Source organism: Chenopodium album, chromosome 5 (assembly GCF_948465745.1).
Source record: "Chenopodium album chromosome 5, dcCheAlbu1.1, whole genome shotgun sequence".
In the NCBI taxonomy this organism is placed as follows: Eukaryota; Viridiplantae; Streptophyta; class Magnoliopsida; order Caryophyllales; family Amaranthaceae; genus Chenopodium; species Chenopodium album.
The window spans coordinates 74,487,826-74,596,499 of NC_137838.1; the positions used below are offsets into that span (position 1 = coordinate 74,487,826).

At 34.1% G+C, this 108,674-nt stretch overlaps 7 protein-coding genes, 1 long non-coding RNA gene, 2 other non-coding genes and 2 pseudogenes across 11 annotated transcripts; 6 read left to right on the plus strand and 6 right to left on the minus strand.

The window, feature by feature from the left end:
* The first annotated feature begins 16,366 nt into the window (after nucleotides 1-16,366).
* On the plus strand, nucleotides 16,367-16,882 carry LOC145633156 (uncharacterized). Its single transcript, XM_081685436.1, has one exon. It carries the CDS (start codon nucleotides 16,367-16,369, stop codon nucleotides 16,880-16,882), a length of 516 nt encoding a protein of 171 aa, XP_081541562.1.
* Nucleotides 16,883-22,849: 5,967 nt separating this feature from the next.
* Nucleotides 22,850-22,992, plus strand: LOC145634094 (U4 spliceosomal RNA; annotated as a pseudogene).
* A 585-nt stretch (nucleotides 22,993-23,577) lies between these two features.
* On the plus strand, nucleotides 23,578-23,695 carry LOC145633267 (U5 spliceosomal RNA). The gene has a single exon (XR_014112603.1). It is a non-coding gene; the product is annotated as a U5 spliceosomal RNA (small nuclear RNA).
* A 619-nt stretch (nucleotides 23,696-24,314) lies between these two features.
* Nucleotides 24,315-24,475, minus strand: LOC145634075 (U1 spliceosomal RNA). Its single transcript, XR_014113360.1, has one exon. It is a non-coding gene; the product is annotated as a U1 spliceosomal RNA (small nuclear RNA).
* A 3,123-nt stretch (nucleotides 24,476-27,598) lies between these two features.
* LOC145634088 (U2 spliceosomal RNA) lies at nucleotides 27,599-27,785 on the minus strand (annotated as a pseudogene).
* Nucleotides 27,786-38,037: 10,252 nt separating this feature from the next.
* On the plus strand, nucleotides 38,038-42,403 carry LOC145631051 (uncharacterized). The gene is made up of 4 exons (XR_014112329.1): nucleotides 38,038-38,301; nucleotides 39,160-39,474; nucleotides 39,599-39,888; nucleotides 42,088-42,403. It is a non-coding gene; the product is annotated as an uncharacterized LOC145631051 (long non-coding RNA).
* Nucleotides 42,404-44,924: 2,521 nt separating this feature from the next.
* On the minus strand, nucleotides 44,925-56,815 carry LOC145633157 (uncharacterized). Its single transcript, XM_081685437.1, has 5 exons — nucleotides 55,425-56,815; nucleotides 55,202-55,352; nucleotides 53,342-54,601; nucleotides 52,703-53,245; nucleotides 44,925-45,134 (listed from the first exon to the last, which is right to left on the minus strand). The coding sequence occupies exons 1-5, from the start codon at nucleotides 56,813-56,815 to the stop codon at nucleotides 44,925-44,927; spliced, it is 3,555 nt and encodes a 1,184-aa protein (XP_081541563.1).
* A 1,873-nt stretch (nucleotides 56,816-58,688) lies between these two features.
* LOC145632291 (peptide chain release factor PrfB3, chloroplastic-like) lies at nucleotides 58,689-63,383 on the minus strand. Its single transcript, XM_081684624.1, has 6 exons — nucleotides 63,079-63,383; nucleotides 61,936-62,153; nucleotides 61,093-61,293; nucleotides 60,104-60,313; nucleotides 59,333-59,507; nucleotides 58,689-59,082 (listed from the first exon to the last, which is right to left on the minus strand). The coding sequence occupies exons 1-6, from the start codon at nucleotides 63,239-63,241 to the stop codon at nucleotides 58,793-58,795; spliced, it is 1,257 nt and encodes a 418-aa protein (XP_081540750.1). The 5' UTR covers nucleotides 63,242-63,383; the 3' UTR covers nucleotides 58,689-58,792.
* A 1,121-nt stretch (nucleotides 63,384-64,504) lies between these two features.
* Nucleotides 64,505-72,603, minus strand: LOC145631052 (uncharacterized). Its single transcript, XM_081683157.1, has 14 exons — nucleotides 72,530-72,603; nucleotides 72,311-72,418; nucleotides 72,169-72,210; nucleotides 71,948-72,039; nucleotides 71,079-71,176; nucleotides 70,789-70,840; nucleotides 70,392-70,484; nucleotides 69,873-69,983; nucleotides 69,225-69,516; nucleotides 68,332-68,750; nucleotides 67,925-68,034; nucleotides 67,510-67,568; nucleotides 67,206-67,393; nucleotides 64,505-66,256 (listed from the first exon to the last, which is right to left on the minus strand). The coding sequence occupies exons 1-14, from the start codon at nucleotides 72,585-72,587 to the stop codon at nucleotides 66,068-66,070; spliced, it is 1,911 nt and encodes a 636-aa protein (XP_081539283.1). The 5' UTR covers nucleotides 72,588-72,603; the 3' UTR covers nucleotides 64,505-66,067.
* Nucleotides 72,604-74,264: 1,661 nt separating this feature from the next.
* Nucleotides 74,265-75,471, plus strand: LOC145631053 (putative F-box protein At5g04010). Its single transcript, XM_081683158.1, has one exon. It carries the CDS (start codon nucleotides 74,294-74,296, stop codon nucleotides 75,098-75,100), a length of 807 nt encoding a protein of 268 aa, XP_081539284.1. The 5' UTR covers nucleotides 74,265-74,293; the 3' UTR covers nucleotides 75,101-75,471.
* A 2,029-nt stretch (nucleotides 75,472-77,500) lies between these two features.
* Nucleotides 77,501-82,578, plus strand: LOC145631054 (GTP-binding protein BRASSINAZOLE INSENSITIVE PALE GREEN 2, chloroplastic-like). The gene is made up of 4 exons (XM_081683159.1): nucleotides 77,501-77,641; nucleotides 77,743-79,092; nucleotides 79,788-79,951; nucleotides 81,886-82,578. The coding sequence occupies exons 1-4, from the start codon at nucleotides 77,533-77,535 to the stop codon at nucleotides 82,225-82,227; spliced, it is 1,965 nt and encodes a 654-aa protein (XP_081539285.1). The 5' UTR covers nucleotides 77,501-77,532; the 3' UTR covers nucleotides 82,228-82,578.
* Nucleotides 82,579-84,465: 1,887 nt separating this feature from the next.
* On the minus strand, nucleotides 84,466-88,030 carry LOC145632292 (protein EARLY RESPONSIVE TO DEHYDRATION 15-like). 2 transcript variants are annotated; one of them, XM_081684625.1, is made up of 3 exons: nucleotides 87,878-88,030; nucleotides 85,125-85,491; nucleotides 84,466-84,749 (listed from the first exon to the last, which is right to left on the minus strand). In XM_081684625.1, exons 2-3 carry the CDS (start codon nucleotides 85,456-85,458, stop codon nucleotides 84,694-84,696), a joined length of 390 nt encoding a protein of 129 aa, XP_081540751.1. In that variant the 5' UTR covers nucleotides 85,459-85,491; nucleotides 87,878-88,030; the 3' UTR covers nucleotides 84,466-84,693. The 2 variants fall into 2 exon arrangements, with proteins under 2 accessions (XP_081540751.1, XP_081540752.1); XM_081684626.1 differs by having other exon boundaries at nucleotides 85,125-85,494; nucleotides 87,878-87,982.
* Nucleotides 88,031-108,674: the final 20,644 nt, after the last annotated feature.

Sequence of the window (108,674 nt, forward strand, 5' to 3'; positions counted from 1 at the left end):
TTTTATATTTTGTGCAAGATTCCTTGAGAAACAGAAAAAATGAGTTGAGGAGGAGGAAGATAGATCGATGTGAGAAGGGAGAAGAGAGAGAAACAAAAACTGAAAATGAAGAGCGGCGGAGAGGTAGGACAAAAGAAAATGAAAAGGTTTAGGGTTTGGGACTTAATGGGCTTATGGCTGCCAAAATATATGGGAGAATCAATTCGAGAGACCTGTTATTTAGAATAACGGGTCTCTCTAATTTCTCACAATTAAAAAAAAAATAACATTCAAGAGACCGGTTATTATAATTGATCGGTTTCTTGGATATTACGTGAGACCTGTTATCTAAAATGACGGGTCTCTCTATTTTTCTCAATTTTTTTAAAAAATTCCAAGAGACCTGTTTTCTTAAATGACGGGTCTCTTTGATATTTCGAGAGACCTGTCATTCAAGATAATCGGTCTCTCCTCTATAAGAGACCTGTTATGCACTTAACCGGTCTCTTAACTTGGGTCTCTTTGGCCAATTTTGTAGTAGTGTAAGTAACATGCCAAGGAAAACATGAAGCAAAATCATTAAGTAAACCACAAGTCCACAACCACTCCATCGTAACTTAACTGATACAAAAAAACCAAAAGTTATATCACAAATGAAAAAGCTTTACAACTCCAAAGCACAAGAAATGGAGAGTACGAAAGGAAAACTTTTGGTTTTCTTAATAATGACCCACACAATTTAGTGAGGGAGAGGAGGGATGGATGAGAATTAAAGATGATAGATGTCGGCTACTAGGCATTGCAAAATAAAATCAGTAACCCTAAAAAATTTTAGGATCTTTTATTTTTATATTTATTTATAAAATATATATTATGACATTGATTTTACGGTTTGCGGTGTGGTTTGGTTTGAAAAGTTTTTGAAACTGCACCACACCGCAAAACCACTGTTTGGTCAAATTTGAAAACCGCACCGCAATTTCCAAATCGTAAACCGCACCAAACTGCCAAATTGCAATTCGGTTTGCGGTTTGATGCGGTCTAGACCGCACTCTGTACAACCCTAATTATAATAATAAGGGCATTTTGTGAAAACTGCCTTATAAAGCACTTTTTTTGTAAGAAACTACATAATAAAAAAAATATTGTAAAAAACTATCTTATAAAAGGATAAATGTTGTAAGAGACTACCATTTGTCAGAAAGTCACCACATGGCTTTTAATTCACCCTTTCCCTCCTTTTTTCTTAATTGGCACGTAAAATGGTCAACACCGAAAAATAAAAGTCAACGACGACTTTTCGACCCAGAGTAGTATCTTACAACATCTACCTTTTTAAAAAGTAGTTTCTTACCACACTTTTTTTATTAGATAGTTTCTCACAAAAAAAAGTGCTTAGGTAGTTTTTCACAAAATGCCCTAATGATAATTAAAAAAAAGTTCTCCACAAAACCTGCAACCTCTAATTCTACAACTAAGAGTCTTACCACCAGCTACGTGATTTTTTTTATGCAATCTTTTGAATACAAAATATTAAAATCTAGCAAATAACAATATAAATAACAAATTTAATTCACGAAAATTGAATCATACATTACAATTTATATTAATGATGAATTCCATGTAATAACCCTAGTTATAAATTAATTATCGCAAGAGTCATAAAAAACGTAAAAATGTGACAATAAATTTGAAACACACACAAGAAGACCTACCAAAGATTTCTACAGTCCTCAATTATTGTTATGTCAAACACACACACCATCACTTCTATATAAAGGCAGTAAGTTTGGCAATCTTGGTCGTAGCCATTTTGGTGGTTGCGACAGAAGCCACCGCTGATGAACCCCTATTGGGTGTCCGCAATGGACAACTCTCAGATCCCGTCCTCTTGGCCATCATACGCCGAGAGGTCGAGAAAAAATATAATAACAACGGCCTTACTTGCCACTCACGCATTGGGGAGGTTTGCAAACCATATATTGATGGGTGTTGCGAACCCTATCACTGTGTTGGTGTTTGCATCCCATTACCCCTATTCTATTAACTATGTACTCTCTAAGAAAGAGTCTCTACTCTCTAGTAGCAATTAAATAAAGGAAGGTACAATATAATGTATGTTATCTTCCCAAATATGGTGTGTATGTATGTATGTATTTGCATGGCGAGGGAATGCTGCATCTATCTATAAGGTGCTAGCAAACTCTACCTAAGCTAAGTTTTACTGTGCTTACTTTCAAATTAGTTTAAACCTATTTAAGTTGTCGTTCATTTATTATATCATTATCTCAACTTATCAAACTCTAGCTCAAAATGACCTTCAAAATGTTAATTGAGTAATTTTTTCTGTTTGAAAATAGCAGAATGCAAAACGAGATTTTTTTGGCAGGTAAAACGAGGGATTTCGATAATTATTTGTTAGCCATATATAAGTCGGACTCTTAAAGATCAAACTGACACCAAAACACCTTAACAGAGCAAATTTTTCATATTATAATTGAGGAATTTTTTTTTAAGCCTATAATTTGGCACTTAATGTTTTCCTTACAAAATATGTAAGAGGTGGTGAAATCAATTTTTAGTTTGTTGTATATAGATAGATTTTTATAATTTAAATTTAAAAGGCTGATTAAATAAAAAAAATGAAAAAAAAAATAACCTTGACTTCTTAGGGTGGTAATTTTTTTCTATTAAATAAATGGATAAATATCGGTCATTTAGACGTCGAGAATCATACAAAATTCTTAAATGAACCTGGTTCACACAAATTTATTGTGGACCACTATTAGAGAAACTATGATTGTTTTATTAATTAAAAAAAAAATCACTATAATAAAAATTAGGTCATTATGTTAAAATAAAAGTTATTTTGGTAATATATAGGCTATAAGAGGTTAAATTTTTTAATGAAATATTTTATATACTGGTCAATATGAAAAATAAAGGTCAATATGTTAAAATTAGGGTTATAACGTTGTATTCAAGTTCACAATAATATTAAATGTTGTACAAGTTTTAATAAAGGTTACTACCTTAAAAATATGGTTACTATGTTAAAAATAAGGGTATAACATCAGTTGCGTATGTATAAATATCGGGTCCACAGATCCACGCAAGTCTTTTTGCGATAATCATTTACCGACTGTTTATCATGGCTTTTTGCCGACCAATTTTGTTGGTCTATAAAAAGACTAATTCTAGTTGTGAGCGTATTTAACTATTTACCATTTAGTGTTGCTAACATTAGAATGTTTTTGTTTTTTAAAAAAACAAAAAACACATTAAAAATGTTGTAATTAGGCTATTAATTTAATGTGTGTCCTAACTCCTAAACGATGCCCAATGCTAGTATTACTTTAAACATTTAGACCATCTCCAATGGTGAGACTCAAATTTGAGTATTGAAATACAAAATGAGTTGTTTTTTATCTTCAATGGTGATACCATTTTCACTTCTCAATTTAGCAACTCATGTGAAGCCTAATTTCCTAATGATGAGACTCTCTAAAATATACAAATGTCACTTTCAATTATGGCTCACCAAATTCATTTATTTTTTAATATCAAATATTGTAAGATTAAAATAAAAAGGTAAAACTTAAATAAATACAAATTATATTAGAATATTGACAAGGGGCTCACACTTTTTGTCAAATAAGACTCAAAGTTGAGTATTTAAACTTAACAACTTTCTTTTGGAGTTGCTAACTTTAGATACCAACTTATTGGTATACATTGCAAAAAATACCCTTTCTCTCTTAAAAATACTCACTTGAGTATCTCCATTGGAGAGGGTCTTATAAAATCATAACTAGTTTTTGGCCCGAACGATGCCCTGGATCATTGTTTGTATATAAAAAATTATAACAAAATGAAGTGGTGGCTTTATAAAAATAATATCATTTGTTAAATATTTAAAATATAATTGAACATCAAAATTCATTATTTAATATGCCGCAGCAACCTAAATGTTATATTGTATTATATCAGGGATTCTTTTTCTTTTTTATTGTTCAGCTATCATACTAAATTTTCTGCCAAAATAATAATAATAATAATAATAAAAACGCTATCATAATAAATTCCTTCGAGTAAACATATTTTGTGGTTAAAAACCAAAAACTTTTAAAATTGCTTTGCATTTTTGGGTTATATATTTTAATTAACTAGCTATAACCTACTACGTATATGAATTATGGGGTTGAATTGAGTAACTAAAAGAAATGGAATTGATTTTGCAATCATATTGTGGTTAAAATATACACATATATAAGTTTAGAATTAAAATTTTAGAAATAATGAACATGAATAACTCTTCTTAATACAATTTAATCATCATAAGATGTCATTGGAGCGGTGGTTACTTAAAGTTTAATTTTAATGACGACTATGAGGTTATGGGTTCAAATATTAATGCTAATATATATATATATATATATATATATATATATATATATATATATATATACCGGGATCCGGTGAGAACCACCCTTTATGTGAGAACCCACACCTTATGTGAGAACAAATCTCAGCCGCTAGATTAGATGAAATCCAACCGCTGAGATTATAAGCCTGCCTAACAAACTAACTTTCAGCATCTAATTTATCTTTCTCCTCTATTCTGTCTGCAAATCAAAGCTCATCAATGGCGATTTACTTATCAATGGCGATTCACTGAGTATGCTCTTCTTTTGGCAAATTTCAACGGTTTCTTTCTGCAATTTTCAACGGTTTCTTTTTGCAAATTTCAACGGTCGCAATTTCATCCATCATTGAGGTTTGTTCGTAATTTTAATTTTGAATTGCATGTTAATCTGAATTTTCAAAATATTTTGATTTTACATCTCTGAAAAATTTGGAATTGCATGTTAATTTTCGAATTGAATTACATGTTAATTTTCGAATTACATTAATCGAATTGAATGTTTAATTGCATCAATTATTTGATTGAATTGAATCAATTATTTAGGTTTGATTAATTTGATAGAGATTTTAATAATATCAGATTAAACTTGATAGTGATTGAATCAATTATTTATGTTGTTAGTAGGTATTTATTTTCAATTGAATGATGTTATTATGTTCTTATTTTCAATCAAATTCAAAACGAGCAAATAAATTAAAATGAGCAAACCTAAATATGTATAATAGAATATTTAAAATGAGGTAACTACAATTAAAATGAGCAAATATCAATGCATTCATAAGTAATTCAAGGATCTATATACAGAATTCTGTGTGTGTGTGTGTGTGTGTGTGTGTGTGTGTGTGTGTGTGTGTGTGTGTGAGTGTAACAGTGTGTGTGTGTGTGTGAGTGAGTGTAACAGTGTGTCTGTGTGTGAGTGTGAGTGTGAGTGTGATTGAGTGTAAGAGTTTATATATGTGGGCATTGAATTGCATGTTCATTTGACAAATGAGCAAACCTATCCCCCCTGCCCCCTCCTCTTTCTGCTTGCAATTCTGATTTCAGAAACTGATTTCAGTTCTAATTATAGATTATGAAATTATTGTGTGTGTGTGTGTGTGTGTGTGTGTGTGTGTGTGTAAGTGTAAGTGTGTGTGTGTGTGTGTAAGTGTGTATCTATGTCTGTGTGTGTGTAAATTTGTTTAAGAATCTGATTTCAGTTCTAATTATTGAGAGTGTATGTATGTGTGTGTGTGTTTAAGTGTGTTTAAAAAGGTGCATATTCACAAATGATGAGCAACAACGAACAAGTTGAGAGTCAATCAAGTACCATCACAAATGTGCCAACTACTCCTACAATAGTAGTTTCTCCTAAAGTAGCACCTTTGATCACTCCTGGAGGAACAAAAGAATGGCATCCAATATGCCCCAATGAGTTGAAACCAGCTATAGGGATGAAGTTTAATAATCTTGAAGAGGGCCTTGAATTTTATAAAGGCTATGCATTTGCTTCTGGTTTCAATACAAGGAAGTCTACAACTAAAAGACAAAGAAGAAGCAAAGAATTGAAATATCAGTATATCTTGTGCAATAAGGAAGGATACAAAGAGAAAAGAAAGACTATTGTAGAAAAAGATTTAAATAACAAGGAAGGGGAAAACAATGAAGAAAAAGCTTCAATCAAAAGGAAGAGACTCGTTACTCGTGTTGGGTGCAAGGCACATATTGTCCTAAAGCATTGTGATGATAACACATTCATAGTGAAAAAATTTCATGAGGGACATACTCATGCACTTTATACACCTAGCTGCTATCTATTCCAAAAAGAAGGAAGGAAAATGAACATTTTACACAAAAAAATAATTGTGAATAATTCTAAGGTAACACTTTCAAATTCTCTTATGTTTCATGAATTCTATGTATGTTCTAATAAAAGTTGTTTGCTCATTTGACAAATGAGCAAATAATTTTTTGCTCATTTGCCAAATGAGCATTGAATTGTTTCATGAATTCTCTTATGTTTCAAATTCTCTTATGTTTCATGAATTCTCTGTATGTTCTAATAAAAGCTGTTTTCTCATTTGACAAATGGGCAAATAATTTTTTTCTCATTTGACAAATGAGCATTGAATTGTTTGCTCATTTTAAAAATGAGCATTGAATTATTTGCTTATGTGACAAACTGTTTTGTTCTTTAAATAGGTGAATATTGGTCCCGTTACAACTTTTCGAATGATGAAGGAAATTGTTGGAGGATATGAAAACATTGGTGCATCTAAGGAAGATTTCAAAAATTTTCATAGAGATTTAAAAGCATACATTCAAGGAAGCGATGCTCAAATGTTCGTGGATAACTTTACCAACAAAAAACTAATGTGGAGCGCTTTTTTCTTTGATTTTGAGATGGATGAAGATTATTTCCTTTGTAGAGCATTGTGGGCAGACCCCCTTTGTAAAAAGAGTTATGCTCTATTTGGTGATATGGTATCCTTTGATACCACATACCAAACCAATAGGTAATTCATTTATGTGTTATTACTAGCTATGGCTAAAATTAATGACTTTGTTTTAAATAAAATTAGTTTAATTGCTCATTACTTCTATGTGAAAATTGAATATCCCCATAAGTCTAATATTCTTTGATAAGATTATGTATATGGGCATTGAATTGCACGTTCATTTGACAAATGATCATTGAATTATTTGCTCATTTGACAAATGAGCATTGAATTGTTTGCTCATTTCACAAATGAACATTGAGTTATTTGCTCATATGACAAATGAGCATTCAATTATTTGCACATTTGACAAAAGAGCAAAGAATTGTTTGCTTATTTCACAAATAAGCATTGTCGGCCATGTAGGCTCTTCAATACTTGGCACGTGGCAGTCTTATCATTGACACTTGGCGAGAAAAGCCTTGCATGTCTTATAGCCACTTGACACGAAATTTATTATAAATAGTAGATTAAGCTTCACTAAATGGTAAGCATTTATTACTCTATCTCTCTCTACTTTCTCTCTCTTACTTACCTTCTCTTAAACACATTCTAACTTTATCATCGGAGTGGTTATCCCCGGATCACCCCGGGGTTAGCTAACTTCTGCTCATTGTGTAGGTTCTCAGCTTGCTGATAGGAGTATCAGGATCTCGGGTTCGGGTTCTCGGGCTATCGGATCCAGACAGAAACAAGTACACACCTTAAAACTAAATACATCGTAAATTTGATTAACAATTGCCTTTATAAAAACTTCATCTGAAGCAATACAATATGTGAGTCCGTACTGATGATTCTGCTTGAAATCCACTACTGCGTAGTCGTTTGAGTGAAAATACTCATATTGTCCCTTGGATTCTTGTAGAGATTATGAAACCCTAAATCTTCGACTCTTGCCATAGAAACATAAAAAGAAAATATTCTCAAGAGAAAAATCATCATCTCAAGGATAAGACTATTTATTGAAAGCAATTTAAAGGTTTTTGGGGCTTACCACTGATAAGAACACCAGTGGAGGCCCCTACAAAGATTCACAACCGAGACCAATTAGAAAATAGATGGTAGAGGTGGAGAGAATAGGGAGAGGAGAGCAGAATTACCTTCAAAAAAATTGAAAAAACCTAGCAATGAAAGCTGGGAAAAACCCTCCAAGGGAGAAACCCTAGAGGGAACAAAAAAAATAAAAACCGGGCCTCCCAAGGATGATAAAGATTGAGAACTGTGTAAATAGTGTAAATTTTTGAATGGTAAGGGTAATTAAATAATAGTGGAAGTAGTAGAAATTTCATGCATAACTAAAAAAGCAACAATGGTATCAAAAATAATTTGTGAATCAAAATCTAATAGGGCTTACTTTGAATGGAGCTCTTATTCTATAAGTGATATTGAGGTTATTTAAGTTGGAGGTGGCAGCTCGTTTCAAAAGTTTTCTAACGACAAGGCATATGCCCAATTTTGATTAGGCATTTAACCAAAAAGTAATCCATGGCCTATTTACGAAGTATTGATGAAGCTAAAACGTTATTATTACCGACGTCCGTGCCTGGTCAGACTTTCTAAATTTTAAGCTTTCGCATTGGCTTTTTGGATGGGGCACGGACGTGCTTAGAATGGCATCTTAGTGCCCGGTCGAGTGAGACATTTTTGTTCCAGTTTGAAGCATAGCGTATTTTATGGAATGTTTCCTAAAACTATATTATATTTCTTCTATGGAAGCTATTTAATTTATACTTGGGGAATAATTTAGGGTACGGTTTTATTAATGTTTTCTTATGTTATAAAAAGACCTTTTATGTAATTAATTAGATCACAACTAAGAGGACTGTTAAAATAAGTAAGACCCCTACCCCTTGTATTGTTCTCTCATTCTTTCTCCATTATTGCGAAGAACCTTTTACAAGTTATTATATTACAATTTTTACAGTTTAGAAACTCAATTATTAATAGGAAATGTTTATACTCAATAAGCAACCAATAATTGACAATAAATTTTATTTATAATTTTGTAGATAGACAAGTTATAAATTTTTGAAGTTTTCACTGATGAGAAATATATATGTGAATTCAAGTAGTATCTTAAATCAAAATGTATGGTCATATATGAATGAAAATCGTGTGTATATATTGTATACTAGTAATAATGGAAGTCAATTAAAGTGAATTTAGTATAAATGAAGCAACAAAAAAAAATATATATAAAATAAAATGTATGGTCATATATATATATATATTGAAATTTGAATTCATTTAATGTCTACCTTATAAGACTCTTGGTAGATATTAATTTAAAATATTTTTATAAATTATTGTAAGCTTGTATTTAATAACTTTTTTTTTCATGTTAATTTTTAAGGGAGAAAAATAAAATAAAATAAAAATTTGGCGGGGAATTTTTTTGTTTTGCATGTGACTGTGTATTTTAGGGTCGAGATAACTGCAGTGACTACTTTAGGAGTTAAGGTAACAATTAGCGATTAAACTTTATTTTTTACTTTTCACCTTTGAACTTTTTTCTTTCATTGTTTGGGACCTATGGTTAATTCTCAAGCAATTTAACCCAACTAAAAAACTTACTAACCAACCTTAGCATGATTTGGAGTTGAAAAAAAAGTTCAGTTATTCGATCCAAAGCAAAATAAAAACATGAACATCAACTTTAAAGCTCTAAAAAAGAAAACAAAGATAGTCAACCTCAATAAATAGCCTTCTGTATTCCAATTCTGTTTCTAAAACTAAAATAGCAAACTACAATACAAAAATCTAAAACAAAAAACAACATCTAACATCCAAATGCTATAGTATCCAACATCCAAAAATAGCAGCAAGCCTTCTTCATATCATCTCCAATTTACTTAAAGTTTTTTTCTTACTCTCCAAGAATCAAGTTTTTCAGCCTACAGTCATGCACGCAATCATGATGAGTATGAATTGGTGAACCCAAAGATGTATATATGTAGTTAAAGAATTTCAAAATGCTATTTTTTTTTCAAATATTTATTCTTACTTTGCATTTTAATGAAATTATAACAATAATCTTAGCTTGTCAGTCAACTACTCAACTATATACAATGAACCCTTTTTTTTTTTTTTTTTTTTTTTTTTTTTTTGACGAGCACTATACAATGAACTTTGATGTGTCAAATGATTTGTGTTTGATACATGACTTGACTGACTTGACAGATATGCATGACTTGATTGAGGTGTAATATTACTATGAAAAAAGAAAATTTGCAATTTAATTAATTACTTTTACAGGAACAAAATAAAAGATCATTGAGGAGAGATCCCTTACCACTAAGGAGTGTTTGGTTCACAAACTGGTATAGGGTTGGAATCAAGAATAATGAAACCATAGTGATATGGGTTTGGAACTTGATTCTTAATACCATATGTTTGGTATGATTATGGAATACAATTGTTTTCTTTAATATGATACCTATAAGTATGAGAATGAGTCAAACCCACCTCCCCCCTAGGTTTCTAAACCCCATAACTTGGGAGTTTGAGGTATAATGGGTTTGATGAAACTCTTAAAATCATTAAACAAACATAACCTATGGGTTTAAATCATTCTAAATTCATACCTTATATCTAAATTATGCGAACCAAACACCGTCTTTGATAAATTAGAACCTAAAATAATTAGTGGGCCCCAATTCTTAACCAAGTTAATCTTTTCCCAAAAGGTGAAAATTAAAAAAGTTTAGTCCCTAATTATTAGCTTAACTCATTACTAAATAGTATAGTCGTATAGATAGATAAGATAGATCCAGGCCATTGTAAATTTTTTTTACATATTTTTAAACTAACGAAATATATATTAAACATATTTATCCTTTTTTGATTAAAAATTTTTATAACAACATACAACAACGCTCTAGTCCCAAATGATTTGGTAAAGTTATATTTTTTAAATGCGTACAAAAATCAATATTACTAGTGAGTGAAATTAAATGTATTACTCTTTATCTTTCTACAATACTAAAATCCGGTCAAATTGCGACCGTTTTTCTACGACCAGCAGTCAAACGGTCGCAAAACTAAAAATCTGCGACCGTTTATTTTGCAGTCGCAATTTTACGATTGTTTTTGAGGTGGTCGCAAATTATTGCGACTATTTTTTTACCATTTACATCGTCGCAAGCATATTTGAATAATTCTTTTTTAAAAAAAATACATGTGAAAAATAATTTAAAATAAAAATAAATTAGTTGCAACCGCCTAAAACATCGCAGATTACGACCGTTTTACAAACAGTCGCTAGTTGCGACTGTTTTTAGCAATCGTAATTAGGTTTTTTTTTAAATATGTGGTATAAAAGGGTTCCCACTCACCATAACCCTAATAATTTTTCAACTCATCAGCAACTCCATCTTTATCTTCTCTTTCTTTTTCCTTTTCTCTCTTTTCTCACATCCCTCGCTCCATCATTCCTTCTCTTTTCCATTTTCCCTCCTCTCCTTCCTTTATTCTCTGACTTTTATCGCCGGAAGTCGGACAAAATTCAAAGAACTTGGTTGGAAATCGCACAAAGAAGCTTCGGGAATTCAGTCACCAACACCAACCTTCAACCGTCACCTCCATGACCTCCATCTATCGTCACAAGCATGAGCCCATCACCGCCACCATCACAAGCTCATGGTTAAACAAATTAATGGTTTTAAGGTTAAATTCGACCATGAAAAGGCTAGATTTAGACTTTTCATGGACAAATTTGGCCTTATAAACCAAGTTCGAGGTGAAATTCAAAGTCCATTCAAGGTTCGAGGTATGTTATCGTGTTTATATTTTCTTTTGTTTGATTTTTTCAAATTTGGTTTGATTTTTGATCGAATTTTCATGTTCGAATGTTGATTTTTTTTGTTTGTTTGATTTATGTTCATTTTGAGTTTGATTTTTTGTTTTGATTTTTTTTTTAATTTTTGGGTTTTATTTTTGTTAAATTTAGGTTTTATTTTCGTTTTGAATTTGGGTTTGACTTTTGTTAATTTTGATTTTGGGTTTGATTTTGTGTTTTTTTTTTGGGGTAGTTTTGTGGTTTTTTTTTTTTTTTTTGTTAATTTTGATTTTAAGTTTTGAATTTTGGTTTTATTTGTGTGTTTAATTTTTGGTTTTTTGGGTTAAGATTGGCGGCGGTGGTAACCGGTGGGTAGAGGTGATTGGGGGAGGTTAATTGGCAGTGGTGGTGGGTAGAAGTGGTTTAGGATAGGTGGTTGTGGTGGGTACTGGATACAGGTGGTTTACAATGTGAATGCAGGCTGGGTTTTGGTGGTTTAGGGGATTGCGTCGTTTGTTTCTGTTTTTTTTTTAAATAACATTTTAGCAACTGCCTATATCCGTCGCAAAATGCAAGTTTTGCGACCGCTACTCTACCAGTCGCAATTATTTATAATTGCGACCGTCGTCTTAGTACCGGTCGTTGAAAATAAACAAAACGATGAAATTTTTTCCGTGGAGACGGATGCACCATGCTTGGTGCATCCGGTTTTCTCTAAAAAAAAAAAAGGCGGAATGAACATTTAGTTGTTCAGTAAAGAACATATAGTTGTTTTATAAAGAACATATAGCTATTTTATAAAGAACATCTAGATTTATATGTTTTTTTTGTAAATCTAAAGAACATTTGTAATATTAGTAAAGAACATGATAATATTAGAGAACATTATTCATATAGTAAATGTACATTTGGTATAAATGACCATGTATGCATATAAAAAAGTACATTTTATTGTATTATAATGTTCATTGTATTATATTCTAATGAACATATATGTTATAATGTTAGTTACATGTTTAATGTACATTGTATTATTTGCATCATGTAAGTATATGAAAAAAGAACATTTTACTGTATTTTAATGTACATGTATTATTTGAATCTACAACTTTTTCTAAAATTGCCTATATACTTGCTTTATTCTTCAAAAATGGATTAATCGAACGATCTTCTTCAAGAACTTCATTTTATTTCTCATTCCAACAACAAAATAACATCAAAATCGCAATTAATTCCCAATAAAAATCAAATATTACAATTTTCAATCAAATTTATAAAAAACAAACATTCAAACTCAAAATAAACAAGTATGATTGTCAAATAAACAAGTATGAATGTCGAATTTGGTCTTACCTTTCGTTTTTATTTGTCATCTTAAACAATTTTGGACTCAAAATTTCGAATTTCTTGAAATTTTGCTTGAGTTTTGAGGAGAGAGAAAGTGAACTTTTGGTAAAAAAAATATTGAAATGATTGTAATTAATGTATGGTAAAAAAAATAATTATAGTAGTATTTATCTATTTCATTATACAAAAATAATATACAAAATTGTTGAACAAAAATCTGATGTAGATCATAACTGAACACTATGTTATTTTATGTATATGTCCATGTACATTATAAATAAACACTATGTTCTTTTATATGCCCATGTACATTAGTATATACCTGCATGTTCATTCCGCCTTTTTGTACTTTGGAGCGGATGCACCATGCGGATCGTGCATCCGCCTCCACGAACCAAGCTTTAATAAAACGATCGCAATTTTTTTTGCGACCATCAACCAATCGTAATATTGTTTTTTTTGCGATCATGGAAATAGCGACCACCACTTTACGATCGTTTGTTGATGGTCGCAATTATTTTCAGCGGCCGTTTGTGGCGGTCGCAAAAAAATTAATTTTTAGTAGTGTTATTTACATTAAATCATATTAAGTTTTTTGGAAGAAAAAAAAATTCATTTTAGGTTTAAAGTAACTCAAGGCTAAAAGTTTATCCAAATTGGCTAAAAGTTATTGAGTGTCCTATAATAGTTTTGTAAACCAATAGTTTGAGGTGTTAATTTCAAGTAGAGCTGTCAATTTCTAATCAGAACCATTAAACCTAATCCGAAAGGAATCGAATAGTTAAAAACCCACTTTTTGAAAAATGAAAACCGACCTAACCCAACTTTTTCCAACCCAAAATTGAACTGAGTTGAATTTGTGCAAACTGTTAATGACCCAACCCGTTATCAAGTCGAACCATTACAACCTGAAAACGAAAACACACTGAACCGATTACGTCTGAACCTGATAGTAACCCGACCTATTTTAAACCAAAACTGTTTAAACCTAGCATAAATTGGGATTAAGGTAAGTATTCAAGGCTAAAAGTTTATCCAAATTGGCTAAAAGTTACTGAGTATCTTATAAATAGTTTGTTTATACTCCCTCCATTTTTTTAAATGCATCACTTTGATTTTTCCACTATTAACATACCATGGTTGACTTAATTTTTTCATATCTATGAAATAAATAAATGTTACGGAGTATTATATAATATATCATTAGATTAGTCATAATGTCTAGTTTCATAATATAAATTTGGTATAATAATTTTTACTAATAGACAATTAAAGATATTAATGATCAACCTTACGTCTCGATAAAAGTGCCGGTCAAACTGATGCAAATAATAAAACACGAGGGAGTACCAAGTTCTAGGTGTTAATTTCAAATTTTCGAGTATTATACTGTAGTATGCGTTATGAGCCTATTAACTAAAGGGTTATGATTATTCAAACAATAAATAAAACAAAAATTAAAGGGTTTACTTGCCGATGAATAGCCAGAAATGACTAATGAGATTATTTAGTAGTTGAATTGTATGTATGTATTATTATAAATTAAATATCGCAAGAGTTTTTTTTAAAAAAAAAAAAAAACGTGAGAGTAATTTTGAAACACACACAAGAAGTCCTACCAAAGATTTCTTTTATCCCCTTCAATTATTGTCATGTCAAATATGCACACCATCACTTCTATATAAAGGATCCTCCTAATCTTCTGGTTTTATAATCAAATCAATTAAAACACACAAATTTAAACACCACACATAATTAAAAAAAAAACTAAAAGTAGTGAAAAATATAATGGAGATGAAGAAGGCAGTGAGTTTGGTAATTCTGGTGGTTGCCACAGAAGCCGCCGCCTCTGATGAACCCCTCATCTTGGGTGTCCGCAATGACCAGCTCCCGGATTCCGTCCTCTCGGCTATCATAAGCCGAGAGGTCGAGAATATGTTGACCTCGATTAGTTTTGGTGATGACAAACAAACTCGATATGATAAAAGTATATTAAGTGTGCAGGTTATTTAGGCAGGTTCTTATTAAGAACAAAGTTCCGGGGTTGGAACTAAGAGAAGTCCTTAATCTACATGTGGCATACACAACAATTTGAAGTGAATAAGGCAAAGAAGGTTTTATGCTTGGATGTTCTATTTGGCAAGATAGAGTTATCAAAGGTCCAATTGGAATATCATAAAAGCAACGAGTATTACATGAAGACTAAAAAGTATGAGTTATTATATTTAGGCTTTATGTAAGTGTTTGATATTTTATGATTGGTTGGAACACAAGGAATACGAGAGTTAATTGGAATTAAAAGTGAAACGATCGATCAGTTTTATAAAATTGGTTTTTATCTTATTTTTGGTTTTTGTTAAAATTATAAAAAGATATTTCTTTGATATTTTTAACAAAATAAATATCTTCTGTACAAAGATTTTAACTGATTCCTTAAATTACTCTCCAAGGAAAAGATTTATTCAAACCTCATCCCACGTTCTATATTGAACGACTTTCCTGACTTCTCTACATTGCTTGAGTTAGTTCCTAAAGTTTAGGAACACCACCTCAAGTAGTGGAGAATGTGGGGAAGGTGGTTGGGTTGATGAAACAGTATAAAAAAGGAGTTGAGTTTCAGTTTTAAGGCAATCCTGACAATCGTACAACATTTGAGTAAAATATATTTGTCAGTGAGAGTATTCCTATGTTCCAACTATTGTAAGATATCTAAACACGTAGAGTTCAAATTACTGAGTTGTAATTTGGGAAAGGGTTGAGTGATCCTTATAAAGACTTAGAGTTAAGTCTTGAGTGTAGGCTTCAGAGTAGAAGCTAGAGTGAGCATTTGGGGTTGGCTTAGGTTCTAATTGGAACTTAAGTTTTGTCGAGTTCCTTATAGGTTGTAACGGAGTAGTTGCCCTATTAAGTGAAGTCGTGTTCGAAAATCCCAAGTGGTCGTGGTTTTCTCCTTATTGGGCACAAGGAGTTTCCATGTAAAAATCTCTTTGCATCTCTTTATTTCGTTCTACGTCTTTAATTTCCGCAAAATTTGGGAACACTAGTTCCTACACAATTCACCCCCCCTCTTGTGTGTTCCATCTAAGTTAACAAGTGGTATCAGAGTGGGTTACTCAAAGAAATCAGGCAACCCTGTTGAGTTGTGTGATCCAAACAAAATGAACACACACGAGATACTTGAGGAAGGTTACTCTACTCAGAGACCTCCAATGTTCAACGGCAAATTCTTTTCCTATTGGAAGAACCGCATGGAAATCTTCATCTATCAAAGCATAAAACTATCAAGTGTGGCGAGTTATTGAAGTGGGCGACTTTGAGGTAACAACTACCAATGACAAAAACGAGGTAATCCCTAAACCAATGTCCGAGTATGATAAAGATGATTTTGATAAAATGGAGGTTAATGCTAGAGCTGTAAAATTGCTCCATTGTGGTCTTGGACCTCATGAACATAATAGAGTCATGAGGTGCAAAAACGCAAAGCAAATTTTGGATTTGTTACAAGTCACACACGAAGGAACAAACGAAGTTAAGCGTTCTAAAATAGATCTTTTGATGTCTAAATATGAACGATTTGAAATGAATCCAAAAGAATCTATTCAAGAAATGTTTACTCGTTTTACTAACATAACTAATGAGTTAGTCTCTCTTGGAAGAACTATACCAATTGATGAACAGGTACGAAAGATATTAAGGAGCCTTCCACAAGATGAGAGATGGAGAGCCAAGGTTAATGCGTTACAAGAAACAAAGGATTTCAAGAAATTCAATATTGAGCAACTGGCCGGATCTCTCATTACTCATGAGCTGCACCTTGGAGCAAGTAACACAGAGAGTTCCAAAAACCGTGGACTTGTGCTTAGGGTTGAGGAATAAGAAGATTCAAAACCTGATGAAGAAGAAGTTGCCATGATGGTTAGAAAGTTTAGGAGATTCTGTAAAAATCTTAAAACTGGAAACCAAAAGGGTAAAAATCCAAGCAAGAGAATATCCAATTCTAAACCTGATTCCGGATGCTTCAAGTGTGGAAGTTCGGAACACCTCATTTGTGAGTGTCCTCTCTGGGAAACTGATCAAGGAAAAGCCAAAGGAAAGGATCAGACAAAAGAAAAATACAAACCAACCTTTGGAAAACCTGACTATCGCAAGGCAATGATTGCAGCTTGGGGTAGTGACTCAGAATCAGAAGATGATGAGGAGCCACAAAATGAAGAGATGGCCAATCTGTGTCTAATGGCCAAAATCAAAGAAAAGAAAGATGTTCCATCAAAAGAGGTATGTTCCAAAACCCTTCGTGTTTTATCTAAGGAAAAATTAATTGAATTGTTGTTAGAAACATTGGATGATTTTAAAAAGCTTAGCATAGTAAAGGAACAAAGTGATAAATCTCTCAAAATTAGTAAAGACCACATCACCTATCTAAACAGTACAATAGATCAGACGTTCAAAGTAGGTTCTTTGATCTTTTGGATCAGAACACTGTGCTAAAAGAGTCTTTTGAACGTACTAAGCATGAGAATATTACTCTTAAGGTAGAACTTGCTCAATATAAATTGTTTAATGTTAGTCTAGATTCTGCTAGTTCTATTGAGACACATATGCGTATTTTCAATGTTGATTTTGAGAAACTGAATAATGATCTTGTTACCGTTAAGGAACAAAAGGAAAAACTTGAAAAGGAACTTGCTTTAGCTAATGCTAGCAAGAAGGAAGTTCCTAAGATTACTCCTAAATATATCCTTGATGCCCAATTTCGAAAAAAAGAAGGATTAGGTTTTTCTAAGCAGAGCCCTAAGAAGAATAAATATGTAGATTTACCTAGTAACAAGCTCTGCTCCTTTTGTGGTAATACAGGACATTTGAAAGAATCTTGTTCCAAAAAGAATAAGAAAATACTCAAAAATGAAAAAACTGTTAAATTGATGTGGGTTAAGAAAACTAGTAGTGATGAAAAGGAACTTGAGGAAACCCGAGTTCCTGAAACTAACAATTAGTTTTCTTACAGGTCGCAGTGAGGGGGAACAACACTTGGTACCTCGACAGTGGGTGTTCCAAACACATGACAGGAGACAAATCTAAATTTCTCTCACTGGAGACCTATAATGGAGGAACGGTGACTTTTGGAGACAACAAAAAAGGCGAGATAATCGCAATTGGAAAAGTAGGAAAGTCAAGTTCCCATGCAATTGACAATGTATTTTTAGTCGAGGGCCTCAAGCACAACTTATTAAGCATCTCACAATTTTGTGATAAAGGCAACTCTGTAAGTTTCACTTCTAACTCCTGTAGAATTTTTAACAATGACAGTGAGGAGGTTATCTTGGAAGGAAATCGTAAAGGGAACACATACATTGTGGATCTCAACACAGTTCCTAGGAACAACCTAACTTGTCTCAGTGTCATTGAAGATGACTCACTTTTATGGCATAGACGCCTTGGACATGCTAGTATTCCTCTCATGGACAAGCTTAGGACACAAGATCGAGCTTGTTGCGGGGCTTCCCTCAATAAAGTTTCTAAGCGGAAAAGTTTGCAATGCATGTGTGAGAGGGAAACAAGTAAGATCCTCATTTAAAAGTAAGAAAATGGTAAGTTCCACTAAACCTTTGGAACTCATTCACATGGACTTATGTGGTCCAATGAGGGTATAGAGTAGAAGTGATAAAAGATATGTTCTAGTAATAGTTGATGACTTTTCTCGTTTTACATGGGTAATATTTCTTTCTAGCAAAGATGAGACTTTGATGAATTTACTGCTTTTGCTAAAAGAATTCAAAAGACAAGTGGTTATCAACTAATAAGTATGCGTTCTGACCATGGCACTGAGTTTGAAAACACAAGATTTGATGAGTTTTGCAGGGAACACAGAATGGATCATAATTTCTCAGCTCCAAGAACTCCACAGCAAAATGGAGTCGTAGAACGAAAGGAAAAATAGATCCTTTGAAATTATGGCTAGAACCATGCTTATCGCTAGCAATCTTCCTAGGAACTTTTGGGCCGAGGCAGTAAATACTGCATGTTATATCATCAATAGAGTCATGATCCGACCAATAACTAACAGGACACCCTATGAGTTATTCAAGGGTAGAAAACCAAATATATCTAATTTCAGATCTTTTGGTTGCAAGTGTTTCGTGCACAACAATGGTAAGAGAAACATAGGGAAATTCGATGAAAGGAGTAATGAAGCTGTATTCCTTGGCTATGCAAGGAATAGCAAAGCTTACAGAGTCTATAATAAAAGGACAATATGTGTTGAGGAGTCTGTACATATTATTTTTTATGAAACTGACTATTTATCTAGTGTACAGGAGCATGAGCTTGAACAGGAACAAGGAGACTTTGAAATTGGTTTGATCCGTTCCACTGACTAGGATGAAGAAGAAGTCCCTTTACTAATAAAGCAGCAGGTCAAAATTGTAGCAGAACCGCAACATGAGCTAGAAAAAACACTTGTTCCAGAAGACAATGGAACACATGATGAAGATTTGGAACAGGTTGTGGATGAAGTAGCAACAGAAGCTGCAGAAACAAATGTTGAAGGATCCAATCGAGTAACTTTGCAAAATTTCCAACCTAAACCTTGGAAACACCAAAGATCACATCCAATTGATAAAATCATAAGTGACCTTGGCAAAGGAACCCAAACAAGATCCCAACTCCGAAATTTTTGTGCCTTTTATGCCTACTTATCTACTATAGAACCAAAAAATCATACTGAAGCCTTAGGTGATGCAAATTGGATCAACGCCATGCAAGAAGAGCTAAATGAATTTGAAAGGAACAAGGTATGGCACCTTGAGCCTAAACCGAAGAACCATAAGGTTATTGGACTAAAATGGGTATTTCAAAACAAATTAGATGAGCATGGAAACATTACAAGAAATAAGGCTCGATTGGTTGTCAAAGGCTACAACCAACAAGAAGGTATTGATTTTGAGGAGACTTTTGCTCCCGTTGCTAGATTAGAAGCTATTCGAATTTTAATTGCTTTTGCTGCTTTCATGGGTTTTAAATTATATCAAATGGACGTTAAATGTGATTTTTTAAATGACTATCTTCAAGAAAAAGTTTATGTGGAACAACCCCCGGGTTTTGAAAATCCAAACTTTCCTAATCATGTCTTTAAGCTTGACAAAGCTCTATACGGGCTAAAGCAAGCACCTAGGGCATGGTACGAAAGACTTTCAAAGTTTCTTTTACAAAATGATTTTAAAAGAGGAATTGTTGATAAAACTTTATTTTTGAAATCAAAAGGAACTCATCTTTTAGTTGTACAAATTTATGTAGATGACATTATATTTGGTGCAACTAACCAGTCTTTGTGTAAACATTTTGCTGAGCTAATGAGTGGTGAATTTGAAATGAGTATGATGGGGGAACTAAATTTTTTCCTCGGACTACAAATCAAGCAAACTGATAGAGGAATAATGATTCACCAACAAAAGTACATCAAGGAGTTATTAAAGAAGTATGAGCTCAACAATTCAAAGATAAATCACACTCCAATGGGAACGACTACACGTCTAGATGAAGATCCCAAAGGAAAAAGTGTAAATCAAACCAAGTACCGTGGGATGATTAGCTCATTATTATATCTAATGGCAAGTAGACCAGATATTTCTTTTAGTGTGAGTCTATGTGCTAGGTTCCAATCAAATCCCAAAGAATCTCATATGACTGCTGTAAAAAGGATTCTGAGGTACCTAAATGGAACAGACGATCTATGTCTATTCTATCCTAAGAGTGATACGTTCAACTTAAGAGGATATGCAGATGCAGACTATGCTGGAGACTTGGTAAACCGCAAGAGTACATCAGGTATGGTTCAATTTCTTGGTCCATGTTTGGTTTCTTGGGGTTTCAAGAAATAAAATATTGTTGCTTTATCCACTACAGAAGCAGAATATGTAGCTGCGGCCTCTTGCTGCTCCCAAATACTTTGGATAAAACAACAGTTAAGAGATTTTGGTATTATCCTATAATGTGTTCCTATTTATTGTGACAATACTAGTGTCATTTGCATCTCTAAAGATCCGGTACATCATTCTAGAGTAAAGCATATTCAATTCGTCATCACTTTTTAAAGGACACCGTTGAAAAAGGTTTAATTAAATTAGATTTCTGCCCAACTGATAATCAAATTGCAGATATTTTGACTAAACCTTTAAGCAGGGAGAAGCATGAAAAGATGAGATTGGAACTTGGTATGATAAAAATTCACTGAATTGCTATTAAGATGAGATTGGAACTTGGTATGATAAAAATTCACTAATCGAGAATGTGGGGAAGGTGGTTGGGTTGATGATGAAACAGTATAAAAAAGGAGTCGAGTTTCACTTTTAAGGCAATCCTGACAATCGTACAACATTTGAGTAAAATATATTTGTCAGTGAGAGTATTCCTATGTTCCAACTATTGTAAGATATCTAAACACGTAGAGTTCAAATTACTGAGTTGTAATTTGGGAAAGGGTTGAGTGATCCTTGTAAAGACTTAGAGTTAAGTCTTGAGTGTAGGCTTCAGAGTAGAAGCTAGAGTGAGCATTTGGGGTTCGCTTAGGTTCTAATTGGAACTTAAGTTTTGTCGAGTTCCTTATAGGTTGTAACGGAGTAGTTTCCCTATTTAGTGAAGTCGTGTTCGAAAATCCCAAGTGGTCGTGGTTTTCTCCTTGTTGGGCACAAGGAGTTTCCACGTAAAAATCTCTTTGCATCTCTTTATTTCGTTCTACGTTTTTAATTTCCGCAAAATTTGGGAACACTAGTTCCTACACAATTCACCCCCCCTTTGTGTTCCATCTAAATTAACAGAATAAATATAATAACAATGATAATGGTCTTACTTGCCACACAGTTGGGGAATTTTGCACACCATATGTTGATGGGTGTTGCTCTGGATATAACTGTGCTGGTTTTATTTGCATATAGAGTCTCTTTAGATAGAGTCTCTAGCAATTAAATAAAGGAAGGTACAATACATATGTCATCTTCCCCATGCACAGTGCTGGTTTTATTGTTCGTTGTTGTTGCCTTCATTATTCGGTGTATGTATGTTGTTGTTTATAATTATATTATCACAGTACTTCTTATTATCAAATGTTGGATCAGATTTATTTCCAGTATTGCATGCATGCCATCACTGTCTTCAAACCGTGAATATTGCGCGTTTTGAATATGCGCGTTTACTAATACGGAGTACAATACTTTGACCATGGATATAGTTAGTTTCACATTAGCTTAAAATATATATCATATGAAGATAAAAGTGATCGAGTTGTTGTGAACTATTGTACGTGACGTTTTGATTGTTGATTTAAAGAAAATTACTTTACTAATCACGTGAAAAGTGTAAGATGGATTGGATTATTGACATACATAGGTTAGGATAGATTGGGATATTAGCCGTGTGCTATTTCTTAAGGCCGTGTTTAATGGATGTGTTTAGATATTAATACTACTTGAGCCTTATTTGGGAGAATGGGAGGAATGGTGAAAAATGTTCCCTTCCTTAAATTGCCTTTAGTGAGGAGTTTTCCTTTCAACTAGACCAAACTTAGCTTGGTATCTATAAATAGAATAGTTGGTTGTTTTTTAACTTTGATTCACAACACTACAAACTCTCAATCTTCAAAATTTGTACACTTTTTTATATATATATATATATATATATATATATATATATATATATATATATATATAAATAATTAAGTACTTATACTATTTGTACAGTGTTGGTACTAAATACTAATGAGGTTCTTATTCTTGTCCCATATCATATAGCTTAAGACATAAACAACCAATGACACTAGTATATAAGAGAAAACTCTGAAATATAATACTCATCTTTGCGCTTGGGGCAATGACGCAGCTAGTGAGGTAATAACCGAGGCGCGTCAATTGCTGGTTGAAAACTATTTCCAAACCCCCTCTTCGGCCTCGGCTTTGACCGTGGTCGTTGAGAATTTCTGGAAGGGCACCCTTTCCTAGGGAAACGCCCTACAATTCATAGTAACAAATATTTTTGGAGAATAGTTATAGAAGTTAATCCAGCCGTTAACGATTTTAATCTATATATAAGTTTCAATGAATTTTCCAACGTGTTTAGATTGTTTATGATGGTCATTGTAACGAGAACTATGTGAATATAGATGAATTTTTGAATTTCGTACTTCACATTTGTCTACTGCTTATTATAGAGAAAAGATTTGGATCAATTAGGATTCAAACTATTACAGTAGATCGACAATTTTCGATAATTGACTGAAAAGCAATAGCGTAAGTTTGCTATTTAGGTAGTCAAATGTGTGTCCCTCTCCTATGAGGTCTGTTATGGTTGTTGATTAAGAGCTGAAAAACTACTACTGTACTACTCTACTAGTACCAAATAAATTAATAAATAAATAGAAAAAAAAAATGATTAAAATAAAACTAAGCAGATTCCTCAAGGAAAAAAAAAAAAAAACAAACAAACAAACAAACTAAGCAGATTAGTCCCACATGGACTAGATTGATGATTGAAGCTACAAAACTGGTATAAATCAGTTTGCCTCATGTATGTATTCTTCACGCAGCTACGCAGTGAGCACAAAGCGAACTATTCTTTTGCCTTTTACTAAAAAATACCGTGTGCTCGCTGCATTTAGTGGCATACGTTTATTTTTGGAGGGAGTTCATCTATAGAGCGGCAACAATGTAATCTCTGAACGAAATTCATGTGTTAATTTCCTCGTGCCTCAAGTGAATTGATGATCGCTATATTTGTCCTTGGTTGTGATTTAGATAATTTTGGTCCATTTAAATCTGGTATGACTCGTGTAAATGCTGAATTAGGTATCTGATCAAATCCTACGGTTCACATTAAAGTTTTTATAAAATACTTCCTTTGTGTCTCTAAGAGTTTCTTATTTTACTTTTTTTTTATGTTATAGTTGCAATTCTAACTTGAACAACTTGGGGTGGGGGAATATAAGTAAATACTTCATCCGTTTTTGACGCATTTAATTTAGGCACACATATTAAGAAGAGGAGAGAGAATGATAAAACAAGTGGGGTATACTAAAAAAACAAGGTATAAAACTTACTCAAAAAGAAAACGTATCAACTAAAAATAAACTTTCTAAAAATAAATGTGTACTATAAATAAACTTTCTAAAAAGGAATACGTGTCAACTAAAAAAACGAAGGTAAGTAGTAAATTACTCACATTTGTAAGCTATTAGAAGATTGATACATATTTGACTTCTAAATAATTTTTATTTTTGTTCGACAATAAGAAAAACTAGCTTCAATTTTAAAAATAGAAATAGATGGAGGCCGCGCGAAAGCAGGCCTCCACTGTCACAAATTATGACGCAGACTCTCCCACTTGGGGAGATCTTAAGCTGATGCGCTTCCGAAGTGCAATGGAAGCCATCACCCTAGGCCATGAGCCTTCATGATCGCTCATTGACCACGTCCAGGTAAGTAAGTTTAACAACGTCTTTCAATTCCTTCTTATACTGGATTCTTCTCATTACTTTTGTACCTTCTCAACAGTGGCGATTCCAGTATGGGTTCAGTGGGTTCAGCTGAACCCATACTGGACTTCTAAAAATTCTACAAAGTCTCGAAACTAAAAAAATATAATACCAATTAATGTGCTAATATTACTGATAATGGTTGTGTTGGATCAGTGGTCGAAGACACGCGTGAAAGCCTTGCTCCTTACACAGTTGACGCAAGATCAAACCTTTTTCCTTTCCTTTAATTTTTTTATATTAATTTTTTTATAAAATATCTTGTTGCATTTGCTACCTGGCTGATGAGTTGGCCAATAAACAAAATTCATTTCAAGGGAATTGAGTTTACTTGTCATTTATTATTATTACTATTATTTATTACCTTGTAAATTGTAATTTCGCTATATAACTCCATATAAATATTTTAGCGAGTCTTATTCACTTGTTTACTAAGTCATTTATGATTCATTGGATTATATATAATATTAATTTTTTTATAAAATATCTTGTTGCATTTGCTACCTGGCTGATGAGTTGGCCAATAAACAAAATTCATTTCAAGGGAATTGAGTTTACTTGTCATTTATTATTATTACTATTATTTATTACCTTGTAAATTGTAATTTCGCTATATAACTCCATATAAATATTTTAGCGAGTCTTATTCACTTGTTTACTAAGTCATTTATGATTCATTGGATTATATATAATATTAATTTTTTTATAAAATATCTTGTTGCATTTGCTACCTGGCTGATGAGTTGGCCAATAAACAAAATTCATTTCAAGGGAATTGAGTTTACTTGTCATTTATTATTATTACTATTATTTATTACCTTGTAAATTGTAATTTCGCTATATAACTCCATATAAATATTTTAGCGAGTCTTATTCACTTGTTTACTAAGTCATTTATGATTCATTGGATTATATATAATATTAGTTGCAAATTTGCATGAATGACAAGTTGTTGCCCCGAATTATGGTTGTAACTTGTAATTGGTCACTAATTGTTTTGTTCTTTTTTATTTGACCTGCTTCATTTTTGTCAATGTATAAATCTAATATAATCTTTAGTATATTTAATTTAATTCGAAGTAAGTAAAAATTAAAACTAATAGATATTGTGATAAGACTTGTTAAGACGAGGTTTTCAAAAAAAAAAAAAAAAAAAAAAAAAAAAAGACTTATTGAGACGATTTAAACAAAAACCTACGTGACTATGCTTTAACTTACGTATAAATCACAAAAGGTGATCAAAGGTAAATGTGATTAGAGAAAAAGTAAAATTATGTGAAATAAGAAACAACGAAGGAAGTACATTATTATTTTACGCTCGAAAACTCCGAACCCATAACAAAGAATTCCTGGAATCCCCACTGCTTCTCAATGTGGGATGAATAATGAAATTCTTTCTACATTAATATACATATACTACGTATCAAAGTAATGATTCAATTCGTTCTTTACGATCATATCATAAGTGTACGAGGCCATGGGTGGATCTACGGGGGGTTCATTGAACCCCCAGATTTTTTGATCATATCAAATTTTTGTGAAGTAAATAACCAAATATGTAAGTGTGATACATTGGTAAGGGAGTGACTAATAGAGTAGTGAGATCTCCTCTTAGATCATGGATTCGAGACTAGCCACCTTTTTTTTTTTTTTTTTCTTCTTCCGTTGTTCTTCTTGATTTTGTCCATATATAGTTGGGTCAATAATTTTAGGAGTAGTATGTTGGTCATTTTGTTAAGTTAGAGAGTCAAATAAATTTAGAAGTTAATGAGTTTATTTAGTGGGTTTATCATGGCATTATACTTTCAGTTTTTTAACTTATTATTTGTTGTTTGTTAGCCTATATATATGGCTCTTGTATTTGGTGAATTAAGCAAGAAGAAATATTATTGAGTTTCTTATTTAACTTGCTTCATACTTATCTACAATTATTATTGTTTTTATCCTTTAGTACGTATTAGTTTCAACAGTCCTCTTATTCCTCTACTCTTAATTCTTAAATCCTTATTTGTTTGTAAATTAGTGATAATTAGATTAATTACTGATTTGTTTAATTAGTTTTGATATATTGTTGAATATTTGAATTGTTGACGTATAAATTGAATTTAGAAACTTAGAATTTAAAATTTTTACTTGGTCTTTTAATTGATAATTAGAAAAATTTTACATTGTCAAATTTGTGTTTATTGGGGATTTGGGATTTTTGTTTTTCGTGTAACATTGATTTTTTCGTGTAACATAGAATTATAGATTTATCATTAATAGAAGTAGTAATGTATTAGCACGCTTTCAAAGTATAAAACTCGAAGAATGCTTTTGTAGGGTTTTTTTTTATAATTTTTTTTTATTTTGTAACTGCTTTAATCCATCCATTTGTAATAAAAAATTTAAACTTATATATTGAATATTTAATTAATATATGAGTATTGTTTGTTTTTTAAGATTCCAAACCCACAGTTCGGAATTCCTGGATACGCCACTGTACGAGGCAACGATGACGTATCAAGAAAAAGATTTACCCATTTAAGCTTATAGCAAAGATTCTTTTGTAAAGGTTGATCCAGACATACAAGGTTCAAAGTGATCACCAAATTTTTATCAATTGTCGAACCAGTTCAAAAAGTTTTTTTAAAAAACTGCCTTCCCCCCCCCCCCCCCCCAATTCTGCATAGGAGTATGTTTATAGGACTAATTCACAACAATTGCTTTATTTTAGACGCTTTATCAAATAGAATGATGGTAGACTATATTAAGAGTGAATATGATGCTAGACTATATGATAAGAGTGAATATGATGATAAACTATATGATATTATGTACATGATATCTACAAATGTGAAAACCGCAAATCTCATTTATGAAGGTCATTCATGAAACACACTAATTTATGAACTCAGCTAGCTTGATTGAGAAAAAAAAAATGTTGTTCATAAACAACTTAGTCCCACCAAACAGGAAAAATTTAAAGATATTAAGAACTTCAAAGTCTTCAATCATATTCAGTTATTCACTATAACTACATGTTATCACTTTTTGTAACAGACTAAATCAAGAAGCAATTTGGTTTCAATTTGGTGGGGTGTGCCAGGCCTTTGCTATAGTGCAACGCAAAGGCGACGCTTAAGGATTGCTATCGTGATGGATCCTCCCCCTTAAAAAATAAATTTAATATCATTGTGAGTCATTGACTCACGTATCAGATATTAAACTGATAAGAACAGATACTACACTTGATCTTAGCCAAAAGGCCGAGAAAGGTATGCTTTGATCAATTGCTCAACCCTAGTTTTATAGTCTCACTTAAGTGACATCTCCTTCCTTTCTTATTGCTGGTCAATGTGGGAGAAATGCTTTGTACATATTAGTATTTCATGTGTAATTGAGAATTTAGTGATTTTAAGGGATAATGGTCTATATTTTACGAGATTGTTATATATCCTCTACCCCAACGCTTAAATTATCAATTGGGGGTTACAAACACAGGGGAGTTTTTGCCCAATTAAACCAATACGAAGTACGAGTATTATATTATAGGGATAAGTAACAATGATGATTATAATTTACAATGCTTATATATACTACCCCTGTTATAAATTATTCGCAATGATTTGACATAAAGTATAAGTAGAAAATGTCTAATCGTTACAAATAACCTAAAATGAAGATAGTAATTGAAATTTGCTTTGTTAACCTCACGTTCAAACCTGTCACATCTATTAAATCAAGCTAGCTTGAGACAAAGCCATTGATAGCTCTCAATAATTATTGTGGTGAGCCAAAATTAACGTAGTTCAATAAATAGTAGTATTAGTTTGATCCACAAAAAGAATTATGTAAAAAATATTCAAGACATTGTGTACACATAATCCACATATAATTGACGGTCTCATATGAATCCATTGATAGCGAGCTCTCACCAAACAATCATTTTCACTTGTGAAATAATGCATATAGGTCATGTCAGATTTTTTTTTTTACTCCACACAAAGTAAGCGACTAAGGATGATAAAGATTGACTGAGAAGTGTGTACATGAAGTAAAATTTTGAATGGTAGGTGTAATTAAACTAAGTAGTATAAATTGCATACATAACTAATAAAGCAACAATGATAAGATAACGTAGCAAAATTATATGTAGTATGTTAATTTGTGACTCAGAAATCTAATAGGGTTGACTTTAAATGCATATATCTCTCAATCTATTAGTGATCTTAAGGTGATTCAAGTTAGAGGTGATAGGTTGTTTCAAGAGTTTCTCGACTAGTCATATGCCCAATTTCGATAAGAAACGGGCAATTTATGGCCATTTTACGAAGTATTGACACATTGAAGTTGCGCTGGAACTTTGTAGAAGAAGTTGGCACGTCCATGCCTGCTCTGACTTTCCAAATTTTGAGCTTCCGCCTTGTCCTTTTGGAAGGAGCAAGGTCGCGCGGACGTGCTTGTTGAGGTGATTTTGGTCCGGTTTGAAGAATAGCATATTTTATGATTTGTTTTCTAGCTAAAACCATATTTCTTCAATGAATGAAGGCTATTAGAGTTATACTTAGGAACAATTTAGGGTTGTTCAGAGTGAGGTCTAAATCGCAATATTGCGGATTTGTGTGATTTACGATTTGAAAATTGCAGTGCAATTTGAAAACATGACCAAATCGCAGTTTAGATACGACTTCCATTTTTTTCTTTTTTTTTTTTTACCAAACCGCACTAAAGGGTCAAAATCGTCAAATTACCGTGCAGTGGTTTGGTCATGTTTTCAAATTGTACTGCATTTTTCAAACCGTCAAACCGCAAACTATTTTGAAATCTAGATACATAAATGTTGGTATTTTTTTTTTATTTTTTTTGACAAGTAAGATAAATATCACCGCATTACTAAATAGGTGAAGAGTACGTACCGTTAAATTTGCATTGTACATATGTTTTTTTATGAGACAAAAAAATAATATGTTTATGGTAAATCAAACATTATACTATTATGTGATATAGCACCAATAAGACAAATTAAACAATATTCTAATGATACTACCTACAAGTAAATACATATAGGAGAGTAAGAGATAGTTCAAGTGGTTAAACCATTTCTCTCAATTCCATGTGATTATAAGATCGATTCTCATCACTCGTCCTTATAGCTCTCTAAAAAAAGGGTAATTGCAACTGTAATCCTAAAAATGCATTCACAGATATTACATTACCATTATATCCTCCTTTCTGTTTTGGAAACACATAGGGCCTATGCTCTAGTTATTACTCGATGAATTTGATCATGTGTAGTATGCTATTTCTGTCAACGGTTAATGTGGACAGTACAACTCCATATTATCTAGCAGAGACAAATTTGTCCAATGAAGTTGCCATCATATACATGGGAATTGTTACGACTTACGAAGGACATATACAGTGATTTATTTTGACATCTATGGGCTGTAATATTAATGCATGTTTGGTACAATTTGGAAATGGAATCAATTAAGTTTTAATTATTACTAATTTAAACTAGTTTAAGAGTAAAGCCCTGTTCTCTTCACCTTAAAAAAATAATATTAAGTAAAATAATTTCAGTTCAGTAAAAATAAGTTCAGTTTAGTAAAATTAATTTCAGTTCAATAAAAATAAGTTCAGTTCAGTAAAATTCAGTTTTCTTAAAGAAGAATTATAATAGAAAATCAGTAAAAAAATAATTTTAGTTCAGTAAAAATAATTTAAGTTTAGTAAAAATAATTTCAATTCAGTAAAAATAAGTTCAGTTCAGTAAAAATAATTTCAGTTCATCAAAATTAAGGTGAATCAAACAGGGCCTGTCAGTAAGTTCAAAATTATTCATATTGGTGATTTAATTATAATTTATTATCTAACATAGAGAACAAATTGGTTACCACATACTTTCAACACATAATTCTTAATAAAGCAATATATATATATATATATATATATAATATTTTACATTTCATAAAGTATGTACTTTATTGAGCCAGCCTAAAAATTCTTAGATAGGGTTGAGGGAGTAATTACTAACCCATTATGTTAATAATGTTTTTCAATTTAGAAATTTTGGTCATTTAGCAAAATCTCTAAATTTATGAAAATCTTACATGAACTCTCTATTCTGAAATAAATAAACCTATTAAATTAATTTTTGGACATAAATCTCTACTAATCTATCTATCTATACTTTAAAATCTATCTATTAAAATTTTAGAAGGTGTTGTTAAGAACGTCCACGTGTCACGTTAACTCTCCTCACTACGCCACATCATCCACTCAATTATTCATTACGCCACTGGCTGTCTGGCTCTCTTTCCATTTGTTTTTAATTGCATGTCATGCATGCACTCATAATAATAATAATAATAATAATAATAATAATAATAATAATAATAATAATAATAATAATAATAATAATAATCACTAGGGTAGGCTTTGCTATTGCTAGAGGAGTGGGGGCCCAGATTGTATCTCGTCTTCCCACTAATTTATTGTATGTTGTATGACTTTTGTTTTTGAGATATAATAATAATAATAATAATAATAATAATAATAATAATAATAATAATAATAATAATAATAATAATAATAATAATAATAATAATAATGGGGCTCGCAATGCAGCTCATATATTCACTAGGGTAGGCTGAGAGTAACGGATAGCTTAAGTGGTTAGAGCTTCCCTCCCGATTTCAGGAGATCCTAGGATCGATTCTCATCCACGCCCTTATTATGGCTCTTTAAACACCAAAAAAAAAAATCACTAGGGTAGGCTTTGCTATAGCTAGAGGAGTGCAGGCCCAGATTGTATCTCGGCTTCCCACTAATTTATTGTATGTTGTATGACTTTTGTTTTTGAGATTTAATAATAATAATAATAATAATAATAATAATAATAATAATAATAATAATAATAATAAAGTTTCTCCACATGCAAAATTTAAATCTGCAACCTCTAAGGGCCTGTTCACATTTACTAAAGTTCAGTTCGGTTCAGCTCCAATCAATTCAGTTCAGTTCAATTCAGCTCCTAATTTGTAATTTCCCTCTCTCATAAAATATTCACTTCAGCTCAATTTAGTTCAGTTTCAATCATTTCAGTTCAGTTCAGGTCGGTTCAGTTCAGCTCCAATCAGTTCAGCTCAGTAAATGTGAACAGGTCCTAAGTCTGGAACTTAGTGTCTTACCACCAAGCTATGCGATTTTTTTTATGCAATCTTTTAAATACAAAATATTAAAATCTAGCAAATGACAATATGAATAACAAATTTAATTCACGAAAATTGAATCATACATTACAATGTATATTAATGTTCAATTCCATATAATAATCCGAAGCACCGTCTAGGCCCAAAAACTAGTTATAAATTAATTATCGCAAGAGTTATAAAAAACGTAAAAACGTGACAATAAATTTGAAACACACACAAGAAGACCTACCAAAGATTTCTACAATCCTCCTCAATTATTGTTATGTCAAAGACACACACCATCACTTCTATATAAAGGATCCTCTTAATCCTCTGGTTTTATCATCAAATCAATTTAAACACACAAATTAAAACACCACACATAATACAAAAAGTAGTGAAAAAAATATAATGGAGATGAAGAAGGCAGTAAGTTTGGCAATCTTGGTCGTAGCCATTTTGGTGGTTGCGACAGAAGCCACCGCTGATGAACCCCTATTGGGTGTCCGCAATGGACCACTCTCAGATCCCGTCCTCTTGGCCATCATACGCCGAGAGGTCGAGAAAAAATCTAATAATAACGGCCTTACTTGCCACTCACGCATTGGGGAGGTTTGCATACCATATGTTGATGGGTGTTGCGAACCCTATCACTGTGTTGGTGTTTGCCTCCCATTATCCCTATTCTATTAACTATGTACTCTCTAAGAAAGAGTCTACTCTCTAGTAGCAATTAAATAAAGGAAGGTACAATATAATGTATGTTATCTTCCCAAATATGGTGTGTATGTATGTATGTATTTGCATGGCGAGGGAATGCTGCATCTATCTATAAGGTGCTAGCAAACTCTACCTAAGCTAAGTTGTACTGTGCTTACTTTCAAATTAGTTTAAACCTATTTAAGTTGTCGTTCATTTATTATATCATTATCTCAACTTATCAAACTCTAGCATTTGTAATGTGTGTCCTGACACTTCGGACTCCTGAACGATAATCCGGCGTAAGGTAGTAAATTACAACATTTTTCAAAAGTTAGGTAGTCAATTACAACATTTTTTTAAATAGATAGTTTTTCGCAAATTCTGAACTATAATAAATAGTTTTTCACAAAATTTCCTTTTTAATAATAGTAGATTAGTACAGAGTATAAATCCCCTTGCATTGTGGTATCAAGTACATAATTACAGTTCTCGTAAAAAAAAGGTATATAATTAGAGTTGGGCCCTATTCTTTTGAGCTTTTGGGCACAATAGAGCAGATTTCATTAAAACAGAGCAAAACATATTTCAACATAGTAGAGCAGGGCAGAGCAGATTGGAGCTGAACTGAACCAGAGACTGAAATTTATGAAATTTTATTTTATAATATATTTTAAATGAAAGCTGAATAGTTTATAATGGAGAAGAAGGAGTGGAAATTGAATTTAATTGTAGAAGATATTAAGTTGGGGGAGAGTGTAGGGATGTCAATGGGGCAGGGTGGGTCGGATATTGGCCTTCCAATCCCCATCCCCTCCTAATATTTTCATACTCATCCCCATCCCCATCCCCGCGGCGGGTCCAATATTCATCCCCATCCCCGCTCCGACGGGTACAACTCTAAAACCATCCCCGCCCCACCCCCCACTTGGATATTCATCCCCACCAAAGACCCACCTAATTCCCACCCAAGACCCACTTAATCTCCGTCTCTCAAATACACAATCCTACATTATTAATACGGATTATAATAATAATAAAAACATTCTTAAAATTACACACCTTTTTATTTATAATATAAGTATAGTACAAAGTATTATAATTAATATTTTATTTCACGTAATTATTTTATAAAATAGTATAGAAGTATATAATTTTGCTTTTAAAGATATACAGATGTGGGTATGAGGTGGGGATGGGGCGGGTACGAAGTGGGGCGGGTGGGGCGGGGCGGGGATGGGGCGGGTACAACTTAAAATCCACCCCCGCCCCATCACCCATGGCGGGTATGGTTTTTGTCCCCATCCCCGCCCCACCACCCGCCAAACCAAGACCCATTCCCGCCCCATTGGGGCGGGTCTCCCATTTGACCTGCCCCACTGACATCCCTAGGAGAGTGAATCAAATAACATTCATACATGTATTGAATAAAAGCTACGAGTAGTGTGGTTTTTTTTTTTTTAATATGAGAAAAGGGATTAATTAATGAAAATGCGAGGTGACATGTGACATTGGTGGAAAATAATAAAATAAATTTTATATGTGACATGATGGGGAAGATGGTTTGTATTTTAAATACTCCCTCTGTTTTTTTTTTTAATGCATCACTTTCCTTTTAAGGGGTGTTTTTTTTAATGCATCATTTCCTTATTTGGTAAATTTATATTATATTTTAGAATTTTTTGACTTTTGCTACCTGTGAAACAGGTGTATTTCATTTTTGCTACGTGGGAAAAGTTTTATTTTATTTTACTACCTATCAAATTTTTTTTTTTAAATTTCGCTACCAGTTAACGGAATCCGTTAGAGTTCCGTTAAGTTTTTTTTTGGGAAATTCTCTTTGGTAACACTATACTTTTTAATTTTCTCAGTGGTAAATTGTGAAAAATCTTATTATCAATGATAAACTTACATTTTTTTATATTAAGCTAACTATAACATTAATGACAAATTTAAGTTAAATAATTAACTATAGTTAGAATTTTTTTATTTTTCTTAAAATTTAAATAATTTTAAAATTAATATTTTACAATTAGATTATTTAATAAATAATTAAAAAAAAAAACCCACCCCTCCCCTAGCACGATCATCCCTCACTGCCAACACCCACCAACCGTCACTACAAAAATAAAAGCTTTTTAGCAACTAAGTTTGGCAACAGATTTTAAAATGTTGCAAAATAGCAACGAATCTAAATTTTTTCATTGCCTAATTAAAAGCGACATTTTATGCTTTAGCTTTTAATAAACAATGGCTACATATTTTTGATTTGTTGCTTTTTAAAACAAATTGTCTTACTAGTTGTTACTAGACGGCATCATATTTTTCTCTTGTTGCCAAATAGTAACAAACTATGACAACAAATATTTTATTTGTATTGATTTAGAAACAAACAAATACAATGAATTTTTGAATTGTTTCCATTAGAAACAAGTCTTCTAAATTATTGTTGCTAATTGATAACGCATTATTTTGTTTGTTGCCATTGGAAACGAGTTGTGTTACATATTGTTGTTAATTTATACGTAAGCCACTTTTTGCTATAATGTATAAAATTATTTGTTGCTAAAATGACATCAAATAGAGACGGATTTCAATTTCGTCTCTAATTTAGAGACGGATTTTTGATTTTGTCCCTAATTTGGAGACAAAATTTTCAATTTAGTCTCTAATATTTTGTTCACTTATTATAAATTATATGCATAGAAGTAAACAAATAGTACTTGGTATAGTTGTTAAGAGATTCACCATCTGACTTTGAGGTCGCAAGTTTCACTCCTACCAAATGCGATTCATAAGACTGGGGATTCAAAGAGCCTTATATGCAAAGTCGAGCCGAGTTGACCTAACCTAAGTGAGATTTCAGATTGGTAAAGGCCGAGATCGGGTTGAACCGAATTGCTAATAGGGATTGGGTTTTTGTCTTGTAGTGTTGATAGCAACCAATATTAATGATTTGTAGCTATTTTTATGAACCAACTTTAATAATTTGTTGCTATTTTTAGGAACCAACATTAATAATTTGTTGCTATTTTAGGAACTAACATTAATAATTTGTTGCTAATTTTAGCAACAACCAATGGTAATCTGTTGCCAAAGTTGGCAACGAATGCACCAAAAACAGCAACAATCATGGAAACTATATTTAAATTGATGTAATATTGCAACAAAATTGCTTTGCAACTGGTTTCCAAAATCTCATGGCAACAAGCCTTTTAGCAACAACAAATTTTTGTTTCCAACCCGTTGCTAAATAGAGTTGGCAACGGATTTTTGGTGAATAGCAACAAATTTTAGTTGATGCTATATTGATTTTTTTTTGTAGTGCGTCAGAGCCGTCAGCCGCCCCATCAGAAGTTCAGAACTGCCTTCCGCCCCACCAGAACCGCCTTCCGCCCCACCAGAACCACCAGCTGTCCCCACCAACAACCAAAATCCACCTCACCCTAACCCGCATCCACCATTAATTAGCCCCCATCCAGAAGCGCTCCCTTCCTCTCCTGCCCATCGTCGACCCCTCTCCACCCTTCCCCTCCTGCCCATCGCCGACCATTCTCCAGTTCTCCACCCTTCCCCTTCCCCTAAATCGGAGAAAGCGTCAACCAACACCACCATTAAAAAACTCAAATTCAATCCAATTCAATTTAATTCATTTCAATTCCCTCTGAAATCAAATCAAATACCCAAAAATCTCTTTCAATTCTCTCTCCTCCAATTCGAATTGTAGAAGAATGCAGTAAAAATGGGGTTGCCAATACACCCAGTTGCAGGAGGAGCAGAATCAATGGATACTTAAAGCTCTAAAGCAACTTTAATGCGGGAATCACTTCAAAAGAGCCAAACATTCACTTATAATATTGTTTCAGTTTTGGGTTCTTTCGATTATCGTCTTTCCGCCCTCAAAACCGCCATGCGTCCTACCAGGTTCATCTTTTTTTCTATGAACTTTGAATTTTGTGAAAGGGGTTTTGATTTCTTAGTTCGATCTTTTAATTTCCAATTGGCGACCTCGAATTTCTGTAAAAATGGTGGACGAATGGTGAGTAGTCGCCGGTGAAGGTCAAGCTAGGGTCGACCGGAAGGGGTGGTCAAAGAGCTGGCAGAGAAGGGTAGGCAGACGCCGGCTGTGAAGGGAGGGGGAGCGGCCAGCGGGTGGCTGGGCTGGTGGGGGAGGAGTGGTTATTATTTTTTATAAAAAAAATATTTAATTATTATAAAACTAACCATAGTAAGTTATTTTAATTAAAAAATCTGTTCTCTTTGGTAGCCAAAACTTCAAATTTACCAAAGATAATAACTTTTTTCCCAATTTACCATTGAGAAAAATAAAAAATTGAGTGTTACCAAAGAGAATTTCCCCTTTTTTTTAATAATAATAAATTTAAAATTAAAAAATTATTTTTTTTAAAAAACCAAACCACCCCCCTCCCCTCTGCCGGCGGCCGCCGCCTAAACCCCCTCCCCTCTGTCGGCGCCCTCAAACGCAGCCTATCCATTGCCTCTTTTTCCCCTCGTTCTTGCTGCCCCGACCCCAACCACCACAGATTGCGGCTTCTACGGGAAAATGGACTTCTATTTCGCCGGAAAACAAGGGTGCGGCTTCGTCGGCGAAGGTAACGGTCTCGGGGCTAGTGATTATCTCCAATTTTGGGTCGATTTTGGGGGAAATCGATTTTTGGGTCAATTTTGGGGGCAATCGATTTTTGGGTCGATTTTAGTGTTACGATGGCGATGGTGGGGTAAGGGAGGGGGCTGCGATGGCGATGGTGGGGGAAGGGAAGGGGCTGCGATGGTGGGGGAAAGGAGGGGGCTGCGATCACTACAAGAAAAAGTCAATTTAGCGACTAATATTTGCAACTACTCTTATATTCAGTTGCAAAAAATATTTTTGCGACTGAAAAAGACGGGTAGTTGCAATTTTTGCGACTGATTTTGCAGTAGTTGCTATGCGGTCGCTAATTTGTGACTGATATTTGCAACTACCATAATATTCGGTCACAAAAAATATTTTTGCGACTGAAAAAGACCGGTAGTCGCATATATTGCGACTAATTTTGAAGCAGATGCTAAGTAGTTGCTAATTTGCGACTGATATTTGCGACCACCTTAATAACCAGTCACAAAAATGAGACTGAACTATTCTGTCAGAAATCTTGTTACCAGTTTGATATTCATCCTTTTCAAAAATTAGTTGTTATTTGAGCTTTTTCTACATTCCATTTAGCATTGATGATAAACGCTTGTAGCCTTGTAAGGCAAAGGTAAATCGATTATTTACTACTTGAATATTGTACATGAGTATCTGTTATTATCAATAAACATAGGTAATAAAATGTTGATAATAAGAAGGCAAAAGCTAACAAAAATCCCGGGAGCGTTGGATTAGCTAGCTAAAAGTAGAAAGATTAACTTAAAATGAACATTAATAACACCGATCAACCCGCGATTTTGTCATGCAATCCCAAGTTAATACCACTTGTCCACTTTAAGTAATATTTTAAATGCTTATCCAATGCTCATGGAGCGTTCGTTAGCAAGATCCTAATAAAAAGAAGTGAAGAACCTATACATGAGATGTCTTAAACTAATACGAAGTATATGATTAAATTTGACCAAATAAGCTAACCCCTTAAGCAATTTTTAGTGGGTGCTAACTTACTATTAGTGAATGACAGGATAATACAGCTTATTAGCGCACCTCATCAACGCTTCTTCATTTTTCAGGCACCGAGTTCTTGAGTCTAACCCTAGAGTCACTGCTCACAACTGAAAAAACCCCCAATTCTCTATCTTCCTCTCTCATCTATTCACTTTCTCCATCAATCTGCCTCTGCAACCGTCACCATCGCTCATATCGCCGGATTCCTTGTACACCGACGTCGGCACAAATTCCTCTATATGTAAGTTCGTTTATTTATTTATGTTCATCTATTCCAATTCTAATCTCTAGTGTGTTTTTTTCTATTTTTTTATATTGAGATCAATTTGTTGATTAAATTTTTCCATTTATTGAATTGCTTTGGAGTTTCAATGTCAAAACTTGCGTTTTTAATTAATCGTATATATCTACATGGTTTTGCATGATTTTTGTTATATATCTTGTTGGGTTTGATAATTAATAGGAATTTTACTGAAATTCAATTGAAGTGATGGAAGATTGAAATTATTAGTGAAATTTTGGGGCTTTTTGCGTATTTGTAATTACCATTCCATTATTAGTGTTGCTGAAAAATGTATATTTATAATTACCATTTCATTATTACCATTCGCATGTTCCTCATAAACAACTAAAGGAAGATGTAATTTGCATTATACTTGGGCTGGGAAACAACGAAGATGTAATTTGTAAAAACTATTTTATGCTCTTTGGTTCTTTATTATGGTGTTATCACCTCCAAATGAGTATAGCTTCATAATTCTAGTTTATCATTGAAGTGGACAAGTGGTGCCATATTTTCAGTTTTGATAATTTCATCTTAATTTGTTTAGCTGACACTTTTTACATTTACGCACCATTTCTAATTTGGATTATATACTTGGTTATAAAAAAAATTCTTTCTTTAGGATTCAATTACACTCTTTATATTCGTACACTACTTGCCAAATCTTTGATCCCTGGTTAAGCTTGATGCCATTTACTTTCCCAATTCTTTCATTTACAAAGAATAAAAGTATGCAATGAAATAAGTTTATTAAATAAATCCAGTTATAATAAAAATTGTTGATTCCCTTGTTTTTTTTTTTTTGGGTTCTTGTAGTGTCCTTCCAGCAAAATGATGTTGATTGTGGATAAGATGTGATGCAATTCAGGAAAAAAAATCAATTCACATAAGCCCCTTAAACTTCTTGAACTTGTAACTTTGTAAGTCTTCACTCTCTAGGTTTATGTGATTATTTGTTTCAACTTCTTGGATTAGGTGAAGTTATGGGTTTGCGCGGGTGATGGTGCGTGTTGGCAGGCGGTGGTGCATGTGGGTATTGGCAGCAGCGCCAGTTTGGTGGTGAACAGACTATTGTAAGTGAATTGGACTCCTAGTGATAGTGAATGTGAAGAATTAGACTGGGAAGAAGAGGTTAGTTTTGAACATAAGATGCTTTTTCCATCAGAAAATTATTTACTCGTATGTTTTATTGTTGTTCCTTTGCTATTTTGCCACTTTTTTTTGGATTTAATCTTTATAATTCTTTTGGCTACAGCATATTAGGTGACATCCAATGACACTGGTGTTTGTATTCAAACACGGCTACAACCATTGTGCGATCAAATTAAACACTCTTTGTATTTATTATTTTAACTCTATGATTTTCATTTCCATATTTTTTTTGTCTTTATATTAATATTATGAGGCTGATCTACTGAAAAATGGAATCTAACATAGGGAACGAGAGTTTGAAGGAATGAGGAATCAAATTGAGGAATACACATCATAGAGGCAGAGGAGCATAACCTTGCAATTAGGGAATAAGAAGCAAATGCCACCTTGAAGGTATGAATTCTTAGATATAATTTGAAATAGTTGCTTGATATTGGTGATAGGAAGTCTTTATGGTATTCCCCTGTAGTTGTGGGATTTAAATGTTGAAGTCTTATTCGTATTTCATTAGAACATCAGTTGGATGAGGATTTTTCGGTTTGTTTGACTTATTCGATGTCTTCTGTTGCTTTATCCAGGCTGCTTTTTTCCTACTAGTGGTAATACTAATAGTTCATGTGTTAGAAATTATTTTAACATATGATGATAGTGTTGAATATATTACAGTGGTTTTTGAGTGAGTTTCCTAGGAAGCTAAGGTTAGTTGATTGTTGTTTGTAGGACTCATCTAGAGTGTGATTTTTGTGACCGACTAATCATGTAATGTGTGGAGATAACCTAAAAGATGGTGATTTTTCCTACTAGTTAAAATTTGAGACATTTTCTTGTATTCATTTCTCTTAAACTAGGGAAGCTATATGTTTGAATACTAGCTTTGAGTCTCTAATTCTCTATGGAAAGCATGGCCTGGTTGAGTCTTTAATTCTCTGTGAAAAGCATTTCATATTAGAGTAGAGTTCAATTTCCTATGTCCTGAGACAATTAGATCACTGACCATTTACAAGTGCATCCATTAACTGTCATTTTTTTTTTCTAAACTTTAAGCCAAAACCTATAATGAAACCCACCTGTGCTCGATTGATGCACCTCATTTGATCTGTTGTTAGTCTGTTGTTATGTTAATCTCTTGGTTGTATAATCTGTATGTTAATATTTTATGTTTTTCTAGCAAGTTTTATCTGGATGACAGAATCCTATCACCGGAATCAGATTTTCAACCATGAGTAATCAAATATTCTGGATGCAACAGAGGCACTCTTTAGTGTCAAATTCTATGTCAATCTTGTTGAAAATTTGTTCATTTTTTTTGACACTTATCTTTACACCTGTTTCGGATGAGTTAAGTTTAACCTTGTTTGTTCAAAGCTATTCTTGTGGTGTGGTGCTTTTTAGAGCTAAATCAAAGTTATTTTTGTGATTTTTTGAATGCTTGATATAGTTGTAGCCCCTGTAGGCTTGTGTTTTGTTTTCTTAGATTATATATATATATATATATATATATATATATATATATATATATATATATATGTCTCTGAACTATATTTGTGCAATCTGGTTGTATCTGCTGGTATAGACATCATTTACCTGTTCATGTAATGAACTAGACTATTACTCACCAGAAAATAAGACAACACGCAGTGAAGATGCAAACTTTAAAGAAATAAGAAACTGAGGAAAAGGAATGGGTTTCATTCTAGCAAAAACGACTATTACAAGGGTGACTTTTAAGTCACAAATCTCATGGGTTACTGAATTACACAAGAAATTCACTACTAATCCCATTGCTCCTCCTTCCCTTTTTATATGTACAATGTTGACAAATGATCCCAACTACTCCCATGTCAGCAGCGTTTTTGGATTAAAATTTTGGAATAAATCAGGTGTTTGGCATTATGCTCTGTTATTATACATTACTTATAGGGTCTATGAATTATCCTTTATTTTGTAATGAACTGCTACTACTTTCACTCGATTTCTCACAACTTAAGCAAGAGAAAAATAAATCAGAAAGAACAGTAAAGAAAATGAGGGAAGTTGGGCTGCTTTTTGTAAAATAAATCAGCTAGAACATTAAAAAATACAGTTAGTTAATTACCACATAATACCTAACAAAGCCTATCCCTCCTCCTTTTTATATGTCCCCTTTTTTTATTTTTGTTTTTTTGTAGTGCTAACAACTTATTCAGATATGAGAGCACTCATTCTGTTGATGTGGGCAATAATGAAATTGAAAAGATGGGTGAAAAGACTCATCAAGTCATGGTATGAGTATACTTATATATTTTGCTAAGATTACAAAAAATATATATATATGGTAGTTAATGTTTTTAGATTATTTATTTGTTTGTGTGATTGAGTTGGAGGATGAGGGCATTAATCAAATGATTAACGTGGTATGGCATAATGTGAATTGAAACAGGTTTTGAAGCGATACCCTATTGGAGGGAATTGTTTGATTTACAAAGGAGAATATGCCAAAAAAATTCTAATATTTGTTTACAATAATTATTTTATTATAAGTGTTGTTATTTGTTTTAGTCTTTTAAGTTTTAACAATTCAGACCATAATTACTAATACATATCTTAATGCAGGGACAATATATGGATAAACTTGAGGAATATAAAAAGGAGTTGAGATAAACCCCGACAAAGTCTACTTGAAGGTTGTAGGTGGGCAAAAGAATAGAAAATTTTATGGTTTAGAGAGTGCTTCACAAATTTACTACAAGAACGATCCTACTTCTCACCTTACTGCATAATGTATATCATCATTAGTTCTTATTTGTCATGTTAGAGTTGATTTTTGAAACAATTAGTGTTATGGTTACTAATATTGTTTTTTAATATATTGATACAAAATTGATGATGATATTTTGGATATTTGAATAAAATTAACATTTTGGTTATTTGAATATATGTGTAGCTACTTTTTTTTTAATTGAAATTTGGCCGTCACTAAATTAAGGTCTCCAAATATTAATAGTCAGTCGCAAAAATTTAGCGACGGTAGATTTCTTATGGAGACTAATTGGTATGTTGCAATAACTAGACTCAGTAGTCGCTAGTTTGTTGCAAAAAACTAGTTTTGGTAGTCACAAAAATTAGTCGCTAATTCGTCCCGAAACAATTTAGTCTCTGTAGTCGCAAAAGTTTGGCCTCTAGTTGCAAATCCATCGCAAAGAAATTAGTCTCTGTAGTCGCAAAAGTTGTCTCTTAGTCGCAAAATTTGGTCTTGTAGTTGCTAATCCGTCGCAAAAAGAATTTTAAAACATTAGTTTCCGTAGTTGCTAATCCGTCGCTAATATTTTACGACGGACAATAATTTAGTTGCTAAAATTTAAGAGTTAGTCACTAAATGACAGTTGCAAAGTCGTTGCAAATCCGTTGCAAAATTTGTGACTATTCAAAAATTAGTCGCAAAAATGGATTTGCGACGAGGTCTTTGCCAACTAACCAAAGTAGTTGCTAATCTGTCGCAAATCCATTTTTGCGACGGATTTGCGACGGATTTGCGACTACTTTATCCGTCGCTAATACCCCTTTTTCTTGTAGTGGATGGTGGGGGGAGGGAGGGGGCTGCGGTGGTGGGGGAAAGGAGGGGGGTTGGGTTTGCCGGCGCCGTCCACCGTTAGGGGGGAGGGGGCTAACGGGAGGGATGGACTTGGTGGCTGGTTTTTTAAATTTTTTATTTTTTTTTTAATTTTGGTGGCTGACGGGGAGCCATTTAGGGTGGCCGGCTAAGGAGGTAGTGGTGGTCGGAAGGTGGTAATGAGGGTGGCTGAATCTCACTAACGGAATTATTAACTGAAAACGTTAACTGGTAGCAAAAGTTAAAAAAAAGGGCATATGTTAGGTAGTAAAATAAAATAAAGGTTTTCATAGGTAGCAAAAATGAAACTGATGTGTTTGATAGGTAGCAAAGGTCAAAATTTCCTATATTTTATTATTTCTCTCTCTTACTTTAAACCCCACTTAAGTTATTTTATTATTTCTGTCTCTTTCATGGTCCCCACTTATATAATAAAAATATTTACTCTCATCACATTCTTTCTCTTTCATGATCCCCCATCTAACTTATACTATAATAAACTAGTCTTCTGGCGCGTACGATGCACGGGTTATTCATATAAAATTGTATTGATAGATAAGTGAGGAAATATTAGTAAGTCATTATAGGGTATAATATGTAATCGGAAACATGATTAAAGAAATTAAAATTTTGAAACTTTAATCGAAAAAGAAGCTTATATAGAAGGTGGAAGGGCTAAAATTAAAGAGAGAATAGGAAAAGGTTGAATTAAAGGGGAGAGATGAAGATGAAGAGATTAAGTGTGTATGAAAGATGAATTATAAGTTTAATGAAAGAATTAAAAAAAAATGGTGTATGGAGTAATAAAAAATTAATAGTGTAAGATGACATGTGGCACTATGCTTAGAAAAGTATAACAGAATGAATGGGGACATGTGTATTTCTTAGTTTCTTGGTTATAGTTTTTAAATACTAAGTATAGATATAGATTTTTCACTCACTCACAATATTATATTATCCTCTTAAAACTCCGCACATCACCAAGTGATGTAAATAAAAAAAAACGGAGGGAGTACTAAATAGATTGATATTACTAATACTTCATATTTTTTTTTAATTGCACCATAAGGGGTTTTACGCTTGTCAATGTATTACTTTGGCTATTAATATCTTTAATTATATTTTTGTAAAATTTATAAAAAATTGATTGATATTTGAAAAATAGATTTCAAGACGAATTTAACTAGATCCCACGTGATGACTATGTTTTTCCTAATAAATAAATCACAAAAGATGGTCAAAGAAGATTAAGTGAATAGTGTAAAAAAATTTATGGTGCAATAAAAGAAAAACAAAGGAAGTATATCGAATTTGAGTTGCTTTTATAGACAAAATAAAGTTACGTATGTTACTCTAATGAATAAATGAAGTTACTCAAATGAATAAAGATTAATCATGTAAATCAATGTCGTGGTCAGACCGCACACAAGTACAATGGTAAACGTTCCAACTTGTTGCAAATATTATTGTCAAATTATTTGGCTTGTACTACGTATCGATACGACATCGTACTACATCCCAAGCCTCTATACAAAGGGGGTCTTACACTAGCATGCCCACCACACAAGCACAACAATCATCCTTATACAAGTAATTAAGTTAAGCATTATTATATTTGTTAAGAGGCTAAAAAAATGGAAATGAGCAAGAATGTAAGAATGAGTGTTCTCTTGGTGGCTGCCTTAGTAATAGTAGCAACCATGGCACCTCCAGGCAGGGCGGACCTTCTTTGTGGCTGGTCGGGGCTCGGCCCCCCTTAATTTTTCTAAGTTATTGGTTTTAACTAATATAATGAATAATAATTACACTTAAAAAGTTGTGGCATAGTGGTTAAATATTGTTATTTTTTAGCAAAAGATCCAAGGATCAAACCTTGGCCCCCAAGCTTTTTGCCCAAGATCCGCCATTCAGCCACGGCTATCCGGGGAAAAGTCCCGTTGTTGCTCGCCCTGCGACAACGAGGAATCCCGGCGACACAACCAGAAGGAGCACAAAAGATTGAGCAAGAGCTTGCAAAAATCATGCTAGAGCCTAGAAGCTGTTGCTGAATCTGAGTACAACAACAACAACAACAATAACAACGCTCTACGTTGTATTCCTAAGTATAACAGGTGTGGGCCTGCTATGGATGGGGTTCAGTGTTGCCCTCTTTACACTTGTACCTCACAATACTATGGTAATTGCTCTTAAATAATGGATCGGATTATGATTATAATTAGTCCATAAATCTTCAACATTATCCTATAAATCTATAATACAGGTTATATAGTTATTGGACTATGTTACTGAAGGTGATGGTACAACTAAATAAATTAAGGTTTATGTGACATCATTATTGTACTTTTACTCTTTTGCCCGCTTAAGGTGGTTGAGCACTTGTAGTCAGCAACCAGCTGACCTTATGGTATGTTGTGAATATATAATCTATTATTCTTACTAGTTTTATCTATATCGATCTTTTAATTTTATATTTTTGATATTCGGAATCTATTTATCACATTATTATAACCCTTATATTACTAAATATATGATGATGTACAGAGGAGTGGAGGACTACGGAGTATTTTATGACTTTATTTATTGATTACTAATAAAGAATTATGATCGTCTCAATCCTACAATGTTCTCCCCTTCAATGAATGTTACTCTCCCTATCACAATTTTCTTTGCTCCATTTGACTTATAAAACTTTCACTAAAAATAATTAAGTAGGACAAGTAATATCATATAAGCCTACTAATATGTGGCTATGTGCCACCTGAATTTCATGACTTGCTAAGTGCTAACCCAATCAATTTTGACTAAAAAATGACTACTTTTCCTTTTATTTTTGGACAAAAATAATATTAATACTTTCTAACAATATTTTTTAATCAAACCAACCTAAGTCACCCTTAGGGGACGTTTGGTATCAACTTAGTAAAGGTAACGGAATGAAAACAAATTAGGAGGGAAAAGGGTAATATATAATGTTATCCTTACTAGTTGTTTGGTATTACTAAGGAAACACAAACAATTACAACCAATCCATTTTCTTTTGTTTGGCATTAAAAAGGGAAAACAAATTTTTCAAAAAAAAAAAAAAAAAAAAAACAAAATTAAAATATTGGTGGGCGACATTAATCACAATTCACAAGCTGCTTTATTATTGCTTCAACCTACTCAATTTTTTTTTCCCCTCTTTTATCTTACTCCAATTTAATTACTCTTATCCAATAACCAAAATCATCAGCTTATCAAAAAATCAGATGACTTAGGTCACTTTTTCCTTTTATTGATCATAAAAACACAACTACACATATTCAAATCAGCAGACCATCAAAATTATCAACATCAAATCATATAATCGCAAAGGCAACAATCTTCATCGATCATTATGAAACTTCATTCATTATTCCTTTATTTTTTAAAAATTTTTGGTAGGTAAGATGTTAGAATGATGAGTTGTTGTTGAGTGATTTTATTTGACCCAATTTTGACAAGTCTTGAATAATGAAGCAAGATCTTGAACAATGGCATGCTGAGAAATCGAATTCGAAAGAGAGATATTGGGTGAATAAGAGCTTTGAGAGAGAGAGTGAATGAGAGATGTTAACATTGTTAAATGCAGGAAACGGAATTTGTTTCCTTGGGTCAAAAAGCGGAATCAAATTGGGGTGAACTGTTACACCTAGCTAACAGTATTCGTAAACTACTCTCTAACCTTTACCAAACAAGCAGTAACGGAGTGGGTTATTTGAATCCGTTTCCATGGCTTAAAAATTCTATACCAAACACCCCCTTAAAGTGTCACCATTCTCTAAACAAAATTGCATTATCTCTTTTGGCCAAAATGAATTACGGAGTACATGTTAATATATTCTTATCATTACTCATTAACGATTAATCAATATATACAAAAGTATTTTAGGTTAAACTAGGAAACTATACAAGATAATTTCCATAATACAACTATACAAGATAATTACCATAATACAACTATACAAGAGATAACTATCGCGACTAATTACAAAACTATATTTACATAAATAGATTATTTACATAATCTATCATTATTCAAGTGGATGCTACACATAAATATAGAGAATTAAATCACATCCATTCAATGCTTGAATAACATTTTAGATAGATGCATGTGGTAATGTGGTATTGGCCTATATAGCGGTCTATTTATTTTAATTTTCCCATCCCCTTCATAAAAAGACTATATGAAAGTAGGAGAATGATTGAATTCTTTTAAAGTATTATTACATTCAATTTATTTTGACTTATTTAAGACAAATAAGCTTAGATAAGTGCATTATATAAAAGTTAGAAATAAATTCATATATGTTCAAAAAATGTAAATTATGATACAGTAAAAAAAGAAAAAAAGAAAAAGTTTATATATGCTCACATTAATGACTTATATATGTTATAATAAAAATAGGTTTTGTTTTGGTTTTTTTTTTAGAGTGTAGAATTAATGATTAATATTAAAGAAAAAGTGAAAAACACTCACAGAAAGAGAAATTATCAAACCTACAAATTGGTAGGTATAAATCAAAGCAATATAAGATGAGGCATCACAAAAAAACCGTAATTCCTACAAAACAATTCGGGAAGCTACAAATTACTACGGATTTTATTAATTTATAACATTGAAGTATATTAACTAAGATTTAAAACAATTCTAACAAGTATATATATCCACATAAGTATATTTTTTCTCCTGTATAAAGTATTACGAGTAACATGAGTTAAAGTAAATTAGGTAAATAGTGGAAAAGTAAAATGTTTCATTTGAAAACATGCAATATGATTATCATTTCTGTCTATACCAACAACATGCAATATGTCATTCAGTCTATTCCTTATCTAGGTACCATGCGACCCACTAAAAATCACATTTGTAAATTGCCACCGGTCAATCTAAGGGCCTATTCTCATTGACTGAACTCAGCTGAACTGAACTGAATTGAACTGAACTGAACTTAATTGAGCTGAACTGAACTGAACTGAACTGAATATTTTATAAGAGAAGAAAATTAGTAGCTGAGCTGAACTGAACTGAACTGAACTGAACTGAATTTCAACGTAAGAGAACAGGCCCTAACTTATTTTGCATCCATATTATCCGATCAATCTCTAACTGAGGACACTATTTTTTTTATTTTTTTTTAAGGAGTTTGATATTGACATGTAACATCAATTATTGTGTATTCCAACAAACATATTTATAGCACGAGAAAATGACATAATACCACAGATTTGTAGATTGAAATCTGCATTTTTCTTTTTTCTTTTATAAATAATTATACAATTGGTTGATTTTTTTCATTAATGGTGTAGGATTTGAGATAAAAACTTTTACCAAGTGAGTCGATCCTTAATTAGTATGAGTATATGATTATCATTTCTGTTAATGGACCAACTCAACTAAAAGCTTAAATTGATGGTTGTTGAGGTTCAGGAATATGTTTTATACTTTATCACGTTTAGGGGTAAGCAAACCGGGTACCCGACCAAAATTTTAGGATCCGAACCCATAATAAGTTGAGACTGGGTCCTAAAATTTGGAATCGGAATTGGAATTGGTTCAACCGGGTCCTAAATATTATGACTTAAAACGGGTACCCACTTATGTATATAATTGTTAAAATATAATATATTTAGTTTATTTTCATTTTTAGCATTTTAACACTTGTATTTATATATTCATTAAGCTATTTTATTTATGTTAGGTATTAATAACAATTTCTTTTTTATTTTACTAACTAGATACATTTAACATAATTTTATTTTTAGAAACTTATTTAGTGTAACATATTTTGGGTAATCGGGTACCCAACCGTTTCTGGGTCCAAAAAACGAGAATTAGAATTGTAACCGGTTGCAACTGGTTCCCTAATTTATTACCTAGAATTGGAACCATCGGGTCCAATTTATTACCTAGAATTGGAACCATCGGGTCCAATTCCGATATCGAACTCGTTGGTTTCTAACCGGTTTCAGCTCCAATTCCGGGTACCAGGAATTTTTGCTCACCCCTAATCACACCCCCTTACATGAGAACTCTTTTGGCTTAAAATGTTGATGCAACATAGGCCCTGTGCATACCGTACGTGAAATGTTCCACTTGAAAGTGGGAGGGGGTGGATGAGATTTGAACCCGTGACCTTTGTGTCACGCTGACTCTGATACCATGTTAAACCAAATCAATTAAAAGTTTAAGCTGATGGTAGAGGCTTAGGAATATGTTTTATATTCTATCTACTTATGTATATACCTTTTTAATATTGGTGTATAGAGAGCACAAGGGATGTGAATCGATTTCAGTATCTCCTGATACCGAGAGAAAGCTCTAACCACTTAAATCATCCCACACTTTCATTTTTGTCAATACCTACATGCAACATGTACAAATTCTTAAATGAACCTAGTTTACACTAATTTATTGTGGATCACTAAAATTATAGACAATATGATTGTTTTATTATTAAAAAAAAGGCACTATATATATCAAAATAAAGGTTATTATGTTGAAATAAAAGTTAGTGTGACATTATAAAAGTTATAAAAGGTTAATTTTTTAATGAAGTTTTAAATATAATGATAAATATGAATAATATTATTGTGAACCAGGTCCACGCACAATTTTCTATCCAACATTATTTCGACCTTCCAAATCCAATCTTCCTTATCTAGGTACCATGGTACCATGCGACCCACCAAATTTCATATTCGTAAATTGCCACCATTCAATCTGACCTTCTTTTGCATCCATCTTATCCGATCAAATCTCTCAGTGAGGAACTGAAGACACTACTTTACTTTTAAGGAGTTTGGTATTGACATGTAACAACAATTATTGAATTCCAATAAACATATGTAAAGCACGAGAAAATGACATGAAACATTGAAACCACAGCTTTAAAATTGAAATTGATATTTTTCTTTTTTTTTAAAAAAAAAAATTATTATACAGTTGAAGTTGATATATTCACTAATGATGCCGGGTTTAGTGTGGCCCAAATTCCATAAACTTCAAGTAATTAATTATGTCTCAAGTTTTCTAAACATTTTCATAAAACTAGAACGTATCGTAGCTAATGGCGTGTTCGGCAAAATATAGCTGTGAAGATAGCTGTAAACTGTGTATGAGATAGCGGTCGACTAGCTGTTACATATAAAAATTAATATTTTATATTTAAAACTATACATTTAATTTTCAACAGTTACCTCAAAGCTACCTCTACTTTCAAAAGCTAATATTTCTAACTTTTCATAAAAGCTACCTCCATCACTAAAAGCTACCCTAACCACTACTTTGCCAAACACTCACATTTTTTGTTAACTAAAAGCTACCTAAAAGCTACTCAAACACTAGCGCCAAATATGCCTTAAAAGCAAGGAGTAATTGGTAGCGTCTTTGAATAACTGTAATTGGTAGCGTCTTTGAATAATTGTAATTTGAATAGCTGTAATTGGTAGATATGGGTGGTTTTATATAAAAGTAATTGGAGTTGTTTTTTAATTTAAAATATATAGAAGTGGAAGTGCATATATATAGAGGATTGGAGTTTTGTAGCGTTGTGGATAAAAGTAGGGGAAAAAACTCTAAAATTTTATACTCCGTTATAGATTCTAGCACTTTGAGAAACTGGCAAAAAATTGAGAAAAAAAACTTAGAATTGGCGAATGCTCATCATGATATGAAGATCCCAAATAGCATACATGTATGTAGATGTTTCTACACATTTCTTGGACTTCCAAATACCAACCATAATTGTTTGGTGTTGAGTGTTAAATATGTAAATATTTTGTATATTATACTCTCTAGTCAAAGGATATATTGACGAAGCTAGGGCAGCGGAATAGAAAACCCTAGGCTAACTGATACCATGAAAGAGTATGTGGCATATTTTCCTCCCCCGATTCCATTCATGATCACAGATTATATACCAATTACAAGCCTAATCAATTGCTAAACAATAGGCATAACTAGAGGCATATATTTAGGAACTAAATATATCCTTTGACTAGAGAGTATAATATACAAAATATTTACATATTTAACATTGAGCGTCATTTGAAATCATGTAATTTACCTACATCCTCCACTATCCTATGTTATAATGTATAAAACATAATCCTGACTCTGATACCATGTTAGAGGACCGACTTAATCAAAAAATTAAGTTGATGATTGAGGTCCAGAAATATGTTTTATATTCTATCATTATACTCCTATCCTCTCTTATACATTTTACATTATACGAGTGTCCCTTCATACATTGTTTTGATTTGGAATGATTTTACCTATACAAGTCAACTCTCTAAGATATCAAGATCAGATATTTCTACATGCACACAATAAGATATAGTGAGAGTTAGCATTTGTAATACTCACCCCTATCTAGCATTTTGGGTACTACTTTTACTCTCCTATTTTTATAGAGTGCTTTACAATGCTATCATGGTTTTTTTAAACTAATTTTTCCATGTTAATTATTGTAGATTCCTTTTTTCTCTTTGTTATGTTTATATTTCTCCTTAATTAATAATTCTCATCATTTACATCTTTTTTTTTTTTTTTTGGCTACGCGCTCATCACAAAGTCACAATCCATCCTAAAAAGTCTAGGAATTTGTTATATACTATACATTCGGACGTACCGTATACCCAACTAACTCAAGGTTAGTGTTTGCTTTCTATTTGATGATTAAATATAAAAATAATCATCAAAATGAGAACAAAATATTCATGAGTATACGGTATACCCGGCCCGGGTGTATATAATAAGCTCTTTAAAAAGTAAAGTAAAAGGATGAAAATGATACTTTGTACTATGTACTTCACTATCCGTAACAATAATAGACATGTATGAATGTATGATGTATATGAAGTACGTACTCCAATTTCTTAATAATTTACTACTCCATATCAAAATTATCATTGTCAAATGCTTATCTTACTATCACCGATATATAACATATAGTATTATAATCTATAATATGTTGAACATACATGTCTTTATTTACTTCGTACATTGAGACTAATTCAATAATATCAGTTTCCTTTGGATAAGTTAACATAAATAAGTTATTTGAGTACAAATTTGTTAAATTGCATAAAACCCCAAAGCTTGGTCTCATTGATTACTCTTATGGCCAATATATAATACAAGCTATTTCCTAATTTGATAGAATTAGGAAACTACCAAAAAGATATACCCAAGATATTCTAGGCATGATTTAGGTAACAAAATATATCCTAAAATATTTCAAAGTATATCCCACAATACCCCCCCTCAAGTTGGAGCATGCGGATCGTAAATGCCCAACTTGGAAAGAAGATGATCAAATTGTGTCTTCCCAAGTGCCTTAGTGAAAATATCGGCAAGTTGCTCCTTAGTAGAGACATAAGAAGGAGCAATTAAGCCCTCTGTAATGGCATCACGAACAATATGACAATCAATCTCAATGTGCTTAGTACGTTCATGAAAAACTGGATTTCGGGCAATATGTAAAGCAGATTGATTATCACAAAATAATTTGATCGCCTTAGGATGTTGAACACCCATACTCAAAAGCAAGGCCTTCAACCACTTCAACTCATGTGTGGTAGAAGACATACAACGATACTCAGCCTCAGACGAAGAGAAAGAAACCGTGGGTTGCTTCTTGTTTTCCATGAAATAGGAGATTTACCAAGGAACACGAGCCAACCGGTCAAAGAACGGCGAGTAAGAGGACACGCCGCCCAATCTGAATCACACCAACCCTGCAAAGTCAGATCACTGTCTGCACTTAACAAAATACCCTGTCCCGGGGTACCCTTCAAATAACGAACCACCCTGAGAGCGGCTTCCCAGTGCTCAGTCCGAGGTTCATGCATAAACTGTGACAGAATGTGAACCGAATAAGCCAAATCTGGCCTAGTTACCGAGAGATAAATCAACCGTCCTACCAATCTGCGATAAGACTCAGGATTCACGAGCAATTCTCCACTAGCAAGGCTAAGTTTGTGGTTTTGCTCAATTGGAAAACCACTTGGTTTTGCACCTAATAACCCTGCTTCAGAAATAATATCCAAGGTGTATTTTCGTTGACACAAAAACAAACCTGATTTACTGCGAGCCACCTCAATGCCCAAAAAATATTTCAAAGGACCAAGATCCTTCATTTTGAAACAATCACCAAGATAAGCTTTGAAAACAGACAATGCAGCGGAATCATTCCCAGAAACAATAAGATCATCAACATAGACTAAGACATTAATCTGAACAGTGCCTTTAGTGTATGTAAAAAGAGAATAATCAGAATAAGATTGTAGAAAACCATACCCTTTTAGAGCCGCAGTTAATTTAGCAAACCAACACCGAGGAGCTTGCTTCAATCCATACAAAGACTTTCTCAATCGGCAAACTAAACTCGGATCCGAGCTCTCAAAACCAGGAGGCAATTTCATGTACACTTCCTCATCCAAATCTCCATGTAAAAAGGCATTGTGAACATCCATTTGTTGGAGTTCCCAATTCTTAGCAATAGCAATAGCAAGAAAAAAACGCACCGTAGTCATTTTCGCAACCGGAGCAAAAGTTTCACCATAATCAATCCCTTCTTGTTGATGATTACCAAAGACAACTAATCGAGACTTGAGACGTTCAATATCACCATTAGACAAAAATTTTGTCTTGTAGACCCATTGACTACCTAGAGCCTTCTTTCCGGGAGGAAGATGCTCTAACGTCCAAGTCCCATTATCTTCCAATGCTCGTATTTCCTCCTTCATAGAACGACGCCAACCTTCATGGTTCATGGCCTCTTTAAATGATTTTGGGTCCTTTCCCTGAACTACGGCTGCAAGAAATTTCCGATAATTTACAGAAAACATGTCACAATTAATATAGTGTGCTAAGGGATAAGGCGTACCTGAAGGAGTGTTGGATGACGGAGAGGACGGAGACGGATTATTAGCAAAAACGAAGTAAGTCACATAATCACGAAGCTTAACCGACGGATATTTCGCACGTTGTCCCTTACCCAAAGCCTCAACGTCGGTGTCGGACTGCTCTTCGAGCTGCTGCCGCTGCGAGGCAGTCCCCTCCGCGCCCCCCCTGTGGTCTGTGTCAGGCTGCCGCGGGGTGGCTGTGGAGATGTCTGCCAGGCTGGGTGCGGGCTGCTCATTTGCGTTCTGCCTTGGCGTGGCAGACACGGGTTCAGCCGGGTCATAGGTGGCAGCCACCGGATCATCAACTACCACCAAGGCATCATCATTATAAGTCACATCTTCATTAAAAACCACACACTCCGAAAAATCCTCATGTATATCTCCATTCTCATACGAAGTAGGCTCTATATTAACATCATTCGGGGCATCAAACGGGAACACCCCCTCTACAAATTTCACATCACGAGAAACAAAGAAAACCTTCGACTCAAGGTCATAAACTCTCCATCCTTTCTTTCCAAAGGGATATCCCACAAAAACACATTTTCTACTCCGACTTGCAAATTTATCACCATTAGTTTTCTGATTATGGGCAAAACACAAACATCCAAAGGTACGAATTGCATCAAAAATAGGAGGTTTATTGAAAAGTATTTCAAAAGGAGTTTTATTTTGGAGCAAGGGTGTTGGTGTACGGTTAATAAGATGAGCAGCAGCAAGAACACACTCTCCCCAAAAATAAATTGGTAAATTGGCTTGAAATCTCAAAGCTCTCCCAACGTTAAGAATATGTTTGTGTTTTCTCTCTACTCTCCCATTTTGTTGTGGAGTTCCGACACAAGAGGTTTGAAAAACAATTCCCGAAGCAACAAAATAATCATGCAAGCAATTAAACTCAGTACCATTATCACTTTGAACAATTTTAATAGTTTGTGAAAATTGTCTATCAACCATTGCAACAAAAGCCAAAAACATTCGTAAAACCTCTGTTTTATCAACCAACAAATAAATCCAAACAGCTCTAGAATAATCATCGACTATTGTCAAAAAATAACGAGCGCCACATGACGAACCATGTCGATATGGACCCCACAAATCACAATGTATTTTTTCAAAAATTCTAGAAGCCCGACTATCACTCAAAGGAAACTTGTTTCTAGGATGTTTAGCACGCATACATACTTCACACCTCTTATCTAGATAATCTTTATTACTACTAACATGAGGAAGCAACTTAACTACTCTCTCGGAAGGATGCCCCATTCGACGATGCCATAACTCCAAAGTTGAGGATGCTTCACCAATGTCGACATGATGCACCGATTCCGAATTGCTAAAATAATATAATCCGTCTCTCCTAGCTCCCGTTCCAATCAGCTCCTTCGTTTGGCCCTGTATAACACACATATAAGAATTAAATTGGACAATGTAATTAAGCTCATCAATAAGCTGAGACACAGATATCAAATTACAACTCAATTGAGGGACAAAAAGAACCCCTGTAAGAGTAATCTTGTTCGACAAGCGAACTGAACCAACCAAAGAAGCCACCACGGTTTGACCATTAGGCAAACCAACAGGGCACTCGAAACTCTTAGTATCAAACAACCAGGATTTTACACCGGTAACATGATGCGTGGCTCCTGTGTCAATAATCCATGAAGTATCATCAAACTTACCATTCAATCTGTCGGAAATATTAGCATTACCGAACAATCCCGTAATAGCTTTCCATTGCTCGGCAGAGAAGACTTGACCATGAGAAGAGGAGCTATCAGTGGAAGCATTAGAGCCCGAAACTGCATTGGCTCTCACCGAGCCTTGACCACGACCAGCCGCATATTTCCCTCCTTGGCTGCCATCCCTCGGAGGAGGTCGGCCATGTAAGTCGAAACACTTCGCCTCCACATGACCCTTTTTCTTGCAATAATTACAAGTTTTGTCTGACCAACAATGCGAGGTCTCATGCCCCACCTTTTTACACTTAGCACACACCATAGCTTGACCCCGTTCAGAAGAATCATAGCCACGAGGTGCAGCCGTACGGACAGCAAACCCGAGTGCCTCAGAAGGCTTTTGAACTGGCTCAGGTGTTGCTGCTCGCACACGTTCATCCTGCACAACCAACTGATATGCACGATCCAGACTTGGAAGTGGGTCTTGAGACAATATATTAGACCGCAAAGGTGCATAAAAATCAGAATATAAACCCATAAGAAAGTCATGTAACTTTGATTGTTCACGCCGAACCTCATGCAAACGACCCGCAACACAATTCGTACAACAAGAACATGATATTAAAGGCTCATGATGATCCAATTCTTGCCAAAGAGAATGCAATTTGCCATAATAAACAGAGACAGACATATCACGAGTTTGTTCACATTTAGCAATTGATGATTTCAATTGTTGTATTCTAGGTCCATTGGTCTGAGCATAACGTTTCTGAAGGTGATCCCACAGAAACCGAGCCTCACGAAATTTAGAAATAGAAGAACGTACCTCACGATCAATGGTATTCGTAATCCAGGAGATCAACATAGCGTTGATCGCTGTCCAGTCTGATTGAGTACACGGAGCAACAGGAGCAGTGATGCTGCCATCCAAAAAAACAAATTTGCGTCGAGCCTCTAAAGCCGTTTGCATATCAGCAGCCCAATCATCATAATTGTCAGTTTTTAAGCGAGTAGGAGTTATGAAATCCCCGGGTCGATCTTGAGACCCAAGGTAAAAGGGTGAATTGGGTTTGATTTCGGTTGGAGGGGGTGGCGGTGGAGGAACATCGTCCCCTGCCATTATCGTGGGTTAAAAAAAACGCAAGGAATTCAACCTGCTCTTGATACCATGTTAAATTGCATAAAACCCCAAAGCTTGGTCTCATTGATTACTCTTATGGCCAATATATAATACAAGCTATTTCCTAATTTGATAGAATTAGGAAACTACCAAAAAGATATACCCAAGATATTCTAGGCATGATTTAGGTAACAAAATATATCCTAAAATATTTCAAAGTATATCCCACAATAAAATTTAAGAAAGTCTTGCGCTCGAAGAAGTTTTACCCGTGTGCTGCAATGAGTTAGAGTTGGTTTGATTATATTTATGTTAATATTGTATCTTGTTAGGAGTTTACAGAAGTTAAGCCGTTTTCTCCACATCTTTCTCCACTTTAACAACATGGCATCGGACATCTCTAATTTCTAGAGATTTTTCCATCGATCTTGGTTAGTTCTTGTTTAATTCCACAATTTTTATTGTTTGTTTGAGAAATTTAGGCTTCAAATTTTTTTAAGTTCATCCGTTTCTATATATATAAAGGGTTTATGTTAGAGGACCAACTCAACCAAAAGCTTAAGCTGATGGTTGAGGCCCAGGAATATGTTTTATACTCTATCAATTTAGTAAGATTTCTAGGGTAGAATTACTTCATACAAAAAAAAAAAAAAAAAAAAAAAAAAAAGGAGTGAGATCTTTATCAATGGCTTTGCAGAAGAACTCTGAAGTTGTGATCGCTTGTGATCATCACTCGGAGTGGCCATCGGGAACACATAAAGTAGAGGTACTTGTATGGTATGAAGAGTGGGAAAGGACGATCAAATGTTGTGACAAACAAGATGAAAGTTCGTATGTTAAAAGAGATAAAAGATCCTTCTCATTGGGAGTGTTTAATCCGGTAGATTGCGAAGAATGCAAGTCTTGGTTATTAAATTACCTTGAATCTTTCGTGTTTCACCCTAACCCGGATGATGTGTTACATGATCTACACAAGAAGGTTTCGAGTCTTCGATTTAGGGTAGCCATGACACATGATGTTGAAAGTTGTGGGACTACTTATGAGATTATTAACCACATTGAGCGACATTGTATGTCACACGATAAAGAGTGGTTGATCACTTGGGTAGACTTTCGGGAACAACCATATGAGCAACATCCAACATTGCGCGCAGTGGAGATGGCTAGTAAGGCCGGGAATTTGTCTAAGAAGCTTGATGAGTTTACTTGTGCTATATGTCTTGAAGGGGTTACGAATACGGGAAAGAAGAGGAAGAGATCGAGGTATGGTGGTAAAGAAGTAGCGCGACAGGAAGAACAAGAGGAACACAAACAAGATTGTGTTGATGCCAAAGTATGTGACATGTCTACCAGAGTTATAAGATTGTTGTCATGTAATCATATGTTCCATAAATCTTGTATGGATAGATGGGTGAAGGATGGCCGTCGTTATACTTGTCCTCTTTGCCGAGTTCACTTGCTGAAAAGATCAAGATGTTGTTCTCAATGGGGTGTTGCTAAGAACAGGGCTTTGGATCATTCCAAGGCTATTAAGTTCGACATTGATCAATTACATATGTAGTGAGGCGTTTAGGGTTAATCCGAAATCTGGTTCATGTAACCTTGGAGTTGTATAACCTTTGATTTTTTTTTTTTTTTTTTCTAATATTTTTTATTCAAGTAATCAAAATTACAAGATTTAAATCTTGTTTATCAATTATCAGTCTTATTACTGCTAGTGCTGGCGGCCTTGGCCAGGGAGAGAGGTTGTCTCTAGACTCGCGATTCCTTAAATTAGTATGTTTGAAATGTACCTTCGATTCCATGGCTATGCAGTAGAATGTTGTTTCTTTGCCACTTCCTCAAAGGAAGATTTACCCTGTAAAATTAGAAATTGGGAAGGGAAAAATTATATACAGTACCAAATTTTAAATAAATAGCTAACCTCCATAATCTACTAATTTAGTTAGTTCACAACAAAATCCAAGAGCCTAATTTTTAACCCTTTTCAGTAGCATGTCTAAGACTTGCATAGGCAGCAATAAACGGGTTGATGTTCCCATCCAATACAGAGTTTAAGTCAGGAAGTTGTACACCCGTCTTCAGATCTTCTACTAGCTTGGAAGGCTGCAACATGTACCTTCGCGTATCTTGATCCCATAGATCTACAATTGCATCCCTCTCAATGCTGCTCAAGTCAGAGACACCTTGCTCTGACATCACCACAAGAAGCTTTGCCTTCAAGCGATTCAGTGCTTTCATCTTGTTCGCAAATTTACTCCTCTCACCTGCAATAGAGACTCGGTTTATAAGAAGAATGCACTTATAGTTTTTCAATCTTCATAAAACATATTAATCTTCCTACACCTAACCGCTGTTTCATCACTCTATAATGTATTACTCCATATATTCTAAGTCCTTTCTAATCATTCTGTCATTATATGTAACTCACCAAAATGGCAACAAAACCACTAGTTTCTTTTGTGCTACCCATTAACCATCATAATCATGAACACAGAAGTCAGCTTGTCATAATACCTGAGGATTGCACGCATATGCCTGTAGGAGCATGCTGAATATGAACAACGGGTACAATTGGTCCTGTATCATTTTCACTAGGCAAATAGGACATAATTAGATCATTATCATCTAATGGTAAGTCAGAGATCGTCTCAAGAAACAGAGGAATGACATCCACAGCTGCTAAGATGACCTGCACATAAAATCAGGGAACAGTGAGATATTAGATAATATCACGGAAAGCTCAACCGATTTCTACACTGTACAAAGCAAAGAATGTTGAGTGTTAAAAAATATAAGCTTTTTCAATACTAGTAAGCTATAAGGTGTATACCTATTTGGAAGCTGTACAACTGCACAAACATTCTTATAGTATTGTTTTTTGTACCAATGCTTACAGAGTTACATATCGATATCATCAGTTGTGCTTTTCAAACTGACTTGAATTGAAGTGCGGATGATGCACCCGCCCTCCTCATATCTTATGCCGACATGTTTCACTGTTAGAATAAAGAGGCCACAGATTCAAGCTTTAAGACCTTTTGATTATCATTGGCCTGATAATGATACCATGTAAATGACCTTATGGTTTATCCTATAATAGTTACTACGCTTTCAATATACCTCTCAACCTCTGTCCTGAAATAGTTGTTACTATACCAAATATTGAATTTGCAATGTTATTACTGAATCCAAATGGAAGTAGTATATCAGCTTTATGTAGAAATTAGATCAACTGATAATATTAAATGCACTTTCAGAAATCAGCACTAGTTAAGCAAAGTGTACCTCATGGAAACTTGTTTTTTCAAGTGAACTCATCATGCGGTGAACACCTCTTTCGCCAATCAAAAAACCATAAGCATACTTAAATTCAAACTCAATGGTGGCAAACTTGATGCCCCCACTGTTCGAGGAACACTTCTCCAATACTCTCCCTTTGTAACCTTGCTTTTCAGCCCATTTGACATACATGCTTAGAAGTCGTTCTGCCCATATCTGTATTTGGAAACTTGTAAGAGCATACCAAAGAGACGCAGAAAGGAAAATATACAGGCCTAAATCAAGAAGGCACTGGTTATAGACTATTGAGATCAGAATAGACATGCTTGATGCATATATATAGTGAGGTTATTACATTAGCTTGGCTTTCCAAGAAGAAATTACTGCTTATATTAGGGACTGGTATATCCCTTATGGTTATCCAAAATGCACAAGATTTGTGAAAATATTCCACAAAGAATTAAAGAGGGCTTCAACAAGCAATGGTGCAAGTCCCGTATTTTTCTCCCAATTACTCAGCTCTACTTTTCTTCTATTTGATGGGGAAAGAGGACATGGGTTAGGTGGCCCAATCCAACTCAGCTCAATCTAACGGAAAATGGAAGAAATATGCAAACAACTAGAATCAAACCAGATGAACATAATCAAACTACTCATCCTATAAGTCAGTATCTTGCTACATATGGCATGGTAAAAGAGATTACAATTTAATGCCCATTTCTAGAGAAATTTTTAGCGTCGTTGTGTAAGATAAATTGCACATTTGGTCCTATATTGTTAACGCGGCACAAATGCCAAAAGATTTCACCAGACATCTAGATCAAGCCTTCTAATTTTAAAAACCATTTATGCACAAAAAGTAGGCCTCTATACCTTATTAAATTGAACTTTAGCAAGCATGCAAATATAAATCAGTAAAGTGTCTCCTACGTTGTAATGTTCATGCTTCAGTACTTCAATGAAGAAATTTTTTACTAATAGAACAGAGAATAAACCTCTGAGTAGATGCCTTTGTCTCCAGCTTTAATAACAAGTGATGCTCCATGAATGTCAAAAGGCCCTTTCAAAAGCTTGGACATCTCATATTGATCTAAGAACTTGCTAATATCAACTGATGCATTATATGCTTGCTTTATAAGTCCATAATTTACAGCATCTGTTTCTGCCAGCTCCTTTATAAGTTTTGCATCTTCAATCTGAATACATAAGACAAATCAAGTAGATGAGTGAAGCATAGTGGTCAAGTCAATCCAGCAAATATACATGAATAGGAAATCACGAGATCATGTTCCAGGTATAAAATTATAACTGAGATGGGAACAACAAGATAGTATCATACTACCTAAAAATATCAATCAGTCAGCTTACTAAATCAGGTAAATCTGCAATCATTTTCACAGAGATACTGTTTCACGTTCTTTCACCACTTGGTTCAGTACAGACAATTCAGAGAGAGAACCAAAGTCATTATGCTGGTGATTGCAACTGAAATCACAGTGTCACATTAAACTTAACCATTTTAGTAACTGCATAACTTTATAGTTCTGCAAATATGCCAACAAGCAGCGCCAGACCACTAAACCATTTTCTGCAATTCTTAACCAGTCCAGCATAATCTATTTGCCCAAATCATAGCAATACACATGTATACATGTTTAAGCTATATCATGAAGAACTCTTTTACACAACTCGGAAATGCATGAGGAAAACAATTCAATCACAAAATTGATGCAGAAGAGAAAGTGGCCAAGGTCCAGATAAGAACCTCCAGTAAACAAAAACACAGATCATTCTCTTGTCAAATACGAAGTAGGAAGAAAGTACAAATTGAGCATCACCTTATATGCAAGGTCTTTGAGAGTATCAACAACTTTGGCACGATCAGCTAATTTGGCAAGCATTTCATTAGATTTTACAGGATCATCCCAGTAGTTGTAATCACGCATTTTCTCATCTCTCCAGACAGACATCTCTTCTTCAAGCTGAAGCACTGTTGGTGCCAGCATCTCACCACGAAGAACAGTATCTTCAATTTTCTTTCTCAAAGCAAATGTCCCTACACAAAACACAGTTGCTAACAATCAATTCTACAAAAAGCAACAAATTACAACCATCTTTAAGCACACAAAACTAAGATGACATTTAAGAATCAAGACATAGTAGCACTACCACTAGATTTACTCCCTCACCTCCCAAATCCCACCCCAGGTAAATTTTAGTTGGACATTCAAGAAGCTAAACAATCATTTGCCCAACTATTACTCGGAACAAAGGATCTTACTTTTTGTTACACTATGTCATGATCCTCTGAATACGAATCCAACCACCTAAAACCTTAAAGAAGAATCATATTAACTAATTAGCAACACCTACCATGTGAAGTGGCCTAACTGGTCTACCAAAATTCATCAAGTGATAAGTCTTACTTCCTCTCCTTTGCTAATTATGAACAACTCATTTGTGGATTTCATTAACACCGACCGCCTCCCCGCCCCCCTCCATCAACATAATTTTCAATTAGTTCTCTCAGTACCACAAAGGAGGATTAGAGCAATTTAGTCCCATTTGTTTTAATGAATTCAGTCGGTCGCTACACTGCAATTCCTTCTACAATAGTACCCATGTTTAAAGCTCATACCCTAAACTCATACTATCTAGTTGACAAACAGCAAAATTAATAGAAAGAATAATGATAGCCACACATTTGAATTTCTACCACAAAAGCCCTAATAAACTACTCCATACATAACAAAATGCATTCCATAGTACAAATTGCTCAAAAAACAAGTAAACCAGCAGCAACAACAACAACAGCAAAGCCTTCTCAAAATGAAACAGCAAGGGGAAACAATTATTTTAAAAAAATTAAATAGAAATTACTTTGAAATTACATATTCTATCTTTTTTTTTTTTTAATGCAATAAAAGCTAATTTCTGGCAATACTCAAATTAGAACTGAGAGAGAGAAAAAGGGAGGGTACCCAGTTGTTTAAAGACCCTGTCTTTATCATCAATGGAGTGAGAAGAACGAATTGGGTATGAAAGAAGATGAGTTGGGGTTATCTTCCTGTTCTTGTTCTTCTTCTTCAATGAGGAGGACTTCCATTTGGAGCTGAAAGACAGAGGTTGTGAATTTGCCGCCATTTTATTTTGCAGTTGAACACCTTCATATCAATTGGCTACCCTTATCCATTCAATATCTTCCTAAACAGTCTCTCAAGCTTCTTTAATCTCTTTTTTTTTTTTTTTTTTTTTTTTTTGGGCACCGTTTCAATGCAATCTTGTAATAATATCTTTACCGTTTAGGCATAGGCATGTATGTAGGCATTGTAGAGCCAAAAAAGAAAAAAAATTACTGGGTGGAGTACTTAAAATTAAGATAAATTATACGAGATCTACGTGACTATGTATGCAGACTTTAGATAAGTAAACTTCGTAGTTATTGTTGGGCTATAGGTCCCTTCCTATGTAAAGAAAGCCCATTTTGATATTGTGAGTGTTTTGGAGCAACTAATATAGATAATGTTTAAATGTGAAGTCTTCTCAAAGAAGCTTTCTTTCTTGACTTTGAGGGTCCCTTAATGTGGAAGTCTTTGGGCAACAAAGTCTTTGGGGACATAATTATTTGCTGCCAAAACCACAGTTCAATTTTTTTCATTGCGCAGCTTCAAAAATCATCTCTAATCGAGGCTCATTAGTTGTCCGATTTAGCTCAAATTTTGACAGCCTGTTCGGGACATCTAGAGCTTTATTTTTAACGGTGGATTGTCATTTGCTCTTACTGTTCATGAGATACAACTAATGGACAAAAGTTCACTTTTCTGGTTATATCTCTCAATTTTTTCCGTCATTGTTAGCTCTTATGATTGCTATTGTTGGGTAAATTAAGTACCCACTTTTAGGATTTGGAATTGTGTGTTGTGTAACTTTCTTGATCATAATAAGAGCAGTTTGGCTGGACTCCCTAATCGTCCCGTGGAGTAATGTATCATTTATTTTCTCCTATCATAGGAAACCTAGTTGGCAATGCCCTATAAGAGTATGGGGTAGGATTTATTGCTAATGATGATCAAACCTTACACCATGAGGATACGAGGCGACCTCTTATGCCACTACACCAAGAGGTCTCTTTCATTTCTTACTTACATATTGGTTTAAGAAAAGGACGTATAAATACGTAGATTTTGGGTTGTTGTCTTATTTAAATAGTAAAGGACTCTGTAAACTGGACATTACAAATCTAAATTATACTCCGTAGCTCGTACTCTATTTTATATCTTAATTCTCCTTCAATCAACTCCAACTATAACGATAATACTCGTAATTGAAATGAATTTTCCCTAACCTAATTGCAAAGTTAATCAAAAGATTTAATAATGTTAACTAGAGACTAACTTGAATTAATATTTAGGAAAATTTGAATTTTGGTACCTCGAATATGGGGGTAATTGAATTTTAGTACCTATCTAAAATTTTATTTTAAATTGGTACCTCCAAAAGTGTAACTTTATAGGTTTTGGTACCTCCGTCCATGTTCCGTTAAATTTTCCGTTAGTGGGGTCCATTATCTAATTATTTAATAATTTAAATTATTAAAAAAAAAAAGAAAAAACATTTTTAAAATAAAAAAACAAAAAAAAAACTTATAAAATAAAAAAAAACCACCAGCCACGCTTCCCTCCTTATTCCGGCCAACGGCGACCACCAAGCCACGGCAACTGCCGCCGCGACTAGGCACGAAGCCCAGCCTCCGCCTCGGCCAGGCAGGGGTGCCAATAAACCCACCACCCACGAACCCAGAAACCCACCACCCACAAACCCCGAAACCCACCACACCCGGCCCCACCACCCACGAACCCCCGAAACCCACAACCCCACCACCCACGAACGCCTAAACCCACCACCCACAACCCACGAACCCAGAAACCCACCACCCTACCACCCACGAACCCCGAAACCCACCACCCACAACCCAGAAATTTAACCCTAAAACCCTAAAAATTGATTTGGGGGAAAGGGGGAAGGGGTGATGTCGAGGCAGCCAAGAGTGAGAAAGAGGAGGGAAATCGGCGACGGGAAAGGGAGGGGGTTTTCGATGTGGTGGTTTTCAGATCAAGTGGGTGGGGGGGGGGGGCGTCGTTGCGGGGAGGCAGGGCTGGTGGGGGGGTGGCGTCGGCGCGGGGAGGCAGGGCTGGGTGGCGGGGTACTATTATTTTTTTTAAGTTTTTTTTTAAAATTATTTTTAAGTTTTTTTTTTAATTAAATGTTTTTTTTAATAAATTAAATTATTAGATAATGGGACCCACTAACGGCAAAGTTGACAGAATGCTAACGGAGGTACTGATATCTATAGTTTAGTCATTTTTGAGGTACTAATTTAAAATAAAATTTTAGATGGGTACTAAAATTCAATTACCCCCATTTTCGAGGTACCAAAATCCAAATTTTCCTAATATTTATAAGATTTTAGTTTGTGTACAAATAGGTCGATTATTGAAAAATATCTTCAACATATGTTTATCAAATTCAAACTTATGAGGGAATTTTTCGCCAAACCAAAAGGTATAAAAAATATCCTAAGATGACCACATCAATGCTTTATTTGATGAAAAAAAAAAACTCAATGTATATGGTCTTGTTCTATTCACCTTAATCACCTAGTAATTACTAATTTCAAAAGAAAAGAAAAAAAAAATGGAACAAAATAATAATGATAAAAAAAATATAAATATTAAAGTAAAACACACATAAATATTAAGTCATAGACTCAGAGAATAATAAAACTCAAGCTGATTCCTTTATATCCCCCACAGTTTCAGCAAAATGATACAGATTTCAGCCTGCAGTAGCTAACTTAATCTCCTCCCACTCCATAAATACTAAATATTACATACATTATTATGTTAAAAATTTACATCTACTCACTATTTCAGTCCTAAAAAAGCATAGGAGAGTAGAACTTGATAGATCTCAAAGAGATTCTGCAAACTGAGGAGCATCCAAATCAAGTTCTTGCTTCATAATACAGTTCATAAACCACTCACTACTGAATGTTCGAAGGCCATTCTTCACAGCTAACAGTGCTTCTTCCATGTCTTCTTCACTTGCGACAAAGATTGTACTTGACTTTTCGCTTCTGTTGCTAAAACCAACATGTACCTGGATTTTTGTATATCAAAGTAGTAGTTAGTTAACATGGGATATTATTCCTCCTAACCGTTTTCCCTATTGAAACAGACAAATCTTTCTGAAATACTAGAGCTAGGCAATCTGGGTCTGTTAATGCTTTTTTTTTATAATGCAAGCCGGGAGTTAAAATAGATTAAAAGAGTTCAGCAGAATACAAAGCATTTAAGGAGGTCAGTTAATGCTGTAAACCAGTAAAATGACAGTATTTGGGGGCTTACTCTCATGCTGAGAACAAGGTGCACAGACTGCACACCAGGACTATAAATAGGAGAAGAGTGCAAAAGACAATTATATATAACTTGAAACTCTTGAGTCTTGACACTTGAAAGCACAAACTTTCCTAGAACATTAAATTAGCAGGTAGCTGAATCAACCAAAACTTTCAACTAAGGAATTTTCTAAAGTTAAGGACTTATGAACAGACTATTAAGCTTTAATTGCCACTGCTTTGATCTCGTGTCTACTGTACTTACAAAAGATAATAGATAACTCAAGATAGGAGTTATGGAACCAATATGAATGCTTAGGTACCATCTTCTCTCTGCAAATGAATGGTAGCACATGAAAAGAGAACTTGACAAGGAATTTGGAATCAAAACTCAGCTTAATGACTCCCTTCTCTCTACCATAGATGAAGTGCAGCAATAGGCTTACCATAGCTAAATAGCTAATGAATTAATTTAAAAGATTTGTGCCGGTCACATATTTTGTCATTAAAAAATTCCTATTAGTCCTTGATTGATTCAAATTGACTCAATTGAGGCATAACTTATGTTTGAAAACCACCTAGTTACTGTCCACATCAATGATGTGTTCACCTTCATACTCAAATTCAACATATTGAAAATAGATGCAACTGCAAATCTGAATTCAAGAGAGCTAAAACGATAACCACGCTACTTATTGGAGTAATACTTACATCACCACCAGCAGATTTGACAACAGCTGATAGCATGTTAATAGGGGGATGAACATGAGTTGTAAGACAGATAGTATATCCTTTGAGCAATCCTTGAGGATTTCTTCTGGCTCTAAGAACAGCTTCTTCTAGATCAACCCTGTACTTCATTAAGTAATCCTCATCCTTGAGAAGGAAGGGACATTCATCTGCAAAAGTTCAAATAGTGCTCAGTAATGATATATAAATATACGCCTGAGCAAGCTCTACGCAGAAGGAACAAATAAACATGTTTCTCAAGGATGACATAATCTTGAAGACTAACCAACAAATGTGCCTTTCCTGGAACATTCTTTTAGCCAATTTGGTGAGAGTATCCAAGCCCTGCCAAATGATTAAATGCTTAGGACTCAAATTAATGATAGTGACATCTAAAAGAAAAAAGATAAATCCTCAAGACAATCAAATGGAACCACTGTCCCTCATTAATTAAACACAAAGATTAAAAAAGACAGTAGATGATGTGTTAGAAAACACTGATCTCACAAATAAATACTGGTGCATAGATGCTGAAGTAGTAAGGTAATATAGGGAAAATGATAGATATATTATACTAATACATATGATAAAGCTTAGGATCAGGAACATCAGTTGAGGCATTGCAAAATAATAAGTACAAACAAATTATAAAGGAAAAAGGGAGTGTCATAAGAAAAAGTAACTTGGTTATTAATGCTAACCCAGAACATAAAGCAGTGCAGAAGTTCAACGTTCTTCTGACTTTTCCTACAAGAACATGTGTACATGAGCTTCCATCTGCAGTGATAGCTCCACCAAGGTCTTCTACTATCTGTACCCATAATAACATCAATGTGTAACTAAACTCAACGTAATAGGAAACATAGCCAGAAGCAGGAATTAGAGAATTTACGTTTCAAAATAAAACTAGATTCAGACATAAATTTCAACAACCAATTCAAGTGTTACAGGAAAGTGCAAAACTGCCTCCAACACTTGCATTTTAAAGCATCCGCCAAAACCCATTTTTAGCTCTTTTTTCTTTTTGGACACCCAACCCAAAAGGAGCTTCAAAAGTGAGACTTAGTAATCCTCCACAATCATATACGTAGTATTAACTTATACACACCTTTGTAAGATAAACTTTTTTAGGTCCAGCAGCAATATCCAATAACATGATATTAAAGTACATTCCCCTTGCCTCAAACCCGTCAGAAGCCATTGAAGAATTTGCAGTCTTGTCCTTCATCGATAACATATTTTCTTCTAATCCCAAGAAAGCCCCATCAGAAGGAAAATCATCTTTGCCTTGCTTGTTTGAAACCATAATAGAATCCGAACATGACTGATCTAAAACTTGAGCAGCCTTTACTCTTTTGGAGTTCAATGACGAAGAGGAAGTTTCCCAAACCCTCCTCTTTGTATTCCGTTTATAGGTTGAAGAAATTTGTTTGGCAACCACTGCGGCAGATAATGATTCATCTACTGCATCACCATCCACTTTCTCCTGGGTAACCAAATGCTGGTGGCTTTGTACTGATATGCTCTCTGAAGAAACAACGAATAAAAAAACATTGTAATACATGTTATCACAAAGCAATCCTACATTCCTACCAAGTGAGGATAATTAAACACCCAACTGGATACTTCCACAAAGTTGCATCACAAGAGAAATTCCTAACGCATCACACTACAGCTTATACAAAGTTTTTCCTTGCAAACATTCCATTTCACATAATCCAAAGTAATTACAAATTGGCCATGATATAAGGAAGAGAAAACAGGGAAAGGTTTTAGTTGTTTTTTTTATTTCTCTGAAAAAGAGAAGCATTGATTATTTGACACAGGATACATACAGCTACTGAAAACTGCATTCTGAAATGCCAGAATATAAATTTTCCCACACGTGGAGGGAGGTTGAGCAGGCATACTGATTTTCAAAGGCAGAACAGCATCCTGGGGCTTGTAAATTGGAAAAATAATGCTAAAATGGAGCATGAAATTTTTGTCTCTGAAACTCACCATTTGGCTCTAGCTGTAGGTTTTCTTGGCCATTCTCATTTCCTAATGCTGAAGCAAAAGCCACCTCAGTACCCGCTAGGCTGTAAAACTCATCAGTTGCTGAGGTTGACTTCTTGGCTGAGTCCAAGCACAACTTTATCGAATAAACCTCAATATCATGGAGATTCTCACTTAGATGAGTAACCATGAGTGTTGAACCACCAGGAAAGCATAGTGCCCGGCGTATATCTGCTCTGATAGGAAGCTTACGAACTCTACCTTTGGTATTCACCTCTGCTATTGATACAAATCCCTGCACACAGATTACATTGTTCAAACAGGTGTGCAACTAGTTTGCCTTAGATCAATATAGAAGCAACTATGATATATATAGAGAGAATATATACTACAAGATATCTTATGGCATGCTGAATAAATATCTCCTGTTTCTCAATCTTTTAAGGTGCAAAAATCTAACAGAAAGAACTACTATTTGCACTTTAAGGTGTACTGCATAAATAAATAATCAATATCCAAAATCCATAACGAAAGATTCCTTTAGTATACAAACCAAGGTCACATAAGCAAACAAGAAATTGGATGTATCAGTAGCTTCAAGTCTTCAACCATCCACGAGTAATTCATAAGAGAAGGAAGTACTAAGAGTACCTGTTTATGCCAAAATCCTTCTGATTCTTTGTCTCCCCAGCACAAAATAGTGGATATGCCGACATCCTGAAGTCTCTTTCTTAATTCCGTGTACAAGAGTCGGCCAACTCCCTACAGGTTCCATCAATAATAAGCAAAGTGATTGGTAGAACAAATCAAATTGATAGCAAAAGTTTTAAATTGCTAGCAGAAACAACATATAGGAAAAAGATTGGTTCAAAAGTTCAAAATTGGAAAGAATCTATTGTTCTTTCTTTTTCTCAAACTAACGATTTTCCACATAGCTTTACATCCGTATAATCTTTATTATTACTCGTTTTAATCATTAATCAAAGTAGCAATGTCCAGAAGACCAACTAGATACACTCATACACCAGAAGGGGCAAGGGGAAGCAAAGTCTCAAATATTATATATAATATCAGCTTTGAAAGCAACAATATACTTTATTTTCAGGTACAATATCACTAAACTTCATAAAAGGATGAGCAGTCACGTATCATAGAAAAGAAAATGACAACCTTGTGCTGGCATGATGAACTAACGGCAGCTAGTGGAATTTCAGCATACTGTGTATCGGTCGGGATAATTTGATAAGTAATTGCTGCAATAACCTGCAGAACAAAAGTGGAGAAAATGATTTATAACAAACTCTATCAAGCTACCCTTTTCATTTCCAAATAAATTTATAGCCTCGTGAAGGCAAGGAGTTGGTAAGTGCAATACTTTTCTGGCATTATTCAAGCATAAATTATATAATCATCTGATAAAGAGTTTGGTCAAAGAGATGCGTAATTTAAAAGTTGCCTCTATGGTAAAAAACTGTAATTTTTCCTATGGTAAGAAAATTTCACGACCAACAAAATCGTGGAGAAAGAATGGCAATAAATTCATAAGGTTCTGTTTGGAGTAATTTACCTTGTCCGAGTCTTCAGAACACTTCTGACTCAAAACAAGGGTGCAGAACTTCCTGAAAAGGCCAAGTAAAATTCAATCAAACATCAGAAGTAAAATCAAAGTCCCCTCATCACCAACCTCCTTATATAGGTTAGCATGTTAGCAGTCAGTTTGGTAATGCTTTGACTTTCTATATTATTCAACCAAAAAAGTCCTGGTTTTACTTAGTTATACACAAGAGGAGCACAATTTGGTGATGCCAACAGATGAAGACACCATTAGTAAAATGAGAGATAATAAACACAACATACCCGCTTGAAACACATCTTTCAAGGAATGACGATTGCTTTCCAGTGTTAGCAGCATAGTTCATGGCAGGCAGCTCTTTCGTGTACAAACTTAAGATGTCCTGTCCCCAACAGAGTGAATTGAAAAGGTGCAATTAACCTTTATTCAATCAAGGTAAGTATTTAAAGTTACAATAAATAAAGGTTGATAGCAATAAAATGTGTCATAGATCATAGTCATGAAATGTTATCAAAATATTTATCGAGTACTACTTCTGGTACTGCTTAAGTTTGCTGTGGTCCTGACTCCTAAGAGGTGTTGTGAAACTTTGAACCTTGATGTTTCAACAAAGTACAGTTGGTGTATAGCCACCCCTTTGAATACTACATCATTCCTACAGTTCACTATGATTCTTCCATGCACTTTGCACCCTTACACTATAGGGCTTTATAATTTAGGTACCTCAAAACAACAATTTTAACACAATTATTTTCTTCAATTACTCTCATAGCCACCCCTTCTTTCAAGTATTTGGCTCGAGGCCTTCTATCCGCTACACGTAATCTTCATTAGACTATTACATTCTTTCAAACGGATGGGAATAAAAAACGTTCATCTCTTCTTCTATTCAAGTCTTCCACTTCATCTTTTTAGCTTAAACAACACTACCATTGAGTAAACTAACTCTTAATCATCTAACCCCATACTTTATACTTAAGCAATATCCATCAATTGACTTCTTAAATTTTACTACAAAACATGAAACTCTCTAGTCCTAATACGGTTATACGGCATAAATTACTTTGTATAAATGAACAAAGTTAGCTAAATATTTGTTTCCATATGAAAAACAATTTTAGAAGCACATTTAATAAACAATCAAAGATTATACCTGAAGCATAGACTTGGTACGACTACCAGCATCTTTAGGACTAATAAGCAAGAATCGACAATCGACAGATGAAGTAGATTCTTCTTCTTTCTCTAATCATCCCAACAAAACAAACAAATAACAAATTCAGAAATTTACCCCATAATTGCATAACCTAATATATCACAAAAGATAAAACCCTAACAAATGAATTTATAATTTTTAAAAAAAATTATATTTACCCTTTTCATCCATTTTTTGGCTTTTGTTTATACCTTCCGCCACTGTAATTATTTATTAATTAACATACGTAAATTAGCAATTAAAATCATGAAATATAACATTTTTCAAAAAAAAAAAAAAAAAAAAATTCAAATTTTTAACCTGAAATTTTAATTTTGATCTTTTTTGAAGCAGAAATAAGCACAGAATCCTGATTTGTTTCACATTTGAAACTCTTATCAGCTCCATCAACAAAAACCTCGCAATTTCCTGACATGAAACCAAAAAAATCCACAAAAATCAAGAAAAATAAAATTCATAAGAACAAATAACTCTCAAATATTGAAATAAAATGAAATTCGTAGAAATTTTTGGGATTACCAATTGAAATTGGAGTGAAATTGGTGGAGGTTGAGGAAGAGGGTTTCTTCCGCGCCATTAAAGTAATTTTGAGAGTGTTTATTTTGAAAATGTTGAAATGTTTTGTAAGGGCGGAAGTCTTTTATAATAATTTAGCGCCAAAGCTTTTGGTACAAAAAAAAAAAAATGCTTGGGCTTTTGGGCCTTTTATATGGACTGATTAATGGGATCGCTTGAAAATTGAAAATGCAAATAATTGGGAATTTGGGTAGAATTTGGGACCTTTTTCCTTTTTTTTTTTTTTTTTTTTTTTGGTTGTTGCTAGTATTTCATTTTACACCTTTATCCGAATACAAAGTTTTATATGTGGCTAGTGTGGTAGGGGTTACTCGATCAGTCACATGATACTCAAGTTATGGGGTTACTCGATCGGCCAGGGGTTACCAAGTTAGTGTTTTTAGTGTGTGTTAGCTGGGCACACGGTATTACCAGCCACGTAGAAAACGCCCTGATGTCAGAATAATCAAGATGTTTTTGTGAGATCAAATTGCAATCTTGCTCATGTTTAGGGTCTTAGAAACAAAGTACATCCTTTGTTCCGCCTCAACATATGTGGAAAACATTTAAGATGTTATAAAAATAGATGTGTGAAAATTTGAAAATGGTTTATTTTGTCAAAATTCATTACAATTAGGGTTGTGCATCGGTCCAAAACTGGACCGAAAATGGATCGAAACCCGAAATTGTTTTTTTGGGATCGGGACTGGACCGTAATTAACTGGTCCGGGTTTCGATCTAGACCTGTTTATTCCGATCCGGTCTGGCTTTGGACCGGACCGGCTATATTCTTTTCTCTTTTTTTTTCCAATTTGGTATATTAATAGATACATAAATTTTTAACGTCTTGTTTTTGTTTGCGTGTTTTCCTATTTGCACATAGAATTTATAAATTAATACAAGTTTTGTACCTATTTTTTTAAAAAAATTTAAACATAAAATCTAACATTTTCACCTAAAAAACTACAAAAAATACACTTTCCAGTCCACACCGGAAACCCGGAAACCCGGAATCGCCAATTTGTAAGGATCGGAGACCAACCCGAAATCTCCCGGTCCGATCCCGATCGTTTTCCAGTCTAGGTCCATTTCTGCACACCCCTAATTACAATATTTGATTACTAGATTGATAGATCATAATATAAAATCATATTAAGATCCTACCATTTAAAAATGTTAATGAGATAGAATAATAAGATCCTAGAAACTAAACTAAGACATGATCAACGAATAATGACATGTTTATCGGTAGAATATTAAGATTATTTGAGTTGGAATTCTAACAACCTACAAGATTCAAAATAGTGCTAGCTAGCATAAATTAGCATCCATAAACCACTCATTTTGTTCATCTTCAAGGCACACAATTTATCTACTTCATATTTGACATCTAGTTAATATATCTCATCTTAACACATGTACTTATTATTGTAACATACGAAAAACACAAGACTTCCAAATTACATTCTTTAATTAGAATATAAATTCTCTTTTCCAAATAAGAAAACGTGGCAACTCAACTTCATGCACAAACATTCCACAGCTTGACACATACCAACCGACCACCATTACGTAATCTCATCAAAACCATTCCAAACTTTATATATAAACGGCAAACTTTATCTTATATCAAATTTTATACATATACCATCACATTAATATTTATAACAACAAAAATATCATCAATCCAAATATAATAAAATTCCAAATTTTAAGATCATATATATTATGTCTTCCATTAATATCATGCAAATAAATGATGATGATAAAATGATGTTATTATCATCACCTCCATGGGAAATCTTAAACCTAGTTTCTCATTACTTAGACCCAAACACCTTAGCCATTGCCACGTGTGTGTCTAAAACATGGTCCACGTGTTTCTCCTCCGATCACTTGTGGGACCCACTTTGCTCGGCCACCTTCCCCACCCTTGCAACGACCCTCGGGTCGGTAGCCGCCTCGCTCCCTCGCCACCGCCTCTATGCTCTCGGCCACACCGCGGCCCTTTGCCGCCAACGGAAGCCTCGTAAGCCTCGGCTCTCCCTCGACCGCCTTCTCTTTGTCATCGCGGTCCACCTCCCCGGTGGATCGTTGAATATGATCAAGCCATGCATCGACATGCGGAGGGACCCACACGGGTTGTTTAGGTTCGACGTTGAGGTGGTGGAGGAGAGGGAGTTGAGCTTAGAGGAGTTGAAGGAGGCGAGGGTGACGTGGACGGTGGCGGAGAAGGATTGGAAGGCGGTGTTTGTGTTAGCTGAGGAGAGTGTTGGGAAGTTGGCTTCTGGTGTTGACGGGTTCTTTTCGAAGGAGTTGCCGTCGCCCGGGTGTTGCTCGAACACCATGTCGAGCGGGCTTGTGGCGGATATTAGATTCGGGTTGAAGGATAGTCAAGATAGTAGCAGGAGGAGTAGTGGTGGTAGAATGAGTAGGATTGAGAAGGTGAGTGTTGGGGTTATGAGTGTGCTTAATTGGAGACATGTTAGTGTTGAGGATGTCCTATTTTACTTGGAGCACTTCCTTCAAGTTTGATTAGGATCGGAAGTCATCAAGTACTCGCTCTGTCCCTTAATATCTCAATTATAAGGAAAATATTGGGGCAATTTTTAAAGAAAGGGTGTATAAAAATTTTATCTCCTAATTGGTAATTAGGAAATCAAGATATATCGTTCAAGACGTACTCAATAGTGTAGTTGTATTTTTTTGTTTTGTATTTTTATGTTCTACTTTTGTAGGTAGGGTTTTTTTTTTTTTTTTTCAAAAGGTACGTTTGTTTATATAGGATATAAGTGTAGATTGCTTTTATATAGGTTATATGTGCAAATGTGTAATGTGCTAGACTTTTTTTTTCTTTGGTGTAGTAGACTTAACATGAGGATCATGCATTCATGCGTATGCATGTCATGTTGTCAAAATTTTCATGTGTATATAATTGACAATTAGCAAAAATGCAATTCATTGTTCACTCCTTCCATTCCTTTTAATTTGTAACTTTGTACTATTTTGAACATATACTATATTTTCATATTTTATTATTCGTAGATTCTAAATATAATTATCTTCTATTTCCCTAAAAATTGATTTTTTAACTTTTTCATTCATAATCCATCGGAAAATTTGATGCCAAGCTACCATCTTCATTACGTTGACGTCAATTTTTGTCAATCACTAGATTAAAAAATACGAAAAATAACAACCTAGAGGATCATCCTGGACATTCACTAGTAAAATGATGAAAATACATCAAAGTGTGTAGTTTTTGTCAACAAGTAAAAGTTTCAACATTTTCATGGGTTAATGATTTATATCTACAAAGTATTTTACTTCTCAATTTCCACTCATGTGATATATATGATTTTACAATTGTGAGATTCTCTTCGGATCTATGTTGCCCATTACATCCAATTAAGTAAACAGTATTAAGTTTTTACAAAACATTAAAGTCAAATAAATAAATAAACCAATATAAAATTAATAAGGGTCTATTTTTTTGTCAACCAAGTTGAGTATCCAAATTTAGCAACTTTTTTTTTGAGATGATCTAATACTTTCTTTTTTGCATACTTGACTATGAGATCTTGGCATAATTTTAAAGATCGAAGGTCTGTGTATTATGGGTTACATACTTACATGTTCAAATTCTCCTCTTCAAGTATCCATATTCCATAACCCCTAAGTTTTAATAAGTGTTACATTTTAAGCAAAAATGCACACTGAGACATGACTTTAACTTTTATTTTGATATCCCCTCACTTATCAACATAGGAGTAATATATCTCCAACACTACCCAACCGAATGTACACTTATATATATATATATATATATATATATATATATATATATATATATATATATATATATATATATATATATATATATATATATATATAGGCATCCCACCACCCTAAGGTGATCATAATCAGGAAACTTCTTCATCAATCTTTCATAGGGGGTCTTCCATTTGAGCACAGAGGATGGAAGTCAATTTATGATGTGAGTTGCTGCTAGAACATACTCTCCCCATAAATTCTTAATTTGTTGCAGTTTAGAAGATGCCCTGATGTGTTTACTTCTGAAGTTGAGTGGGCCATTAAATGTGGCAGAAGAAATAAGCCTCAACATCAGATTTATTTTATGTTTTTTCAATTTGTAGCTCTCTCTCTTCTGTCATGTGTTTTATAATGTATTATATGTGTTTTAAAATGCTGGCTATGATTAACACTTTTTCTTTCCGCTTCCTTGATACACTTGCTTCGTTTTGAAGGAGGGGAAACTAGAAAATGGCTAAGAGAAGTACTTCTCTTTGGAGCTTGTTTTTGTCCCCAAGGGTTAGAGCTGCAGCTTCTGCTTCACCTGGGTTGTCTCCTCAAAATATATATATATATATATATATATATATATATATATATATATATATATATATATATATAGAGAGAGAGAGAGAGAGAGAGAGAGAGAGAGAGAGAGAGAGAGAATGTCTTGATCTAGCACAAGTTCGTCACAAGCCATGCATGACATAAGAGGCATGTTGGCGAGCTGTAAATCGTGCATGGATATTATTTTCAAAATTTAGTGTGAATTCAACTTTAGTATGACGAATCAATATCAATTGGCTTATTATTGATCAATATAACTATTATAGACCGTTTAAATTATTATGGGGGTTTACTGGCATAATATGTTAAAATCCCTTGCATGGACTCCAATTTTGAAAGTCGACACAAGTCCAATATGACGCGACTCCAATTTTGAAAGTCAGCATAAGCCCGACATGATGCAACAATATGTTAGTTCATCTAGGAGCGGCTCATAGCTCGTCAAAGCATGAGACTTGTTGGCACAACAAGCACACGGCCCATGCCCACCTTTACATGACCCGCCTATTAACCCCGGGTTTCTCAAATCAACAACAATTGAGAATTGTGCGAGAAACAAACGCAAAAAAGGCTCCATATTCCAAATAATGGCAATTTTGTTATCATCTTCCTCTCTTCCTTCACTCCCTAACACAAAGCTCTGCATTTCCAGAGATGCCTCGGCTGAACGTTGCAGCACAATCACACCATTTCCAGGTAAGCTCAACTTCCCTTTTATTTCCTCTCTTGTTCTACCTTCTATAAGAATCCAACATATACCCACTTCCCCTGAATTTGATTTTCATGTTTTTTTTCAGGATTGAACAGAAAAAATAACAAAAATTGCTCAATTGTATGTTTATCTGTAAAGGGTAATGCTAAAGTAAAGAAATTTGATGTTATAAATGGTAATAATTCAAGAAAGAGTGGTGTGAATGTAGTATTGAGTGAGGGAAGAGATGAGGATGAGAATCATGGGCTTGTATGCCCAGGTTGTGGGGTTTATATGCAAGATAATGACCCTAATCTTCCTGGGTTTTTCAAGAAAAAGAAGGTGGCTATTGATGAGGATGAAATTGAGGGTTTTGGGGATGAAATTGAGGGTTTTATTGATGGAGAAGAAGAGGGTTTTGGGGGTGAAATTGAGGGTGTTTTTGATGGGGAAGAAGAGAAGGAAGACGGTTCCGTTGATGAGATTGAGGGTAGTTTGGAAATGATTGATGCAGATATGGAGGATGATGGGTTTGATTGGGATAGTGAATGGGAGGATGAGGATTTAGAAGCATTGGATGGGTTTCAACCTGTTGGTGTTGGTTATGGTAATGTAACTGAGGAGTTTGTGAAGGAGAAGGCAGAGAAGAGGAAGAAATTATCGAAGTCGGAGAGGAAGAGGTTGGCTAGGGAGGCTGAGAAAGAGAGGGAAGAGGTTACAGTCTGTGCTAGGTGTCATTCTTTGAGGAACTATGGGCAAGTGAAGAATCAAATGGCTGAGAACTTGATACCGGATTTTGATTTTGATAGGTTGATTAGTACTCGTTTGATGAAATCTTCTACAGCGGATTCAACGGTTGTTGTCATGGTTGTTGATTGTGTTGATTTTGATGGGTCATTTCCAAAACGTGCTGCCAGATCTTTGTTTAAGGCTTTGGAGGGAAAACAAGATGGTAAATTTAGCAAAAAGTTGCCTAAACTTGTCCTGGTTGCCACAAAGGTTGATCTCCTACCATCTGAAATTTCACCTACTAGATTAGATAGATGGGTTCGTCATCGTGCAAAGGCTGCAGGAGCCCCAAAACTTAATGCTGTGTATTTGGTTAGTTCTCGAAAGGATTTGGGGGTGAGGAATTTGCTATCCTTCATCAAGGAGTCAGCTGGCCCTCGAGGGCATGTTTGGGTTATTGGGGCACAAAATGCCGGTAAATCTACCCTAATCAACACATTTGCAAAGAAAGAAGGTGTTAAAGTTACAAAGCTTACTGAAGCAGCAGTTCCTGGGACGACGCTTGGGATACTAAGAGTTGGAGGGGTTTTGTCTGGCAAGGCCAAGATGTACGACACTCCTGGTCTCTTGCATGCGTACTTGATGTCCATGAGATTAAACAGGGAAGAACAAAAAATGATTGAGATACGGAAAGAACTGAGACCTCGAAGTTATAGAATTAAGGCAAGTTCTGTTCACCTAAATGTTTCTGAACTTACAGTTTTAGGACTAATGTTGTTTTTAATTTGGCTGTGTACAACGTAAAGAAGGTTATGGAATTCGTTGCTATATAACTGAATGTGTCTATTATACACTAAATTATATTATCTGGCATTCTGCATCATGACCTATTAATCTATTAATATTGTGTTTTATGTAAATTCTGATTGTTATTCAATGCAGGCAAGCTGTTGTTGGTTATACTTACAATGGTTCTTCCTTGAATGTAGATGTTAATTTGACTGCTCGATTGAGGGTTTTTTATGTGTGTGGCTATAGCTTCTCCCTGAATTCTAGGTCCTGAGTTCAAAGCTCGCCAAGGGTTGTGTGTGTGTGTGTGGGGGGGGGGGGGGGGGGGTGTTAGGGCTGTACTTAGGTGCTCTGCAAGTTAGTGTTCTACTTAATGTTACCCAAAGGTTTTTTGAACTGTATGCTGTTTTAATATACTAGTACAAGAATTATGTAATTTCAATGATATATGGTTGATTACTTGATGTAAACCTGGATTCCTTATTTTGCCATTGGTGTAATGTTCATGTTTTGCTACTTCAAGTGACATTTTACGTATTCCAAACTTAATTATTTTGCTTAACAGTAATATGTTGCATCATGCTTATAGATCTGTGTTATAATTGATGAGCTTGCGAGACACTTTGCAGGCAGGACAAACAATACATATTGGTGGCTTAGTGAGACTAGACCTTGTCGAGGCATCAGTCCAGACGATTTACGTGACAGTGTGGGCATCACCAAATGTGTCTCTTCATTTAGGGAAGACTGAAAATGCTGATGAAACTTGGAGTAAGCATGTTGGTATCAGGTTACAGGTAAGCATGTCAGCCTTGTTGAACATCATGTTTCTTATGTCTTGGTCATATTTACTTTTCTAGATAATCTTGATGATTAACATCCTAAGCACAATTGATCTGAAATTTGGTTATTAACTGTTACTTGAGCCATTGGAAATTTGGATATCTAAACCTTCCCCAAATACAATAAGAATGTGAGATTTGGTTGCCAAAATCAATCATTGCTTATAGACAGTAGATTGTCAATATTAGTTTATGCTGTAAAACCTATGATGAGCTCTATACTACTCCTATAGAGTGGTTAAGAAAATGTGAACTTTGTTCTTGATAGATAATTTGGGTGTATCTTTGAGGGATTGGGCCATTGGGGTGTGGTCGTATTTCTCTAGGATTGCCTTTTGTGGATAGTAGGTTGCTACTTTCACATTCATGTTATTGTTAAGTCATTTCACTGCAGCAAAGGAAGATTAAAATAAAACTTGAATTAAGTGTGATTGTTATTTTCTTAAAAAAGGTCAATCAGTTTACAAGACCTATCTAATTATCATTGAGTTCTACCTTTCTATTAACTGATATTTCTTTTAAATAGCTAGTGTATTGACTATCGATTACAACGTATCGACGTATCGTGAATAATTTTGCATTGCTAGCAAATTTCTATTACTAGTATGATTTAAGAACTTGGGACAAATTAATGTGGCTTCTTTTAAAGGAGACTCAATTTAGAAGTTAAGGAGGGCTTTATAGAAACTAAAAGGGCCTACAGTCCTTGCAATTAAATCCTTCAGTATACACAAAATCAACATACCCTTACAATATCTGCACACACAATACAAACTTGTGAAAAGCATATTTTGCAAGAGAATGAAATTGAGAGTTGAACAGTTGATGTGATAAAACATTTCAAATACATTGCCCCAACAACGTCAATATTGTTTTGAAACAAACTAGTGGCTTCAAGCCTTCAACTTGGCTGCTAACTCTTGTGAAGGCATGAAGCCGATCTCATCTGAATATTTGTCAGCATCTTATGTGAAAGGCGGACTTAATTTTATTTTCTATAGCTTGTATAGAATTAACCTGGCCTTTGATCACTCTCTCCCACTATTATCCTGTAGTCTTCACCTATGTGATGTATGCAATTAATGCAAGGATCGTTGATGATCCCAGAGGCTTATCCTACTCTGTTTTGTAATGATTTCAACAGTTTGAATTTTGCACTGAATTTGACCATTTTTTCTTACTAATATACTCTTACAGAATCAAATCTTACTATGTATAATGTTGGATTACTCTCATTGTATTTATCTTAAAATATCTATGTTTTAAATTTTTAATCATAAATAATTAAAGATGTCAATGGTCAAACTTGTTGGCAAACATGAAAATCAGGATAAATTAAAGAGTGAAAGACCTTAGTCTTTTTTCCTTGTCTTACACTAGTATGTTATTACATGTTTTTTTTATAGAAGAGCTAGGGGTCGCTATTAAAGCTTTAATGTCGATGAAGAACCTTGTCTGTTTTTCAAAAGCTGATTCCCTGTATCGTGATAGAATCTGCTTAGGATAAGGATGTCAATTGACGATTAAAGGGAGGCGAAAAAAAAAAAAAAAAACAAAACAAAAAATAACCAAAAACTATAGGTTCAGCTGTTCCGCAGTTTCTATATGTTTCTCTGCAATTGTGATAGAATGTGTTTAGGCAATGTCTTTAAATATCACTTAGGGACATTCTAAGTTTTGGGTAAAATTCATGTTGTATATCGCTATGGCTCTGTGGAGCATGAAATTGTGAATTTACATTAGCAATTGCTATCATGAACATACTTGCATACTTTGCCCATTCTTCTATGTAGAACATTATTCATAAACATACATAATTTTACCATTTCATTTTGATGGATGACAACTAATACCCCATTTTCATTATTTTTGGCTTGATCTTTTCTCAGCCTCCTGTAGGAGCAGATAGACTTCCCGAAATGGGGACCTGGACAGAGAGAAAATTTAAAGTGACTGGAACTAGCTGGGATGTAAATAGTTCTGACCTTGCTGTAGCTGGGTTAGGTTGGCTTGCTTTGGGTCTCAAAGGTGAGGCAACCTTAAAGCTATGGACATATGATACTGTTGAAGTTGTCTTACGGGAGCCTTTAGCTCTTGACCGTGCTTCGCATCTTGAGCGACCTGGGTTTTGGTTGCCCCAGGCTATATCGGACGCTCTTGGTAACCAGAGTAAACTAGAAGCTCAGAAAAAACAGCGACTTGAAGATGAGAGTGAATATGTGACTGCTTGAAGCATATGGCTGTATCTCTCTTCTTGAAGGCACTGTACAGGATTCTGAATTTGGTTAAAGCATTTATAAGATAACCTGTTGGTTGCTCTCAGCTGAGCTTCAAGATTTTGTCGGTTGGAGCTGCATATATCAGTGTATTTTCTATTGTATTTGAAGTTTAGATTCAGCATAGTGCTATAATACGCGGCAATAGTCATAGCAAGCAGTCCTGTAAATGCTGTTGAGATGATCAATCTTAGGATTATAGTTCTGTTGATTCGGTAGCTTACCAGCATGTCTGGCATACGAGTGTATTTTGGATTATAATTTCCCTCCGATTGCGTAATACAATACATCCCTTTTTAACTTGTATCAGATCCGAAAGATTCTGAGAACTGAGGATCAAACAGGGTATTGCCTATTGTCGACATCAATGTTGTGATCCCCTCTGCACCTAAAAATAGGCACTATAGCCTTTTTCAGGCGTTTGTACTATGCTCAAATCTGAACATGCTCCTCATTGACGATTGTTCTTTTGCGCCAAAACATCGGAAGTTCATATTCTCAGATCCTATGTATCCATATATTTTGAAAAATAATGCAAGAGGCCGAGTTTGGTTAAAAGTTCTACTTTGTCGATATTGTGATTGTCTTTGCACATTTCCATTTTCTAAATTAGCAATATTTAATCGAATGTGTCAAGCATAGCTAGACTCCTAGAGCTCTAGAGGTAGTTACAATCGGGTATACAAATTGGCGCAAGTAAAACCTACTTAGGGCCTGTTCCGATTGACTGAACTCAGCTGAACTGAACTGAGCTGAGCTGAACTGAACTGAACTGAATTGAACTTATTAATTAGTGATTTTTAACTACGGATTAGTGATCTTTGATTATTTATTGATTATTTATTACTATACATATGTGTATATACAAATGTACATATTAAAATATTTACGAAAAATATACTATATAATTATAATTATAAAATGTATGGAAAATATATTATAAAATGTATGAAAAATATATTAAAAACTTGAAACCTCTAAACATTTTAAACACATATACTATTTATTATTATTATTATTTATTGATGATTATTATTATTATTTATTGATTATTATTATTTCAATTATTATTGTTATTATTATTATTATTATTGTTTTTGTTGATGTTGTCGTTGTAATAAGAGCTTAAAAGAATGAAATTTGGCTTTATAACATTAACAATATCATTAGACATAAATTAAGAGTTGAGCTGAGTTGAGCTGAACTGAGCTGAGCTGAATTTCAACGGAACAGAACAGGCCCTTAACCCATTTTTGGCAGCTTATCCTGATTAGACGAGAATTGCAACTAAATTTAGATAACCCGCCTTTGTATTTGTATTTTTCATGATAATGAAATTAACAAACTACACACGACCCAATTTGAATAAGACTTGAATCAAAAGGACTCGAATTAAAAGGTAACGCTCTAACTAATCTTCATTGTGTCTGAATTAATCCCTATCATAATATATAGGGATAGAGTTAGATTGGATTTACTCTACTTTTATTTCTATTTAAAAATAGTCAGATCTTTAATATAATACTCCCTCTGACCTTTAATTAGATTCCTACTTCTAACATTTATTTCTCACATAACAGAGAGAAGTAGAAATCTACTCAAGGGACGGGAAAAGTATGTAAAAATTTAAAATTGTATTGATTTATGTCCATTAGCAAATAAGCATTACCTCTCATCTGAAACATTCAGCGATATTCAGAGTTTTCGGCAATAAATATAGGCCAACAAAGGAGAAGCATGAAAAAAGGAGCTTGAGGAACCAATATGGCAATATCCAATGATTCCAGTCACATATTCAGGAATCCCAAAGTATAACAGGCTACAAGCCAACACCTGCAACCTGCCCATATCAGACGGTATCAGCCCACCTATCATCAGGATGGAGATATTGCAACATACCAAATAATTCCAATCACATTTTCAGGGAATTCAGCAATCCCAAAGTATGGCTCACAATGGGCCGACACCGAAACCCCTGGTCCCAATAGTCCAGTACTACAGGACACAAGCCACCACCTGCTAATATCAGACTGTTGCAGACCAAACCCCTCACCAAGATGGAGAGATTGCAACATCCCAAATTTCTGGCAAGGTGTATGCCTGCAAGGCTGTAGCCATCTACAAGGAATTTTGAACACACCAAACTTCTACAAGATGGTAATTGCGTCAGAGACATAGAATAAGAGGCCAATATGAAGATTTGAAAGTAATCTCGCGTCATTTTTCTTAAATATCATACAATTTTACTCTCTTTCTACATTCTACACTTGCTCGAAAAGTTTCTTGATTTTCTGAAGAAAAGAAAAGGCATGAACAAGGAACTCATACAAGAGCTTCAACCTGGCTCTGTACAGAAATTACAGCTATTAAAAGAGAATCATATTGTTAGCAAGGAGCAAAACTGCTCCCACCTATGACCCTCTACTTCTGAACGGGCTTTTCCGAGAACTTGAATCCTGACTTCACATCAACCAAGGCTGCAGACAGAGGAAATAACCATGTGAGCAACAAATTAAGATGCCATTTTATTATGTAACGGTGATGCAGCTAGTTTACCAGTAAATTCCAAGTCTACATACATTTCAGACTTAAATAGAGGTTACATGTCATACAAACCAATTTATGTCATTCAAATTCCTAACTTGATATCAATTAAAGTGCAAATCAAAATCATGCATTTATTGGTGTAATGATACTAATGAATGTCTAATTCAGCTTAGCATAATAAATAGTATTTCAAAAAACTTTGGGACTGTACATATCATTTTCCATAAAAATCAGCTAAAGAAACCCAGGTTAAAAAGAGAAAAAAAATAAATAAAAATGCTACTAATAGATCACACAATATTCACCTTCTCTGGGTAAAAGCTTGCTTTCCTGAGTCCCGGTAGATTTGATGAACTCCTCAAACTGAGACTCCATGAGCAACAAATCTTCATCAACACCAATATCGATTTCATCAGGAAGCAAGTCAACAACATCGTTCTCTTCAAAATTGTTCACGTTGTTGCCATACAACATTTCAGCTTCTTGGTGCTGACTTAGCCAATAATCCCGGAACCACATTGAGGTAGTGATCAAGTCATACCATTCAGGTGAAAAGTCCTCCACCTGTCGAAAAGCAGCAGGAATGTACAATGGGGCATTGGGATTCAGCGTTGATCTTACACCTGAGACTAGAGCCATCTTTTTATCTGTAGAATTACTCTTCAAAGTTACCTACTTAAGAAGAATAAATAGCATAAAAAAAAACGATCAGCAGATAAACAATTGGGAGCTATTAGTTAAGAACTTTGGAAAGTTAAAAATTCAAGTGCACAAATGTCATACAAACCAATTTATGTCAAAGGGACTAGATTAAACTAAAAGGTCTAGTCACATACTCACTCAGATATAAAATTCAATGATAGTTCCTAAACAATCAAAATATATACTACCTCCGTTTCTTAATAGATGCATCACTTTGACTTTTTACACTATTTATATACTAACTTTGACTCCTGTAATCAATCAAAGATATGAAAAGTCAAATTAAGTTTATAAACAATGTAAAAAGTCAAAGCAATGCACCTATTGAGAAACAGAAGAAATATAATTGTTAACCATTATCTAATCATCTAGAATTTCACCTAATCATTTCATAGGTGCTATTGTATTAAATGAAAGCAACAACATTTGTGTTCATTAACTATCCTTGCTTGGGATGTTCAATTTGAACAATTATGATAGCAATCAAATCATCTCATCCATCAAATTAGTGTTTTTCTTCTCAAATTTTCAATACCAGAACACGAGGATGGAATTTAAGAAGAAAAATACACTCTTGACGGTGGATATTATTGAATGCTTTATCATGATAATTCATATGAGACATCCAATACAAAATGAGCATGAGATATCATGATCAAAGAAACTTTCTAGGACACACATACAGCCTTGCAGAGAATCAAGGTTCCTAAGAAAGGCATGGCCATCACAATATCCACACAACAAGCCCAATAAAGAGGATCCTAGGTTGACTTTAGTCAAATGACAAGATCAAGATACAATTAAAAGCTATATTATTCTCTTTGTGCCTCTTAAATATGCCACATTTGACTTTTTACGATCAAAGATGTCACACTATGATCGATAATTTTTTTTTGAAGAAACACTCTGAATCGATAATTTAAATGATGTTTAGTGGTAACTATTATATATATAGAGAGAGACAGCACTAAGTTTTTTACTTTCACAAAAATAATATGTAGTCCATTATATCAAAAATACTGGTCATAGTTTAAAATCTTTGACCACAAAAAGTCAAATGTGGCCTATCAAAGAGAAACTTATGTAGTGCCACTATAACGACGGACCATCTCAAAATTCACTCACCCTTACACAAAAATTACAAGAATGAATTACTTCAATCCTCACAAGTAACCCATCATGGAAGAGTCATTCACGAATTGGGCAACATCTTCAACTCTTCGTATCATAATGGTCCAAAGTGCATAACCACAACTCCACAAATCAAACTCCCAAAGCTTCAAACACAAATGTTCCCTCATAAACCAAACAACCCCATTCCTCACAGCCCACAAAACTCTGCTTCAAACATACAACTCAGTTGCTTACATAATCAAAATTCTATACTTCAAGCCAATCAGCCAAACCATAAGTAATACAGATGTACCTCTTTTACCCAGATATAAGTAATACAGATGTACCTCTTTTACCCAGATATGATATATCCACACAACTTTTTCATCAGTTTACTAAACCCCCATCTCAAACATTTACACCAAATTCCTTACAAAACCCTATATCTAGGCCTCTAGCTCGATAGCAAAATCGGTTGAGCACAATAGCAAAATCGATCGAGCACGAATTAGCAAAGTCTTCACCTCGCCTACAGCTAATCGATCTTAACATCCTCAAATATACATGAATCACCAAAAATACTGCCAGAGGTACAATTGAGCTCGAGGCCGTCGAAGCCCCGTCTTTAGTAAATCAACATATAATCCATGGTCAAACAATTAAATCAGTCCACATATATGATCAAAACGAGCAACTTCACTTCATCGTTTAATTAAAGTGTGATTAAGATTAAAAAAAAAAAAAAAAAGTTGTCGAAGTCAATTTAATTACTTTATTTTGCTTGTTATATGCAAGTTGAGAATTTTCCAAATATCATAAATTAAATACTCCGATCATCAATAAATTATAAGCAAATTTAACACCTCATAGAACAATTATACACAAAATCAAGCTCACTGATCGTAATAAAAAAAAAAAAAAAAAAAATAGCTCACAAATCGAAAGATCGAGTTCAACTAGCGTCAAATCGTATTCTTCTGCTCCAATTTGAACTCGATCTTTCGATTAATGAACTGTAAAGTTTAGAATTAGGACTTTCAATTTAAAGTCATTTCTTAAATTGAAAGTCCAAATTCTGTCAAACTAGATCTAATTAAAGCAAAAACAAGTCCAAATTTTATAAACTAATTTAAAATTATACAGTATAAATTCAACGATAATTATATTTAAGTAAAATTCAGATCAAATATAAACAAACTCAAAAAATTCTATAAAAAATAAAAATTGATGATAAAAATTATACCTTTAATATTCGAAAGGAGTAAAATATCTTCAACTATTCAGACAAAGAAGAGAAGATATTGAGGAGAGAGAAAGTGAGGAGAATAAAAAGACATAACTTTATATATATAGACAATAACAAAACCGGTAAAATGAGCCGGATATTCTAAACCGGTGACCGGCCCAATCATTTTTTGACCGACAATAGCAGGTAAACTGTGGGCCAATTACCGGGGACTTGAAAAGCCGTGTTTGGGTGGCGTGTAAATGGATAGACTTTGATGATTTTTTGACCTTTGTGGGACCCACTTCCCATGTGTATGAGAATGACTTTTCGTCGATAATTGATGTGCTTTTTTTAATGAATGGACGGTTGTGATTGGTTGATGAGGTAGGAATTTTGTGACGTGGAGGAGATCTAACGGTGGGGTATTTTTGTATTTTTAAAGGACGGTGTAATGTAATCCAACTAATTGCTTTAATTAACAAAGCTTTAATTAGTTACATCACATGTTTTGTTGGTTGATTAGGTATATTGTATGGCAATGACAACATTTTTTGTCTACTTTTGATGATTTTTTCTACTTTCTCCCTAATTTCCTACTACTAGTTGTATCAAAATTATTCATCTTTCATTATTTTATTTTTTATTTTGATACGCGGTCGGCCCAAAATTATTTTAATTTGATACGTTTAAAATGATAGGTATATAAATTAGACATTTTATATAGAAAATCAAAGTCGAGACTCAGGTATACGGATCGTATTATATGTAAGTTTAGGGTATTATTTGTGAGACATAAAAAATTCCAAAGTTGCATATAATATGATCCGGAGGTAGTACTAAAATTCGAGTTATTACTTATTCTATTAGTTTAGGCCAAAATCTGCTCGCTAGATTCAACCAGGTTTTACAGGACAACAACAAGATTAATGCAAAAAACCCCAGGAATAAGGGTAAAAACTGCGGGTGGCGATGGGTCCACCAATCTACTAGTTTGAGAATTAAGTACAAGTACAATGCAGGCTGTTTTTTGTAATTAGGTGCTTGGTTTCAAAAAAAAAATTAGTTGCTAATTACTAACTGCTATAGAATATAATGCCTAGGGCTCTTATCTTGTGTTTTTACAGTGGTTTTCATCCTATTTATAATAGAAAAGCCTTAAGAAGTCTTGTAACAGCTTCTTTGATAATTCCTTGACAGTAGGAGTTAGCTGACAGGTTCAGCTCCGAGATTCATGTCATATTCTTCATGCTCTTATTCATTATCCTTTGACTTGATCTTTGCCAATAGTTAGTGTAACACCCCATGCCTCCTTTCGGAAACATCAATAAACATCCAACGACCACAGGCGCGACTCCGTGACCATAGTTAGTATGAGATCTCACCTAACTCCTAGTTTTAAAAAAATATATTTGAAATAAGAGACTCGTAGATCAGACGGTCTCGAGAAAAGTACACGGCTAATACCCCATGTACCCCAACCCCTGATTGTTATTACTCCAGATGTGCACCATTCCAGAGTTTTATTGCTCATCCATCTTGCACTTTACGTGATTTACAGGTTTAGACTTAGTGATGACTCATATACATATCAATACAACATCCCAAAAGCAATTCAATCAAACATGGCAAATTCTCAAGTTAGATTCTTAATTTATTAGTGACAAACAACATTTATTAATTATTCCATTACTACCTCGGTGTATAAACACCTTGAGTGCATAAGGCACCCCAAAACCTTAACCTCGTCTTACAAGACTTGAATTTCTCCTTTACTCATCCTGTTTACATAATCATGAACGAGTAATAATTTGATCTTTACACCAATCACACACCTTTGCCTTTAAGCGCACCTTGCATAATTAAAGCACAAATAATACTTGCATTATAAACTAGTGCACATCATTTGAAATTCACAATGTATAACCAGACAATTTAACCCAGTCAATCCTATACATGATACTAAGTTCTCGATCCGTCCTTAAACATGCACCTACAAGCAAGGTTTCGTATCTTGTACGTACCTTGAATAATAAACGAATTGGTATGCCACTTTACTATCTAGAAATCACCTTTAATAAACTCCTCTACTTTTTGTGTGGGAAATTTTTGGGGATTAATGGAGTATTTATAGGAGAGAATGTTGTAGGGTAAGTAAGAGGATTGAGCCTCATAAAATTAATGGGCCAATTAGGTAAATGAAATGCACTAGACTTTGTTTGTATGATCATGAATTGTAGAACATAGGTTCATAAAATAGTTTGTGCTAAAATAATTTTCGACCAATATTAATAATTTGAAACTTTTGTAATTAAATTCCGAAAAATTACAAATAAATATTATAAATAAAATAAAATTTCATTTATAAAATATTTAAAAATACGGGGGATTACAGTTAGTTGGAGAGTAGTGAGAGTCCTATGTGAAAATAGGAGAAGTAGTTTGGCTATCTATTTGATTTGGTCGATCTTCAACGAATGTGGACTGAATTGTGGTGCAGACATTGGCGGATCTATGAAGGGGCCTGGGTGGCACCGCCCCCCGCCCCCCCCAAATTTTTTATTTATTTTTTTTTATTTAAATAAATATATAAATTTATAGGTTAAATACAATTTTTATGCAATAAATAACATCAAATTAGCTTTGTCATAGTGGTAATGCATTGGGTTTGGACTAAAATTCTTAGGTTTAAGCTAGCCCTTATACAAGCATTTTATTTATGTTTTTTATTTAGTGCCCCTCCACACTAAATATTCTACCTCCGCCACTGGGTGCAGATACAATTAACATTTCCAACTGACTTATTCCCGGTGGGAAATATCCCTTCCTTAATCGTAGGAAAACTTACAACAACCTTGACTTGTTCAAACTTGGATTCTCTCAGAATAATCCTTGGAAATATCTTTGTTTAACTTCATTTAATACCTAGAATCAGGTAGCTGATCACGTAGTAATACGTAACCTGCAATCTAGCAACCCGCGAACATTTGAACCTGCAGTGAAAATTAGGCACAACACTATTAATACACATTTTTTTCAATTGGGTTGATAGGTGAAATATTACATTATTATGGATAAATTATGATTTAGATGCCTATTTCTGGCATTTATTACTCACATAATAAAAAGTAATAGGCATCTAAGTAAGGGACGGAGGGAGTACATAATTTGTCAAAGGTCTTGTTCTTTTGAGCTACTACTACTCCTTTTTTTTTTTTATTATTATATCTCTCCTCTCACATTCATTATTTTTCAATAAACTATTAACCCTACTATCTTTCTTTTACAATTTTTAATACTCCAACTACCTCACTTACCTCTTATTTTATTTTAAGTCAATTAAATTGCCTAAAAATATATGTCGGTCAAATTGTAATACTAAAAAAAACACGGATGAAGTATTTGACTAGATAGTTTTGATATGATGCCTAATCTATTTGACTGATCTCTTTCTATAGCTGTTAGAAATGGACAAATAGAAAGATAGTTACTCCATAACGTAGTACTTCATAACGCTAATAAAGAGTTAGGGATGGCAATTTAATCCGAGTTCGATTCGAATCCGATCCGATCCGAATGAAAAAATCCGATTATCAATAATTTTATTTTCAAGCATAGTTATTTTTGTTAAATTTCAAACAATAAAAGCAAGTTTCTATACATGCATAAGATTTTCATGATTTCCTAACATAAATATTGATTTAATTTTTTATAATAAATATATACTTTCCAGTACTACAAATAATCCATAAAATCTTTCCAATCTTTATTTATAGTTAAGTTAAAGAATAATAACTAATTTGAAGCAATATGATTAAAGTGGCATAATTAAGAAAACAAATATTTCGGATTTTGAAAGGATAATATTGTTTTTTTTTTTTTTATGAAAATTAAATAAAATCGATAATATTTAGTTTGACGTCAATTATGAAATCAATACAAACATTTTAAAAAAAATCAGATGTACAATAAAATATTGTGCACCTATTATAAAAGCTACCCTTTAATGAATGAAAGTGATTTATGCTTTATTGATAAAAGTTACTCAGAATAGTCTACAAGTTATCCTAAATTCAATTCAAGTAATCGGATGAATACAAAAGTTTTTGATAAAGATACAAAATAGTGTAAAAATTACTTTTATCGTTTGTTGTACTCCTTGACAAATAATGAATGCCGAGCCGAAATGTTGTCTTGGAAAAAAATACATAATCTTGAACATAAATTTAATTTTAATCGGCCTTTCATTTTCTATACAATGTTTTTTACAATGACCTTTTGTTTTTCTTGCATAAAAAAAAATAAAAAAATAAAAAAAAATAACTGAACCAATAACCAGTCTAAACAAGAAGAATAAAAGTTAAATTGAATTAGACAATTGACGGAAAAGGGATAGATATAAAATGTATTATAACTATTACTCATGTTTTAAATTGTAATATTCGTATTAACAATGCTATTACTTATGAATTTTTTTTTTAGAAAAACTAACATTTTGATTTAAAAATCGTGCATTGCTCATGTACTATACTAGATATACAACAATCATGTGCAATAATTTATGTTGTTTTATACATAATAATACTTTTAACTATAATATTATGTGTATATAATATAATATTTTTTATAATATAAAAAAGTATATGTATATAATATAATATTTTATAACACGTGTCCTCCATATCAAATGTAGTCCCAATCACCACTACACCAATTGGTTGTTGGTGTAGTGGTGATTGAGACTACACTTGGTAGGGAGGACCTGTGTGCTCCCCTGCAACAACAATCGGAAGGGGAGTGGAACCTAATAACCTAGAACTGATCCTCAAATCTGGATTAGCCCAAAGGGTGAACCGGATAGAACACCCAAAACTCAATGCATATATGACGGGAATTAACTTATCCTTTATCTATCTTATACAAAACTCCAAAGTCTAATTTTTTTTTTCAAAATATGATAATAACATTTGTAAATTTTTGTTAATATGAAAGATATAAACCTATCAAAATGTATATATAGTTAAATTGTTTAATAACTTATATCGAATGCGTAGTTTTATTAAAATTATTTGCATGTAATCATTAAATGTGTTGGATGTTGTGTAGCTATGCAATGTCCAAAACTTTAGTTGAGCGACTTTGATTTAGTGATTGTACGGTAAAAAGATATTGACTTCGATCTTGAAACCTAATAGTCTAATAAATTCTAAATAGAAAAATTAAAACAAAAGGAAATGAAAATAGTAAATGACTTTAAATATTGAAATAAACATAACCTTTTAAATCAATTTAGCGAATTCAAGAGACAATTTTAAGGCATTTAAAATTAAATGGTGGAAAATATATGTAAAAAGAACATTTTTAGATATATAAATGTCCATGCACTATTATAAGAGTTTTGTTAACCTTTTTATAATTAAGTTAGGGATAAATCTTAGTAATATAAACTCCGTCTATTTTATTTATACAAAACTATTAGTATCCATACCAATATACAAAGTAAAGTAAATGGCTTTAAATATTGAAATAAACATAACCTTTTAAATCAATTTAGCGAATTCAAGAGACAATTTTAAGGCATTTAAAATTAAATGGGGGAAAATATATGTAAAAAGAACATTTTTAGATATATAAATGTCCATGCACTATTATAAGAGTACGGATGTGTAGGGAATAATTTCAAGCCTTTAATCCCACTAGCTTGAACCCCACTGTGATCATACACTAAAGTACGGTGGCGTCCAAAAGGGAAGAAGGTAGAGCAAAAGAGTCGCCAACAAGTTTTTTAAGGAACTTGTAAACCGTTCACGAGGTGAAGGTTACACCCCTTAACGATCCAAGAGATCGTCAACTCCATAAGGTCATGAACCAAATAAGGGTTCGGGGATGAAGATACAAATCCAACCTAAAAGAGATTGAATCTGCCCTAATAATAGGCCTCTACTTTATTCTGATCGTATTCATGTGCGCTTTCTGACTAACATACAATCAATAGGATTAACCCCAAACCTGTTTAATCTATGTTGGTTGAATTTAATGCACAAATAAACTATTATTGGCGATCACTTGAATTATAATCACAATTACCCTAACAAGATTATTAATTATCTTATTAAGCGTGGTTGCAAGTACCAATTCCCTTTAACATGCAATAAAAGGCGATCAAGCAATAAAGAATAAAATATATCAAGCAACATAATAAATAATATCAATAATTATAATCGTTATCAAAATAATAATAATAATAATAATAATATTCATAATCATCATAAATAAAATAATTATCATCAAAATAATAATAATAATAATAATAATAATAACAATAATAATTATAATATTCACAATCATAAATTATAACGATTATAATCATAATCATGTTCATGTTAATATTAAAGCATAATAATTGCAAGATCCTAGGCATGATATATACTAACAAGATTAATAACAAACCCTAGCATGTCACTAAGCGATAAAAAATCAAATCTTTAACCCTAACATGATACTAACATGAATAAATATTAGGAAGAAAATAGGAAGCATCGTACTTTTAATCATACTTAATATTAAAGTTACCCTAGACATGATACTAGGAATCAAAATAACAATCCAAGCATGATTTCTATATCATAATATCAATAAAACCATTAAAGTACTGACAGGGTAAAGTCGTATCCCCTAATCAAAAATAATTACCTAATTCACTAACTAAGGTAGATAGGGAAGTAGGGTCGATCTCCACAGGGAAACAAGTCTTTTTATTCCTAATTAAATATTATAATCTAAATTATTTAAGTAACCAATATTTATGAATGAATAAGAAGCTAAACTACAAAGAATAAGAGTAGGAAGAAAACAATATATAAAGGGATCTAGGGTATAGGTTCACCAATAAATAATACTCCGGGGTAAAGTAGGGTAATCAATCATTGACATTGCATAAATAACATGATTAACAGGCTCTCGCAATTTATTAACCAACATAGATCTAACAGGCTCTCGCAATTTACTAGATCTAAGTTCTTATTGAAAATAGCCTTTAATACCAAATTAACATCTGCTCGATTCATCAATTTAATATTGCTATACTTTTACAAGCCGCAATTGTAAAACATTAAAACAATCCAATAAGAAATCATCATGCAATACCAACAATCAATAATAGTCAATCATCAATGCATCAATTAACCAGATTGTAAAGGGCTCTCGCTACTTATTACAATCACACAATTAAATTACCGGTATTAAACCTCATCTCTCGAATCTTGACTTAACCATTTATAAATTAACTTGCCTATTGAAACTAGACCTAAACATTAATTCTCATCTCTCGATTCTTGAATCAATATTGTCAAACTCATGCATAAAAGATAGGCCTAATCTAGTCACAGAGCATTAAATCAATCAATAGGAAATTAATCTAGCATTGATAATTAACAACAATAAATTACCCCTTCATATTATTTATTAGATCCCCATAAACCCTAGAAATTAAACTACTCACACATAATTAAATATAAACTAAGCAAAGCAATGAAATAAATCATGATCAAAAGAATAAAATAAAGAACTAAGATTAAGGGAAGAGAAATCGTTACCAAAACAATTCTGGAATTAATTAAAGAAATATTAACAAAGGTTTAGAGAGAGATTAAGAGAGAGAAAACTAAGTAGAGAGAGAAAGTCTAGGAGAAAGGATTAAGAGAAAAGAAGTCGTCCTAAAATCGTATTACGGAGGAGTATTTATATTCCGTACAAAAATCCTAAACTAAAACAAATTAAAACGATTCTAATTGTTTCCTAAATAAACACGCGCCCGATCGGGCGAGGCACCGCCCGATCGGGCGCGCCTTTTTTCACCTCTAATAACAATCTCGCGCCCGGCCGGGCGCGTAACCGGGCGCTCCTCCCGCCCGGCCGGGCGCGCCTCCGGGCGCCAGCCTTTTTGGTCGGGCGGATCATTTGGGCCAATATTTGGACTTCGATTGGGCTCCAATTCTTCGGGCCAATCTGGGTTTCCTCTTTGGGTCTTGAATACTCGGTCCAAACGCCCCGGTATCACCTCTACCGAGCCCTTAATCACCGGTTCGATGTCTCTAACCGGCCCTGGGCTATAAAATCTGGTCATGCTTCTCCAGTGCTCGTGATTGCTCCTAAATATCTCGGGAAAATACTCCAAAAGCATAAATCCCTGCAAAAGTCAAACAAATCTACGAAAACACTAGAAAACACCAATTAGTAATAAAAGTGGCTCTAAAGAGCCAAAAACACTACTATTTATGACCAAGGGACGGGGGTAAAATACTATATAAAACGGACACATCAAGTACTTACTTGGATGCCTCATACCTCTTTCTAATAACAAAATACACACGTTAGTAACTTCAAGGAAAATAATAAAACAAACAATTAAATTAAATAATTGAAAGAGAGATTTGGGACCAAACCCTCATAAATTAAAACCTTTCACGTCTAGGGCGAAGGCAACTTCGAATATGGCTAGGTGTTTCTAGATCTAATGAATGCGGAATTTTGTATGAAAAAGCGAGAAAGAATTGAATGCTAAAGAAAGAATGTTTATTGAGAATTGATGAATGATAGATGTCGATGATGAAGATAGTTGGTGAATGAAAACGGAGTTTTGAATACGATATTTATAGAGAAAATCATCCAAAAAAGATAATTTAACAAAACAGAGTCTGAAGATCACAAAACAGCATTGGCGCCAGCCCTGGCTAGTTGGCGCCAGCACCAGTGGCTAGCGCCAGGCGCCAATGGCTAGCGTCTGGCGCCAAGCCTGGTTCCAGGAGCCAAGGCCTGGGGTTGGACGCCAAACTGGTTTTCAACACGTTTTCGAAAATCTGATAAATTTCCCGTACTGGAAGATAAAATAATATAATTCCATCGAAAATGCTATTTGATCTTGATTAAAACTCTGAAGAGTCCTAATTGAATTAGGAATGAAAAGAACCTTCTAGAATGTTCTAGAAGACTAAAACCATTCCTAATTTCATTAGGAATGATAAATTATATTAGGCCCTCCCCTAGATCATTGGGCCGTACATAAAGCTCAAACCGGACCCAGTTTAGTAAATTGGCCATAATCTCCTCAATATTCATCGGAATTGGGCCTATAATATATCGTTGGAAAGGTCTTTGCAAGCCCCATCCAACTACACCACTATTGGACCCATATCATGGACCAACCAAACTGGATTGACTGTTTTCTTAAAATAAAGTTTTCAAAAACAGGGAGAAGAGAAAAGAAATAAAACTTTCCGCAACACTAGACCTTTCCACACTTCGTTTCATTCGATTATCGACTCAAAGTGAAATGACATGTGTGACTCAAATCAAAGTGATATGACATGACATGACTCAATGTGTACATGACTCGTGTGTGCATTGTAATGTGATCGTGCGACTTGAAAAAATGCAAAAAAGCAAAAATTTCCGTCATTTTTATGGAGGGTACCGACTTTCTCCCGAAAGAGAAAGACGCGAAAAAGAAAAATCAAAAGTTTGAAGATGCATGTTGAATGAGCTTAGTCAAATGTCATTTGATACTATCTCTCAAGGTGCAAGGATTAATCCATCCTAGGCTACCTCAATGGTTGACTCCATGATGAAAGTATTTGGATATCTTAGGCACGGAGGCTAAGCACTTCGTACTTCGTGATGCAATGACAATTATGGGTGATGAGTGATGTGACAAGGCATGCTTCATCGTTGTGTTAAGATTTCATGACAAAGGGTTCCTAAAGGGAAGTATATTTGGTCATGTATCTGTGCAGTGTGTGATAGTGACACTAAAGCTAGGCCACAAGAGCTAAGTGTGTGAAAATATATTTTATTGAAAAGAGTCAAATGGTGGTGACTCTTAGGCTAGGTAAGCTAATAATGTAGGGATCAAGCCCCCAAGTCTAGCTTTAAGTGAATAGGGATGAGCATAGGAAATCCCTTGATACGATCATGGTGTAAGTGTGTGAATGTGAATATGAATGCATGTTTATTACGGTCGCACCTCGATGTGAGGTTGCCTACGTATCCGTTAGGAATCAGGCCGAACGTAGCTCTAGCCGAACCTCGCACAAGTGTGTGTATACCTCAAAAAAGTCTTTTTAAGGGTTGTAACGTGGTTAGGCTAAAGGTTATAGAAGAAGGGGATAAAGGCTCAAGACCCTAGACAAGCCCCCAAGGTGTGCAACCTTGCTTCTGAATCTTTGTATTTTCATGCTTGAGGTTTTCTACTCTTTTTTAGCTCTTTTTTGCTTTAGCATTTATTTTACTTTTGCAAGTGTGGGCAATCCCGATCATGCGGTCTATCACTCACTTGGCATTCATGTTTCTCAGGCACGGGACCGGCACTCGATAAGAGACGCAATCTGAGACGTGTTCTTATCGAAGATATTTTCACATCAAAGACATTGGAACACTTGCCCTTTTTGTACACTTTTACTTATATTTTTTGCTTATTTTTGCTATTGCTTTCTTTTGAATTTGCTCGAGCTTTCTTTAGAATTGCATAAGTTGCACGCCATCCCATCCCAAGATTAGGTAGATGTAGGTTGAAAAAAGAAGGGTCTATCGTTAGACGAGGCTCAAAGTGGTTTATGAAGAAAGGATTGTAAATTTGAAAGGTGAAAGGAGATATGATGTGGCTACAAGGGGTGCCTCAAATCATTAGTATACCTTGTGCTTAATTCGACATGTTTTGTTTTTTTTTTTTTGAATGCAATGTGATGAAATGATCATATGCAAGGAAATAAATGCTCATTTTATTAAAAAGGGAAAAAGAAAAAAAACTACAAAAATAATCTAAAGGAAAAGAAAAAGGTGTCTATGCTAGACTTATTGAGGAAAGGAAAAAATGAAAAAGAAATAGAAAAAGAGGTCATGAAATCTTGTCGTTGAATCTCGCCTCTTGTCTTGTGTTGTTTCCTTTATCATCACTCGTTCTTCTTGTTAACTGGAGGTATGGGAAGCTTGTTATTATCAATCAAATGTTGGATAACGTCCTTTAGCTTTTAACAGCTCTCAGTAGTATGACCCCTACCTTGGTGGTACTTGCAGTGCTCGTCTGGATTCCAACTAGGCAATCTTTTCTTAAGTGAGAGATTTTTAGTAGGTCCTATGGGAGTAATGATTCCCTTGGCATGGAGTCGATCGAAAGCATCATCGTAGCTAATTCCAATAGGGGTAAATTCCCTTTTCGGTTGTTTTCGATTATCCATGGCTAGGATCTCACTAAGGTCGAAAGTACCAACACTATTACTAGAGTAGGTGTTTTCGGAAGAAGAAGGATAGTCGTTCTTCTTCCCTTTACAGCCACTGTTACCATTGTTACTAATCTTGGCCTTCTTGTCGCGCGGAGGAACATGAAGGAGATTTGAATCAATGAAGTCTTGAACACGATCCGAGACACTTTTCAGTAGTGTGACCGCGACCTTTATGGTATCGACAATAGGAATTTGGATCCCAATTAAGAGAACGTTTTTCAGATGGAGGGTCTTGACTGGGACCAATGGAGTGAATGAGACCTTGATCGTGAAGACAGTCAAAAGCTTCGTTGTAAGTCATTCCTATTGGTGTGTATTCTACAATGGTCCGTTTTTTCCTGTGGCTTAGGAGCATTGAGTTCTTATCTTGGCGAGAATTTTGTTCGATGGCCATCACCCGATTTGCTAATCCTTCTACCACATTCAAGACCATGGCAATGACATCTCGCAGTTTTCGAATTTCCTCTTTTAGACCTGACGAGTCTTCCTTGGTATTATATAAGAAAAGACTTTCATCCTCCTTAATTATGGCCACTTCATCGAGAGAGGTCATATAAGCTGTCTCGATCATAGGCTCTCCTACAGGTGTGATAAGAAGTGATGGATCAAAGGATGCTTGGTCATCTTCGATGGCTAGAATCTCGGAAGTTTCACTGTTATCGATCAGATCTTGAATAGCTTCTTTGAGTTTCCAACACTCCTCGGTGTCGTGACCCTTTCCTTGATGATATTTGCAGTGCTTATTAGGGTCCCACTTAGGTGGCCTAGCTTCTGGAACCGGATCTTTGATGGGCCCTATGGGCATGACTAGTCCTTTGTGATGTAGCTTCTCGAAAGCCGTTTCATAACTTATACCAAGTGGAGTGAACACCCTTTTTGATCTTTGGATTCGTGGTTTAGAGGTGTTTGTAGTATGTACTTCATTAATGGGAGAGGAAGAAGAAGGATGGTCGTTCTTCTTTCCTCTCGCACTATTATCTTTCAGAAGGTCATCTTCAATGTCAATGCCTATATTATAGACAGCTTTGAAAGTACTCAAGTTGTGTTGGTACTTTAAGTGCTTTGAATACTTCCCTTGGAGATTCTTGATAAACATCCTCACAGATTCTTTTTCGGTAGGAGCCTTGACCATATTAGCAGAAGTTTCCCTCCATTTATTGAAGAAAGAAGTGAACCCTTCGTTTTCCTTTTGTTTTAACATCTCAAGTTGTCTGTGGTCTGTCTCGTCTTGGATGTTGCACTTATATCTATCTATGAAAGCGTTTGTTATCGACTCCCAAGAAGAGATTTTTTCTTTCTCGAGAGAAAAGAACCATTGTTGACAAACGGTTTCGAGAGATAGTGGGAACAGAGAGGGGAAAACCTTCTTATCGATACCCTTAATGCTCATTATAATTTCAAAAGCTCTTAGATGGAAGTAAGGGTTATCTGTTGCCTTGAATTTAGGGATGTCAGTGGCGTTGAACTTATGCGGAAGAAGTTCCTTGTCCAGCGAGACCCCTTGTGAACTCATGCCCTGAAATTTATAGTCACTAGATAGCTTGCTTAGACTGTCTTGCATGAGATCCATATGTTGTTGCTTCACGGGATCATCGACCTTAAGTGCGAGAAGTTTTAGTGTCTCAGTCACAATAGCCAATTGGTTCTTAAGATCATTGACTTCTTCTTGAGTTGCCATTATCTTTTTAGCCTTCCTCTTTTGACGAATCGGTTTATCCAAAAAGCGAGACTTGAATAAAGCGGTTGTCTTTGATTAATCGCCCTTCTCTCCTCGACCAAGACCAAGTACTGTGGGAAAGGAATTTGGGGATATTTATTGTTAATTATTTTACTCAAACTTTATTCAACATGCAATGGATGGAGGAAATGAAGAAAAATTGGAATAGAATGTGAAAGAAGATTTAGATGGAGGGATATGAAGAATTAGGAATAGAATGTACCCCCCAACTCAAATGACGAAAAAGACCGACTCATGCATGAACCTAAGACATGGCCATGGTGATGTATACTCAAAGTGTGTGCTAAGACTAGTGAGTGTGGGTGACATGTTAAGACTCATGTCATGACCATGTGGCTAGACTATGTGACCAAGACTCGATTAATGACTCGACAAGGTGTTATTGACAGCGGAAATTAACCGAATTAATTAGCAAACTGGTTAATTAGACCCTAGGAGATGACTCGACAAATAATCCGAACTGTCGGCCAAGCGACAGGACTGGCGTCACACTATGGTGGTTGGCGCCAAACAATTTAGTTAATGCCTGGCGCTACGCACTATAATGTGGCGCTACAGCTCAGACTTTGGCGCCAATATTGGAGCTTCGGTCTGGGACTATTTTCGGTATTATTAGTCAACTGGGGTATGCCTAAAGTCGTACTAGGTCAATTCCGATTAAAAAAAAAAGACTTTATTGACTCAAATTAATTAATTAGGCAAAGTTCTTTAAGTCATTAATTTTAGTCTCAACACAAATCAACAAACGGTTAGGAGAAACATAGAATATATATGCACAACAAATAATGCACAATTAGTCAAGTAAGCACAATATGATGCAATAAGTTCGCAACCTAACCATGGCTCTAGTTCTCTAAAGTTCGGGATATGGTTTAGTCAAATAGGGTCCATGGTTAATTGTCCGGATGCACCGCGCAGAAGCCTAACCGTGAAGGGTTAGCGTGTGTGGATGGGACACCGCGAGTTTTTAGAAAAAACTCACTTCCATGGTTTGGTGAATTCAACATCTCAGATGTACCCTTTGTTGCCAGGAGCGTTCAATCGGGTAGATAGAGCATGAATTCCCAGAAGGTTATGTCCATATGTAGAACACATATGGGTTTCAGAAAAGTGAGAAAAAATTCAATCAGGAAGCAGGATCGAGCAAACAATACGAAAAACCGGTCGAAATTAGAAAGCATATTTCTGGCTCGGTATTGGGGGAAATTGGCGCCAGCAAACAAAGACTAGCGCCAACTTTTAACTGTAGCGCCTGGCGCCAATACTGGCGTCTGGCGCTACGGCTAAAAGTATGGCGCCAAGCTCTGGCCCCTGACGCTACTTCCCACATGCCTCAGCAGCTTTCTGTGCTCAATAAAATCATCCAGTTTCGCGCGGTGTTATTTCAGTCCTAGTTGTGAAAGACATTTCTCAAATTTCCTACGTGTAAGATCCTATGTTTTTGACTCATTACGGATGGTCTTTCCAATGAGAACCTTTTTATGCATATGACAATAATGTTAATCAAAATTACGCACATGAAATACTTAGAACTTTTCGAGTCTCATCCACTCATTCTAAATCATTGCCGAAACAAATTCAGGAATTAAAATAGAAATCCTCCCCAGTGGAGTCGCCAAAAACTGTAGGGAATAATTTCAAGCCTTTAATCCCACTAGCTTGAACCCCACTGTGATCATACACTAAAGTACGGTGGCGTCCAAAAGGGAAGAAGGTAGAGCAAAAGAGTCGCCAACAAGTTTTTTAAGGAACTTGTAAATCGTTCACGAGGTGAAGGTTACACCCCTTAACGATCCAAGAGATCGTCAACTCCATAAGGTCATGAACCAAATAAGGGTTCGGGGATGAAGATACAAATCCAACCTAAAAGAGATTGAATCTGCCCTAATAATAGGCCTCTACTTTATTCTGATCGTATTCATGTGCGCTTTCTGACTAACATACAATCAATAGGATTAACCCCAAACCTGTTTAATCTATGTTGGTTGAATTTAATGCACAAATAAACTATTATTGGCGATCACTTGAATTATAATCACAATTACCCTAACAAGATTATTAATTATCTTATTAAGCGTGGTTGCAAGTACCAATTCCCTTTAACATGCAATAAAAGGCGATCAAGCAATAAAGAATAAAATATATCAAGCAACATAATAAATAATATCAATAATTATAATCGTTATCAAAATAATAATAATAATAATAATATTCATAATCATCATAAATAAAATAATTATCATCAAAATAATAATAATAATAATAATAATAATAATAATAATAATAATAACAATAATAATTATAATATTCATAATCATAAATTATAACGATTATAATCATAATCATGTTCATGTTAATATTAAAGCATAATAATTGCAAGATCCTAGGCATGATACTAATAAGATTAATAACAAACCCTAGCATGTCACTAAGCGATAAAAAATCAAATCTTTAACCCTAACATGATACTAACATGAATAAATATTAGGAAGAAAATAGGAAGCATCGTACTTTTAATCATACTTAATATTAAAGTTACCCTAGACATGATACTAGGAATCAAAATAACAATCCAAGCATGATTTCTATATCATAATATCAATAAAACCATTAAAGTACTTACTTGGATGCCTCATACCTCTTTCTAATAACAAAATACACACGTTAGTAACTTCAAGGAAAATAATAAAACAAACAATTAAATTAAATAATTGAAAGAGAGATTTGGGACCAAACCCTCAGAAATTAAAACCTTTCACGTCTAGGGCGAAGGCAACTTCGAATATGGCTAGGTGTTTCTAGATCTAATGAATGCGGAATTTTGTATGAAAAAGCGAGAAAGAATTGAATGCTAAAGAAAGAATGTTTATTGAGAATTGATGAATGATAGATGTCGATGATGAAGATAGTTGGTGAATGAAAACGGAGTTTTGAATACGATATTTATAGAGAAAATCATCCAAAAAAGATAATTTAACAAAACAGAGTCTGAAGATCACAAAACAGCATTGGCGCCAGCCCTGGCTAGTTGGCGCCAGCACCAGTGGCTAGCGCCAGGCGCCAATGGCTAGCGTCTGGCGCCAAGCCTGGTTCCAGGCGCCAAGCCTGGTTCCAGGCGCCAAGGCCTGGGGTTGGACGCCAAACTGGTTTTCAACGCGTTTTCGAAAATCTGATAAATTTCCCGTACTGAAAGATAAAATAATATAATTCCATCGAAAATGCTATTTGATCTTGATTAAAACTCTGAAGAGTCCTAATTGAATTAGGAATGAAAAGAACCTTCTAGAATGTTCTAGAAGACTAAAACCATTCCTAATTTCATTAGGAATGATAAATTATATTAGGCCCTCCCCTAGATCATTGGGCCGTACATAAAGCTCAAACCGGACCCAGTTTAGTAAATTGGCCATAATCTCCTCAATATTCATCGGAATTGGGCCTATAATATATCGTTGGAAAGGTCTTTGCAAGCCCCATCCAACTACACCACTATTGGACCCATATCATGGACCAACCAAACTGGATTGGCTGTTTTCTTAAAATAAAGTTTTCAAAAACAGGGAGAAGAGAAAAGAAATAAAACTTTCCGCAACACTAGACCTTTCCACACTTCGTTTCATTCGATTATGATTCGACGTGAAAGACACTCATCACCGGGTTTGGTTTTGGGGAGACACAAATGGGTGTCTACAGGATGGTATGATAAGAAAATTTTAGTTTTTTCTCAACGGGAGATATAAATAAATTAGTCCACTTCTTATATAGCTATGTGGAGTATTATTCAATTATTTTTCAATTAATAAAATAACATTATAAAAAATTAAAAGAAATTCAAATAACATAAAATACTATTCAAATAACGTTCCTTTAAATTTTTTTTTATTGACCATTAGTACAAGTCCTTTAATAGTAAATGAATTACCTTTGTTTTTATTTTTATTTTTATTTTTCTTACGGGTTTAATAATTTGATTTATAAACCGTGCATCGCACGGGCACTATGCTAGTAGGCATCTAAGTAAGGGACGGAGGGAGTACATAATTTGTCAAAGATCTTGTTCTTTTGAGCTACTACTACTACTACTTTTTTTTTTTTCTTTATTATATCTCTCCTCTCACATTCATTACTTTTCAATAAATTATTAACCCTACTATCTTTCTTTTACAATTTTTAATACTCCAACTACCTCACTTACCTCTTATTTTATTTTAAGTCAATTAAATTGCCTAAAAATATATGTCGGTCAAATTGTAATACTTAAAAAAAACCACGGATGAAGTATTTTACTAGATAGTTTTGATATGATGCCTAATCTATTTGACTGATCTCTTTCTATAGCTGTTAGAAATGGACAAATAGAAAGATAGTTACTCCATAACGTAGTACTTCAGAACGCTAATAAAGAGACAACAGAGTAATTCATAACGTTGATAAGTTGACTTTCCTATAATAAAAAAAATTCTACTTATACGCAAGTATATAACTTAATCTTTATGCATGAATTGTTTCAAAAAAAAAAAAAAAAAGTATATAACTTTTTTTTTTTTTTTTTTGAAAGAAAAGTATATAACTTAATCTTTTATGCATGAATTGTTTTTTTCAAATTTGCCTTTTCTATTATTGAAGTTTATGCATAGATAAAAATAGCTCTTGACTGTGACAATTGATTGAGAAATACTTTGAATAACAACAAAATGAAGCACTAAAAAAAAAAGAAATAAGAAAACAAAAAATATATATAGAACGGAATATCTTTTAATAACATTCACCTATATATATTAAGTTCAATTTTAATCTTATCTAATTAAAATAAAATCACCTTCGATGCACAAACAATATATATGCTGTACTTATTATCCACCTAGCCACCCAACATTGCATGTATTATGATTTTTATTTCCATCCCAAAATGTGAAAAAACAAACTCATTAACTTATGAAGTGCCCCCCAATTTTATTACGGAGTAATTGTTTTAAGATTTTTCAATTAAAGTTACTACCAATATTTTTTTTTTTTTTGAATTTTACCACCATTTAAGAGTTTTATACTCCCTCCGGTTTCAATTATCTGCAACAAAGACAACTTTTACGGACTCCTAGGCAAAACTTTTAGGGAAGTTTAATGACAAGTTAAGGTGTTTAATTAAGTTGGAAAAAAGGAGGGAAATAGGAGAGAGAAAGTGGTGCATGTGACTTAATTTTGCATGTGGGTACATTTGAGTGGGAAAAAGGAGAGAAAATGTGGTCCCCTTTGTGTATAATTAAGATAAGTTAAACAAATTTAAAACAAAAAAGTAAGGGTAAGGATGTCTTTTTACACTATAAATTTTACTACAAATAGAAATAAAAACATTTGTTGCAGATAATAGATAACACCCAGTTATGACAAATGTTGCAGATAATTAAATGCGGAGGGAATATATTACTTCTACCTATAAAAATTATGATTCGATATAATAAGCTACACACATAGACATTATGAAATTTATAAATCAATGAAAACAGTGCAATGTTTTCAAATGAATTCATGGTATTGTAGCCAATGATGATCCACTCATGACCTATCTTCCTCTTAATCGATCTATCCCCGTCAATGAGAATACTTATCAACATATGAAGTATCCCCACTAATTTATTAGTAGGTATTCCATATTGAAGTTGGTTTCAATGAATGCTATATTATTTGAGAAGGTGAAGAACTCTATGATATTTTCAAATATACAACCAAAGAATGCTTTATTCAAACCAAGTTACACTCAACTATGTTGACACCGCGTAACTCAACTATCAAAGAATGTTATGTGACATCTAGGAGATACCAAAACCAAGCAAAACTTATCTAAAACCCTACTAAACTTATAATTACTTCACCAACTATCGTAAGATAAAGAAAACTACATGGATCAACATTACCCTCCAAAATTATCCTCAAAATAAACCCATTGTAGAGACACAAACACCATCTCGATGAATAAAAGGTCTATGATTAATCTAGCCCTTCATACCGACATAAAAGAGATACCTAAACCCAACAAAACTTATCTAAGACCCTACTAAACTCATAATTACTTCACCAACTATCATAAGATAAAGATAACTCTATTGATCAACATTAATGATTCAAAACCCTGTCATTGATCAATTCACTCGCTTTGAATTAATGGGTTAAGCACTTTGAGAGTAGAGGCGGAAACTTTGTACGAATTTGTATGTTGTATTTATTGCCTTGAGTATATTTTTTCCGACGGAGTTAGAGTTAAACTCACCCAAATTTGAGCCCGGACCACCAACTTCTTATGATTGAGAGGAGTTTGAGAGCAGGGGGATTCTGACCTTTCCCCTCTATATTTAAGTGATGATATATGCTAATGCGTAATTAAGTTGTTTAACAAGGTGCTGGTTGGGTCTTTATTTTTACCCAAAAAAAACCTCTATTCCCTATATATATTTCTATATACTCCATAAAATTTATTGATTAACTTATAATTTAACTGGTGGCACCACCTAGCGTGCACTAGTACCAAGCTAAGTTTGGTATATATAGTGAAAAATATTACAACTTCCAACTTTAAAGTTAGGGGTTCAATTCTTATTACAAAGTCTAAAGGAACTTAATATATTACTCATACCAACAAGATGCATATTTCTTTTAGGAAAATTCATATGCTAAGATACTTCTCAATTAAGGATGGGTGACCTTGTTGGAAGTTCAGGGTGCGCACGAGTGAGGACAAAATGCGCCAGAAGAATTTGTGCTGCTTTGTAAAGACATTTGTTGGACCCGAATGCAAATGCGGATTTCGTGACAATAAGCCCCCACCCTGATCTTCATTTTCTTAAAAAGAATGGTAGGGGTTGAGGTTTTGAAGGCTTTCCAACTTTCTTCAATTAGGGAATCGCGCAGATGGATCAATCACGCGGTTCCGCAGTGTCCTCCAACTTGCTGCCCGCTCCCCTTCACCCTCTTTGCTTGACGGGAAGATGCAAATTGTGAAAACCTTCCCACCATGCGAAGTTCAAACCTCGCCGGAGATAGAGAAGCGAATTGAAAACCGGCCTCAAATCTCATCCCTTCGATTGTGAAGGGAGGATGAAAGCGGGAAAAAAACGGCGAAACCCTTTTTTCAGTTACACTAACTCCACCACATACATATTTCTACTAATGAAGCATACAATCCATTCTAACATTAAAACCAAACAACTTAAGACTAGTATACAACTTCCTCCTTTTTTTTTTTTTAGTTGACACGTTTTTAGAGTCACGGTTGTCAATGCCCAAATTCAACCATTAATATCTTTAATTGCTGAAAAACAAAAATTATAAAAAGTTGATATTTTGAAAATATATATGGTGATGAATCTAACAAGACCCATCTAACTGTATTTTTCATTATGTATAAATCACAAAACAAGGTCAAAGGGAAGTGTGTAAATAGTGCTAAAATCAAAACGTGTCAATTAAAAAAAATAGAGATAGTATAAGATTGCATACAACCCATTCCAATTTAATGAACCAAACACTCCCTTAGGGTCTGTTTTGTTCACTTTATTTTCACTTATTTAAGGTGCAATAAGTTCAAATTAGTTTAGTTAAGTTCAGATAAGTTCAATTCAGATTTAATAAGTTCTGATAATGATTACTTAACTACAAATTATTTTAGTTGTATTCCCTCCATCCCTTAATACAATGCCTGTTTCTCTTTATTTCGTGAGAAAAAAATACTCAAAAGAGACATTATATTAAGGGACGGAGGGAATACAACTAAAATAAAGTTTATAAGTTAAGATTAGTGAAAATCAGT

Excerpts from the sequence above, each read along its gene's own strand:
- LOC145633156 (XM_081685436.1), top strand. The coding sequence starts at position 16,367 with ATGTCCGAGTATGATAAAGATGATTTTGATAAAATGGAGGTTAATGCT.
- LOC145633157 (XM_081685437.1), bottom strand. The coding sequence starts at position 56,815 with ATGGCAGGGGACGATGTTCCTCCACCGCCACCCCCTCCAACCGAAATC. Across the intron at positions 55,353-55,424 it reads GTCCAATTTAATTCTTATAT|CAATTCGGAATCGGTGCATC; the intron begins GTGTGTTATACA and ends ATATTATTTTAG. Across the intron at positions 54,602-55,201 it reads ATCTAGATAAGAGGTGTGAA|AAAACTAATGGTGATAAATT; the intron begins GTATGTATGCGT and ends GCCCATAATCAG.
- LOC145632291 (XM_081684624.1), bottom strand. The coding sequence starts at position 63,241 with ATGGCGGCAAATTCACAACCTCTGTCTTTCAGCTCCAAATGGAAGTCC. Across the intron at positions 62,154-63,078 it reads CAGGGTCTTTAAACAACTGG|GGACATTTGCTTTGAGAAAG; the intron begins GTACCCTCCCTT and ends TGTTTTGTGTAG. Across the intron at positions 59,083-59,332 it reads CATATGCGTGCAATCCTCAG|GTGAGAGGAGTAAATTTGCG; the intron begins GTATTATGACAA and ends TCTCTATTGCAG.
- LOC145631052 (XM_081683157.1), bottom strand. The coding sequence starts at position 72,587 with ATGGCGCGGAAGAAACCCTCTTCCTCAACCTCCACCAATTTCACTCCA. Across the intron at positions 70,485-70,788 it reads GTTCTGAAGACTCGGACAAG|GTTATTGCAGCAATTACTTA; the intron begins GTAAATTACTCC and ends TTTGTTCTGCAG. Across the intron at positions 67,394-67,509 it reads CAGGAAAGGCACATTTGTTG|ATGAATGTCCCTTCCTTCTC; the intron begins GTTAGTCTTCAA and ends GAACTTTTGCAG.
- LOC145631053 (XM_081683158.1), top strand. The coding sequence starts at position 74,294 with ATGTCTTCCATTAATATCATGCAAATAAATGATGATGATAAAATGATG.
- LOC145631054 (XM_081683159.1), top strand. The coding sequence starts at position 77,533 with ATGGCAATTTTGTTATCATCTTCCTCTCTTCCTTCACTCCCTAACACA. Across the intron at positions 79,093-79,787 it reads AAGTTATAGAATTAAGGCAA|GACAAACAATACATATTGGT; the intron begins GTTCTGTTCACC and ends CTTTGCAGGCAG. Across the intron at positions 79,952-81,885 it reads ATGTTGGTATCAGGTTACAG|CCTCCTGTAGGAGCAGATAG; the intron begins GTAAGCATGTCA and ends ATCTTTTCTCAG.
- LOC145632292 (XM_081684625.1), bottom strand. The coding sequence starts at position 85,458 with ATGGCTCTAGTCTCAGGTGTAAGATCAACGCTGAATCCCAATGCCCCA. Across the intron at positions 84,750-85,124 it reads CAAGCTTTTACCCAGAGAAG|CCTTGGTTGATGTGAAGTCA; the intron begins GTGAATATTGTG and ends CTCTGTCTGCAG.